The sequence below is a fragment of the Adiantum capillus-veneris genome, chromosome 1, assembly GCF_014529385.1.
Source record: "Adiantum capillus-veneris isolate H3 chromosome 1, ASM1452938v2, whole genome shotgun sequence".
In the NCBI taxonomy this organism is placed as follows: domain Eukaryota; kingdom Viridiplantae; phylum Streptophyta; class Polypodiopsida; order Polypodiales; family Pteridaceae; genus Adiantum; species Adiantum capillus-veneris.
In genome coordinates, this window is record NC_140931.1 from 118,166,718 (window position 1) to 118,310,896 (window position 144,179).

Sequence of the window (144,179 nt, forward strand, 5' to 3'; positions counted from 1 at the left end):
TGGGTATCATTTGAGGCCGATTTTGTAAGTGTTTTCGCAGCTATGTTCGATAGTTTAGGGTTTATGGGATTTGAAATTCTAACATAATGGATTCTTTGTATGTTTTGGCAGTGGTCGTTTACAGGACGTGATCCCACTCCGTACGAGCGTGAGTACGCAGGCAGGAAGGGATTAAACACCCTTATAGACATCCTGACTTGTCGTGGCGGCATGGTTAGTATTAGGGTTTATTCTTTTCTATTTATTGTACTGTTTTATAAACGTCACTCGCTATATGTTTAATTATACTTACAAAAAGCTATCTTATTGTTTTTTTTTGCAGAATCCAACAGATACGCCGCTTAGACGCGATGAGACGTCTGATTAGACGACGTCAGTTTAGCCATAGCTAGATAGCATTAGTTTCTTTTTGTCCTAGCTTATGTATCATGAGACCATGTAACTATGTATTTTTGAAAACCATGTATATTTTTTAAATAATGACAATGGTTTGTATCTATTACATTTGCAATGATTAACAATCAAGTGATTTTGCTGCTGTGTACAATTGTCATTTATTTACTTCCATCAATTCACGCTTGTCATTTTTGTATCTTTATTTTGCAAACAATACGTACTATGGATGATGGAGTTAATGATTATATTGTCTTGTGGCTGACTATTTTGGGTCTATATTTACCTTTGTACTTTTTTTCAAAGGTAAATTGACCAATGAAACATTCAATATGGTTGATGGGTGGCAAGGCATTCAATGTCCTGCCACCAAAAAAAATTTAATCTCGGGCGTCGCTATAGGCGTCGCTACATTGCGCATTGCAGCGTCGCTATAAGCGTTGGTATTTACGGCCCTGCAGCGACGCCTATAGCGATTTCTATAGCGACGTTCTCTTATCGACGTTGTTAGCGATGCTTTTTGCGACGCTGGGGGATTAAAAAACCCAATGTATTTCCGTCGCTATAAGCGTCACAAGAGTACACAACCTCTTGTAGTAGAACATCCTCTACCAAAGGTGAGCAAAGAGTTTCATGACCATAGGAAAATGATGGGTTTTGGCCAAGTACCATTGTAAAGCGGGATTGCAGTGGTACAGAAAGAAAAAGGGTCTCGCCTGATCCAAAAATAGGTGAAACTTTCTCAACGGGCTCCTTGGTAACAAGGAATGGATCAGTATGTTTTACAACACTTGAAGATTTAAAGAGATGTGAGAGGCAATATGTACATAATGTACAAATGGGCATGAAAGAAAGAGGGTTGCTAGAGCCTACTGAAAATGTTTTGGGTTTGTGTGAACAAGTTTCTTTTGTAGATACTATGGGTGAGCTTGATGCTATAATGGGGTCTAGTTTGCATCTTGAAAATGAAGTTGTGGAAGTTTGCTCTATGGAAATGTATCAAGTAATAGAAGCCTTTAAAGAAAACCAAACAGTTGGCCCATAAGTCCATGTTGAAACTAAGTACAAGAGTGTAGCAAAGAAGGTGAAACCAGTAGCTTCACCCTTACCACCCAACAATAGGGAAAAATTTGAGCAGACTTCTTTACAACCAAGTTTAAGGAATCCTAAGAATATTGGGCATACCTTCACAAAGGAGTCTTTCCAAGAGTTGCAGATTGGTCGCGAGGAGTTTCTAACACAGGAGGAGACAAAGTGCTTTAAAGAAATGCTTTCAAAGCATGATAAGGCTTTTGCATTTGAGCCACATGAGATAGGATGTGTTGATCCTTCTATTGTAGCTCCTATGGTAATTTTCACAATACCTCATGTGCCTTGGAATCTGAGGCCTATTCCAGTTCCAAAGGCTCATTTGCCAAATTTAATAGAGCTACTGAATGAGAAAATCAAAATGGGAATCTTGGAGCCTTCTTGTGTTCCATACTCAAACAGGTGGTTCACAGTTCCAAAGACGAATGGTTCTCTACGCTTCATCCAAGATATGCAACCAGTAAACAAGGTGACGATTAGAAATGTAGGTACAGGTCCAATTGTGGATGAGTTTGCAGAGGCGTTTGCAGGGAGGGCAATCTACTCAATGGGGGATCTCTACTCAGGGTATGATCAATTTCAACTTGCAATCGAAAGCAGAGACTTGACAACCATGAGGACACCTTTGGGTTTGGTAAGGATGTGTACCTTGCTACAGGGAGCAACCAACTCGGTTACACATATGATGAATGGGATGAATAAGGTCTTACGTGACTTTATTCCTCAAATCACAATGCCTTTCATTGATGATTTGCCTATCAAAGGATGTGAAGAAAGTGACAAAGATGAAGCTTTGGATCTCAAGGGATGTCACAGGTTTGTGGTAAATCACATAAATGATTGTGATAAAATTTTGTCTCAGTTGGAAGAAGTGAATCTTACATTGTCAGGGAAAAAGTCTATGTTTGGTGTCAATGAGGTGCTCATTGTGGGGCACATGTGCGGGCCATATGGTAGGAAACCTTGTCCAACAAAGGTAGATGTCATCCAAAGAATGAAAGAAACATGCACTAGAATCACTGAGGTTAGAAGGTTTCTGGGAGCATGTGTCTTCTATGTTATTTGGATTCCACATTATGCACATGTAGCTGATCCTCTTTATCAGCTGCTTAGAAAGAATCAGAAGTTTAAATGGACAGAAGCACATGTAAAATCCATGAAAAAGCTAAAGGAGTTGCTCTAGTCAGCAACAACTTTGAGAAAGGTAGACTATGAGTGTCAAAGGCCAGTAATTTTGACAGTATACACCAGTCCTACAGGGATTGGATGGTCAATAGGGCAAGATGACAAAGGAGGACACAGGTATGTGGTAAGATTTGGAGCAAAGGTACTAAGTGCTCGCCAAAGAAACTATCCAAAGATAAAGAGAGAGTTATGGGGTATGGTTAAAGCCTTGAAAAGTGGGAAAGAGTACCTAATTGGTGCATGTGTGGTTGTAGAAACAGATTGTCTACCACTTCTTGGGATGATTACAAGCTGCTCAATGCAAGACATTGCTATGTTGCGGTGGATTGCCTACATTAAGTACTTAAATCCCGAGTTTAAGCACATCGCAGGTAAAGACAATACAGTGGCAGATATGCTATCAAGGGCAAGGTATGAAGATGAGTCACAAATGATTGACGAGGGAGATGATGTAGACACAAAGTTCTATTCTATCTCTCATGTCAAAGGTAACAATGTCTGCATGACTAATCTACTTGAATCATTCTTGAAAGAGCTTTATGAAGGTGATTGGCTTCTTATTGGAATCTACTTGAGTACTCTAACAAAACACGATGATTGGTCTGAACAAGAATTCAAGAGGATACGCAGGAAAGCATATGGATACTTTTTGAGGGATGGTTACTTGTGGAAGCATCCTAAACAAAAAGGTGCTACACCACAACGGGTTATATGTAAAAAAGAGACTCAAATAAAGCTCATGCAAGAGTTTCATGAGAGTCTATGGGTTGGACACAGGGGTGTGTGGGCAACCTTCTCCAAGTTGAAAGAAAAATACTGGTGGAGGGTATGTATAAAGATGCATCTCAATTTGTAGAGTCATGTGTAACTTGTCAAATGTATTCAAATGTCCGACATCGTGATGGATTGCACCCTACATATCCACTAGCCATGCACTATAAATGGGTTGTGGATCTAGTCACAATGCCTTTAGGACTCTGGCAGATGAGATACTTGGTTCTTGCACGAGAGGACCTAACTAACCAGGTTGAAGGAAGAGCATTAAGAGCTAAAACCACAGAAGCTGTGTGCAAATTCCTTCTTGATGAGGTGATTTGCCGTTATGGCTGTGTGGGAAAGATCACTGCACATAGAGGTGAGCTGGATGCTGAGGAAGCAAGGGAGTTCTTTACCAGATTAGGAATCAAGATTTCTCTTACCACAGCTTACAACCCTGAAGACAATGGAAAGAGTGAAAGAGGGCATCCTCCTATCATCAAAGCTTTGGCTAAGGCTTGCGAAGGAAGAGTTGGTGAGTGGCCAAAATTGTTACCATATGCTTTATGGGCTGATCGTACAACACATAGCTCAGTAACTGGCTACATGCCTGCGGAGCTAATGTATGTTCAAAAGCCAATGATGCCGATTGAAGATACAATTCCCACATGGAATATACTACCTTGGCAAGAGGGGCTTAGCAAGGAAGATCTCCTTGCATTGCGTATAAGGCAACTAGACAGAAGACATGGAGACATTGAAGCTACAAAAGAATGACTCAAAAATGCAAGGTTGAAAAACAAGGACTACTTTGATAAGCGACATCGAATCAGGAGCAAAGCAATTGACAAAGGTGACTGGGTTTTAGTGTATGATATTAGCCTTGATAACCAGCACACAGTCATGCGTAAATTCTCAAAAAGATGGTTTGGACCATATGTTGTAAAGCATGTGCATGAAAATGCTACTTACAGCTTGTCTGAACTAGATGGTACAGAACTAAAGATTCCCATTGCGGGAAAAAGGATCAAAATATTTAAGAGAAGAGAAGACAATGATCTAGAAGATGTTGATGAGGAAGAAGAGCAAAACATAGGTGAAGATCAAAGTGAACATGAAGCTCTGGAATCATCCGGTGAAGAAGAAAGCAAGGAATATATACAAGAGGTCTGATCTTACAAAGAGACAATGTGGCACATACCGGACGATGTGCAGGTTTAGAGGAGGTGGATGTCGTGTTGTGGCACGTATATAGTGGGAACGGGCATTAAACAATTTATCTTGTGACTTTTGACGCATAAGTATACTTCATATAATAACTCATATGCATAAATAAAAGCTTTCTACCATACCTTAGTATTACCTTTGAAGTAATATAAATGTACATTACTATTAGAAAGTACTGCAAGAGAAGTATCAATGATTGTGCCTCTTTCTGTCTGGGGGAAAAGCATTTGTATATTTCTTCTAATATAAATTATTTTCTTCTTTCACATTTATTTAATAATATAACCCTTCAATAATGCATACCTTCTTGGATACATACAAGAGGGAAGGGCCTACTAGAAGACTTCATGAAAAGGAAGATCCAAAGCTTCTTGGACCATCCCAATTTGAAAATCCCGACCTAAGGGCGTGGAGAAAAGTCCAAAACCAATTCAAGCTCTTTTAGTAGGCCAATTTTGCCTTTTGAATCATGTCAATACGAGTTACAAGTCAAAAGTTACAGGGAAAAGAGTGAAAAATCCTCTCACAACTACACTGCAAGAAGAGATGGTAACCAGGTGAATCAAGTGAAAAGAGGTAATCTTGGTATTTTTCCATAAAATAAGATATTTGGAGGGTAAAATACATAAGCATATGAATGTGACACCTCAAAGACGCCTTGAAGGACAAGACACACAAGTTGGGACCCCCTGCTAGAGCCACACAGAAGATGCCTAGGTGGGGCCCACATACATCATGCACCCACATGGAGCCTCAACGACCAAAAATGCTGAATTTCATGATATTTTGAGTCCTAATATTGCCCATTTTAATAAATATCCAAAGAACATTTGATTTGGGCTAACTCTTTAGCCTAATCAAGTGATTATGTAAAACATGGCTCCCTCACCTATAAAAAGGGCAACCTTCTCTTCATTGAGGCAAGTTATGAGTGAGTGAGAATAGCTCAATTCCATTGTGACACACTCATCTTAGTGCCACACTTTCTCTTGAAGAAAGGCTGAAGTCTTGCCTCATCTTCTCTCTCCATTAAGGTGGTGGCGATTGCTCTCATGTAAGATATATGTTTCTAGTTTTCCTTTCATTTGCATATCTAGTCCAATACTTGTCTCTAACTCTATCTCTATCCCTCATTATCTATCTTTAATACCACCACCACACTTAGATCTATCCCTAATTCTATCTTTACTACTCCTTTGATCTCTCTTGTTGTGTCCTAATTGTTTCATTGGAAGGTATTCAAGCAGCAACCTTGTCAATGTAATGGGTACAACCTTCTTGCGGGAAACAATTATGTGCACAAGGTTCATATCTTCATCTTCCACAAGCATCTCTCTCTCTTAAGGTTCTCATTCTCTTCCACAAACTCTAGAATCTCCTTGCTACAGGTACTTCTCTCCCCGCAGTATCCTTATTGCCTAAGGGCAACAATAGGGCTTGGGAGAGAAACTCTCTTCTTCTTCTCCTTTCACTTCTTTCACACCTTTATCTTTGAACATACTAAGTATATCATTGATGAATAACCATAATCCACATAGAGGCAATTTCTTTCAATTCCATTCAGTGCAACCTATTAGGGTCAACATTTGGATTAGCCGGAAGATTCACTTTCAGCAACGCATAGTGTTTCTATTTGGTCCTGAAAGGCTCAACGAAGTACTTCTCTCACCAAATCCCATCATACTACCTATTATTGAAAATGACTTCTCTTTTGATGTGAATGTGGTTATTTTATTATGAATCAAGAGGATTTGTACTCACAACTAATCCCAATCGCTAGACAAAACATATACATTATAGTAAGCACAAAGCTACAGTTCCAAAGAGCAATCCATAGCTTATTTGGACAACAAAGATTAAATATCATTAACTCATCCATTAACCCTTTTATCCTACCCATGATACGATATGATCGTAATCTCGATGTTTTCATTTTTGTTTTGTTCTGACTATCTTTCATGAGTTCTCTCCATCACGTGTGTGTTTATAAGGGAAAGTGAGCGGCTTCTTTGGGTACATTTCTTCTTTAGCTCTAGAAGCTATGTTATCTACATCTTAGCTCCTTCTCATAACCCTTGAGCTTCCTCACAAACTCTCACAGCAAGAGGCCCGGTGCCTTCCTGGCAAAACCGCCAACTTCTTGATAACGTACGACAACAAGCCTTAATCAAGTGGAAAGACCGACGTGAAGAAGGTGCCACTTGGGAAAACATTAGTGTTCTTAAGAAGAAGTTTCCCACTGTTGTTTTCGAGGACGAAAACTCTTCTTAAGGGGGGAGTAATGTCAGGACACGGGCAAGGCCGGACTAGACAAGGCAGGGCCGGGCTAGGCGGTGTGGCCCAACGGGGAGTCCAACTAGGGCAAAGGGCTGGGGGCATGCCTATATAAAGGGTGGTTGGGTGGTGGACTCTCAGGCTCTAGTCACCCCTATCTTACACCCAAGCCCACAACCACCAGTGTCCTACCTCAAGAGCTGGAGGGTCTAGGCCTATTACACAAGTCCTCTCAGTGATGCCCACAACTTGAATCCACAAAAAGCATCACTCAGTCACCTCTGGTGCCTTAGTAGTGACGTGTGGAGGTATCCCTCTCTATGAACCTCAAAGAACATGCAGGAATCTACGTATGAGCAAGATTTAACTGCAATGAGGATCTCCAGTCTAGTGAAAGTCCCCATCCAGTGGGGAGCCACCTACTCGAAAGGGATGTGTCACTCTGCTTATAGAATGCCACTTTTGCTTTTATCTTGATGAACATTAGAACATCTCAAAGCCTCCTCATATCTACATAAATTGGTCTCTTATCCCTCAAAAACATATCTAAGTCATCAACAAACTCCTCATCCAAAAGCTCGTCTCCTTGAATAGGTAAATATAATACATGCAAGCCAACCTCCTATGAAGTCAAAAATCTACTCATGACCTCTACATAGAATAGGAACATGAAAGGGGCAAGAGGGCATTGCTATTGTATTGACCGTGTGAGCATGAAGTGTTCCCCTCTTTCCCCTACTAGCGATGCTTGACTGTGTGCACACTTGTAGAGAGCTGACCCCCCTCTAATTGAAGAATCTGAAAATCCCATTTGGTTCATAGTGCCCTCAAGAAAGCCTCAATCAACTCTATCATAGGCCTTCTCAAAGTAGCACCACAACATCCTCTCCTTAGAGACACACGAGAGCAGTCACCCACAAAAAGGTGAAAATGTTGTCAAAGATGGTACACAACTAAATTCTCAACAGAGAGCTTTTGTTAGCCTTGTTGGTTTCTATCTTAGTGGTCGTTTTGGTCTCCATGGTTTCACCTGAATGAGAATCCTCTTCAGCGTCGTTCATTTACAGGGTCGTCACTAGTCCCTATGTTGGTCTTTGAACTGGGGTCTGACTTCGTTGCTTTTTGCGATCTCTTCTTTCATGTTTTCTTCTTTTTCTAAGATTGGGAAATTGATGCCGTTCTCTTTCCTCAAGAATATAATTTTGTTTTTGGAGCATCGATCGTGTGAGTACGTTTACTGGTACCACAAGTGTACTTTGTGATGGCTCCTTGGTAACCTCAATCAAGTTTAATGGCGTGATCTTCGATGCATTTGGATTATTTGGACATAGGGCAATCAAATGATCTATGTCACCTTGATTACGCATGAGTATCGGCATTGTAGATGTGCTCGCTTGATTGGTTTGCATTAGTGTGGCGTTCTTTTGTAGCCTAATAGGACACTCGACCACACGATGTGGACCTCCACACTCATAGCATTGAAGAGGTGGTCTCTTAGCAGTGTAATTGATATTTTGGCCTCTTGCAGCAAGAGCAGCTACTTGATAGATAGGTTTGACTTCTCCCCAATAGTCCTCCATGTAGTATTGTGGACTTTCTTCAAGCGCATCCATCCCATAGGCAATATTAGGGTCTATATGTTCCTCACAGCCTTCCAAACAAGCAATGGATGACTCATAACCCACTTGATTCACATAAGTGATTCTTGGATGTGGTGGTTGCGGTCCTAGCACTGGAGGTGGTAAGGGTGTTGTTTGAACAACATTTTGGGTGCTAGGGACCATGTGTTGTGACGTTTGTTCAAGAGGTGGGACCGGCATCAATGTAGGCACTCGAGGTGTGTCTGTCCATGCTAAGGTTGGTCTATTGGCCATCGTGTGCTTAAATACTATGCAATCCTTAGCTTGATGACCATACCTCCCACAGGCATTGCAGTTCCCATTAAATTTTACTCTAAAAGTAGGGCATTCACTGGTACTATGCGGTCCATAGCATACTGAGCACCATTGTTTCTCCCTTCTTGGATACATATGATTGTTTTGTGGAGCACGATTTTCTCTAAGACTCTCTTGAATGGCCTTGGTGAGCTCTGCTAAAGCCATCTCAAATATCTTTGGCTCCTTAGCAATAGGCTTTAGGGTCATTGGCTGATGTCCCGATGCTTGCAAGCTAATAGATTTAGGCTCAACAAACACTCTTTCTCCTTGAATCATTAAATTATCCTCCAATTGGATCACATTGGTGGTGACTGCTTCCCAAGTGGTGATACCTCTAATGACTAGGCCATTGTAGATATCCTCATGTCGTAATCCCCTAATGAATCTATCAAGCGATTGATTATTATTGAAGCGCTCATTTGGACTACAACGCGAATTCAAATGCTTCAAGCGACTAATAAAGTCTCTCACCGACTCTCCTTCCTCTCGTTGGGCTTTCTAGAGTTGAGAGGCTACACCCCAAAGCACTCCCTCTCGTATGTCTTTCAAGGACAGTCTCTAAGAGTAGGGTAAATCATTTTTTCTTCCACCCTTAAGGTTCTATACCAATCCCCAGCCTTCCCACTTAAGGTCGGGCTTAAAGCATTACTCTTATGCAGGTCATTGTGTTCTCCTAGAGAATTGCATATTTGTTCAAACAGTTCGATATGCTTTCTCACATCCCCGTCTCCACTAAATTTTTGTGTGAGCTTGGCTATTTGTATTGTCTTACTTCTAGGTTCTCTATCAGGCGTGCTACGCATATTCTCAGCAATAGATCAACCGATAGCTTGAGCAAATGTTGCCAAGTCACCTAAGTGAGCAGGAACCGTGGATGGAGGTGCTCCAGAGACTACATGTGGAGTAGGTATTGTCATTGGGCTTGGCGCGTAGGAAGCCCTTGGGTTCCACATTTGGTATGGTGTTGTGCCATGTGGCGGTCCAAAGTTCATATGTGTGGCCCTAGGCAGAGCAGACGTCGGATGTGACATGCTAATGCTAGCCGGTATGGTCCCATGGAAATAAGAGCTTGGATGTTGTGGTTGTGGAGCATAGGTTGTTGAAACAATGGGAGGGGTAGGGGCTACATGAGTGCGATGACCCACAGGTGCATATGATTGGTACACACTTGTAGGGGGCGTTGTCGGCATTGAGCTACAATGTAGCGATGCTTTACTAACAAATGAGGTCCATGGCATGTTTCTTGGCATGCCCATCATTGGGGTAGGCATGGTAGCCATGGTGTCATCAAGGGAAAGATGAGCTAGACTTGGAAAAGTAAAGCTATCAATTGTAGGCTCAGATTGCACTGAGACTCCTAGCGAAACAACATATGGGGGATCCATCGGACTTACCGAGGGAGTCTCCATTTGCAATAAGGTTGGTTGTTTAGCCTTCCTTGTATCCAAGAATCTCATGAGACCCGTTGAGGCATATGGATCCCCTTGTTCTGTCTCTCTAGCTCAATAACCCTATCGATGACCTCACAAACTCTTTGTTGTTGATCCTCCACGCTAGTAGCACCCGTTGTGGATTGTATGACATCTAACCAACCCACGTGATAGGTGTGACCTGTGTATAGGTCGGTTAGAGTTTCCATTTGTAGTTTGTACTCCCAGTTCTCATTTAGGAACGCTCCATCTAGGCTAGAGGTGCTAGGGGTGTCCTTTGAACTAGATACAATGTGGCTCTCTATGGGTTGACCCTTAGTGGTCGCTAATTCAGGAGCACTCGATTGCTCTCTTAGTTAAGATATTGACATAGAGGCTTTCACTTTTAACTCTCTTCATTGCTCCACCTTGCATAAGCTCTCAATTTTATTTTCCCTAGATACGATGATATATCACTCAACCTCTTGCACTTCGGCAAGGCTTCTACCATCAGGTAATATGACCTCGGAGGGGAATAGCTCTGAAGAGTCAGGGGGTGCGGTGAATGGAGTATTCACGTACACATTCTCTAAGAGCATCGGGTCTACATTGGTCATGAATGGCAAATTTACTTCCCCACCCCCCTCATTTACATCATTAGCTCCATGTTCGGAGTGAGTGGCTCTACTAAAGGTTTCCTTCAAGCGGCTAAGCACGCTTGGGCCGGACCGTGGGCCCATGTCATGCATGTCTTGTCTTGAGCTATCAGGATTAGGCATTAGGAAACCCTCCATGACGTCGTAGTCAGAGGAAGAGTCACTAGCCGCTATATTTCGGTCTTGGTTTGTACTACCCTGGGTCCCCGTCGAGGGCCCGGAACCTAAGGTAGGTGGATATTGAGAACTCGCGCAGGTCGAAATGCTCTGTAGTTGATCGGCCTCTAGCACACGACCAGAGCGCAAATGCATGTGCCTTTGGCACCCTACAAGCGTCGGCGATAACCACAAAGATTAACCGCTTACTTTTTAAGGCGTCCGTTTTCACTTTTTTTTTTTTTTTTAATGTTTTTAAATGATCGATTTTTGGATTAGAGCGTGTGATAGCTCGAAACGAGCGTATCGCTCAAGGGGTTGTAGTGTGATTTTCAGCACAACGTTCGATTACCCAAAGCTCCGTTGTCTCTCAAAAAGGTCGATTTTTACCTACTAAAATATGTAATTTTAAAGGGGGACTGAGGCTTGAGCCTGAGCATGAGCTTGGGCTTGGGTCTGGGGCATATTTCCAATCCCAACCCAAGCCTCCTATTCGCCCAGTATTGACTCCTCTGCATGAATTGTAATCACCTCACCAAAAGGGTCTCCATCGTCTATTACACCAAGGTCAACACCAAGCAATAGGTGGCGTTGGGCAGTCCCCAAGCCTCCTATTTGCCTAGTGCTGACTCACTGTCTGACTTGTCGGTTAACATGCCCCCCTTCCCGATGTAGATTCCGTCCTCAAAATCTATTGAGTTGAAGCTCGTTGTCAAGGTGGAAGAGCATTTGAAATGCATATCCTTAGCTTCTTCAGTCACTACAAAATCAAACAAAATTGGCACAGTAATTACATTCTTATATACAATTAAAAAGCATATGCAGTTGTAGACAGTCAAATTGATTGGTAACATAATTTTAAACCATTTGTTAGCAATAAACATTAAATTGTAATATAATCAGACGCAAAAATATTTATGAAGGTAAAAAACTAAACAAGTCTTGGGTCGCTAATTTAACGGTCAAAAGACACTAGAGATCAACTATTAATACCATGGGTAAGTTTCTCAAATTTATCTGGTCAATTAAGTTGTTTAATCGCGAGAGCCAAGTATTTCATGTCCAAGGGCTGACTAGAGACTATACCTAGAAGACCTTGTAGTTAAGCTACGATAAAAGGAATTGCTCATGAAATCATTGCTGACTTATTTCCTTTTCTTTGATCTCCCAAAGTCTTTTCACATTGTTTCAATTTTGATGTGTGTTCTTATTTTGTATGCCTTGGGAAAAGCGCCCACACAGGGAACCTCTAGGGCTCCCCATGTAATCACTAGCGATTCAAAATGCATCTAAAATTACTGCTCTTCAAGTAGTACCTGACATCCACTATCCGTCAATTGTCTCACAGAGATCAAACTATATCTTAGTTGAGGAGCATGTCACACATGACGAAGTGTGTATGATACACCATTAGGCAATGACAAACATATATCTCCTATGCCCTCTATGTCTATGCGCGTCTGTCGCACGTGTCAATGCAAGGGACTTTCCGTACACTGTGTGCGAGCCTCAACTCAGATATAGTTTGATCTTAGTGAGACAATTGAGAGATAGTGGATGTCAGGTACTACTTAGAGAGCAGTAATTTAGATGCATTGTGAATTTCTAGTGATTACATGGGGAGCCTGGATTGATCGGATGGCCAATGGGCTCATCAAAAAGATCTTGGAATCCATCTCGAGAGTCTCAAACTCAATCTAGTAGTAGCCAGGCTTGAGAAATTGCATGTTGATGATCTTTTCAACCTCCGAGGGAAGGCAGACCTGGAGGAGATCACACACATCCCCTCTGTTGAGCAGAGTGTTGATAATCTTGCAGATAACAGAGGTGGCCTAAAGGCACTTCACCTCTAGTGCAAGGCTTGACGATAGAGAAAATCAGATGGTGGACTCTACAAGGTACGGTGAGGGGGCTTCATCTGAGTCCCTCTAGGGTTGAGAAAGAGCCTCAATATGTGTGTGTTGATGTGGTAGAAGAGGGGATAAATTGAGGGCGAGAATAAGTGAGTCAAAATCGAAACACGGATGGATGGAAATCAACTTGATTGAGGAGGGGGAGGGGCTGAAGGAGAGATTTGATAGGGGGGAGGGTTGTGCGTGGAAGCAATGGCAAGTGATGATTGCATCACAACCATACTCTTTATGCGCAGACTTCTTGATTGAAGATTCACAAATCTACAATGGGAGCCCCTTTACTCAAACAAAACCAATTTATATATGTTTCTACAATTGACTACAACTCTAGTTATTTTAACCATCTAAAGACTTGGAATGAATATTTCCATGCACAATGACCAATGATAGCTTGATACATAAATATGGTACCTTTTCTTGTGACATGGGTCACATGGATCTATTGTATATGACCAGAAGCCAACCACTTGATTTCTTGTGACATGGGTCACTTTGATCTATTGTATATGAGTAGAAGCCAACCACTTTATTACTTTTATTGGGATGTGGCACATGACACTCACTTTGATGATATGATATGTGTTGGGATGCGGTCGTTTGTTGCTGAATCATTTATGAGAACCACCTCTTCCACATAATCCAATGATGTGTCACTAAATCACGTGAAGAACATCTTAAAATCCGCGTGTAAAGAATAGCTCTTTGTATTGTGCATAAACAACCATATGTATACCTTATGTTTCAAGAGGCTGCTTCTTTGCATATGCCTATATGGAGGCAATTTATGCTTTATGAACCAATATTATTTTTGCAACCATATCGTATTGTATTGTGTGCCTAATCAATCTTTAAGGTACCTCTACTCTAATCATGTGTATGCCATGAATGGCATGTTAATATATCCACCATAACACTAACAATAGGCTCCTAGTTTCGTAATAAAATAAAAAATATCAATAGCTTTTATTATGTCAAGAGTTCATAAAAGATGTTCACAACGCATTAAGATCCACTTACCTCAACCTTATTCTCTATGTCTTTTTACTCTATCATATATCCTCTTGCCTTCTTAGGTTTGACATGCCTCCATGCTTGTAGCACACTCTATGCTTACAGGACTGTAATCAACTTGTTTTCTTTATTTCCTACTTATATTATGTTTGTGCATTGAGGCACTCTGTCAAGGAAGAGAACCACTTATCTCAATTGTGCTCTATCTCCTCTCTATCATTTACTCTTGCCATTTTACGTTCCAAAGTCATAGCTCATTCTACGCTTAAATGATTGTAATCAATGTTTCTTTTGTTTTGTGCCTATGTTATTTTCATGGATGGATTCACGATTGTTTTAGTTAATGATTGCAACCAAATAATACCCCCATCATTGTTCCACCCAATGACCAATTATCAAGTTTCGTATAGAACATTGTATCTTGTTTCTAGGAAGAATTTACACAATGTGAGTGTTGACATTTTCATGCGATGCTGTCAAACACACCTTGGAAAGTTCTTTTTTGCACCAACAATCAATGCACTAAATCATTAAAGACAAATTTAACATTGCACTCTCTGGCACAAGCATTGAATTGTTCCCATGTGTTATAAGCTCACTAAAACACATCACAATGCTATTTTTAAAGTTTATTTAGCAAGAAAAACACTACCTTTTTCTAAACCAAAATTAGTAAAACATACGGAAGTTGATTGTGCATGTTATTTGAATGAGGCAATATTCTTGCAGATAATGTCACGTCTAATTGAAGACAATTACTTATTGACCCTAAAGCATATTGTCATGATCATCATCCCTTGATACATTAAGATATGAAGCCCACTATACAAACTTGTGGTATGGGACACTAGAATGTCTTGTAGATGTAAGCAAAAAAACTATGATCAAGTTCATTTATCCACTTCGGGATGACATAGAGAATATGATAGGCCGAGATCATCCTTTATGAAAACGTCATTAAAATCTCTCTCTCTCTCTCTCTCTCTCTCTCTCTCTCTCTCTCTCTCTCTCTCTCTCTATGCACGACACGGGCTTGCAATATTTGTATGTACTAATCCTGCATTTTCCTATGGTTTCAAGGCCATGTTCACAACTCTTGAAGATGTCCTTTTGTGAGAAGGCTCCTACCCTTACCAAACTAGCTTTTTAAAAGCTAATAACCTTAGCATAAGCACATGGATGACACACAAACTCGAGATAACTGAAGTTCATTTTAATTTTTTTTCATGTCAAATCAAATTTGGTGGCAAGGTATGAGCCAAACACTAGTTAAGGCTCCATGTTCTTGGATGAGTAATGGGAAACCTTGGAGCTCGTACGTTAGTCTTACAATTGGCACAACAATAATTATACCTGAGGCATTATGTGAGAGCACTGAAAAACTAGCAGAATTGAGCATGGCAGACTTGTACAAGAGTACATGCCATTCACAGTTTACCTCCAAGGCCGTTGTTCGATTGCTTAAGATGTTGCTTGTACTTAGACACCCATTGGCAATAATTGGTGTCTTCATCCTCCTCGGACAGGTAATTCAGAAACTGGCACGTAACAAGCTTGAACCATGAATGAGTGTTGATTCCATGTGGCACCTACGGGGGTGCGTCAATGAGTAGAATGGTGTCTTCTAAAAATGCCTTACATGGCTAGGAGTTTGAAATTACAAGCTAAAACATGTCAAAGAAATCATCAAATCTTGCTTTTGTGGAGTACAATGGACCATGCAGCAGAATTCTAAAACCATTGACAATTATGAATAAAGGGAAATTGGTTCCACAGTTTCAGTTTCTTTTCGTTGCAAACTATCGTTGGGACCTTTCCCTAGTTCTTTGTTTTTCAGGTTGAGGATAAGTTCATCTTCAATCCTTCCATCTAACAGGAACAAGGGCATGATTGAAGGACCATAAGGCTATTTCTTCTTCAGAAACTTTTGGAAAGATTCAGTTGCGGCAACCAGCTCCGCTGTTATACCTGGCTCGTTAGCCGAGTGCCCTGCATCTGGCACAACCTGCATATCATTAAAAAAGCACATTAAGAACAGTTGTCACAGAGTCCCTATTTCAAACCCCAGACTTGCTCCAGAAATCTTCAAGCATGGACATTGAATTGAAGAGAGAAATAAAATTCACTTTTTCTTTAAAAATCCTGGCTTTCATGAAAAGTCTCATGCCCAATCAGACAATGCCGTCTACAAGTCATTTTTTTCCACTCATATTGTTGTTAATGACAAAAAGCAAAAATCAGCTAACCATGAAATCAACCAGATGAAAAATGTTTGAGCTGATGTGCTCTTTAGAAAAAACGTAGACCCTTACCACTACATAGTAATTTTCACCTCCTTACAATGCGTATTCCATTCTTCACAGTAATCTATAAAGCAATCAAATGCTAATCTCGCAGAGCATGGAGGATCAATTCTTTCTGGAGGGAAGAGAAGGACTATTTGGTCACTCTTCCTTTGAGGGCACTTCATTGATAATATATCAATCTTTGTCAGGGGAGCAAAGGAGAGAGCACTTCATTGATAATATATCATTGGTAAACAAGAGAGGAGTCCCACACCACTTTAGTGGATCTTCATTTGTACGATGTTTGAACATAATGGCATAAGTTTCTACTGATAACAGAAGGAAAATTTTCAATCATGCATGTTCTGGTTTATTATGCCCCTGTTGCTCTGCCATCTTAAGTGGCCTTGCAGGTGTTGAAATTACAAAAATATGGGGGCCCAATCTAGAACTCAAGCTCTCATTGGAGAGCGCAGATGATGATAGAGCATACGGGCTCCTCGTGCACATCAGTCCGTTCTTGATCGCGATGACTAAGACAGATAGGCCTTTACCATGTGACACATTACCTTGCCACACCATCAGTGTGTGCCGGAGACAAAAAAACCAACTTTCAAATCTCAACACCAAAGAAAACTAGTTAGCAATGTTCTAGAGCTTCCTGAACTCCTATTTAAGAGTAGACACAGCCTTCCTTACCTAAGGAACTTTAACACAAAAAGTTTCAACCTACATAAGTAGCCAGCAATAGCCTCACTCATGTTATAGATCAAGAATCAGATTTTACCTTAAGCTTTGCCTCAGGCCATGCTTTATGCAAGTCCCATGCAGACATCATAGGACACACAACGTCGTACCTTCCCTGTCAAATTATGAAGATAATCTTACTGAGCAGCCCAAGGGAAAAAGATGCTTTCAAAGCAATTGTTAAAAGACATGAGGATATACCTGGACGATCACAGCAGGAATATGTCGGATCTTATCAACATTGTCAAGAAGATAAGAGTCCATTGGGAAGAACCCTTTATTGATAAAATAGTGATTCTCAATCCGAGCAAATGCCTGAAAATCTCTCTCTCTCTCTCTCTCTCTCTCTCTCTCTCTCTCTCTCTCTCTCTCTCTCTCTCTCTCTCTCTCTCTCTCTCTCTCTCTCTCTCTGTGTGTGTGTGTGTGTGTGTGTGTGTGTGTGTGTGTGTGTGTGTGTGCGCGCGCGCGTGCGTGTGCCTGTCTCAACAAAGGAGGGTGATTTTCTATTACTTAAAAAGTCCCTCAGAATGGCCAAATGGTGCCGATTCTAAGGGCAAATACATCACTGATTACCGAAGGCAATAATCGGAAAAATGTAAAAACTCAAAATAACTAGCCACATGGCAACTGTAACTGAAAGCCAGGGTAAAAACCTCTCCTAAAGAGAGTAAAAAGTGCCCTGGCAAGCTAAGTGGAAAGAGGATGACAACAACCTCTAAAAGATAGGCAATTCCACCAAGAGCAAACTCCTCTAATGCAAATTCAAACCGGAACCATCAAAAGCCACCAGCAGCAAGGATAAGGAACATCTGCAATTGGCAAGAGCTCGAACGTCGGGCATTACTGCCAATTGGTAAAACCTGATAGCAACAAGCAATGGAAAGACAAAAGGAAGAGAGCTGTCGTTGGTGAAGATGAGAGAGAAGAGGCACCCGACATCACCAAGAAACTGCAAGAGGATGACACAAGATGCGTAACAGTGCATTGCACTGGAGCTAGCAAGGAGCTACCAGTCCACTTGTTGAAAAGTGGCTCCTAAAAGCCTGAGCTGGAGAGGGAACTCCAGGAAGACAATGAAGGAGACTCAAGGGACAACAACTTTGGAAACTTGATGTAGAAACCTGGTAGAGCAAGTCCAGAGCAGAGTGGCAAGCCAGCAAACGTAAACCCAAATAAACCCAATGCGAAGAACACAAGGAAACAAAGAAGGCAAGAGCACACGGGAAGATAACAACAAATAAGAAACTAAGGAGATCAAACAAAAGAATTATACTCTAAAAACAAACTTCACTCATACCTACGCACCCACCCATACGTACTCACTCACCCCATAGTTGGTTGAAAGTGTCTGAAGAAAACATAGCATGCATGTAATGTGCAATGAAAGTGATTTATGGTGATAACTCAGGATGAGAGATCACCGCGTACTCCAGGTTCCTTTTTAGTTCATGAGAGAGACGTGCAAACACTAAGAAAGAGATACTTGAATGAAGGTTCTAAGAGAGAGAGAGAGAGAGAGAGAGAGAGAGAGAGAGAGAGAGAGAGAGAGAGAGAGAGAGAGAGAATGAAATGAAATGTAATATTCGACTTCAAAAGGCCAAAATGACCTATGAGACCAAAAGGTTACATGTGGTGAATCTAATACCAGGTCTGGGTACAAAGTACAAAGAACTGAAAAGAAAATATTGGGTAGGGGTGGGGTGAAAGCTGATACAAGGGAAATACAAAGGGTGAGCTGATACAATGGAGCTCTCTGACAGTCGAGGCATCATATACATAAACATCAGTATCCAAAAGGCTGTATAGATTCAATGTCCTCCAAGGTAGGCACTCTGCAGGGGGGGGGGGGGGGGGGGGGGGGGGAGAGAGAGAGAGAGAGAGAGAGAGAGAGAGAGAGAGAGAAATGAAATGAAATGTTATATTAACGTCTTCAAGAGGCCAAAATGACCTATGAGACCAATCTGTTACAAAATGGTGAAGTTAATACCATGTTTGGGTACAAAAGAACTAGAACAAAGATACTACTACTAGAATCCATCCTCATCTGCACTCTGGATGTGGAGAGAGTATGACTCGAATCCTCTACTGTAGTCTCCGTCGATGCTAATCTCCTCAATTGTGGCCGTCTGGATCTTCATAGCTACAGTGGTCGGTCGATGAGAGTGCCGGTAGTGGTCGAACGAGTGTGGGCCGAGCCCTGCAGTGATGGTTGCTCCTCTGGCTGTCCCATATCTAGTGAAAAGAAATCCGTAATCTGTCTTTGGGACTGTCTCTCTCTATCTCTCCCCAGTAAAGTGTCTCTATATCTGTGTAACTGAAGTAGATATAGCCCAAGACATCTCTGATCCTCATAACTCATGACCCTAGAGAAAGGACCGAAACCCTCTCTGAATAAGCAGTCGAAACGGCTCCGTATCTCATAGTACACTATGCAATGACATACGTAATGTAGCTCTGTCTCTGGCTCTAGCTAACATAAGCGGTATATCCTGTTGTTTGCTGGTATCCCTCTGAATCTACCAGTCTCAATCTCCAGCTGATGCGAGGATTGCGTATCTGACCAATGGCACACTGTGTCCATGTAGCTGGGTCAAATCACAAACCCATCTCCTGTGAGGTGGAGAAGATGCTCTCTATAGAAAGCCATCTTCGTGCCCAACTCCTGTGGCGGCTCTATCCATGTCCTCCTGGTATCCAGCTGGATCAGGTCCTGACGAATGAGTCTTGTAAGAGACATCGAGGGTGCCTGAAGAGAGTACTGGAAAGGGGGCAGCCTGTCCTTGGTGAAGCCATGCGTCTGAAACCATGTCATTTGTGCATACCAGCATGAAGTGTCCCCCTGAAGAGCTGGAAGACTCGAGGGCCAATCTAGCATATCTGTCTCTAGTAGTATCCCACAAGCTGTGCACAATGGAGACTGATCTAGTAAGCGCCTTAATCTCCATAGGAGGGGCAGCTAGCTCTGCTCGAATGATAGCATGGGGTACGAAGGCCTTGGCTCTGATCAGTCAAGAGATCATAGATACCAAGGGCCTCTTCATACGTCTCCAACCATCCTCGCCGACAGAAGGTCCCCATATCTGCACCCCATACAACATAGCTGAGGCTACTAAAGTATCAAAGAGCCATAACTTTGTCTGAGGTTCCTAGAATTGAACCTGCGAACACATCCTCTCCAAGCCTCCCAAGGCCGCAAAAGCTCTAGTCAATCTAGTCTCTGCTGCTCTCCCCAAAGAAAACCTCGGCCCAGTGAAGACAACCTCAAGGTAAGTGTATGCATCTGTATACTCTACACTCTCCTGACCATATGTGAATGTCGGTGCTGATCTCCCAATCCACTGTGGTGTGATGTTAAACACCATAAGCTCCACTATCCTCTGCAAAATTGTGTAATGCATCCAACTTTCGCTACATACCCTCTAGTGAGTCAGAGATCAACACAATCATCAACATATAACAACAATGGGATCCACGTTCCTGCCAGCTGGGCACCTCTATCACCCTCTCTGTCAATGTAATCAGACACCTCATCAACATACATACCAAATAGAGTAGGAGACAATGGGCAACCCTGTTTCACCCCAATGGTGGAGTGAACTAAATCAGATATCCCCTCCGGAGTGCGTACATGTCCCATCACTGATATGTATAGAGCCATAATCCCCTAATCAATACGATGGGCACCCCCATCTCCTGCAGTCTGCGCATCAATCGAGCTCTCGGTACCATGCCAAATGCTTTGTGGAAATCCAGAAAGCTACAATAAATCCGTCTCCCATGTGACTTGCCCTCCTCAATGATGGCTTTGAGTGTCAGAATATGATCAAGAGTAGAGAAACCCCTCTTGAAACCAGCCTGGCCCTTTGCTCGTACACCCTCACCCTTTGCCCAATTACTCAACTGCTGCTCAAGAATGGATGCATACAACCGTGCCAATGTGTGCCCAACCATAATAGTGCGGTAATTCCCAGGCTCTGTAGGATCACCTGCTTTGAAGATAGGCACAATAGTAGACAACCTCCAAGTCTCAAGTAACCCCTCACATGGCACAATTGAAGAACACTGCAAGAGCCTCTACTAGCATATCTCTAGCATGTATGAAATGCTATGCTAATATGGTGTCCGAATGGATCCTACTAAGGTTGAAGCAATCAAGACATGGTCAGCTTTGATGATTGTGCATGATGTTTGTAGCTTCTTGGGACTATGTTCCTTTTATAGAAGGTTCATCCGAAATTTTGCCGAACCCCTACATGCTTTTCAAAAGAGAGAGGTCACTTTCAAATGGATTCAAAAAGAGATTTTAGCTTTTAATCTCGTGAAGAAAAAGATGAGTTTAGATCGAATAATCGTTTTTCCAAACTTCAGGAAGTCATTTGTGGTCCTTTGTGATGCCTATGGCAATGCAGCGTCAATGCGTAGTGGCCTATGAAAACAAAATCTTGAAAGGGCCAGAAAAGACTATGCAAGTCTAGGAGAAAGAGCTATTGGTTGTGATTCATGCGCTTTCAAGTTGGAAACACTACCTGCTTGGTGCTAAATTTGTTGTCCAAACAAATCATGAGCCTTGCAATACTTATTGACATAGTCAAAGTTATTTGAAAAGCATATGCGATGGGCCAACAAAATTTTTTTCCCGAGAAAAAGATCCTTCTATTAGTTTCCGAAACTGCCCAAGGGGCTACAACCACCTCTGCTAGAGAGGGATACAACAATCATCAGGGGGAGACTCTCCCAATGAAAAACAACATATGTATACTGAGGCTAAATCAAGAGATGGGAGGAGGGAAAAGCCACACAGGTGGGCGGTAGTGCCATCTCAGCACACCCTGAACCATGGTGAAGAAAGGTCCAGGGCACCAGAGTCGAAGAAAATCCTCTCTGCCCTGGAGTCTCTCGAACTATCCTCCGAGAGTATGGATCAGCTCTAGCCACAAACCTCGAACAGTCTCTGCTGGTGGTACAGGGCGAGCCTCAGAGATGCGAAAGCAGCAGACCCGCCAGATGAATCAAAGTGTCAGGCCGTAGATGAGCTCCCAACACTCCTCTCTCTCACTGCACCACCATTGTGAGGTAAGCTCTGTAGCAGACTGGAGTGAAGGTCGGGCCCCCCTGCATCACTATCATCTTGCCGATGGAGGATAGCTCAAACTGAAGTGCCGGGCCCATGAGAGTGGACCAAGCAGCTGCCCCCCAAGTGTACTACCGTGCCGTCGAAAGAGCAAGCATCAACCGAAGGACACGAAGCCAGAGCTGCCGTGCCAAAGGACAATCCCAGAGACAATGGCGCTGACTCTCCACAGGATGGTCACAAGCTGCGCATGCGCTCAGAAACCACTATGTACAAGCCAGCTCCCAACTGCTGTAGCTCGATGTGCAACCAGCCACTGGAACAAAGTGACTCGCCGCAGCTGTCTCTAGTCCCACAACCTCTCCCAAAAAGCTGCCAAGAACTCAGCTGTGAGACCCTCCTCCTGCCAATGAGGTGCTGCAATAGGACGAGTCTCTCTCCGTGCTGCCAGTATCTGACTTGCCAGTCGAGCAGTGTACTGAAAGAAAGGGACGCCTGGATGGTCGACTAAGCAGAAAGGGTCCCTCCAAAACCACTCTCCAGGATCCCACTGCACTCGTGCCAGTGGACAACACTCCCAAGCCCACAACCTCCAGTGGCCAGTCTCAAGAGCTACAAGGTCAGGATCAATGACGCAAGTTCTCCCACAGATGCCCACAACTCAGATCCTCTGAAAACAGCACTCTGCCCTTGTGGGGCCTTTACTGAAACTCGGTGCAAGCGACCCTCATCCTGTAGCTCGAAGAATAGGGAGGGTATTGTCTCTGAGCAAGCCCGAACTGCGATGAGAACCTCCAGTCGCGTGAAGGACCCCATCCATCTGGGCGCGGCTACTCGAGAGGCGTGAGCCACTCAGCTGGTACTGCCTTTGTGATGTCCTGACACATGCTCTGCACCCCTCTCATGCCCTGTAGTTGGACGCTTTGAAGCTCCTCTGATAAGCATGAAAACTGTAGCCAATCACCTACAGTGCGTGCTTCCTCTGCCATGGGACCCCAAGAAACACGAGGCCTACTACCAATCAAGTGGCCTCTCTAAGTGCTAACCATGGCGTTCCAAACAAGGGGATGTCTCATACGCTCCTCTGTGCAAGTAGGTTGATGCTGCCTTATGCCTCTCCATAGCTGCTCCCAGGAACGGAGCTGATTCACAACGAAACGGTCCTCCAGTCTCTTGCTCAGGCCAACTTTGCGCATCTCTGTGAAAATCCATATGGTCGAAGGTCGCCAAGGGCCTCTAGCCTGAGGTACTCTAGCACTAAGCCGCTGAAGCAAAAACTCCTTCCAGGGCTCCTCCCCTGGAAGTAATGCTCTGAGGACAAACTTCCCAAGAAGGGCTCTACTCTGCTGTGCTAGGTCTATGATCCCCAACCCTCCCTGAGAACAAGGAAGAGTGATGACCTGCCAGGCCACTTTGGCCCGGGCTATCTGAGTGTCACACCCTGACCAAAGGAAGTTCCTGATCAGCCTCTCTACTTGGCTGATGCGGGAACTCGAAAAGATCCAACAAGAAGTGACGTACCACATAGTAGCCAACAACACCTGGTTGGCCAATACAACTCTGCCTGCCAGAGAAAGTCGTGCGGAACTCCAATGTAACAACTTGCTCCTGATGGACAGGAGGAGGGGAGCAATCTGCTGCTCAGGAGACAAGTCCAAGCCAACTTGACAGCCCAAGTATCGAACTGCAGTCTCGGGGGGAATCCATTTGAAGCCCTCACCTGACATCCAATCAGGCATAGGAGCACTACCAACCGAGAAAGCCACTATCTTTCTCCAGTTGATCAGTGTGCCTGATGCACAACAAAAGGTCTCAAGAGCTTGCTCACACCTGTGAAGGTTGGCCTCCTGGCCCTCCAAGTACAATGCTAAGTCGTCTGCAAACTCAGCATCTAGTAGCTCATCTCCCCGAATAGGAAGCGCTAAGACACGTAGACCAACCTGTTGAGAAACCAAAAACCTGTTGATCGCCTCAGAATAGAACAAAAAAAGGAAGGTGGCAAGACGACAGCCTTGTCTGACCGAACGTATGAGCATGAAACGATCTCCTCTACCTCCTGACAAAAGTACCTGACCGTGTGCCCATCGGTAAAGAGCTGACACACCTCTAATCAATGCATTTGAGAACCCATCCTGTGTAGAGTGCCCTCCAAGAAGTCCCAGTCAACTCTGTCGTAGGCCTTCTCAAAATCGAGAAGTATCACCAGATCCTCACCACAGAGGCGCGCAAGGGAGATACCTCCCAAAAAGTAAAGATGTTGTCAAGGATACTACGCTCCTTGACAAAACCTGTTTGTGTCCCATGTATGATGCTCTCTAGAAATGACTGAATCCTCAAACTCAAAGCCTTGCCAAGAATTTTGTAGACTAAGTTGAGGATGGTGATAGGCCGCCACTGTCGAATCTCATCCAAGGAGCCACCCTCCTTGGGAATGAGGTAAATCACGCCCTCATTCATGCTGTCAGGCATCTCTCCTGTGTGTAGGATGTACTGAAAAGCGCTGCAGAGATCTGAGCCAAGCAAGTCCCAGTACTCTATGAAAAAGCTGGGAGTCAAACCATCCTCACCTGGACAGCTACCACGGGGGGAAGTGCTCTGAGGGCCGTGTGGAGCTCCTCTAACTAAAGATGCAGCTCAAGCCTCTAGCGCATCTCCTCACTCACAAGACAAGGCATCTGTGCCACACCTTCTCTTTGCATGCATCTTGACGCTCTGACTGAGGCTCTGATGATAGCAGGTCACGGTAAAAGTCGGTGGCAACTGCACGCATGTCCTCTGGCTCTGAAGCAACTGACCCGTCAGGCCTCCTCAACTAGCTGACCCTGGCCTGCGCATGACAAGGCCCCGCTGTCTCAAAGAAAGCCCCTGCCACTCTGTCATTCACCTGGGTCCACTTAGATGCCTGTCGGTGAAAAGCAAACTTCTGGCGCCTCTCCTCTGTGTTGGCAAGCTCCTGGCGAGCCTGTTGCAACTGCTCCTCCAACCAAAGACTGTCTAGATGCTGCTCTTGCATCCTCTGCAAGGAAGCAACGCCCCGTCGGAGACGCTGCTGCTCCTCTCTCGTTGTAGCCAGGCGGCGGGCCGTAGACTCCTGGAGAAATAGCCGACTAAGCTGAGCAAGTCCAAAGGCCACTCTGTCAGCAGGAGAGTCCTGCAAGTCTAAGCCCTCTGTCCAAAGAGCCACCACTCGCTCTCTGAGCGCAGAGTCCAGCAAGACCCTCTCAAGGATCCGAAGCATTGTGCTCCCCCTCCTCTGTCTATCTGTCACTGTGAGGATCACTGGTGCATGGTCCGAAAAAGAGGTCCCAACCAGAATGCAAACTAACCCACCCAAGTCACAGAAAAGGTCACTAGTGTAGAAGCGATCTATCCGAGATAGATTCACTCCTCCCACTCTGCGGTCCAAACGAGAGAAGGCCAGGCTGTTTGGAGGCCTCACAAAGGTAGAATGCTGCCACACATCTGAGACCCACAGAGTCATACATAACCTCTCCCAAGTCACCAACTCAACTCCATGCATAGAAGTATGGCTTCCTCCAATCCTGTCACATATTGAAGTCACCCCCAATGCACCATCGCTCTGCCTGCGCGGCAGAGACACTACAATGTGAGACCAAAACTCTGCACGTGCACTCGCCATATTGGGCGCGTAGATGTTCAGGAAGCCCGTGAGGCAACCCTGAACCTATAGTAATCCACTGAGCCCTTCCTGGCACAATAATCCCTCTGCCCACATTGGCCCGCTGCAAAGAATCCGCAATAGTCATACATACCCCACCCTGGATGCCTCCAGAGTCCAGGTCTAAATGCACCGGACCAAAACGTTTCATAGAGACCACGCAAAATCTGACCACACCGTCGAATGCGACTCTCACAAAGATGGTGCTCCTATAGGATAAGAATGTCAATCTCACCATCTACAAGGCATCTCTAAAGCTCCTAACGCAGCCGACCCCGCTGACGCTAAAACTAGGGCCCTCCTATAGGATAAGAATGTCAATCTCACCACCCACAAGGCATCTTTAAAGCTCCTAACGCAACCGACCCCGCTGACGCTGAAACTGGGGCCCTCCTAATCCCTGCACATGACCCTCATGGAGTCAGTGGGAGAAAACAGATGCTGCCACAATAGCCAACCTCGCTATCTTTGAGACCGGTTTGGATGGGGAGTAATCCGCATCCGAACGACCTCTAGACAAGCGCGAAAGAAGGGACTGTCCCGCCCAGGCCCAAGCCGAGCGTGCAGCCCGAAGGGCTACATCCTCTGTCCAAGAATCCTCATGCACAAATACATAACACAAAGGCCTCTGAGTGTCAGCAAAGAAATGCACCACAATGTGCCTGCAACCCACTATATTCGGAGGCGTCACGTTGAACTTGGCTAGAGGCCAAAGTGTCTGCACCAGATCTGTCACCCCTAAGTCCCCTGTGTGGCGTGAGAACTTAGTAGCCCGAGTCTGGAGCCAGTCAAGGACTGTGTGCCAGGTCCACTCTGTAGAATTCCTACCGCAGAACAGGAAGGAGAAACCCACCGCTGTGTCCAGAGCCTCAATGCCTCTAGCTGCAAGAAAGAGGACATGTACTCGAAAGCAAGCCTCCTCCAAGTCAAGAGAAGAGTCACCCAGGAACCGAGTGAAACTATAGTCGAAGAAGTCCCAACGTCTGCGAATGTCAAAGCTAGTCAAACCTTTAGGGACTGCTGCAAAGGGAGAAGTCTGCACCAAAAAAGGAGGCCTCAAGTCGGGATGTTCCTCTCGAGCCACACGGCTCGTAGCGAAAGCACTACCAAGAGAACGCCTCACAGCAGACGCTTGGGGTAGTCCCCTGCGTCTGAGGAGGAGTGGTGGAGGGGTCGGGAGATGAGGCTGTGGGCCCCACTGGGGAGAGGAGGGACGGGACGCGAAGGTGGAGGTGGGCAAGGGGGAGGAGGCGGGGAAGGAGGAGCGGCAGCGTCTGAGGGAGGAGGGGGTGGGGGAGGAGGATTTGAAATGGACGAGGCCTCCTCAGGTGGGTCTTGCTGAAGGGGAGAAAACATTTTCAAGTCGGAACCCACTGCTGCCGAGCTGCAGAAGGTCGGCCACTAGAGGGAGCCATGGGGCGGGCCCGCCCCTGTTGACAGCGGCCAGGCACTTTCTGCCAACTGTCAGTTGTCTGATCGCTGGTCCCAGTCGAGGTACCAGCCTGTGCGTCCTGTCTGGCTACTGGGCTTGCTGAGCCTTGAGAGGCTATGCATGCACTATGCGTCGAGGTCTCCTACGAGGACAGGCCTTTGCCAAATGGCCCATCTGTCCACAAAGGAAACACTGATTCGGGAGGCCCGAATACTCCATGCTTTGACCGAACCAACCCCCACTCACCCAAGGTAGTAGGATGACCTTTGGGAGAGTGTGGGTGTCCCGAACCAGAACACGTACTGTAGGGATGCCGGCTGCCTTGGCAGCTACAGAGGCTGCCGTGCGAGGTGTCTCTAGGACAGTCCCAATCTCTGAGCCTATCCTGAACAAAAGTGGCAGGTACTCCCTCCTCAAACCAGGAAAGCAGACAGAGATGGGAAGGTCTGCCTGCTCGGAGAAGACGGGCTGCAGCAACGGCAGCGAGGAGGCGGGAGTGCAGGCAAGAAGGAGCTGAGAGGGGGGACGGACATGGCAGCGCGAAGGGAGAGGGAGGCGTAGGGAAGGGGGGGGGGGGGACGGGCAGGGTAGCACAGTGCGGGGGGAGGAAAGTGAGCAGCGCACGGGGGCAGTGCAACGCGAGGGCTATACAGCAGCGCGCGCAAGCAAGGGTGGGGAGGGAGTGGGAGTTGAGCGATGGTGAAGGCAGGCGAGGGGTGCGCAGCAGCAACGCGCTCATTCCAGTTATATCGGTTTTCAGTTTGATCCTCACACCGATGGGCCAACATTTTTCTATGTTCCACTTATATATTGTGCATGTGAAAGGCAAAAAGAATGTTGTGTTTGATGCATTGCCAAGAAAGCCACAAATTTCAGCTGTATCAATTCCTTATCATCATGAGCTTGATGATATGAACGAATTATATACTATAGATGAAGATTTTGCAAGGATCATTGGACAATTGTTAGATGGACAACGCCATGAACATTGTCTCCTCAGGGATGTGTTTATAATGATGCATGGCATACTATGTGTCATGAGGCCATTGCAACATAAGGTTATGGTAGAAAGTCATGTCCCACCGTATGCAAGGCATCATGGTATAGATGCAACAATGAAAGTGGTCGAGACATTCTTTTATTGGCCCGCTTTGAGGAGAGATGTGGATGCCTTTGTGCAAGCATGCATAATTTGCCAAACATAATTTGCCAAAAGGTCAAGTTTGATAGGCAAAAGGCACTAGGGTTGTTACAACCATTGCCTCTTCTAGATAAACCATGGGAAAGTATTGTTGTAAATTTTATCTTTGATTTAAGTACCATGGTATTGTTAAAGCTATGGCATCTCAAGTGAACTGCCCAATGTGATCCAAGTCGGTAGCTGGGTCAAAACCATGGCGCCACTGTCGAAAGTGAGCTCGTGCTGCATGGATGGAAAGGGGGCTCATCGCAATGACCTTGGACGCCATCTCGGAGGTCTCAAACTCTATCTGATAGTAGCCACGTTCGAGGAGCTGAACGTTGAGGACCTTGCCCACCTCTGCGAGAAGGTGGGCATATAGGAGATCACGCATCCCCCCCAACTAGGTCGGGTGCCTGCTACGAGGCTCGCTTGCTCTGTCGGCGAGAAAGCAAGTCAGATGGTGGGCTCTGCAGGGTCGGGCGAGGGGTCTTCTTGAGAGTCCCTCTGGGGTGGAGCATGAGCATCCATCTGTGTCTACTACTGCGAAGAAGTCCGGGATAGGCGTGCTTCCGCTAGCGTGGACGGCCTCCAAGACAGCAAAGCAAGATGTGAGTCGGCAAAGAGGATGCGGGGGAGGATAGCGCAAGAAGGGGCGGCGGGGGGGGGCACTGCGGGATGGGAGGGGGCAACGTATGCAAGGGAGGAAATGGCGAGTGGGTTACGAAGGGGGAGAGGAGCGGGCTGGGGCGGGGGAGTAGGACGCGAGGGGAGGGAGGCGCGGGCTGGGACGGAATAGCTGGTCGCGAGAGAGGGGGCAGCGCGCACGCGGTGGAAAGAGAGGGGGGGGAGGGGGGGGGGGCTAGCGATGGCGAGCGAGTATCGCGAAGTTTTTCTTCCTCGTGTCCAGTTTATCGGCTTCGAGACTTCATTAGTTCGTGGGTACTAGAAAATTATACCAAATAGGCAAAGTGGACACTTGGTAGTTGGAGAATGATCTACAAGACACATCAGCAAAAGAGGGAGGGCTGATTTTGACTCCTTGTGACTACAGTGTGTGTGAGTAGTGGGTGCAGGTGATCATAGCTTTAATGGATAGCTTGCCTTCTCCTTTGTCTTATGTAGCACAATGATTCCACGCTCGTGCATCTCTCTTCCCTTTTGAATACATATTCCTGATGTCCAACTTAAGGGCTCTTCATTTGTTATGTAAAGTTGTGGGGATTCTATGCTTGACTCTCGAGATAAGAGCCTCTTTCAGGTTATGTGCCGAAAATTAAGCATATACCTTCATAAGTTCAAAATAGTCTGAACTCACGAATTATAAGAGGGAATAAAGCACTCATAAAACTATAAAAGCAAGGGACACAAGAAAAGAAAAGAAAAACAAAAACAAACAAACAAACAAACTAAATCACTTTGTTTGCTAAGAAACAAAACTAGATAAAACAAAACATTATTAACTTAAAAATGTTTTTAGAAAAGGCATGTGTAAAATAAGTTGACGCAACGTATTTGGCTTAAAACAAGAACTCAACTTTAAGCAAAAAAAGGATAAGACATCTTAAAAACTTAATCCTAGAAATCAAACTTCACACAACTTCTAATGAAACACATTCTTAAGTCCTCGGGTAAGCTAAATACGAAATCGACAAATGAATACTAGTACAAACCTACGAAGAGCTAAGAACCAAACTTGACAATATGTGGTCTCAACTTCGCTGCTTGTCCAAACAGGAAGAATAAGATTATCACCTTTATCATGCATAGCTTGGACAACAGCTATGACATCTCTACTCACGTCGTCAGTGCCCAAGAGTAGGTGCAGGTTTATATAGAGGTCATTCATGCTTTGAACGTACTCTACAAAACCAACGAGCTAAGTTTCTATCACCCTCCGGAGGTGATGGACATACTCAGCCATGATAAAGGCTAGCATTTGTCAAGCTATATTAAAAATACTAGAAGCGCTAAAGATCAAAACAACAACATAAGGTGATATTAAGTCAAACAATAAGTGGGCTTTTTAGCTCCCCACTTCTATTGAATTTAGTACTGATTATCTTGAGCATATGTGTGTGCGTTTTGAGTGTTTCTCCCTTGTGTTTATTGCGGGAATGAACAAGTATGAAGGTGACCAACTAGCGGAAGATAGACTCGGTTCTTTGAGAGCTTCCGAGGAGATTTCTGGAAGATAAGACTCTCATTTTAGAGAGCTTCCAAAATCTTACAGAAGAGGGAAATAGACTCTTAGCAGTTAGAGAGTAGTCCTCTCACTCTCTCAGTCAAAAGCAGAAAAAGGACAAGTAACAATGGAGGATGGGCGTTTGCCCCGTTTCTGTGCTTGTAAAGATTCTCCCTTAGTAATAAAGATACTCTGCTTAGGGGGGGGGACCAGTCCATCTTCTAGTCAGTGTGTGTCAAGATCTCTCTCTCTCTCTCTCTCTCTCTCTCTCTCTCTCTCTCTCTCTCTCTCTCTCTCTCTCTCTCTCTCTCTCTCTCTCTGGAAAAAGTCAGGGCTGCATATTATTGAGTACAATATAATCCCCACCGGATGCCAAAATAGCCTATCATGTGGGGTGTACAAGCTGAATGTAAGGAGGAGAGCCACTATAGTGACTACTCGACTAGAACAATCTCATGGTGGTCAGTGTGATGAGTGGAGAAGAAACCACCGAGGAGGAACATAATGCCACGTAATCTGGCCACCTGTCAGTGTGAAGAAGAGTGGGGATCGGGCCCAACGCCGAAGGAAGGCAAATCGGCGAGCCTCGGCTGCTCGAGATGTACCTGAGGAAGAATCCCACTGCCAAATCAGGGTGTGAATGATGTCCAGCCAAATGGCAATGAGGGTATCCTGAAGGAGCTGTGGAGCCGCACTTAGAATGTGAAGACAACGAGCTCTCCAAACATTCCATAGTGTAATACTAGTGATGACTAAAAAAACTTCATCACGTGTCTGAGAATCCCCCTGCCAAGCAATCTGTGGTAGCATAGCCAAAGTCCCTCGTCAATAACCAGTCGAGGTAAGCATGAAGGCTGGATCTGTGTCTGAGCCCTCGTAGAAAAGATGCGGGCCGGGTATCGGCATCAACCATGAGACAAATCCCCAAGTGAGGAATCCATGCTGAACACCTGCTCTGCTAAGTAGAAAGCAAACTGCAAGCCACACTACATGGGAAGCTGAGCATGACCAAAGACAGTGTGCAGGTGACTCAAGTAGTCGCGAAGGACAGCGAGTACATAACGGATCATGACCCATAGTAGCTAGCCAAGTCCCAACTGGAAGTCCCGCATATGCAATCATCCACATGAAAAAAGAAATACGACGAGCCGCATGTAAATCCCAGATGGCGGACCAAAACTACTTCAGATAGGCATGGGAGAGGCCTGAATGTAACCAAAAACGCATACGAGTGGGCTGCTGTCACAAACGGGAGCGCATAACAATATAAAATATACTCAGATAAATAGAATTTATCTCTTATTATTGAAGCCAAAGGATATAGAGAGAAATAGATAGAGAGAGAGAGAGAGTGAGAAGATCAATACAGTACTGGGGACCAGACGATGGACTGGTCCCCCCCCCTTAAAGAGAATTCTTTATTAGGGAGAATCTTTTTACAAGCACAAGAACCGGAGAAAACCCCTCCGTTCTAAATCTCTGACTCGATGGTCGTTCCTTCCCTCCCGTAAGGGAAATCCGAGAGACAAGCTCTCAATCCTTTTTCCGTCTGTACTCGGAGTTGAGACTCCGCAGACAATTTCCGAATTCCATTTCCGGAATTCCCAAGCGTAGGCCGAAGCCTTCTCGCTTCTCCTTCGCGATGAAGTACCTGCAAACACACACGCAAACACACGACAACAATTCGTATGGCGAATCCACAATAGGTACCTGTCGCTCTTGCGCGAGAAAAGCGACTTCCGTGCTTCGTAGTCTCGCGATCTCTCGCGTCTTCTGGCGGCAGAGTTTTCTCTTGCTGGCGCTGGCAACCTCCCTTCGGTGAGGGCATGTGGTGCTTTTATAGCTCCTTCACCACGGCACGAATAGCTGCTCGCGGAGAGATCGTTTTTTTTTTTTTTTTTTTTTTCTGTTCTACCCGAAATAGGGAGAGAGAATTCGCTGGCTGGTTTTGTTGCTTTATTTTCTAAGTGGCTGCCCACTTATTAAGTGGACGGCCGCCATATTTTTAAAATTGGTCTGAACCTGCCCAAAAACTCAATAAAACCTTATAAGTTAAAATCAATGCTTTCACAGCACTTCCCAGGCGTCCCTAGATGCAACCACATGCACGAATACAATGCAAACATAGATTCCTCGCAGGAAAGCGTTTGCTTTTCCCGGAAAACTCGTTCAAATTTTCCGCTTTTTAAGAAAAGTTTCTCAGAACCCATCTTTATTCTTGTGCTTGCGTCTTTACGCGTATTCCTCTTTCCAGTTCGGATTTCCTCTCGACTATGGATATCCCCTTTCCGATGCACCCGTCACCCACCTTGTGACGCATCAGGAATACCCATCACCTAGTCCTTTCCTACCGAACTTACGGTACAATCCCCTTCACGATGCTCTATGTCACCCATCCTATGACGCATCAGAGATGTCCGTTCCCGGATGGTCGGATACTTCTTCCCGATGCTCCCTGTCACCCATCCGATGTGACGCATCAGAAGTACCCGTTCCTGGTGGCCTTACAGATATTCTCGTTCACAGTGCTATCGTCATTACTTTGAATGACGCACTAGGAATACTCTGTACTCGGATGTCTCCAGTGAGAAAAACCCTCACTTAAAATTCCAATAATTCATTTAGAATTATTTTTCCTTGATGTTCCAAGCGAGAAAACCCTCTCACTTATAAATCCAATAATTCATTTAGAATTATTTTTCTGTCAGATAAAGCCAATTTAGCAACAGCTGCTCTGATTGCTGTCTCATCAATGCTAACCTTCCAATCCTGACAATGTACTCAAAGAATGATACAGGAGCACCGGTGGGGTCAGAGTGAGGCCAATGCCACTCTCCTGGGTCCCAATAAAGCTGAGATAGGGCACTACCCTCCCACACCCAAAGCCTCCAAAGTGCAGCATCAGTGGAAGCGAAACGGGGGTCAACACAACGACGCTTCCCGCGGGAGCCAACTACTCGTATGGCCTCCCATCGAGCGCCGGGGGAGACAAGGTGCGGAGAGGTGGCATCATATGTCAATCTAGCATGAATCCCCTGAGAGTAGTCAGAATCAACTGTGAACAGTATGGTGTCTAAACGCACTAATAAGAGAGTGCTCTGAGCAAAGAGGCCTTCCCAGCCACAATGGGGAGGCATCTGAACCGTGCCTCACATGACTGCATCCCACTGTGAAGGAACGGCAGAATCAATCTCAAGCAGTCTGTCTGTCACCCCGCGACCAATGTCATAATGTTCTGCCACAAAATCTACATCCAGCATACGTGTCTCATGAAACAACCGCATAGAGGCAGCAGGGCCAGTGTCCCAAGCAGCCCAATCAATGTGAGTCCTCTCTCCAAGCTGACGGGGTGGATTAACCGAAGAATCAAGAACAGCAGCATTCCAAATGAGAGGCTGGCGCTCAATCTCCTCACGACATGAGGGAGGTGAGCGTATGATAGCCCGTCGCATGGAAACCCAAATCTGAAGGAGCGATCGGATGAAGGGTGAGAGGGTGGTGGTGGACAAGGGGGCATCCGTAAAGAGAAAACGATACCTTGTATGCCAGTATGATCGTCTCTAGTGCCGAGTCGTGGAGTCACTGTGCAAAGAGCCGCCTGAAGAAGCATCTTCCAAGGTTCTTGGCCGGGAAAAAGACCCCGAACAATAAGCTTGGTAAGAAGGGCGCGGCTCTGTAACTCTGGATCAATAATGCCAAGGCCTCCCTCTGACCTAGGACGAATAGTCGTGGACCAGCTCTCTCTCTCTCTCTCTCTCTCTCTCTCTCTCTCTCTCTCTCTCTCTCTCTCTCTCTCTCTCTCTCTCCAATTCTCTTGAGTATATAAATTGCACTTAAAACTTGGTTTACGCTTCCGTTTTTTGGATGACATAAAAGGCCAAAGTGTCTATACCAGATCTGTCACCCCCAGGTCCCCTATGTGGTGTGAGAACTCAGTAGCCTAGACCTGGAGCCAGTCCACGACCGTGCGCAAGGTCAACTCTATATGATCCCTGCCGCACAGGGAAAGGAGAAACCTACCGCTGTATCCAAAGCCTCAGTGCCTCGGGCTGCTAGAAAGAGGACGTGAACTCGAAAGCAAGCTTCCTCCAAGTCAGGAGAAGGGTCACCAAGGAAGCGTGTCAAGTTGTAGTCGAAGAAGTCCCATCGTCTGCGAATGTCAAAGTTGGTCAAACCCCGAGGAACTGCTGCAAAAAGAGAGGTCTGAACCAGAAGTGGCGTCCTCAGGTGGGGCTATCCCTCTTGAGCCATGCTACTCATAGAGAAAGCACTACCAAGAGATCCTCTCGCGGCGGATGTGTGTCTAGTCCCCTGACTCCTAGGCAAGCTGTGAATTGTTTGATGTGTTGAATTCCAATCACAGTCTTGTTCGTGAAGTTCCTTTGTGTCATAAAGTTTAACAATGTAAAGATCGGCTGAAAGCCAAAGTTTACCGCCGTTTTGCGAGTCTACGAGCCCGTTTCACCAGCCTTGTCATCAGCTAGTCAATACACTTGGGGTGTTGCTACTTGGTCCACCCTCACGGGCCCAACACTTCGTTTTGAGTTGTCCTCAGCTAGGAGGATGATTGTGATACAGGAGGGCTGACTCACACTCCCAACCTATCACAAAGCTTACACCCCAGGAGCGGAGTAGTGATAGAGAGTTTTGATGGGAGCTTATCTGCAGCCTGACCCTTTTGTTCATATGAAGAACCCGGTGATGAGACTATATAAAATATATGGATAGAGCTGATCCACACACTTTGAGGTCAATTCGAGAGGCTGCAGGGCAACAAGACCTTCCCCAGTGAAGCTCTCCCCCATTTTGTTACAGCAAGCTATTGAGCAACAGGCTCCTAAGCAAGAGGCCATGGAGGCGTCGACCAGTGTGTTGGCCAAGGTAAACATCAAGTTTCCTACCTTCAAGGGACTCTCCTCAGAAGATGCAGACGACCATGCAAGGAGGTTTGTATCTCTCTGTAGAGGTCGTGGTCTTAACAGGGAAGATGCTTATTTGGTACTCTTTCCATCTACCTTAGATGGCTTAGCAGATAAATGGTGCAGTCAGTTTGCAGAGAACCATTTTGCAACTTGGGCAGCTTTAAGACAACAGTTCTGTGCAGCATTCAGGCCAGGTGACTACCAGAAAAAGGTGTTGGATGAGTTAGCCAACATGGTGCTCCAGCCAAAGGAGACTTTTGCAGAACTCGTGACTAAAACCAAGTCTCTGGTTGCCAAGCTTCCCCAGCAACCCGGTGAATTTATGGTTAAGAAGTGGGTGGAGAAGGCTCTTCCCAAAACTTCTCAGCAAAAACTCCGAGAGAGTCTTCGACCTAACGCAACTCTGGAGGAGTTTGTCGCGGCTGCTACTAGGATAGAGGGAGCTAGGAAGTTGTACACCAACTCCCCTCAGGTTGAGACCACCTCAGTGTTTTCGGAAAGTCCTTCTGATCCGTTAACTTCTTTACGCAAGGAATTGGAAGCCCTAAAGTTACAGCGAGCTCTTCAAGAGGAGAAATCAATCTCCCTCAGACAGGAGAAGCCCCCACATCACGACGCTTTGGATCAAATAAAGAGAGAGCTAGAAGAGCTTAGGTCTCAGCAGGAGACTAAGGCTATGGTATGGTGCAGCTCATGCCGCTCTCCAAGACACCTTCCACAGGACTGTCCCCTTTGGGTTTACTGCCACTTCTGTGAAAAGTCTGGTCATGAGGACAAGGATTGCTACTACCTCAAGCGATTGCAAAAAATACAGCAAAGTCTTGGTCATACTCTTCAACAAGGGGCAGCACCGACATCCAATATGGTTTCTCCCTGTGGCCATCCACACCACATGCCACCTTTATTGACAGCCCCTCCTATGCAAGGTGTGCAGAGCACTTTTCCCTCTCAGAGCTTTTATCATACCCATGCTCCCTCATCACCTCAAAGCTTCTATGCTTCCACCTCCAACTCCATGCACCATGAGCAAGGACCACCTCGTCCTTCACCTTGCCCATTGAATCGGCCCATTTTGTGCTACAGATGCGGGGAATATGTTCATTACCAAAGCAAATGCCCTCTGCCCGAAGGGTCCCCTCCCTGTCGTCATTGCCCTGAAATGAAGGATCACTACAGTAAGGATTGCCCTAAACTTCCTGCATCCACAGCTTCGAACCCAAGTCAAAGCCAGAATGAGTTAACCTTTCCCAAGCTCAATTTGATAGCAATTACCATCGTTCCTCAGCCGCCCCCTTCTACCCACGTGGTTACCCCTCAAAATAAGTTGCAGTTGGTAGAGGAGCCATCGGGTGTCCTCACTCGGGCCCGGAGAGCCGCTCTCGGTCTTAGCATTCCAGCAAGTTCAACTTCCCCACACATTCTCACACCAATGGATACCTTGCCTTCAGCTATTGACAAGCCATCCCCCAGTGCCATGAAAGAATCCAAATCTTTGCTCTCCGATATTGATGAAGCTTTCTTGGAAGCAGTTTCCGATCTACAGAAGATCAAGGTACCAGAGAAACCACTAGTAGAACAGGAAAAGCTTAGAGCAGAGACAGTCTTGAAAAACACCTTCCAAGAAGTGTCCCTCTATGACATGCTACGACTAGATGCGAGTTTTAGAAGCAACACCCTTGCTATTATTCAGTCACTTTGCCCCGGAGCAAGTCCTACTGGCAGGCACCTCCCAATGCGACCATCAGAGTCCTATATGATATCCAATCCCACTGCTCCCCTCACTGATTATAAAAGCCCTCGCCTGACAGTGTCCGTCTTGGGGCAGCAATTTTCAGGAGTAATTGTGGATGGTGGATCTGGCATCAATATGATGCCTGAGTTCACTATGATGGCTTTAGGCCTGCAACCTACTCAACTTGCCCCCTTCACTATAACATTGGCCGACCAGAGGACGGTATACCCTGTGGGCATAGTGGAAAAGGTGCCTCTGCAGGTACAAGATTTCACTTTTAGTTTGGATTTTGTTGTGATTCGTCTTCTACAGGTGGAGGGCGGATTTCCCTTGCTCATCGGAAGACCATGGTTGTGACACACTAAAGCACTTCATGATTGGGGAAACGATGCCATGTGGATACATACTCCTGGCTCCCCGATGCAACCAATTCGCCTAGAAGGAGGCATGGATCCTGTCGTGCAACATAGTTCTTTGTCCCTAGCAACCAACCTTGAATTGGAACAACCTACTCCACCTGACGGGTCAGATGAGGATCTGTTGGAGTGGTTGGATGCTACTAAATCTATGCCCTGTTTTGGAGTTTCAATTCACTCTTTGCCTGAAGGTACACCCTCTTCCAATGTTTCCACAATAACTCAACCTAATGAGCCACCAGAGCCAGCTCAAAGGTCGAAGGTCACAAAAGATACTCCTGATTGGCTCTTGGTGGAAGCCTTTGAATTTGGTGAGCCTATGAAGAATCATAGATGCGGGAAGATATCAACTCTACAAGAGTTCACCCCACTTCAAACATCAGCCTCAGTGGTGCTTGCTTCTCTAACCAGAACAAAGCTCTCCTCTAGGTCTAGCGAACTCCCTTCACAGAGCCCGTCCTGGTTGATGAATTCCCTGCTCATGATAGTTGTCTTGCTCATGGTACCTCCTCATGCTCTCCATCAACTGCCACGCTCTGTTGCATCTCCTCCTCAGCCCCAGTGGACCATGGAATTATCTGCAATGAAACACGAAGTATTTCCGGCCACCCCCTCACACCCTCTCGCCCCCATCTACCCCCTATCCCCTACACCCTCCACTCCCCCTCACACCCCCTTGCCCCCCTACCCTTTTCCCCCTCGCCCTTACCCACCCCCTCCTTGCCCCTAGTCCCCCCACCCCCTACTCGCCCCTACCCACCCCTCTCTTGCCCTCGCCCCTACCCAACCCCTACTCGCCCCTACACACCCCCTCCCTTTACCCTCGCCCCTACCTACCCTTCTCTTGCCCTCGCCCCTACCCACCCCCTCCCTGCCCTCGCCCCTATCTAGTGCCAATACCCCCCCCCCCAAAACACACACCCCCACCCCCCACTGTCCATCCTCTTCTCTCTCCTATGAGGAAAAGGAGACCTCTTGTAATTTAATAACCAAGCGGCCCTCTGGCTTTGTTTCCTTCTTCACGAAAGATGGCCAGAGACACAAAGGGGGAGAGCAATTTTTTGTAATCCTATCACAGCAGCAAGCTTAAGAGCCTTTTTGGCTGTTTCCTTGTGGCTTTCAAGCATTCACCTGGTTGCCATCACAATGCGATTAATGCTTTTCGTTATGCCATCACGATGGAGCTTAACCTTAATTGCGGTTTTACTCGAGCTTCTGGTCATCCCTCTTTTCGACAATTTCATCTGCAAGCGTGGACCAGGTCATTTTCCTCTCACTATGGTTATGGAGGATAAATATGAGCTGGATGCAAACCGACCATATCTCTTTGCTGTGGAGCCTCGGTCTGTTTTGCCAATTGGGATTCTTGGACTATGTAATCATATTGGGTTCTTGCCTATTCAAAGGCTTAGGCGTTGCAAGCAGTGCAGTGTTTTTTACTCCACTTTTGAGGCATGTAAGGTCATGGTTGGGCATAGCACCTGCTTCAAGAAGCATACAGATGCGGTACCTAGTGGTTTCCTTTCAAGTTTTTTCAGTATTTCCTCTCACCGCAACAGTGAGCGGTCATGTGGCGGGCAACTTGTAGCAGGCTACAGTGTCACGTTCACAGGACACACAGTTAGTACAGTTGGTCTGGTCTGGTTCACACTGGACAGACACTCTGGGCTGGGCAGCGACACAGGTGGCAAGGATACTACGGTGGTTCTAGTGGGCATCGTGGCCAGGTCACCACCACCACTCAGTCTGGAGATAGACTTAGATGGCTGACATTTATGAGCCATTGGTGGCTCTTTATGGTGGGACATGAGTAGTAGTTGTTGGGTCATAGAGATCATCTTCTTCATATATGCTCCAGCGTCGTCGTCTTGAGTAGCGAGTCTATACACACAACACGTCTACACCATCCCTGCACATCTGAGCCTCGACACTCCCATTGTACCTGTGAGTTCAGGGCTGGAGCTGAGTGTGCTGCCACGCCAGAGTCTGTATCGGTTCTTTGAGATAGTGGAGTCCTATGTTCTAGTCTGTTGTTGTGTTTCTGTGAGCTCGGTTGTTATCTATTGTTCCTTTGTTTTCAGTCTCTTTTGAGTGAGATTGTCACGCACATTGCACCGAGGAGCACCCACTGTAGAGAGCACGACACATTCCGCGCTATAGTGGATGAGGTTGCTGACTACATTGGGAGGGATGGTGATAGAGGAGAACACTTGGTAGGGACATGGATCCCACTATTGTTTTATGCTGATGACATTGTGTTGATTTCTGACTCCCTGGGAGGGGATGCAGCGTCATTTAGATGCTTTGTACACATTTTCCATAGTGGATTGTCTATTAACTTGGGGAAAACCAAGGTTATGGTGTTTAACACCACACCACAATGGGTCAGGAGGTCAGCACCCACATTTACATATGGCCAGCAGACGGTGGAGTATATAGATGCATACAACTATCTTGGGGTAGTCTTCAGTGGACCGGTGTTTTCATTGAGGAGAGCAGCAAAGACTAGATTGACGAGAGCTTATGCAACCTTGGGAGGATTGGAGACGATGTGTTCATAGGTTCAGTTTCAAGAACCTCGAACAAAGCTCTGGATTTTTGACACTCTAGTGGCTTCAGCTATACTTTACACAACTCAGATTTGGGGACCCTCGATGGACCACCATGGCATATCTGGTAGCACTGATGGATGGAGATGTATGGAGAGGCCTTTAGTCGCTATGATCTCTCGGATGATTCGGGCTAAGGCCTTGGTTCCACATGAGATTATTCGAGCCGAGCTAGCTGCCCATCTTGACAGCTAGCGCTACAAGGGAATACAACATGCTGGTATGGGCAGATGACATCATGGTTTCAGTCACGTTTCAGTACTCCTTGGATGCACCCTCCCTATCTCTCACACGGACAGAGTTCAGTAGACTCATACGTCAGGATTTGATTCAGCTTGATACTAGGAGCGCATGGATACAGCCGACACAGGAGTTGGGCAAGAGATGGCTTTCTATAGAGAGCATCTTCTCCAAATAACAGAGGCTCGATATGTAATCAGACAGGCCTATATGGACACTCATTTATCCTATGGGATATGATGTGCTATTGGTCAGATGCCAACATCATCGCACCAGCTAGAGACTGAGACTGGCAGATTAAAGAGAGTACCAGCATAGGGCAGGATATGCCAGTTGTGTCATATGGAGCTAGAGAGAGAGTTACATCACATTTGTGATTGTCCGGTATACTATGAGATACGAGGCTAGAGCCACGAGATATCATGATCAGAGATGCCTCGGGTTGTTTTTGCTAGGTCAGGCAATGGAAGACATTCAGAGAGGGAAATCACCCACTTCTTTAGAGCACGGACTTGACAACCAAACGAGCATGCTTCACAGTAGACTTCAGAGCCCACCCGTACTAGAGGTATATTAGTTGATAGAGTCATTGAGCTAGAGCGAGCTAGACGCCCACGTCTACAAGGGCGACCACGACATTGATGGAGGCTCCATCAAAAGATCAGGACTATTCTAGCATGGCATGAGAGACGCCCAGTACGAGTGGACATTGACAAAGCTCTTCAGCAACCGATGTAATACTTTCTCGAACAAAGCCCGATGCCGGGCATCCTCGGGCATTGATGATGAGTTTAGTCTTTCACTTTACTTCATTTTTATTTTTACTGTTGTACCCAGACATTGGATTAGATCCACCAAAATTGTATCAGTTTGGTCTTATAGGTCATTTTGGCCTTTCAAAGACGTTTCATATAACATTTCATTTCATCTCATCTCATCTCATCTCTCTCTCTCTCTCTCTCTCTCTCTCTCTCTCTCTCTCTCACACACACACACACACACACACACACGCTACACTTTTTTTTTTCTTCTTTTTTTTTGGTAAATCGGATCTGATTAATTTACAAGGGGGAAACCTCAAACCGAGGAAAACCACAGAAAAGAAGAGATGCAAAGAACGGAGCTGTATGATGCTCCGAGGGCTAGAAACAATCAAAGTAAATCATGTATGCATAAAGAGTAATATCCCCAGCCTCATAAGCGAAATGCAGCGCTTGGCCAAGCGACATATTAAAATAGGGAAACAGGGCAACGTCAATTCCTTGAAACATCAAGAAGTTGCGATGGTGCCAGATGGCCCACAGAACCCAAAATCTGACCCAAGCAAAAAAGACTTCAAACTGAGACTGCAGAGACTGAAGCGTCCCAAAAAGCAAAATCGTCTATGAAAAGTGGCGGAAGGAAAACGGAGCTGAAGAGCAACCGACACCTGACGAATGAAGGATCTCAAGCAACGACAATCCCATAATAAGTGTGGCACAGTCTCCTCCGCTGCACGACATCTGAAGCAACAAGAAGGCGCAATATGCCATGTATGCAATGTGCTACCTACACGTAAAGCTCCCCCCAAACAGCGCCACAAGAAAATACGTTCCTTCAAAGGGAGATGACTGCCAAATGGCAAACAATGTGCACCTCCACCATAGGAATGACTTGGAGAGTGACCACAACTGATTACCATGACGCACAATCCACGCATCAGATTGCAGGAAAGCATAGACACTACCGGCTGAAATGCATTCCAAGCTAATATTGGCAAGATTCCAATCCAAACAGTGGGAGTCTTCATTCAAAGGAGGAATAGGTGAGAGATTAGTCCAGCATTCCGTGAATTTCTGGAGAATAATGAGGTCCCAATCCAAAAGGAGACTTCGCGGCAGAGAACGAAAGAGCATGACCGGTGTCATCTACCACCTGATACACCTGGCATATCCCTTTTTGAGAAATAAAAAAAGCTTGACGAGGAGAGCGCTGGACCAAAGTAAAAGAGAAAGCCTTGCTCCAATGCAGGCTCTCTAGTTGGAGGGAAGTGCCAAGAGAGGATTGCCGGCCATTCTATTCCAAATGCATCGTGAAAGCCTTCCCATCAACAAGAAAACGGATTGGGTGCTCCAACGTTTGTGCTCCAAGTTAAATTATTGGAAATTGTCCATTTGGCCTCTGCATGTGCGTCTCAAGATTGTCGAGTGCATTCTTATGGCGTATGTACAGTTTTACTTACCTTTGTTATCATGGTCTCGGTCATGCTTGCATTTCCTTATGTCTATATCAAGATGCATCTGCGAAGTCAAAGGCGGGATGATATCCCCAATCATAGAGCGGAAAAGGTCATGCTTAAGATGAGCATTATTGACACGCAAAAGTCGCTTCCTAGGAAGGGAGCCATTAGCCAAAGCGCAATTTCAAACAAATGGGAGCATAATCTGAGAGGCACAAGGTATAATCAATCCTCATGTCACATACAAAGTCATCATATTGCTGCATATTGAAAAGATACCAGTGATCTAGTCGTGCGCGATACATAGATTGAGCATTATGTTGAAATGTGAATCGGGGGTCATCCGCATTCAGAAGAGACCATAAATCCAAACCTAAAATGATCCCATGATTGGCCTTCCACATGAAGCATGTGAGAGCGCCCAGTAGTATTGTCTGCGATATTCAGACCATTATTAAAATCCCCACAGAGAAATGCATTGGAACGCCAAGAATACGAGGAGATGGCACTCCACAACCGTGCTCGATCAACAGACGCTGTGTATGCATATAATCCCCCGAATTCAAATACTTCCCCATTAACAATACATTGGACAACCATCCATCTCCCATCCGGGTCATTGAAGACCAAAGTCGGGAACATCTCATGCCGAACGAGCATAAGCACTCCAGAAAAACCAAATGATCCTGCATAAGCTATCCAATAACTCGCGATAGGAAGTTTGTCCGGCAAAACAGTGTTGGTTATGTTCTTGAAGAACTACTATGTCCACCTTACATGTATGTACATAGTGCTAGGTGAGTTGCCACTTGTCGTGGTTGCATAACCCCCGCACATTATCTGAGCTGAAATTCAAAGAACTAAACATTCTGTACAGTATATATAATGGGCGAAAAAACAAGAAAAGAAACTCCACCACCGGTGCCCATTGGCACATCCTCATCTGTAGTGGGCACATGAGGTGGCGTAGCATAACCTGGACTAGGAGTGCTTAAGGCAGGGGCACCTTGTGATGAAGAGGCTTCCTCTGTAACCACTTCTTTGTAGGAATGAAAAACTTTATCCCAGGCCTCAGCCAAAGAAGTGTTATCATTACAAGGGAGTTTTCTCTGAGGGACATTCTTCAATGGGGGCACATAGTTACGAGAAGATGCCAAAGTGCGGGCTTTAACTGTTTTCTTCGGCACCAACAAAGCCTCAGAAGCTGCAACCTGTTCTTTGCCTTTATCATTAGCATTCGGAGAAGTAGAAATCGGTTGCAATTGTGCTTGCTTTCCTTTGCCTTTAGTCATCCTAGCCATGGTAGTGGAAATCAATGGACCTTTGATCAGTGGCTCAGTAGAAGATTTTGGAGGTTGTGAAGATGGAATGGAAGAGACAGCTGAAGGAGGTGGCTGCAAATTCGGTTCCGAACATTCGGACTGCATATGACTAAATTTGCCACAACAGAATCAAGAATTTGCAAAATTACCCCATTTGAGTTTGAACAGCGCTTTCCAACCACTGTATCCCCCGAATCTGCCGAAATGTCTGTTGGTGTCAGGATGTCAGTGTCCCACAAAATACAAAACCGATTTGTGTTGGCGTCCAACTTAGGAGGGCAAATGACTTTGCCCAACTGAGCATCCAAAAAGGGAAGAAAATGATGCCAAGTATGAGGAAAATCCACTACCTCGACCAGAAAGGACACTTATGACAAATAAGACTCTGGCAATCCTTGGTGAGCAGCCAACAAGGGAAGAAAATGATGCCAAGTACGAGGAAAATCCACCACCTCGAACGAATATGACTCTGGTAATCCTTGGTGACAACCGAGGGCAATACATGAGCCATATGCGTATTGAAGAAAAGAGGAGACATGTCGAGCAAAGCATCCCGAGCATCCATGTCAACTAGCAATACTTCATAAAAGCCTCATGCGCCAAAGTAAACTCCCTGGACTGCTTGTTGTTTAAGCAAGAAATCAACCCATTGGCCCACTTCCTGAGCTGTAGGCATTTTCCCAGAGAAGAAGAGAATCACAGCATTAAGGGCATATTGAGCAACAGGATCCATAAGTTCCTGTACACGAATGCGCACTTCTGTGAGACAAGAGCAGGGCCTTCCCAAGTTCGCCGTGCATCTTCAAAGTACTCAGGGTTAAAGCATCCATAGCTGAGCTTTTCATGGCTTTCTGGCGCTTGTATATGCACTTTTCAGTGGATTCCATGTGAAACGACCACCACGCTTACCACACTGCTGCACAAAATTCACACCGCTCCTACAAATTCTTAGTAGAAAAGCTCTGTTGTACACAAGACTGCGACTACTTCACACACACACCCACGCTCACTCACACCCTAAAACACACACATTGGCGAAACCTGTACAGGAGCCAGCGAGGGCTGTCTGCGCAGAGGAGTAACAGCTGCGACGAAACACACACACACACACACACACACACATGCAAACTGACTGAAAACCCTAGCTGAATCCTGCCCGCTGCTGAGGCTCTCATCATCTTTGATGGGCCGCGTGCAGGCGAGGGCAAACTGCAGCCACGGGCTCACTGCGTAGAGGGTGCGCAGGGCAGAATCGTGCGACAGAGCAGCAGAAAGGTTCGCGACCACCACTCAGAGAGCTCTCACGCCACACACACACACACACACCTCTAGGTGGAGGTACATGATCGTACAGTGTAGTAAGATAAAGAGCCTAAAGGCTATGAGCATCCCTCATGGTGGCATGTGAGATGAGTGGAGAATAAACCATAGAGGGTGAGCCTAATAGTGCATAATGGAGTTTGGCTTCACAAAGACTATCAAGATTATTTGTTTATGTGGAACTTACACCAACATTGGAAAAATCTGTAATGTAAAATATATGCTTACCAAAGAGAAATTGTCATCCTTGCCCCTCTTCAAAGAATCCTCATTTGGAAGAAGAAATGATGTTGCCATCTCCCAATTTGTCCATGCTTTTGATGCTCCCAACTGCCAAAAAAAGGTTGCACTCCATAAAAGCAGATAAAAGCGTTTGGATCAAAAAATAGTGGTTACAAAATAAACAGTATCAACTCGAACATTTAGATTTGATACCTCTATTGCCGGATCATTGCTTTTCAACCTCTTGCTGTAAGCAGTGACAAAATCTCCACGCTCTTCCTCGGGAATGAAATCTCGATAGTTCTCCCATGCTGTATCATTCAGCAGCATTATTTGTATGTTTTGTGACTGAGATCCACTTGTACATTTACAAATACTTTGAGCCTTACAAAATAGCACAAATGCAAACCATTTCTCTGTGGACTTCTGCAACCAGGAGATTTGTAATTTAGCGATTATTTATTTTTGGACAAGGGGAAGGCTGGGTTTTGAAAAGTGCAGTTTGGGGTTCAGCATGATTCCCCTAGGCGTGTTTGCTAACCCTTGTTGAAGTTATGATCCCTCATCCGCATTCCCATTTCTTAACTATTAACAACATTTCTTGAACTCGTTGGCAAAATCCCTTTCCATTGTCTTTGATACTTCATGATTGTACTTTGCTTAGATAATATACTACTACACCAGCAACTTTCCAGGGGGTTGCTTTAGGTTTCTTGCTTTCAGCAGCAGATAGTTTATAGGTTACTACAAATAGATGTGAAAATTACACGTAAAAAAGTAGTGAGAGGCCTAATTTATTGGTTTCTTCCTTCGCTGCCTCCATTTCTTCGTCTGCCATTGCTTATGCACGGTGCACGCAAGTAGCTTTTCGCACCCTGCGCAAGCCAGTGCAGCTGTGGTCCGCTGTTGCTGGATTTCCACCCATAGTATCCCCCCCCCCCCTCAAAAACCATTTTTTCTGTGCACACTGGCTGTGAAGCCCTGAACTTTCTTATCTCTGAGTTCTCCTTTGTTTGTTTTGCCACCGGAGCGGGGATTTTTTTTTCCTTTACTTTACATATATACTTATATATTTGAACTTCCGAAATATAAGAGGCTAAAAATTTACACAAAACACAAAAGCAAAGCACAGAAGAAAACAGATAAAGAGCAAAAATAGATCACTAAACATCTTATTTGTTTCTAAACAAGAAATAGATGAAGGCAAGACAACATTTTACTTAAAGAAACTCTTAGAAAAAAGGCTCATCAAAATAACTTACTTGACTAACACTTCGAAACAAGTATCCACTTAACAGACATAGACGACAAGAATTAGACAACACAACAACTTAAATCCTTAAGTGTGTTAAAGAGAAGAATGAGAATCTATTATGTACTGAACTAGAAGAGGCAAAACATAACCTAAGTAACAAATTATTGAAAACTTGACAACATGCGACCCTAACTTCACTAATTATCCAACAGGAAGAATAAGCTTATCATGCATGTTTTGCAGGGATGCATGCGATTTGTCTATGTTGCTTGTAAGAAGGATGTTTGTGAGGGAGTACTTGTATGGTGCTGTGGTTTTGTTTTTTGGCATTTTAGGCTGCCTGTGTCTTCTTCGTTTGTATGTGGTTTCTTTCCATTAACCCCTATTGGCAGGCTGGCTTGTGTTCCGGGTATGGCTGGAAGAGGTTTGGGATTTGGGACTGCCTCTTTGTGTTGCAAATATTTTCCCTGACACATGCACACTTTTTGCAGATTGCAATGGCCACAGGCTTGTCAGACAGCGGGGGCAGGTTTTTCTTAAGTCCTGGTTCTTGAAGATTTCTCTTTCCCTGGGTCATTCAAGATGCCTCCCAGCTCTTCCCAATAAAATCGACCTTTCTTCCTTCAGGTCAGACTAATTAGACTTTGTCTCAAACTTCCTTCTCTCATTTGCATGCCTTACATAGCTTTGCGGAGGATAGTGGATTGTCTGAAAACCAAGGTTATGGTGTTTAACACCACACCGCAGTGGATCAGGAGATCAGCACCTACATTCACTTATGATCAGGAGACTGTGGAGTACACAGATGCATACACTTATCTTGGGGTCTTCACAGGGCCAAAGTTTTCTTTGAAGAGAGCAACGAAACTAGACTAACCGGAGCGTGGGAGGATTGGAGAGGACGTGGTCACAGGTTCAGTTCCAGGAACCCCAAACAAAGCTCTACCTCTTGATACCTTGGTAGCTTCAGCTATGCTCTATGGGGTTCAAGTTTCGGGACCCTCTACGGATCAGGATGGGTGGAGAGGTATGGAGAGGCCCTTGGTATCTATGATCTCTCAGCTGATTAGAGCCAAGGCATCCGTGCCACACGAGATCATTAGAGCGGAATTAGCTGCCCCCCTCCATGGAGATAAAGGCGCTTACCACATCAGTCTCCTCTATGCACAGCTTATGGGATACTACCAGAGACAAATATGCCAGATTGGCCCTTGAGTCCTCCAGACAATTAGCTTTACAAGGGGACACATCATGCTGGTATGCACAGATGTCATCATGGTTCCAGAATCATCCAGATACATGGCTTCAGCATGGACAGCTTGCCTCCCTTCCATTACTCCCTTGATGCACATCTGTGTCTCTTAGACGGGTGGACATTACTAGATATATTTGCGTTTGGGGCCAGTGCTCTCTTGGGGTGGTACTCGGCCACTCCCTGTCTCGTGTGTCGTGCACTCTCTGCCCCTTTCAGTTCAGTTGTTATTTGAAGTGCTTAAAGTTGTTTAGTCTGTCCTTTTCTGTTGGCACGTGGTGCCCGTCCCTGTGACAGTGTCTAGGCTTGAGGAGTAATTGGAAAGTTCATTATCCGGAAGCCGCCATTCTGTGTCTGCTGCTGAATCGAGAAGGGCGGAGGTGGCGTGAAACTCCCAGAACACTGAGAAGACAACTTCCTATGAGCTGAGAAGTGGGATAGGGGGGGCGAATGCAAGCAGGAGCGCGAGGCTGGGGCAGACGGGCTGAGGGACTGGGGCGGGCGCACTGTGAGATGGTTGCGCAAGGGGCCGGCAGCGGGCAGAGCAAGCAGCGGGTTGGGCAGGGCTAGGCAGGCCAAGGCAGCGCGAGGGAGGATGGGGGGAGAGCGATGGCAAGAGGGGGGGTGCAGCTACGTGCGCAGGGGAGGGGGGCGAGGGCAGCAGTGAGCCGTCTCGTACTCAAACGAGATTCCTAATTAGGGTTCCTTTACCTTAGGGCTCTTTTATTCTTACAAGGGATGCCTAAAAGCAGAGCCCCAAAAGCAGTTAAACTCAAAAGCACTGTTCCAAAAGCAGCTGGTCTTGAAAAACTACCAAAAAGCATCAACGCAAAATGCGGAAATCCGTACAGCCCTGCCACATCAGCAGCCAGCGTAACACGCAGAAATCCGTACGATCTGCCACGTCAGTGTGTCAGCGCAAAACTTGGAAATTCGTACTGTTGCCAACCTGTCCGTGCAGCTCTCAGCCACATCATCTACCGGCGCAAATCACGAGGTCCGTACTGCTTTTCGCGTGTGTGTCCGGGCAAAATTGCCACGTCATCAGTTTGTGACATACCCCGCTCTTGAAAGAATTGTAATCACCCTCGATTACGCCTGCAAAACAGACAGAGGCCATAAACTAGTTCAGTAGACATTGACTCTAAGTACCTGACGCACTAGACACGACACCTCTAGTACTTGTACAAAGACGACAGTCACATCACTCCACACGACATCACAGGACATCACATGACGATTAATCACAGAAACATTCATTCCAAATCTCAAACCATTACTGCCAGCAACGTATTTAGTAACCAAATCTAGATCCATTCCCGACCTCACTAATGTCAAATTAACTAATCCCATATTGCGATCACGTCTATAGAGATTTTCGACTCGAGCACTGTCGTGTGCAAGTAGTCATTCGCCTCAAGAACTGTCATGTGCGAGAATCATGTAGCAAGGCTACAGTGTCCATGAACAATATGAACATCAACTAACTCAAAGAAACCAATACAGACTCTGGCACACTCAGCTCCAGCCCAGATCTCATAGGTACAGTGGGGGTGTCGAGGCTCAACTGTGCAGGGATGGTGCAGACGTGCTGTGTACAACTCAAGATGTAGACTCTAGACGACTGAACACACAAAGTAGATGATCCCGAAAAGCCCAAGCAGCTACGGATATATACGACCACCAACGGCTCACAAATATCTAATCCAGCTAAGACTATCTCAAAATTGTGGTCGTGGTGATCTGGCCCCGCGTCCGCTAGACCACCACCCGTATGCCTGCCACGTGTCACTGCCCAAGCAAAAGTCCGTCCAATGTGGACTCAGCCCAACTGCAACTGCAACTCCGTCCAGTAGTGAGATCTCACGTACATTGCATTGAGGAGCACCCACTATAGAGTGGCACGACATATTATCTCCGCTACAAATCATTCGCCTCAAGCACTGTCGTGTGCAAAAAATCATTTCTGGGGATCCCAATCCATCACTTAGTTCATACTAAACAGAGTGGTCCAGTCATTCATTCCATTGAATTAGTCGTGATTCATGATTCGTTATCAAGTTCATTCGGGAGCTGTCACTGCTCCAAAATCATCGTCTCATTCTTAATTCTGCTCTTTGTCCACAATTAACAGATTCTTTCATAAAACATTAGTTTTATTCAAGATCTAAACTCATCTTCCAAAAAGTCTTATTTCATAAATTCATAAAGCAAAATAATGCTAATTTATCCATCATTTTCTATCTAAAATCTGTTCTGGATCGAGTATTGCCTCGTCCTGCTGTCCTTTCAATCTGCCAGTCATCCTGATTTGTGTGTTGTTTTGGGGTGTCCTTGCTCTCCACATTCAAAACACTTTCCTACTTTGAAATATTCATCTTTGTGGTCTTCTGTTAGTGAAGGTCGTCTATCTCTTTGTCGATTGTTTCTGCTATGACTTGTTGGAGGTTCATCTGATGGGTAAGTCAAGTTACCCGAATGTATAGCAAATCCCCACTTTGCATGTCCCATCGTTTGTTGTATAGACTCGGACTTCCTTTCAAGACAGTAGTTTCGAATTTCTTTGGGAAGCCCACAACAAAACCGCTCGATCTGCTCCTTATGATCTTCTTAAAGGATGAAACAAGTAGAAAAATTTCCCAAAATCTTTCATAGTAAGAATCCAAAGATTTTGTCTTGATCATCCGAATATGGTTCCACTCAATAATCACGTCTCATTCGTATTCTTGTGTGAGCCATGAAGAAATAAAGAGTTTCTTATATTTCAACCACTTCGTCGGCGCTTGTTTCCTTAGCAAGAGAGTGAACCACCATGTTTGTGCATGGCCTTTTAGAAAGGATGCGGCCCGTCTGATCTTGGAGTGCTCTATATAGCGGCCTCCAGAAAATGCCATGTCAGACTGTTGGACAAAGGCAAAAGCCTTGGGAGCATCTCGAAACCCTGAAAAGTGCTCAAACTTTATTGCATGTCCTTTCTCTTTGAATTTTTTAGGCTTTTTGCCCTTGTCGTCGAGGAAATCATATTGATTGGCTCTGTAAAAGCTCTTTCTTTTTTCATAATACATATGATCTTTTCCTCGTTTCTTGCCCTTTCTGTCCTCATCACTCGAGTCAGAAGAAGATGAGTTGTCCGAGCTGTCAGAAGAACTGGGCAATCCTTCGAAGCGTACATGCTTCTTCTGCTTTCTGGCGTTTTCAAAAGTGGATTTTTGACCCAAGTAACCACGGAAATTAGTTCCCTTGTTACGTTTCTTCAGTTGCTTCTCCCACGGCTTCTTCGTGTCCAGAAGCTGATTAATTTGGGCCTGGACCGCATCAGGGAGTTCTTCTTCAACAAACATTCTCGGAGTAGGAGACTTCTTGATTGCCGGTTTGATTGGTGGCTCGATGGCTTTCTGCCATAAAGTATGCACTACAGCCATCCACTGTTGGGTCAAAAATTTTGCAAATTTGGGATCCTTAGCAAATTGAAGCATCTGCTTTGTGCACTCGTCAACCTGCTGTCAACGTTGCATCTCCAAGAGTTCAATTGTGTGGGCCGAGGTGGCCCGTACTCGTTCTCTGCTAAGTCGCTTGAATTTTCCGTATTGCCTCCTCCCGCCTCAGCGGTGGTAGAAGAGGTCGACTGATTCTTTTCGGAATCCATATGTAATGTGGGATTCTGTATGGCTTTATGCCATGTAAGACAGAGCGATGAAGACGAGGGCGCGCCCGATGTGCGATGTACAAAGGGTGGGAGTGGCTAATAAGTCCGGAGTCGAGACCCAAAGATTCTTCAATAACAGTTTCCAAAAGTGATAGGACATGTATGCTTTGAGAAAAGCACACGCCTGATGCTCTAATACCACTGTAGCAAACTTGGACACCCCAAGTCTAGAATCTGTCGTGACACGAGAGCGAATCTCTTAAAATACTTCACAACTTTAAAATCAAAGCTCAATTCAAGACGACACGGCCCGACGTAGTTCCGTGCCCAGAGGTATTGGCCCCAAAGACTGGCGCCCCTTTCGGTATTTCTTTTATATTAATGCTTGATCAAAGTTACAACTCCCACACATCTACGCAGAAAAAAGTTTGTAATTTGAGGAGACTCAACGGCTCGTTGCTGCCCGCACTCGCCCTCGCCATCGCTGCAGACCCCCCCCCCCCCCCCCCCCCCCCCCCCCCCCCCCCCCTCTCCCCTCGCCATCGTTGCGCCCCATCCCCTGTTGCCCTCGCGTAGCACCTCCGCCCTCTCTTCTGCGCGCAGCCCCCCTACCCGCCGCTACCCCCCCCCCACCGCCTTGCTCGCTGCCCCTCACGCTTCCCCCCCCCCCCCCTCACTTTGCCCGTCACCAACCCTCTCCGCCGCCCAACGCCAGCTCCACCCATCACCAGCCACTGCCTTGTCCGCCAACCTGCCCTTGCCCCGTCCTCCAGCCTGCCCTTTGCCCCGTCCACCCACCTACACACTATCTTTTCCCAGTGCCCCGCCCGCTTGCATTTCACCTTCTCCTGCTTGTCGGGCCTCGCCAGTACCATTGACGGGTTCGGTCCAGCAAAAGCTTCTCTTTTCGACGACGTTTCTCCACCCTTTCCTCACAACAGCAGAAACAGATAGAGGCTCCAACGCCGCCACAGAGGGACTCTAATGAAGTCCCCTCGCCCAACCCCGTTGAGCCCACCATTCGACTTGCTCTTACTCCAATAGAGCAAGTGAGCCTAGCCGCAGAGGTGGATCGTCTACAGGCGACTTCAGTCATCTGCAAGATTCTCGACACCAGACCCAGCACAGGAGAGATGCGTGACCTTCTCCAAGCCCGCCTTCTTGCAGAGGTGGGCAAGATCTTGGAAGTTCAGATCCTCAGACGAGGCTACTACCAGATCGAGTTCGTGACCCCCGAGATGGCATCCAAGGTCATCGTCATGAGTCCATTGACCATCCGAGCAGCTCGAGCCCACTTTCGATCGTGGAGACATGGTTTTGACCCTGCTTCAGATGTTCTGGTAGAGGGGGCAGACATCCCCATCTCCGTCTGCTTTCCTGGTTTGCGGAGGGAGTACCTACCACTTTTGTCCAGGATAGGCTCAGCGATTGGGACTGTCCTGGAGACACCTCACACGGCATCCCCAGTAGCTGCCAAGGCAGACGGCATTCCCTCAGTTCGCGTTCTGGTTAGGGACACTCACACTCTCCCGAAGGTCATTCTGTTGCCTTGGGTGAGTGGGGGTTGGTTTAGCCAGAGCGTGGAGTATTCGGGCCTCCCGAACCAGTGCTTCATTTGTCGACAGATGGGCCATCTTGCGAAGGCCTGTCCATGGAGGAGGCCTCGACCTACACCACAGACTTAGCCCCAGTCTGCAAGGACTGGCCAGCAGCCACAGGCAAAGACACAACGCACACATGCAAAGCCACCCTTCGAGCCTGGGACTCCAGCGGAGGAGGGATGGCAACAGGTCTGTGGTCGACAATGGCAGGGGCCACAGCGACAGCCTGGCACTCAGAGTGGTCCTCATGCGCCTGCCCAGCAGCAGTGGGTTCCCACGGGAAACCGTTTCGGTCCTCTTGAGCAGGATGAGGCCCCTGCTCCAGTCTTCACCTCAGCTTCACCCTCGACAGCCCCTCCCCCCCCGCCCCCCCCAAGAGTTACCCCCCTCCTCATCATCCTCCCCCTCGCCTCCTGCTCCCGCCGCCTCTTCCCCCCACCCCTCTACCTCTGCCGCTCCCCCCCGCCCCTCTTCTCCACCTCTTCCCCCTGCTCCTACACCCCCCCCTCCCGCTCCAGTTCCACAGTCGACCCAGGGGGCAGGGCCATCTCCGACTGCTAGGAGATCTCTTGGCAGCGCCTTTGCCACGAGTCGCTTGGCAAGAGAGGGACAGCCTTTCTTGCGAGCCCCTCTACAAGTACAGACGTCTCCCTTTGCAGAAGTCCCTTGTGGTTTGACGAGCTTCGACATTCGGCGCCGATGGGACTTCTTTGACTACGACTTTACACGTTTTCTTGGCGACTTCTCAGCAGACCATGAGGCAGCCTGCTTCAAGGTCCATGTTCTATTCCTTGCAGCTAGGGGAATAGAGGCCTTAGACTCAGCGGTTGGCTTCTCTTTTCCCCTTTGCGGCAGGGACCAAACTGAGTGGACTCTCGACTCAGTGTTGGAGTGGTTGCATACACAAGTCCTAGAGTTCTCTCACCACATGGGAGACCTAGGAGTTACAGACATGCTTCACACTTTGTGGCCATTGGGCAAGTTTGCGGTGACCCTCCAGATACAACACGATGTAGACACATTGTGGTTCACTTCTTTGCCGATACGTAGTGCTTGCCATGCTATGTACACATTCATGAGGACTCCTGGACAGAGGAGGTTGCTTTACATACGGCTCGCTCTACTTAGGCTTGGGCCAGGTATTCGTTGCAGTCACGCCTATCTAGAGGACGCTCGAATGCGGATTACTCCCCATCCAAGCCAACCTCGAAGATAGCACGTTTAGCTGTTGCGGCAGCATCTGTTCTCTCTCGCTTCCCATGAGGATCGTCTCATGGAACGTGCAGGGACTTGGTGGGCCCCAATTTTAGCGTCAGGGGGGCCGACTGCATCAGGAGCTTCAGCGCTACCATGTGGGAGGCGAGATTGATCTCCTTATGCTATAGGAGCATCATCTGTGTGAGAGCCGCATTAGACGTTGTGGTCAACTCTTGCGTGGACGATATGATACTTTTTGGTCAGCTGCTTTTCGACCTGGAGGCATCCAGGGCGGGGTATGTATGACTATTGCAAATTCTTTGCAACAGGCCATTGTGGGCAAAGGGATTATTGTGCCAGGCAGGGCTCAGTGGATCACTATGCAGGTTCAGGGTTGCCTTGTGGGCTTCCTGAACATCTATGCGCCCAATGTGGCAAGTGCAAGAGCAGAGTTTTAGTCACAGATTCTTGAGTCTCTGCTGCAGGCAGAACACTGGTGCATAGGAGGTGACTTCAACATGTTGAAGGACCCTTCTGACAGGATTGGTGGTAGCCATGCTACTGTGCATGGAGTTGAGCTGGTAGCTTCAGAGAAGTTTTGTATGACTCTGAGGGTCTCGGATGTGTGGCAGCACTCTAGTTTTGTGAGGCCCCCAGACAGCCTGGCCTTCTCTCGTTCGGACCGCAGAGTGGGAGGAGTGAATCTATCGCGGATAGATCGCTTCTACACTAGTGATCATTCCTGTGACTTGGGTTGGACAGTTGGAATTCTGGCAGGGACTTCCTTCTCGGACCATGCACCAGTGATCCTCAGTGGCAGATAGGCAGAGGAGGGGGAGCACAATGCTTCGCATCCCAGAGAGGGTCTTGCTGGACTCTGCACTCAGAGAGCAAGTAGAGGCTCTCTGGACAGAGATCTTGGACATGCAGGATTCTCCTGCTGACAGAGTGGCCTCATGACTAGCTCAGATTAGTCGTTTCTTTCTCCAGGAGTCTTTGGCTCGCCTGGCTGTAGCGAGAGAGGAGGAGCAGCGTCTCAGACGGAGCGTTGCTTCTTTGCAGAGGATGCAGGAGCAGCACCACACAGTCCCTGGTTGGAGGAGCAGCTCCAGCAGGCTCGCTAGGAGCTTGTTACCACAGAGGAGCGGCGCCATGAGTTTGCTTTCTATCGACAGGCATCTCAATGGACATAGGTGGGTGACAGAGTGACTGGTGCTTTCTTCGAGGCAGTGGGACCTCGACATACGCATGCCAAGGTCAGTCAGTTGAGGAGGCCCGACGGGTCAGTTGCTTCTGAGCTAGAGGACATGCGTGCAATTGCTACTGACTTTTACCCTGAGTTACTGTCTGCAGAGCCTCAGTTAGAGCGTCAGGATGCATGCAAGAAGCAGGTGTGGACACAGATGCCTTGCCTTGTGACTGAGGAGATGTGTCAGAGGCTTGAGCTCCCACTTCAGCTTGAGGAGCTGCACACGGCTCTTAGGGCCCTCCCCCGTGGTAGCTGTCCAGGTGAGGATGGGCTGACTCCCAGTTTTTTCTTGGAGTACCGGGACCTGCTTGGCCCAGATCTCTGTAGTGCTTTTCAGTACATTTTGCACACAAGAGTGATGCCTGACAGCATGAGTGAGGGCTTGATCTACCTCATTCCCAAGGAGGGTGGCTCCTTGGATGAGATTCGACAGTGGCGTCCCATCACCATCCTCAACTCAGCCTACAAAATTCTTGCCAAGGCTCTGAGTTTGAGGATTCAACCACTTCTAGAGAGTCTTATACATGGGACTCAGACAGGTTTTGTCAAGGAACGCAGTATCCTTGACAACATCTTTACTTTTTGGGAGGCTTCTACTCTAGCACGGCTCCATGGTGAGGACATGGTGAGGACCTAGTGATTCTTCTTCTCGATTTTGAGGAGGCATACGCCAGAGTTGACTGGGACTTTCTAGAGGGCACTCTACGCAGGATGGGCTTCTCGGATGCTTGGATCAGAAGGGTGTCAGCTTTGTACAAACAGGCACACAGTCAAGTACTTTTGTCAGGAGGTAGAGGTGATCGTTTCATGCTCACACGTTCGGTCAGATAGGGCTGTCCTCTTGCCCCCTTCCTCTTTCTGTTCTATGTTGAGGCGATGAGCAGGTTTTTGGTGTCGCGGTAGGTTGGTCTACGGGGTTTAGCACTCCCTATTCGGGGAGATGAGCTATTGGACGATGAGTTTGCTGACGACTCAGCCTTGTGCTTGGATGGCCAGGAGGCCAACCTTCACAGGTGTGAGCAAGCTCTTGAGACCTTCTGTTGTGCATCTGGCGCACTCATCAACTGGAGAAAGACAATGGCTTTCTCGGTTGGTAGTGCTCCTGTGCCCACCGACTGGACGCCAGGTGAGGGTTTCAGGTGGATTCCCCCAAGGACTGCAATTCGGTACTTGGGTTGTTAGGTTGGTTTGGACTTGTCTCCCGAGCAGCATATTACTCCCCTCCTCCTTTCCATCAAGAGAAAGTTGTTACATTGGAGCTCCGCACGACTTTCTTTGGCTGGCAGAGTTGTAGTGGCCAACCTGGTGCTGTTGGCTACTATGTGGTACATTACTTCTTGCTGGATCTTCTCAAGTTCTTGTATCAGCCAGGTAGAGCGGCTGATCAGGAATTTCCTTTGGTCGGGGCGAGACACTCTGACTGGCCGAGCCAAAGTGGCTTGGCAGGTCATCATTCTTCCTTGTTCACAGGGAGGGCTTGGGATCATTGACCCAGCACAGCAGAGCAGAGCCCTTCTTGGGAAGTTCATCGTCCGAGGTCTTCTTCCAGGTGAGGAGCCCTGGAAGGAGTTCTTGTTACAGCGGCTTCGTGCTAGGGTGCCTCAGGCAGGAGGCCCATGGCAACCTTCGACCAGATGGATCTTCGCAGAGATGCGTAGGATTGGTTTGAGCAGGAGATTGGAGGATCGCTTCGCTGTGGGGTTGCTTCGATCTTGGGAGCACTTGCGGCGAGGCCTGGAGCAGCGTTAGCCTACTTGCACGGAGGAGCGCCTCCGATAGCCACTTGTTTGGAACCCCATGGTTAGCACTCAGAGAGGTCACTTGGCTGGTAGTCGACCTCATGTTTCCTGGGGTTCCATGGCAGTGGGTCCAGCACGCTCTTTAGGTGATTGGTTACACTTTTCAAGCTTGTCAGAGGAGCTACAGGGCATGAGAGGGGTGCAGAGCATGTGCCTTCACGCGACTGGAGGTTCTCATCTCTGTTCGGGCTTGCTCAGAGACTGTTCCCTCCCTGTTTTTTGAGCTACAAGAGGGACGCTTACAGCAAGTTGCAGTAGATGCCCCCTAGGTGGTAGAGTGTTGTTTTCAAAGGATCCGAGTGGTAGGCATCTGTGGGAGGACTTGTGTCATCGATCCTGACCCAGCAGCTCTTGAGATTGGACATTGGAGGCTGTGGGCCTGGGAGTGTTGTCCGCTGGCACGAGTACAGTGGGACCCTGGAGAGTGGCTCTGGAGGGACCCTTTCTCTTCTGCAGACCACCCAGGTGTCCCTTTCTTTCAGTACACTGTTCGACTAGGACGTCACATACTGGCAGCACAGAGAGAGGCTCGCCCTGCTGTGCAGCACCTCATTGGCAGGAGGAGGGTCTCACAGCTGAGTTCTTGGCAGCTTTTTGGGAGAGGTTGTGGGACTCCAGACAGCCGAGATGAGTCACTTTGTTTCAGTGGCTGGTCGCACACAGAGCTACAGCAGTTGGGAGTTGGCTGGTGCATAGTGGTCTCTCGGCCGCATGTGTAGCTTGTGACCACCTTGTGGAGAGTCAGCGTCATTGTCTTTGGGACTGTCCTTCGGCACAACACGTGTGGCTTCGTGTTCTTCGGCTGATGCTTGCTCTTTCCACGGCTCAGTAGTACACTTGGGGGGCAGCGGCTTGGTCGACTCTCACGGGCCCGACACTTCAATTTGAGCTATCTTTCACTAGCAGGATGTTAGTGATGCAAGGGGGGCGACCTACACTCTAGCCTGCCTCAGAGCTTACTCCACAGGAGTGGTGCAATGAGAGAGAGGAGTGCTGGGAGCTCATCAGTGGCCTGACAGTATAGTTCATCTGGCGGGCCCGTTGTTTCCGCATCTTTGAGGCTCGCCCTCTACCACCAGCAGAGACTGTTCGCGATCTTTGGCTAGAATTGATCCACACTCTCAAGGGACAGCTCGAGAGACTCCAAGGCAGCTCTAACCACATGCGGGAGCGTAGAGAGGCCTTCCTTCGACTCTGGCGTCCTCGGCCTTTTTTCACCATCCAGGGTGTACTCAGATGGCACTACCATCCACCTGTGTGGCTTTTCCCTCCTCCCATTTCTTGATTTAGCCTCATTGTACATATGTTGTTTTTTCATTGGGAGAGTCTCCCCTTCATGGTTGTTGTAGCCCTCTCTCAAAGAGATGGTTGTAGCCCTATGCGCAGTTTCATTAACTAATAGAAGGATCTTTTTCTCGGAAAAAAAAAATGTTACAACTCCCACAAGGTCCTCAGCTCTCAGACTCTGCGTCCAGATGCTCTGAAGAGTGAGACCCTTAGGGCTCTTTTATTCTTACAAGGAATGCCCAAAAGCAGTTAAACTCAAAGGCAAACTATTCCAAAAGCAACTGGTCTTGAAAAATTGCCAAAAAGCATCAGCGCAAATTGTGGAAATTCGTACAACCCTGCCACGTCAGCAGCCAACGTGGAACGCGGAAATCCGTACAATCTGCCACATCAGCATGTCAACACAAAACTTGGAAATCCGTATTGTTTCCAGTCTATCCGTACACCTCTATTACGAGGTCCATATTGTTGTCCGTGTGTGTCCGAGCAGAACTGCCACGTCATGAATTTATGACACATCCTCATACGGATCTCAAACCATTCGCTGACATCTTGATACCTGCTTCATGATAGCCTCATCCATGACACACTATCCGCATAGGCTTGCACTTCCATCTTCTTTCCCAGCATAGCTTCAACTATTGGCACCATATCTACAAGGTGACCAACCATCAAAGATGACACCATACTTTGATGCTTTTCTCTCTTGGAAGGAAGCCGCGTACTCACACATTTTTCCCATTGCCTCCTCAATTTAGTATTCAAAGCCACCAATTGACCAACGATATATTAGCCTTTTGATTTCGTACACTGTCGACAATATCATAGTCTTCAACACCTTGGCCAAGAGGATAGTCCTTTGGACCTATTTTCCTTCTCGCCGCCTCTTACTGCTCTGTAGTTGATCTTCTATCTTAGCCTTCCCCTTCCTTGCTCTTGTTTCCCTCACTTCTTCTTTCTCTTTCTCCTAATCATGCCTAGCTCTCTTATTGGCCAAAAAATCCACATTTGTTGCTCAAGGGTAATGATGTTGATAGCCATACCTTTTCTATTTACAAGCAACAGTTGAGGGGGTGGTTGTTGCGGTGGTGCTTCTAGTGCTCTCTCTTGATGATTTTCCTCCCCTCTTCTGTGACCACGTCCATATAAGGGATATATCTCTCCTCGCTCTCTTGGTGCTTCAGGAAAATCTAGGGCCTAGTGACCCTCTTCACCACAATTGTAGCACCTTCTCTGTAGCCTTCGTTCCCTGCCTCTCCCAGCTGGCCACTCTTCTCTTTGATTTCTATCCACCTTAATTCTTGCAACTGACTAGCAAGATCATGCAAAGCTCTAGTTGTGACAGAATCAGGACCTTGAACCACTCGCTCCACTCTATCATCCAATGCCATAGGAGCCATTGGTTACACCACCACTGGCTCAAATTGCGTCATTCCTTGCTCCCAGCTTCATTTGATCTTTTTGCTCTTGGCCTACACAATTTCCACCGCTCTTTCAAATGTAGAAGGCTCCTCTTGATCAAACTTCTCCCGTATGCTTGGATGTAGACAATCCATAAACTGCCATATTTTGAAGAAATCTCCTTGTGGTACTTGGGATGCCGCCTCTAATTGCACCCAAAGTCCTTTGAAGTGTTGCAAAAACTCTTGAAAGTCAGCATGAACATCTTGTTGCAAACCTCTCAACTTTGTCATTGCTTCCGTCGTTGTTAGCCTCTTTCCAAACCTGTCAAAAATTACTTGTTTCACTTGCTCCTAGATTTGTCTTTTGTCTTCTTCCAAACCTTCGAACCACTCACAAGCTTCCCGTTTTAGTGCAAGAGGAAATACATGAAGCTTTGCTTCATCATTTACAATGTGCATACAATTTTATGCACTCAAAGTCAGCAATACAGTCCTTCACATCCTTCTTCCGTATGAACACTGGCCGAATATATGCCATCCCTTCGGAGTCGCTTCTCCCTTGCGTGAGTAATTCCATAAAAGTTGAAGTCTTGTGCTTCAACCACACCACTTTTCTTCAAGGATTCAAACTTCACAGCAAAACCACTTCACCTAGGTGCACAACCGGTAAATTTCCGCTCCCCAACGGGATTGCCAAAGGACGATGGGGCAAAAGACACCGTGCGCACTCTCACACACCCTAACACCTTAACACAACGCAAGGAATTCACTTAATTTCCTCACCTCACACACCACCACTCAAGAGCTCAATGAAAATTCTCCCCCCCAAACCCAATTCAAGCTCCAAATGCCTCAACCTACAAGCCCTTGCCTGCCCACAAACACTACAAGGTGAGTCGAGTTGATCAAGATTTGAAATCACACCCGATGGTGACTAAGAAAAACCATCAAAAACTCCAGCCACAAAAGGCCTCCCTCAAACCATTGCAAAAGCTTCACCAAGCACCACTCTGGTGGACTCTTTGGTGTAGCCTCAACCCTAATGGCACCGATACAGGGTCACATAGTCTTGCCAAAAGCCACACCTTCCTTCAATTCCTCACACACACACATCCATGGAAACCTTAGAGCTCCCGTAGACTCTCCCTAGTGCAAAATTGAAGAGAAGATACTCTCATTCACTCCTCTACACACTCGAAAACATGACGCAAACAAGATGGGACTGCATAGGACTACCTGTAGTAACCCTGCTTCCTCCGCGCACAGATAGGTGAAAGTGCTAATAATGGAACTTCCCAAGTGTCATTTGGCATGCCGCTCTGGAAAAACCTTCGTCCCACCTCTATATTATGCGAACTTTTCTTCCTAGCTGCCAATATCCTTGGCATACATTCCTACATATACGGAAGCTGACTTGCTGTGAGATCACCTCCTAAAATTATCCATGTGCCCTAACATGTTTTCTTAAGAGCAATAAACTATTTTCTAGCTTCTATTGTTGAAAGTTGTAGCTCTAACCTTCGAGCTTTCCCCCACTTAATCCCATTGCGATTTCTCCTCCCCACTCTCCAAGCAGTTGTGTGCATAGGTTTCTGAATGCCCGTGAGCTTGCGAAGCTCTTGTGTGCCATGCTATGCGTTCTCCCTTTCCTTTAGCCCGGTTACTATCACATGTAAGGATCTTGTCTTTCGACGTTACCCCTCCTCTAAAGTGGTGATAATGATTGAAGCCAATGGCGAGAATACATAACCTAGCTTTTGCCCTTCTTAGCTACTTGAATCCATTGGTTTGGTTCCTCTACTTGTTTTTGGGTCTTTTTTAGCGTCTCCACCCAATATGTTGTCTCTATTGTCTTCTTTTTCTCCTTTCTTGCAAGTGTTGCATGTCCTTGAGTTACAAGAGTTCTTCCACCACACTCAGTTGGATTTCTCCCTCCTGCAAGCTTGATTTTGTCCGCAAGTTATCCATGTACCTTTTGAGCAAAGTGATCTCCTCTTCTTGCTTCTGTATCCTCAACTTTAATGTAGCACATTCCTCTTCCAACTTCATTGTCATATCGTCTTGTTGCATGTTAAGCTAGTCCTCCAATTTCTTTTCCATGATAGCATGCATTTCTTCCTCAAGACGAGCATACATGCCCAAGTCTGCCCCACCATTTTGCTGATGTACCCTCAACTTTAATGTAGCACATTCCTCATCCAACTTTGTTATCTTATCACCTCGTTGCATGTTAAGCTAGCCCTCCAATTTCTTTTCCATGATTGCTTGCATTTCTTCCTCAAGACGAGCGTACATGCCCAAGTCTGCCACACCATTTTGCAGTACATGAATATTCTATCATGAGCTTTGCACATCTACTTTATTGTCAACAAGCTTTCTTTAGCATGCATATCCGCAACTTTGTCCACATGACTCCAAGTATTGCCACACTTGGCAATTTACTTCGGCTTGTATCGAATTACATCATATTTGCAGGAACCTCAAAACTTACACATAAATGTCCTTACTAAGCATACGTTAAAGCATGATTCTGTCTTTGTTCATCACAAGCAAACCCTCAAGATTGTTTTGAAGTGACACGCTGGCTGGAAATTTAATATGCTGGGCTGTTAAGGCGATTTGTGAAGCTCCACACAGGGTCATGAGATTGACACGCAACAGAGGGGATTGCTAATGGGGTAGGTTGGGATGGAGAGAGAGAGAGAGAGAGAGAGAGAGAGAGAGAGAGAGAGAGAGAGAGAGAGAGAGAGGAGGAGGAGGAGGAGGAGGAGGAGGAGAGTTTTAACGTCATAGGAAACTATCCCAAGAGACCTTAAAGATCTAGCCAACGAGGATTTGAACTCAAGACTTGTTATTCAAGAGGGAAATGGCATAACTAATCTACCACATTTGAGAGAGAGAGAGAGAGAGAGAGAGAGAGAGAGAAGGAGAAGAAGAAGAGATTTTTAACGTCGTAGGAAAATATCCCAAGAGACCTTAAAGATCTAGCAGAAGAGGAGTTGAACTCAAGACCTGGTATTTAAGAGAGAGAGAGAGAGAGAGAGAGAGAGAGAGAGAGAGAGAGAGAGAAAATGAAATGAAATGAAATGTTATATTAACGTCTTCAAAAGGCCAAAGTGACTTATGAGACCAGAAAGTTACAATGTAGTGGACCTGATACAAAGTCAGAGTAACAAGATGACAAAATGACAGAATGACAAAATAAAATACTATGGAATCCTAAACTGCTAGGTGTGAACTAAGCAGCTAGCTGGGATAGCTAGATCACAAGAGATCCAGCATCGGTCGCTGGCGGATCTCATCAATCTCCTCCATGGTAAGTAGTCTGACCGGGCGTCGTGCATGTCAAGCCAAAGTGATCCGAATCCTCTGATGCAGCCTCCGTCGATGCTGTGTAGTCCTCCGCAGTCATGGGCGTCTGGATCTCCCAAGCTCAGTCGTTGGTCGATCAGTGTGCCTCTGGTATGAGGCGACGAGCTCTGCTGTGGTAGTAACTCCTCCGGGTGTCTAGTGGCAGCTCTAAAGAAGTCTGTGGTCTGTCTCTGAGACTGGCTAGCCTCTCCTCTCATCAGGCTCTCTCTGTGTCTGTGCAGCTCGAGCAAAAACAAACCCAGGCATCTATGATCCTCGTACCGCATGACTCTGGAGAGTGGTCCAAAGCCCTCTCTGAACAAGCAATGGAAGCGGCCTCGTATCTCGTAGTAGACGGGGCAGTGGCATGTGTAGTGCAACTCTGTCTCGGGCTCGATGTCACACAGGGGGCATGTCTTGGCCTCTGCTGGTACTCCGCTGTATCTCCCAGTCTCGATCCGCAGCCGGTGTGAAGATGTGCGTATCTGGCCAATAGCACATCGTATCCCATGAGACAAGTGGGTCTCCATGTATCTGAGCCTCGTCACAAAACCATCCTCCGTAAGCTGGAGAAGATGCTCTCTGTAGAGAGACATCTTCGTGCCCAGCTCCTATGCTGGCTGTATCCATGTCCTCCTGGTGTCTAGCTGAGTCAAGTCCTGGCGGATGAGCCTGGTGATCTCGGACTGTGTAAGAGTCAGACAGGGTGCATCCAGTAAGTACTGGAGGGAGGCAATCTGTCTATGTAGAACCCATGCGCCTGAAACCATGATGTCATCTCCCCATACCAGCATGTTGTATCTCCCTGCATAACTAACTGTCGAGAGGACTCAAGTGCAAGGCGGGCATATCTGTCTCTGGGAAGTTCCCACATGCGGTGTATGAAGGAGACAGATCTGGTGAACGCCTCAACCACTAGTGGGGGGGAAGCTAGCTCTGCTCGGACAATAGCACGTGGTACTGAAGCCTTGGCTCTAATGAGCTGCGAGATCATAGGGACCAAAGGCTTCTCCATGTCCCCCCATCCATCACTGCGGCCTGTCCTCCCGTGATGACCAATGAAGGTCCCCAAATCTCAGCTCCATAAAGCAATGCAGAAGCCACCAAAGTGTCAAAGAGCCAGAGCTTCATCTGAGGCTCCTGAAACTGAACCTGTGAACACATCCTTTCCAATCTACCCAATGCTGCATGGGCTCTGGTCAATCTGGTATGCTGCCCTCCTCAATGAAAATGCTGGCCCACTAAAAACCACTCCAAGGTAAGTGTAAGCATCTGTATACTCCACTGTTTCCTGGCCGTATGTGAATGCGGGCGCTGACCTCCTGATCCACTGTGGGGTGGTATTAAATACCATGACCTTGGTTTTACCAAGGTTGACGGACAAACCACTTTCCTGGGCAAACCTATGCAAAGCATCCAAGTGACGTTGCATCCCCTCCGGAGAGTCGGACATCAACACAATATCATCAGCATATAACAATAGTGGAATCCATGTCCCTGCCAGCTGTGCACCTCTATCACCATCTCTCTCAATGTAGTCAGAAACCTCATCCACATACATACCAAATAGAGTGGGAGAGAGCGAGCAGCCCTGCTTCACCCCAATAGTGGAGTGAACCGGTGTGGATAGACCCTCTGAGGTGCGTACATGCCCCACTACTGACCTGTATAATGCCATGACCCCCCAAATGAGCTCTGTGGGTACTCCCATCTGCTGTAATCTGCGCAACAATCTAGCTTTGGGCACTGTGTCAAATGCTTTGCGGAAATCCACAAAGCTGCAATAGATCCGTCTCCCACATGATCTGCCCTCCTCAATGATGGCTCTGAGTGTCAAGATATGGTTAAGAGTAGAATAACCCCTCTTGAACCCTGCCTGCCCGGCTGCGCATATCCCCTCCTTCTCTGCCCATCTACTCAGCTGCTGCTCAAGAATAGATGCGTACAACCGTGCCAATGTGTGTCCAATCATGATAGTGCGATAATTCCCAGGCTCCATAGGGTCTCCCAACTTGAAGATAGGTACAATAGTAGATAGGCTCCAAGAATCAGGCAAGCCCTCACACATGGCACGGTTAAACATAACTGCTTGAAGCTCGCTAGTAGATCCCTGGCATGCGTGAAATGCTCAGCCACTAAGCCATCATGATCATATGCTCTCCTAGTCCTCATCCTGTCAATGGCCTTCCTCACCATCTCAGCGGTGAAAAAAGCACGTGTGTGTGGGCATGGATTAGGGGGGTCGGGAAGGGGGGGCTGCTCAGGAACTGTGTATAGAGATGATGGGTATTGGCCCTAGGCCTCTGTAGAAGTGATGGCGGGGGGGGGGGGGAGAGTGCTCATGAAAGAGCTGCCATGCCTCACGTGAGTCCTAACTCAAGAATAGCTGGTATAGATCCTGCTCTAGGAGAGCCAAAAATGACCTCTTCTTCCGCCGCACTAGGCGTCGGAAGTCAATTTGTGACTGTCTGTGAGTGATGTCCCCCAAAAGCACCTCCCTCTGAAGTCTAGCTCTAGTGTCCCGGCATATATGTTCTCTATGGAAATGTTTCCAAGATGGTTGGAAGAACTTGTATCCTTAATGACCATAGCACGGAGAGAGAGAGAGAGAGAGAGAGAGAGAGAGAGAGAGAGAGAGAGAGAGATGAAATGTTATATTAACGTCTTCAAAAGGCCAACGTGACCTATGAGACCAGAAAGTTACACTATGGTGGATCTGATACAAAGTCAGAGTAACAAGATGACAAAATGACAGAATGACAAAATAAAATACTATGGAATCCTAAACTGCTAGGTGTGAACTAAGCAGCTCGCTGGGATAGCTAGATCACAAGAGATCCAGCATCGGTCGCTTCTCCTCCATGGTCAGTAGAGAGAGAGAGAGAGAGAGAGAGAGAGAGAGAGAGAGAGAGAGATTGCGAGGAATAAACTAACAGCTAAGAAAGGGAATAACATGGTTTAACACGTCACAAATAAAAGAGCAATCGCCCTTTTAATGAGAGATTCAAAATTTCTCCCCTCCTTTGTCCCCTCCAGACCTAACCCAAGCCAGCTGCCAAAGTCGATGCAATCATGGAGACCCCAGAACCCCAATACCAGACAAAGCAGCAATTTTTGTATCTCTCTAAGCTCATGCTTGTTCCTAGTCCCATCACGCAAGTGCACCCAGGTTGATGGTTCTTTTTAATCTTGAGACAGTCACAACCAAATTCTCTTCCATCTATAACAACAGCTCGTTTTGTAAGCTAGTTGCAAATCTTTATGGCTAAAAATGGCAAACATGTTACAACCAGACTCAATCAATGATAGGTGTGTCTGCCAATAAACTGTTTCAACATGCTCAGGCTGTGCTCTCGTGACTCCCTGCGTGAAGGTTCTTTGAACTGAAGGAACTGTCTGCTCCCAAGTTCAGGGGCCCTATCCTAGGTACTACTTGCCTTATGTTTTGTGTGACCTCAAAGACGTGGTATAAATTGCTTGAGAAAAGAAGTCCTAGGAGGAAAACTCATTTTGCCCTTGCACTTACCGTCCGGAAACAATGCAGCAGCACCACCCTCATAAAACCAGTCAATTTCCTTTTTCCTTATCAAGAATATTCCTCGTAGAATAATTCCTGTCACCTGCCCACACATATACCAAGACATGCTTTTTTCTGTGAGCGTCACCAGAGAGGAAAGCAAACAACAACCGTGAAAGAGAATCACATGCTCTGGATGTAGCTGAGTGTATGCCAAAGACAAAGTACTGCCCCATGATCCTCCAAAAACCTATGTTTAAAAAAGGAACAGGCCAGTACTTAATTTTCTTTCAGTAAGCAGCAGTACTTATTTCTTTTGGCAAACAGGAAGATAAGATGTGGAATGGATCACAAATACCAGCCATTCCTCTATATTGAGGTACTTTCGAAGCTTTTCTATATCCTCTATGAGATGCCAAGTTGTATTCTCTTCTAGGCATGCATGTGGAGTGCTCTTTCCTGCCCCACGCTGCAATCACCAACATCAGTTACTTTTGTCTCGATGCTAAAATGAAGAGAATATGCCTCATAGTAAGAAAACTTAGAACCTGATCAAGAAGCACAATACGATAGAAACTTGGATCAAAAAATCTCCTGTTATTGCTGCTGGTCCCACCTCCAGGCCCGCCATGAAGGAATAGAACAGGCTGTCTTCAAAAAGATAAGGAAATGCTCCACGAGAACTGAACGAATGGACACAGACTAGACAAATAATAGCTTTAAAAACTTAGGTCTTTCATGCCACTAGAACAAAAATGGGCCTCTTATGACTTACATAGCCATCAGGATTTCCATTTTGTTCCCAGTACAAGGTATGAATTTCTGAAACCTTCAGCTCGCCAGTACTGTAGGGTTCAATTGGTGGATAGAGTTCTTTCCGTAGTGATCCTTGTTCTGCGTCATAAAGGACTGTAGAGCTGGGCAAATCCCTATTAAGAGTTGGATCTCCCATCCTCGAGCAGGTCAAACCTAGCTTGCACCCTAATCCACCAAAGCCTCGAGTCACTAACAAGAACTTTATTTTCCAGTAGTTAAACCATGAAATTTTTAAATTGCAAACAAACAAGCATGCATAATAGGCCTTCAACTTACTTAACGACCGTCAATGATATAGCCTTCCTAGTTAGCATGAAATGTTAGGCTCGTTAAGCACATACAATCTCTTGTTTCCCCTTCAAATCCAGACTTGCTTGACCAAAGCCATACCATGACTTAATCCAGAAAACTGGATGGAACATAATTCAGCTTTAGTTCCTGAACTCCATATAGGAGTGACAAGCAAGAATAACAAGATGTCATTGTGAGATGATAATGCTGGCACTCCCCAGAATAAGTCACATTAAGAGAGACAAACTATGTAATTTTTGGCAATAGGCTTTGGGGGATGGAGAATGTAGGTGGTGGTAGGGTTTGAAAAATTTAGAATGGAAAAGAAGGGAGGGTTGCCTTGTGGTGAAGTAAAACGGAGTATAGACTAGGTCACAGGAAGAATAAGGTTGGATGTTGTAGCCATAGGTAGGAACGACGTCGTGTCACAAAACAGAAGCATATCGAAATATCAAGATAATCAAATAATCACTTAAAAAACAGACACACACACACACACACACAGAGAGAGAGCAGATTAGGTTCACATGCCCACTATTCAGCACCTGCGCGCTCTCTACCCTTGCCGCCTGCCTGGACGCCATTTACCCCTGCATGCTCTCCATCCCTGCCGCCTACCTGTGTGCATTTCATCCTGCCTGCCTGCTGCTTTCAAACCTGCAAGGGCTGTTGCACCTTCTGTGCCCCCCCCTGTAGCTAAGGTGCCCTTCCCCTAGCTCGACATGGCCCCATCAGTGGAATACGTTGTACAGCATTTTTCTACCCTCATATGTCAGTTTACTACAGGTGGTTTGCCAGCGGGCATTCTTTATCCCATTGCACCAGTCACCTCCTACGACCACGTGACCCTATTTATGCGATCCTACCAACAACCCGTCACCTCTTGCCGAAAGATGATGGAGCAAAAGACACCGTGCACGCACACACACACACCACACGAAACTCCCTTAGTTTCTTCACCTCGTGCAATAATTACACTCAAAAGCACAATGAAAAACCTCTCCCCAACTCAATTTGAGCTCCAAACGTCTTGAACTACAAGCCCTTGCCTACCCAAAGACATTATGTAGTGAGTCAAAAAGGCCTCTCTCAAACCATTGCAAAAGCTTCACCAAACTCCACTCTGTTGGACTCCTTCGTGTGGCGGCTAGCCTCAACCCTAATGGCACCGATACAGGTCCCAATTGTCTTGCAGAAAGCTGCACCTTCTTCTCGCAATTCCTCGCGCACACACATCCATGGAAACCTCAAAACTTCTATAGACACTCCCAAGTGCAAAATTGAAGAGAAGTAACCCTCATTCACACCTCCATGCATTTGAAAACGTACGCGAATAAGTCGGGACTACATAGGATCATCTGTAGAAACTTACACACAAAGCGGTGAAAATGTTGATTTTTCATCAAGCACACCTCAGCTTGGACACTCACGGCACCGTGATTGATGTGGCTAAAATAAGCATTCTCACACCATTTTTGACCCATTTCTGACCTTTTTAGGGCCATTTTTGTTCAGTTTTGACTCCCAACAGCCATTGAAAAACTGCCAAATGGACTCCAAATTTCTACTCTTTGATACTTAAACTACCAAAATTCCATTTTTGAGCACTTCTAAGTCAGTTCGCGCATCACTGCATATCCGGCATCGCAAATAGACAAATACTGCACATGTCAAACTTCCGGGGCGAAATGAGCATACCCACACTTTCCACATGCATTATTTACATTCTAGAAAGCTCAAAAACATACCCTAGAGACAAAAGAGCCACTTGGCACCACATCCAAGGCTCCAACACCATGTCCATGCATGTATATGTGCATGATTGCTAACACGCAAACCCGACTATTTACAATGTGTACATGGTCTAGCATGTTTGAAACCCAATACCACACTGGCAAAGCTTCCAAATGCATGTATTTACATTTAGTATTTACTTGTACATATGTCCATGCGGATATCCACTACTATGTACATGCCAAAAGTAGCTTATCAACGAGATTGTTCCAATGGTGCTGGACCAGGAGGAGCGGTTCAATACGTGGAAACAGCCAGGGTCCGAAGCCTTGGCCAATTCTTCCAACAACAACAAGAAGCAACAGAAGGTCAGAGAAACGCAACAAAAATCCAAAGAAGAGTGATTTTGAAAAGGATGCCTTGAAAGCGTATCTTCATTGCAATCATTGTGGGGGAAAAGGACCATTACTGGCGAAAGTGTCCAAAGCGAGTTCGAGATGGTTCGACTTCTATGGCGGCAAGCAATGCTTTTGTTCATTTGGAGATTCTACCCTCAAAAAGACTCTCTAGAGACATCGGAGGTTGAGATGGCTCTTACTGTTCGAGACGGTCGTGATTGGATTCTGGATAGTGGTGCCTCATGGCACACGACACCTTCAAAGGATCTTTTGTCCAACATCTGCCTCGAAGAAAGCTCTTTTGTCCAACATCTGGCAACATTGTGATACTATTTTCATTGGTAAAAAATCTGAAATTCCTATTCACAGTGAGGGTTCCATGGAGTTGATTCCAGTTGGCAGAGGGGGTATGCATACCTCCCAGGTACTTTATGCTCCAAAGCTGGGATTTCATCTTATGTCTGTACACACAAGGTGTGCGAGCAGGGCACGGAGATGATTGTCGCAGAGGATGCGGTGATTTGTGGCATTATAGGTTTGGTCATTTGAACAACGATGCTCTTCGGCTTGCTTTTGGTGAGTAGATGCTTAAAGGCTTACCAAATGTTGGGAGTAAGCATGGAAAATACACTACTTGCATTCGTGGGAAGCAACATAGAGAGGCTATTCAAAAGCACTGCACGCCGAGATATTGTGATTTTGAATCCTTCCCTATGGAGATCTCTTTACTTCATGTTGCTCGTGGACGATTTCAACCGCTTGGGTATATTTTCTACAACACAAGTCAAAGGCATTTGGTTTTTTCAAGGATTGGTGTGCTCTTGTGGAGGAGAGCAATGAAGTGTTGAAGACGATTCGATTGGACAAGGTGGGGAGTTTACCTCCAAACCATTTTTCAGTTTTGTGAAAACAATGGCATCAAGCGGGAGCTTGCGAATACTGCCTCACGCTTAGAGAATGGAGTTCTGCAACGAAAGAATAGGAAAGTGGTTGAGATGGCGCGGACTATGCTTGAGCATCGAGACTTGCCAAAATCTTTATGGATAGAGGCAGTTGTGACGGCAGTTCATATCATAAATCGATGTCCGACATCTTCACTTCCAAGGAAGATCCCATTTGAGGCTTACTTTGGTAGAAAGCTCGATGTCTCCTATTTTCGGATATTTGGGAGCGATGCATATGTCCATGTACCAAAGGAGTTTGACCCCAAGTACAGAAGGTTTTTTGTCGGCTACGATACTCTTTCCGAGGTATATCGACTTTGTGATCAAGTAAAGAAGGATATTGTACTCAGCCGTGATGTCGTCTTCAACAACGTATTCCTTTAGAAAGGGCTTCCACTCCCAAGTCTTCCGCAACAACTCCATATTTGCCGATACTTGGAGATCTAGATGGTGATTTTCCTCCTTAGGTCCATGAACCCTCTTCTCTTACCCCTGTCCCCTTAAGCTCCGAAGGGAAATGCACCCATTTCACATGATGCAGATGATACGCGGTTCTCACCATGGTGCAGAGGTAGAGTCAGATGTACCAGTAGCTCCTCCTACGGGAAGCAAGTCAGACAAGTTACCGGAGTGGCTATTGGAGACCTTGAGAGATTCAACTACTTCAAATTTTCCACAAGATTGGCATGATGCCGGTATGACACAACGTTCTCAACAACTTCGATTGCTAAGACAGACGGGACTTTATTACGGGTGAGCTATGCTTTAATGTCGACATTGATCAAGGACAGAGACCCTCTAGCAGTTCAAGAGGCACTATCACAACCAAAGTGCAAGGTGTTCATGTAGAAAGAGCTTAATTCCATCGAGAAGAATAACACTTCGGAGTTGGTTCCGTGACCTGCCAAGCGGAAGGTGATTGGTGTCAAATGGGTCTACAAGACCAAGTACAAATTTGATAAATCTTTGGATAAGCACAAGACACAACTCGTTTTGCCAAGGAGTCTCTCAGAGACAGGGTGTGGACTATGACGAGACCTTTGCATCCACTACAAGGACGGCGACCATTCAAATAGTTTTTGCCCTTGCTGCCTTGGCCCATTTTTCACATGGATGTAGTTTCCGCTTTCTCAATGGCGACTTAGAGAAGGAGGTGTATGTGGAGCAACCTCCAGGGTTCTTGAATCCAGATTTCAATGACATGGTTTGTAGGTTGTTGAAGGCTCTCTGCAGCTTGAAACAAGCCTCTCGAGCAAGATACCAAAAGATAAGACTCTTTCTTCCTACGACACTCCTTTCAACGGTCGTTCGCAAACCCAGATTTGTATATTTACGGTGAGGGAGGATTGATGATTTTTGTTATCCTCTATATGGACAATCTTGTGATTATAGGTAGTCATGTTCAGCAAATTCGCAGTATCATGGAGACGTTGGCTAAGGAGTTTGAGATGAAGATATGGCAGACAGAGGGGGGCCACTGTAACAGACTTGGACACTCCAAGTCAAGAATCGATCACGACAGCACCAAATGACCACTTCAAAACAATTCACAGATCACAATAGATTTGCACTGGCCCGGCGGAGTTCCGTGCCTAGAGATATTGGCCCCAAAGATTGGCGCCCCTTTCGGTATTTCTTTATGTATTAAAATCAATGTCAGAGTACAAAGAGCCGTTAGGGTTTCACTCTCAGACTCTGCGTCCAAATGCTCTGAAAAGTGAGGCCCTCACCGCGTATATAAAGATTACAAGGGATGCCCAAAAGCAGAGCCCCAAAAGCTTAAAAACCAAAAGCAGAGATTCTCTCTCTCAAACTCTCTCTCTGTGGCTTTTTGTAAAATAAAGCAAATCAGCTCTCTCTCTCTCTCTCTCTCTCTCTCTCTCTCTCATTCAGATTTACGGCGCCAAAAAAACTGAGATTGCGTCTCTTAGAATGCTTTTTTTCAGCTCCGCGTTTTCCGCCGCAATTTTTGGAAGCACTGTACGCTGGCCACGTGGCAGACTTTAGGGTTTCAACCACTTTAGGGTTTCAGCCAAAGATTAGGGTTAGGGTTTCCAAAAATAGGGGTTTTTGGCAAAAATTAGGGTTTGCACGGATTTTAGGGTTTCTGGCAAAAATTAGGGTTTCTGTCGTCAGTAGCCACGTCATCTACCCCCCTCTTGAAAGCATTGTAATTGTCGACGATTACGCCTGCAAAACCGATAGAAGCCATAAACTGTCTTAGCAGAAACTGACTGTTAGTACCTACGTACTAGGAACACACATCTAGCACACGTACCAAATCGACAGTCACACATCGCAGGACATCACATGACATTCAACATTCATTCGGATCTTAGACCATGATTTATCGGCAATGTAGCTAGCAATCGCATCTAGATCCAATCGGGACCTCATCGATGTCCGATTGACTAACCCCTATTGCAACCATGTCTATTCAAGATCAATCAGACCAAAATGCTGCAGTCATTTCGTCTATCAGTTCCTACACTTAAAAGAAGTCAAGAACAAATCAGTATCATAATCAGGAATTCCATTTCATTAAAGTCATACAGCAGAATACTGTCAGCTTTCAGTATCCTTGAAGCTCAAAGAGACATCAGTGACTCTAATATCTAAATCAAGGCATCTGTTGACAAAGGAGCGAAGTAACTCCCCTCTTGTGCATCCCACTGTAGCAGATCTCCGGCCAAGCTAAATTCTGGGTTCCGTTTGGAGTAGACTATGCTAAACCAAAAGTATCGAGGTAAAGTTTCACAATCTGAGAAGTATCTGCTAGGTCCTCCTCCTCCATCTACTTTGCATCCAATGCAGGATAGTTCTTGAGCTTAACCAAGAACCGCCTTCGGACTTTACCTTTATTCTTCGTATCCTTATGTGCCAAAATCTGTTCAGGAACAAGGATCTCCTCGTTTTCTTCCACCTCGGGTTGCTCATTAGGCTCCCTATCATCAGGCACATCACCCTTAAAAGGTTTCAAGAGACTCACATGGAATGCATTGTGAATCCTCCAAGTATCTGGCAGTTTCAATCGGAAGGAGACATCATTTATATTTTCAGTGATCTGGAAAGGTCCGTACTATCGCATACTAAGCTTTGGAAAAAGCCTCTCCTTTCCCTTTTTCTTTCTTAGGCGTGCCTTCTCAAAACGTAAGAGCACCCAATCATCCTCCTTCAATTTCAAGTCGCGACGATGGCGATCCGCTGCCTTTTTCTGTCGTTCTTAAGACTTCTGCAAAGTCTCGCGAACCTTGGCAAAAGCCGTATCCAAATCTCGCGTATATTCATCCGCTTCAAAGATCTTATCGTTCGTGCTTAGGAAGGGTGGAACCTTCGCAGCACCTTCAACAATCTCACATGGCGCCTTCCCCGTCGAAGAGTATCGTGTTATTGTAGGCAAATTCCACCAAAGGTAAGTACTTTTCTCATTGAGTCTTCTAATCTAAGATATAAGACTTCAATAAATCTAGAACCACTGAATTTGCAATCTCAGATTGCCCATCAGTCTGCAGGTGGAACAATGACGAGAATTGCAACCGCATGTCAATGTTCTCCCAAATTGCCTTCCAAAACAAACTCGGGGTCTCTGTCGGAGACAATCGTCTCAGGCATGCCATGTAATTTGAAGATCTCGGCCACAAACAGTCTCGCTAAGTGATCCGGCTTGACTGTTTTCTTTATTGGAATGAAATGGGCCTGTTTGCTAAATCTGTCAATAACAGTCCAGATACCATCGTGACCACTCTGTGTTCTCGGGAGATCAAAAATGAAATCCATTGTGATACTTTCCCAGGGGCGGGTGGGTATATGGGTAAAGGTTGTAACAATCCCTGTGTCTTATGCCTGTCAAACTTGACCTTCTGGCATACTAAGCAACTGCGCACAAACTCTTCCACATTCTTTTTGAGTCTCGGCCAAAAGAAGTATCTCTCTACCCCCTTCATGGTGGTAGCAATGCCGCGGTGACCCGTAAAAGGTGGACAGTGGCATTCAATCATAACCTTTTCCCTCAACAGCTGTGTAACGCACAACATGGTTTTTCTCATCAAGTAGCCTTCCCGAATGGAGTATCCTGCTACTACTGTCTCCCCATCCCGTATCCGTATGAAAATATCTACAAAATCTGTATCTGTGTCATATTGATCGACCATATCCTCAAAGCTCCTATGATGTATCGCGGAAATAGCCAGAACCAACGGCTTCCGAGACAAAGCATCTGCCACCACATTCTTCTGTCCCTACACATGGACAATCTAGAAGTGAAACTGTGACAAGATGTTCACCCACCACATCTGCTTTTCCGAAAGCTGCTTTTGTGACAAGAAGTAGCCCAAACTCTGATGGTCTGTAAAGACAGTAAAATCCGCTCTGAGTAGGTAATGCCGCCACTGAGTAAGAGCATGGATAACCGCCAAAAGCGCTCTCTCATAAATCTGTGCTGTCATCTCCGGCCTAGAGAACAATTGGCTCTCGTAAGCAATGACATGGCCTTCTTGCATCAAGACCGCACCCAAACTACGACCACAAGCATCACAATATACTTTAAATCACTTCTGCAAGTCCGGGAAAGTCAAAACTGGTCCCGTAGTCAATTTCTCTTTCAATGTCTGAAAGGCAATCACCTTTGTGGATCCCCACGAGAAAGGGACTCCTTTCTGTGTCAAGATATGCAAAGGGGAAGCAACCTCTGCAAACTTTCGTATGAACCGCCTGTAGTACGAACACAGTCCCAAGAAGCTTCTAACTTCATGGACATTCTTCAAATCGGGCCAGTCACGTATAGTCTCTATCTTGGCCGGGTCCACTTGCACTCCTGCCTGCTGAGACAATGTGTCCCAAAAAGTGTATCTCTGGTAGGAAAAATTCACTTTTCTTTGCATTAATCACTAACTTGTGATCTCGTAATGCCTGAAAGACCTGAGGCAGATGATCTCTGTATTCTGCCTCATTCTTGGAGAAAACAATGATGTCGTCAAAGAAAGTGCCAACTGTCACCAGCGTGTGACTACTATCTATCCTTTTTGTTGATTTCTTTCTTATTATCTATTTACTTTCACTTTTTGGAAACACCCCTCGGGAAATCTAACTGCCCTGCATTGCATAGCTAGTGTGGAACTGTCCAGAGGGAGTCCGGGCCTGAGGGCAAGAGAGCACTAAGGTTGGACAAGGACTATGGTTAGCCAAGTGGGGTCATTGACTAGCCAAAGTGGAATCCTTTGCTACAGAGGCTACATTTCAGTTCTGGATGTGGCCGCAGTGTACAAAGAGGGTCGGATGACCTAGAAAGATACAATGGCAGCATCTCCTAAAATTTAGGGAACTGCTATTTTGGGACCTGAAAATGTCTTCGCGTCATTACGTGCAGTTTGACATGGGGATCATTTTGTTACTCTGTGGCCAAGTCAACAGAGGCTGCAGGTGAGATATTTTTAGACCCGAGGGTCTAAAGCGGGAAAATGCACAAATGAGTGACACTTGGCACTTTGAGGCCAGTTTACTACTTATAGAGAAGGCAAAAACGTGATTTATAGTTGGGAGGCTCATTTTGCAAGTCTCTGTCACAGGTTAAGAGCTATGGAGTGCTTGCTTTCCCTCCTATGTACAGTGCGGTGCCAGGAGTGATGCCCTGCACGCTACGCACTGCCCTCTCTCTCCCCTTTGGCAGTATGTTATGCCCCTCTAGTGGGCTCTTCATTTGACCAATGTACAGTTGTGTGGGTTCATGCGCGATTGCCGAGGCAAGAGCCTCTTGCACAGGTACTGGATTAGCTAGCGGCTAATCCCCCCGCAGGTACAGGTGAATTCGGAGAGGTTTCACGCCAGAAATCTCGTCCGATTCAAAGGGCAAGTAGCCCTACAGGTGCGGGAGCTCGAGGACTTGCTAGGGATGCGACCGGCACGCGAAACGGAGCCCGAAACAGCGAATTACAGCCTGCTGTGTATTTTTGCAGGTTTAGGGTTTTGGCCCTAAACGGACCCTAATACCCCCAGGAGGTTCGGGGACGCAAGGGGACCGCTGTACAGGCGATCTGGCGTATTTTCAGGGCTGAAAACAGAGAATTCAGCGTGCTGCAGATTCTCGCCAGGTTTTGCAAAGTGCCCGTATGCGTCGGGAAAGTCAGTCAATGCGTGGGAATACTGACCGTGAAAGGTTCTAGTACAGTTATGCTGCCGAAATCGGGCTGGAACAGTGGAAATTCAGCCGAGTTTGTGCGGGGCAGCTTGTAGGAACCACAGCGTTTATTCCCTCTTTTGAACAATAAAGAAATACCGAAAGGGGCGCCTAAGTTAGGGGCCAATCTGGTGTCCGTCTACTCATACAGGTGCAATCTAGCAGCCTGTATCCCTCTCCCCTTTGTTGTGTCTTGAAAGTACAGGTAAAATAGACGACTAATAATGGGTGAAAGCTAAATCAAGGTTTAAAGTAAAGTCTACCGCCCTTTTTGGATTGAACAGGCCGGTTTCATGGTTCCATCGACGGGATTAAATCACTTTTTCCCATAGAAGTGAGCCTTGGGCAGTTTTCGGCTTGAAGACACGGGGGATCATAGACCAGACACAAGGAATTGTAATTATGGCTGACAGACCAGATGATGTGACTGAAGAGGTTTCCTCTTCACAGGGTCAACAGACACATGAAGTGGGTGAGTCCTCAAGACCACCACAGACTGATGATGATATATTCAGGACCCAGTTGGCTACTGCTGTGGCTATGTTCACACAAGTAATGCAGAATCCGAGGTTTTTAGCCTTTCTGCAACCTCCGGTTCCGTCTCAGCAAGTTGGGTCACTGGATCATATTCAAAAGCCTGTTAAGGCTCGAGCACAGGTGATTCATACCGCACAGTCAATGGAAACACCTGTACACTTGACGGAGAACATGCAGTCTCCACAACGTATGCCTAAGGTGCAAGAACAGGTGGCTGAGATGCCAGTCTTTCAAGCTGTACCAATTCAGCCCGCCACCTTTCAACCGCCTATAGCTGGTTCTAATGGGCAGGGAAGCAACTTACAGGCTATGCAACAAGTCTTCCCACCACCTTCAGTACACCCTGGCTATTTTGGAGGTGGATCCGTATTCCAAAGCATGGCTGGTCATGCACCTGGAAATCAGTTTTATACGCCAGGAACAGTGTTTGCGGGTGCTCAAACGATGATGCCTAACCCCATGTACAGTGTCATGGGTATGCAACCAGGGTTTCAAAGCACTCAGGGACAATTTGGGATGCCACAAGCAAATTTTGGTATGGCTGGAATTACAAATCAGCAGCCAAATATGGCGTTTCCAAGTCAAGTTAATAGCGGCCAAGGAACACAGATGAACCCTAATAGTGTTCCCATGTTTCAGTCACTTCCATATGACAATTTAACGCCGCTGGAGAGGCCAACTCCGTACAAAGAAGGTGGCAAAGGAGTGTCATTCACGACCTTTACAGGGTTTGATGATAGGAAGAAGGCTCTTTCATTCCTCCAGCAGTTTGATAAGGCCTATGCAGGGGGAAACTTTACAGAGGCTTCAAAGGTCCGCAAGGCAGCCACTTTCTTGACAGGGAATGCGGGACAATGGTGGACAACTTTATTGCTTCAAGGGCAAGCTCCGTCCACATGGATTTACTTCAAGCAGATTTTTGCAGCAGCATGGTTATCTGATGATTTCGAAGCAGATGTCATGACAGAATGGCACCAGCTAAATGCTGCCACTTGCAGAAATCTGGATGATTACAATCGGAAGTTTTGGAAAGCTCTACTTCCAGTAACTTCCTATAGGTTTGTGCCATTGACAGAACAGATTGAAAAATACTGTTGTGGCCTACCCAAAGGATTGAGAAAATACTGCACGAAGACAAAAGTCACTACTTTGACGCAGCTCATCGAGGTAGCAAACACTGGCAATGGTTTGCTCAAGGGAGAAGATTGTGAATTTAACACTGGCGTCAAGGCAGGATCAGGCAAGAAAAATTCAGCCAAGAAGCACGTTCCCAATGAGGCTCCTAAAGGGACTCAGGAGTCAGCCAACGCAGGGAAAGACAAAGCTACGGCTGAATCAGAAAAAGGACCAGCAAAGAAATGGAAAAGACGTTTTCCTCGCAAGTCAGAAGAGCAAAAGAAGGTCCTGAGGACAGAGAACAAATGCTTTATATGTGAGCAGCCTGGCCACATTGCTTACAACTGTCCTACAAAGAAAAGGCCAGCTGATTCTGAAGACAAGGAGGACAGGAAAGGAAAGAAGCCCATGGCTGGTCTAGTGCCAGATATGGTGGGCGACAAGCCAAATTCAGATGCAAGTGAGCTTTGCAGAGCATGGGGAAAGGTTAGGGATCAAACAGTGCTTATCTTCTTTGATCCAGGTGCCAAAGCCAACTTCATTTCCCCAGAATTGGCTTCAAAGTTGGGAATCAGACCTGAAGAGATGGGGTATACAGCAGAGGCAGGTTTGGCATGTCCTGGCCATACAGAGGCTGTGACACCCATCATTGGAAAGTTGCGTCTACATATCCAGTCCTATGTAGATGCTGAAGAATTTTACATCATGCCACTGGATGGATGTGATGTGTTGTTAGGTATTCCTTGGTTGTTTCGTGTACAGGGAATCATGGATGCCTACAACAAAAAGATCACTGTACAGAGCAGGGGAAAGACTCACATTCTGGATGTAAAGCTTAAAGGGGAGTCTATTCCTACTGTATCAGCTTCTGCTATTACTTCTGTAATGAAAAAGCATCTTTCTGCGTACTTGGTTTTTGCACGTGAAGTGTCAGATTGTGATGAATCAAATTTATCTGTGCTAGATAAAGAAAGGTCAATGTTTTTACAACAGTATAGTGACTGTTTTTCCGATTCATTACCGTCTCAATTACCGCCAGAGAGACCCGAGGACCATGCGATAGATTTGGTGCCAGGCTGTAGCCCACCAAATAAGCCTCCGTACAGGGTTAGTGCGGCTCAGCAGAAAGAGATAATGGGCCAAGTACAGGAGCTGTTAGAAAAAGGGCTGATTCAGCCCAGTTCATCTCCATTCTGTTCTCCAGTGTTGTTGGTGCAGAAAAAGGATGGCTCATGGCGTATGTGCATCGACTACCGTGCACTGAACAAGAATACCATCAAGAATAGGTTCCCTATACCTAGAATTGATGATATTATGGACAAATTAGAAGGAGCAGCTATGTTTAGCAGGATAGATCTAAAGAGTGGGTATCATCAGATCCGCATTAGATCAGAGGATGTGCACAAGACTGCTTTTAGAACAACGTTTGGCCTTTACGAATTTTTAGTGATGCCCTTTGGTCTCACAAATGCTCCTGCTACGTTTAATAGGATGATGGACAGAATTTTCCGTCCACACCAGCAGTTTGTTGGTACGTTCTTTGATGACATGATAGTCTATTCAAAGAATGAAGAGGAGCATAGGCATCACTTGGCCATTGTGTTCAAAGAGCTACGCAGTCATAGGTTGCTCATCAATGCAAAGAAAAGTGAGTTTTTTCTGGAAGAGATTCACTTTCTGGGACACATTGTCTCAAAGGACGGTGTCAGAATGGATCCTGCAAAAGTTGAAGCGATCAAGTCATGGCCAAATTTGAAGACGGTGCATGATGTCCGAAGCTTCTTGGGACTATGCTCCTATTACAGAAGGTTTATCCGAAATTTCGCTGAGATTGCTTCACCTTTACATGCTCTTCAAAAGAAGGCAGTCACCTTTAGATGGACACAAAAAGAGATTTTAGCTTTTAATCTCTTAAAGGAAAAGATGACTTCAGATCCAGTCATTGTGTTGCCAGATCTTAGGAAGTCATTTGTGGTCCAGTGTGATGCCTGCGGTAGTAGCATTGGTGCTGTGCTAATGCAAGATGGCAGGGTAGTAGCCTATGAGAGCAGAATTTTGCAAGGGCCAGAGATGACCATGCAGGTCTATGAGAAAGAGTTACTGGCTGTGATTCATGCGCTCTTAAGTTGGAAACACTACCTGCTAGGTGCAGATTTCGTTGTCCAAACGGATCATCAGACCTTGCGATACTTCTTGACACAAACAAAGTTATCTGAGAAGCATATGCGATGGGCAAATATCTTGTCCATGTTCCATTTTCAGATTGTGCATGTGGAAGGCAAGAAGAACGTTGTGGCTGATGCCTTGTCTAGGAAGCCACAAATTTCAGCTGTGTCAATTCCTTATCATCATGAACTTGATGATATGAGAGAACAGTATGAAAATGATGAAGATTTTGCAAGGGTCTTCGAGCAGCTAATGCAAGGACAACGTCATGAACACTATCTTCTTAAAGACGGGTTCATGATGATGCATGGCAGATTGTGTGTCACAAAGCCATTGCGACGCAAAGTTATGGAAGAGAGTCATGTCCCACCGTATGCAGGGCATCGTGGTATCGATGCTACAGTTAAAGCGGTAGAGACATTCTTCTATTGGCCTACATTGAGAAGGGATGTGGATGCCTTTGTGCGAGAATGCCTAATATGCCAAAAGGTCAAGTTTGACAGACAAAAGGCACCAGGGTTATTGCAACCACTACCTATTCCAGATAAACCATGGGAAAGTATTGCTATGGATTTTATCTTTGATCTTCCAAGAACGCAGACAGGAAATGATGGTATTTGGACCATTATTTGCAGATTCAGCAAACAGGCTCATTTTATTCCTGTCAGGAAGAAGATAAAGCCAGATCAGATGGCACGCTTGTTTATGAGCAATATTTTCAAGTATCATGGCATGCCACAGTCGATTGTTAGCGACCGTGATCCACGCATGACTAGTTTGTTCTGGAAAGGCTTGTTTGAGAATATGGGCACCACGCTCAAATTCTCTTCGTCATTTCATCCTCAAACAGATGGGCAGTCAGAAGAGGCAAATTCTACTGTCCTAGATCTGCTGAAGTGTTATGTGTCAGAGCATAAAGGAAAGTGGGAGCAGTATTTGCCATTGGTGGAGTATGCATACAATAATACAGTGCATTCATCAACTGGCAAGGCACCTTTCGAGATAGTTGAAGGTGGCAAGAAAGTTCCTCCCATACTGCATACAAAGGACAAGATATTTGAAGCAGATAAGTATGTTCAAGACATGGATGAAATGTACAAGAAGGTCAAAGTGGCCTTAGAAAGGACTCAGGCAAAGCAAAAGAAAGCAGTTGATCGTCACCGCCGTGAAGTGGTATATTCACTTGGTGATTGGGTGCTTTTACGCTTTGAAAAGGCAAGGTTAAAGAAGATGAAGGGCAAGGAAAGACTATTTCCAAAGCTCAGCATGCGTTACTATGGGCCTTTTCAAGTATGCGACATAATCAGTGATGTTGCATATAGGCTGAAATTGCCTGACAGTTGGAAGATTCACAATGCGTTTCATGTGAGTCTTCTCAGACCCTATGTGGGTGATGTGCCAGAAGATATGCCAGCTGAAGATCAGCCGGAAGTCGAGGAACTTGACGAGATCTTGGTCCCTGAACAGATTTTGGCACACAAAGAAAGGAAAGTGAAAGGCAAGGTTACTAGGCGTTACTTGGTAAAGTTCAGAAACTATCCACCAATGGATGCTAAGTGGATGGAAGAAGGTGAACTTGCAGAGTCACCAACTGTGTTATCACTTTACCTGGAAGCCTTCGATTTACAACCTACCTTGACCCCTTGAGTTTCAAAGCTACATGGATTGTCAGTGTGACAATGGCTTCTGAAACAAATGATGTACATGGTATTTAAAGTGAGCTCAAATCAAATACCTGTTACATGAATGTTAGAGCTGTATAGATTGTCAGTTTGGCAATTGCTCTTATGGAATGTCCAAAAGTTTGATTAGTGCTATAGAAGTGAGAATTTCTTGTCAGTTTGTCAAGGATACAGTGATTGCTTCTATTGAAGAGTACATGTGTAACTGCATTCTTAAACTGTCGATTTGGGTATGCTCGAAAGTGTTACGGGATCCAACGTGTACTATAAGACAGTGGCAAAATGTGCAGCTACCATTTTGTCATTGGAAAGTTAGTGACTCAAAGCAATGGCAGAGTGTGAAGCTACCACTATGTCATTGGGACAAGGTTCACACGCAGGCAATACATGAGTCGACGAGGTGTTGAATACACCAGGGTTGACAATGAGCATGTATGTGTCGTATATGTGTTGACAGGTGTTGAATACATCAGTGTTGACAGTAAGCATGTACGACATAGATGCAAACGAGGACGTTTGAGATTTCAAGAGGGGGGTATGTCACCAGCGTGTGACTACTATCTATCCTTTTTGTTGATTTCTTTCTTATTATCTATTTACTTTCACTTTTTGGAAACACCCCTCGGGAAATCTAACTGCCCTGCATTGCATAGCTAGTGTGGAACTGTCCAGAGGGAGTCCGGGCCTGAGGGCAAGAGAGCACTAAGGTTGGACAAGGACTATGGTTAGCCAAGTGGGGTCATTGACTAGCCAAAGTGGAATCCTTTGCTACAGAGGCTACATTTCAGTTCTGGATGTGGCCGCAGTGTACAAAGAGGGTCGGATGACCTAGAAAGATACAATGGCAGCATCTCCTAAAATTTAGGGAACTGCTATTTTGGGACCTGAAAATGTCTTCGCGTCATTACGTGCAGTTTGACATGGGGATCATTTTGTTACTCTGTGGCCAAGTCAACAGAGGCTGCAGGTGAGATATTTTTAGACCCGAGGGTCTAAAGCGGGAAAATGCACAAATGAGTGACACTTGGCACTTTGAGGCCAGTTTACTACTTATAGAGAAGGCAAAAACGTGATTTATAGTTGGGAGGCTCATTTTGCAAGTCTCTGTCACAGGTTAAGAGCTATGGAGTGCTTGCTTTCCCTCCTATGTACAGTGCGGTGCCAGGAGTGATGCCCTGCACGCTACGCACTGCCCTCTCTCTCCCCTTTGGCAGTATGTTATGCCCCTCTAGTGGGCTCTTCATTTGACCAATGTACAGTTGTGTGGGTTCATGCGCGATTGCCGAGGCAAGAGCCTCTTGCACAGGTACTGGATTAGCTAGCGGCTAATCCCCCCGCAGGTACAGGTGAATTCGGAGAGGTTTCACGCCAGAAATCTCGTCCGATTCAAAGGGCAAGTAGCCCTACAGGTGCGGGAGCTCGAGGACTTGCTAGGGATGCGACCGGCACGCGAAACGGAGCCCGAAACAGCGAATTACAGCCTGCTGTGTATTTTTGCAGGTTTAGGGTTTTGGCCCTAAACGGACCCTAATACCCCCAGGAGGTTCGGGGACGCAAGGGGACCGCTGTACAGGCGATCTGGCGTATTTTCAGGGCTGAAAACAGAGAATTCAGCGTGCTGCAGATTCTCGCCAGGTTTTGCAAAGTGCCCGTATGCGTCGGGAAAGTCAGTCAATGCGTGGGAATACTGACCGTGAAAGGTTCTAGTACAGTTATGCTGCCGAAATCGGGCTGGAACAGTGGAAATTCAGCCGAGTTTGTGCGGGGCAGCTTGTAGGAACCACAGCGTTTATTCCCTCTTTTGAACAATAAAGAAATACCGAAAGGGGCGCCTAAGTTAGGGGCCAATCTGGTGTCCGTCTACTCATACAGGTGCAATCTAGCAGCCTGTATCCCTCTCCCCTTTGTTGTGTCTTGAAAGTACAGGTAAAATAGACGACTAATAATGGGTGAAAGCTAAATCAAGGTTTAAAGTAAAGTCTACCGCCCTTTTTGGATTGAACAGGCCGGTTTCACCAACAAATAGCCTGTACTCTCAAAAAATCCTGTCCATCATCCGGTTAAATGTCGCAGGAGCATTGGTTAAGCCAAAAGGCATCACCAAAAACTCAAATAACCCAAAAGTAGTCCGAAAGGCTGTCTTGTAGACGTCTCTCGGTGCGATTCGGATCTGATGATATCCACTCTTCAGGTCAATCCTGCTAAAGCACGAGGATCCCTGTAACCTATCGAGTATATTATCGATCCTAGGAAACAGAAATCTGTTCTTGATGGTGATTTTGTTGAGAGCTCTATAATCGATGCACATTTTCCAAGATCCGTCTTTCTTCAAAACCAACAACACTGGAGAGAAATACGGTGAAGTACTAGGCTAGACAAGACCCTTTTCCAAGAGGTCTTTCACTTGGTTTATATTCTCTTCATCCTGTGCTCGGCTCACACTATACGGTGGCCGGTTCGGTGGTGTGCTTCCAGGTATCAGATCAATGGTATGATCTTCAGGACGATCAGGTGGTAACTCGCCTAGTAGGCCCTCTGAGAAGCAATCAGTGTGAGAGTGGAGAAAATCTTGGCGTTCTTTATCAAGTTTAGACATATTTGTCCTATCCTTATCACTCACTTCTTTCATAAAGATCGAGTAAACAAACAGACCGGATTTCATTAATTTTGAAATGGCCGAAGCCGATACAATAGGGACAAACTCGCCCTTTAGTTTAATATCAAGTACAATTGTTCTGCCCTTTTCTGTAGTCAAAGTCGCTTTTCTCGCCCGATAATCGACCACGGCGTTGTTCTTGTGGTACCAAGGAATCCCTAAGAGAACATCATGACCCTCTAAAGGCATTATGAAGAAGTCCTCATGCCCCAAATACCCCTGACAATGCAACCAAAGTTTGCCAATGACAGGTGTAATGGTTACGTCCCTGTCGAGTGCCGCTAGAACTGCCTCCGCAAGTGGTCCCATCCGATCGGGAGTAATCTCGAGCCGCGCCGCCAATTCCAGTGAAATGAAGTTGGCCTTGGCTCCTCCATCAAAGAAGATCAGGGCCTCTTGATCTTTCACTTTGCCCCAAGCTCGACAAAGTTCTGTACTCTCGTCCATGATGTTGGGATCGGTACCCACACAATCTAGAACCAGTCTTGTTTTCATCTTGCCTTTTCGTCCACGTTCCTCAGCTACTCTCGAACTCTCGGGCCTGTCGTCGTCCTTATCATTCTGTCCTTTCTGTGCCTTTTTAGGGCACTTCGCGAGATATGTCCATGTTCTCCGCATCCAAAGCACTTCCCCTCCTTGATGAATCTAGCTCGCTCCTGAGGAGTAAGCTTGGGTCGTGCATCCTTTTTCTCTGAGTTGCTCTTTTTCTTTCTACTTTCATTCCCAGAAGTCTGTTCGGCTCGTTGTGTCATGGCATCATCTGTGGGGTAGGTCAGACTGCCAGAGTGAATGGCAAAGCCCCGCTTCACATGACTCATCAACTCCTGAATAGAAGCTGACTTCTGCTCAAGCAGTGATCTCGCATCTCGCATCTTTGTAGGTAGACCCAAGGTGAACCGCTCAATCTGGTCTCTGAACGAGATCTTCTTGAATGAAGAGGCGGGTAGAAAAGAGCTCCGGAATCTTTCACAGTAAGCATTGATTGTATCTTTCTTGGTCATCCGAAGATGGTTCCAAGTAGCTCGTATATCTCGTTCATACTCTTGCGTCAACCAAGAAGAAATAAAAAGCTTCTTAAATTTCAGCCATTTAACTAGCGCAGTCTTGTTTATAAGAAGCGTGGACCACCAAGTGCGAGCATTCCCCTTAAAATAAGAGGCAGCTCTCCGAATCTTGGAGTGCTCTGAGTAGCGTCCTCCCGCGAAAGCGATGTCAAACTACTGTATAAAAGACAAAGCCTTCGAAGCATCTCAGTATCCTGAAAAAGTATCAAACTTGATCGAGTGGCCACCTTCCTTTAACTCTCGGACTTTCTTGCTTTTATCTTCGAGAAAGTCATACTGGTTGGCTTTCTAAAAATTCTTCTTGTTCGCATAAAAGTTTCCGTCATCGGAATCTGAGCTATCTGTAGACGAGTCCTCAGTAGAACTGTCAGTCTCTGGGCGAGATTTAGCCTCCTTTGCCTTTTTCTTGTCCTTTCCGAAGCATTGTTTCTTGCTTCGCTTTTTACCTTTTCTGTCTTCTTCGCTCGAATCTGAAAAGCTAGAAGAACTGTCAGAAGAAGAAGAAGAAGAAGAAGAACTGGTTACTCCTTCAAAGTGAACACGCTTCTTCTGTTTCTTTGCTTTGTCAAAAGTCGACCGACGACCCAAATAACCCGGGAAGTAAGTGCCTTCTTTCAGCTTTTTGCCGTGCTTTTTGGCTTTCTTTTGCCCGTCAAAAAGCTGAGCAATCCGTGCATCAACCACCTCTTGTATTTCCTTCTCTGTATACTATTTGTGATCTGAAGGTTTCTTGAGAGCGGGTCTCAGGGGTGGTGTAGTGGTCTTCTGCCCCACTGCGCATGCACTTCCTGAAAAGAAGTCTCCCTCGTATATTTTTCCAATTTCGGATCCTTCGCAAAACTGAGCATCATCTTTGTTGCATCGCCAATCAATTGACGACGCTTCATCTCTCTTTGCTCCGCCTGAGTAGGCCGAGCCGAGCCGGGCCATACTCTCTGCCGGAATCTTCGTTGTGATCCCTACCAGTATCTCCAGATGCAGAGGGAGTCGACTGATCCTTGCGTGAAGCCATAGGTGCCGCGGAAAAAAATTGGGGATCCGATTTCCCATAGAAGAGAAATCGGCCGTGCTCTGATACCACTGTAACAGACTTGGACACTCCAAGTCAAGAATCAATCACGACAGCACCAAATAACCACTTCAAAACAATTCACAGATCACAATAGACTTGCACTGGCCCGGCGGAGTTCCGTGCCTAGAGATATTGGCCCCATAGACTGACGCCCCTTTCGGTATTTCTTTATGTATTAAAATCAATGTCAAAGTACAAAGAGCGGTTAGGGTTTACTCTCAGACTCTGCGTCCAGATGCTCTAAGAAGTGAGGCCCTCACCGCATAGCAATCTCATCTTTTGACTTTCCGGCTATGAGCATATCATCAACGTACAAAATCAGAATGATGAGGTGTAAGGTGCAGCGGAATGAATGTTTGCGCTTTGCTCAAGATGAGTGCTCCGAATTGTGCTCAGGGTTCCTTTTTTCTTATGGAAGGTAGACTCGTAGAGCCTTCCGTTCTTAATGAGAGAATGCTATGATCACAAATAAAGTGAATGGACACTGTGCGTGCAAGTGTATGAGACTGAGAGATAGAGAGAGAAGAGAGATACGACACCAGAGACGTTGTAAAACCCTCCTCCGAAGGCCCCACTCTCATCGGCGAGAGTGGTCTACTTATGATTGCACAATCTGGTACAAATGGTATGTATGAGACTGATGCAAGTCTAGGCTATGTCGGCGATGACGACGGGCATGACGAAGTCGACCTAAGGGCTGAAATCTGCAATCTTTCTATTGCTATCCAAAAACACTATGGGCTGAAATCTGCGATTGATCCAAAAACGCTGATTTGTGGGCTGTTTTCGGTGGTTCCTTGACGCTGAAAATCTGCAGTTTAATGGCTGAAAACTGAGGTCTTTCTGGGACTGAATCTGCTATTTCGTCATGGGCTGAATCTGCTACCTTTAGGGGCTGGTCTTGATGGTCCCTTTAGGGCTGCAAGCACTGCATGCACCGGGTCTGCAAGGCTGAGAATGGAATCCAAAAACGCTGATTTGTTATGCTCCAAAAACGCTAGATCTGCTGGTTTCCAAAACGCTTGGGAGCTTGTAAAAAAAAAACGCCAGATCTGATGCTTGCTAGGGCGATGACCTTCTTGCTGGAAAACGCTAGGCTGAGCCGTTGTTGGTGATGGGTATCTGATGCAGAAACCCTAAGGAAGGGGGTGCTTGAGGGGTTCTTGCTTCTTGGAGGGGAAAGCCCACCAAGGTTCTTGTGAGAAGTTGCATGCTGAGCTTGGCTCCTGTTGCCTCTTCTGCCATTTAGTGCTAACTTTGGTTTGCTTATAAATTTTCTTACCCAAATTGCCCTACCTACTTTTGTTGGAAAGTCACTTAAATTAATAAGTGAAAAATGTCAAAAATAGGAAAAATAGGCTAAAATCATTGGAAAAATTCCCTGATTGATTCTAACGGATCTAATGGGAATGCTTATGATCATGCTGTGTGCAACCAGAGGATATGCATCTACACTAAGCGACTGGGCATGCACGGTCTACGAATAGACTCACAAAAGTGCCAGATCACTTCTAATCTAGACTGACTAAACTGACTGAATCCTGATCATGTTGTAGCTTGTCCACGGACACATAGGGTTGGATGTGTCACGTGACATCCCCTCCTTTTCAAAGTGAGATACTGCTACCGAACTGTATAGCGTCGAGGGAGATCGCCAATAGCATCCGGAATCCTAGAAGGGACTCTTCGCCAGCCCACTCTGATGTGTGGGTCGTGTGGTACTTGAACTTCATAAAGGTCTGCAACGCTTGCTTCTTTGGGCCGCGCCGAAAGCGACACGGTCTTTTGAGGCTCCTTAAATGCTTCAACTTTGTCGAGAGTCATGCTTCTTTCTTCTTCAAGAATCTCCATGGCTGAAAATTCCTGAAACCATTTCCAACACAAAACCATGATCATATTTATTCCATGTAAAGTGAGTGGAAAAAATCTTGTCTTCCTCAAAGACTGTGTATGCAATGTAGATGAACAAAGAGAGGGAGTGACAAACCATTCATCAAACATACGCAAACAATGAGATCGAATCTTTCTCTTTTGATCTAAATCAATCAATTGTGGCAATTCACAACAGAAATGCCCATGCTTGGTGCTCATACTTTCATGTGCTCTTTCTACGAATGTGTCATGCCAAGGAAGAGAAATGGAATGTGACTTCTTTACATACATACTTTTCAGCTTTTCATGAACAATCCGCATACATTCGTGCTCATTCATGAGTGAAACGTGCTCAACGTACAATATGTCATGCCTACGAAAAGGGATCACATAAAGACGCTGACTAAAATATAGGAAACGATCACGAATGAAACACTCGAACAATGCGTGCGTATCAATCATGCGAACACATAATACTTCTTGTGAGGGTTCTTTGGACCTAGGCTCGAGAGCCAAGATCGGTTCTTCCTGAATGATCGAATCGTCCTGTAGGACTCGAGAGCCAAGATCAATTCTTCATGATTGATCAAATCTACAACGAGGTTAGCTTCGCTAGAAAAAGCATCCACTAACACATCATCCTTGTGAACAATCACATTATCTTCATGTAACTCATCATGCTTGTGAGAAATCACATCGTGATCATGCAAATCATCATGCTTGTCATTGTCATCCAAATCATTGGTATCCAAATCATCATGCTTATCATTGTCATTCAAATCATCATGCAAGTCATTGTCAATCAAATCATCAACATGCTTCACACAATCATGCAAATCCTGTGTATCATGCTTTGGAGAAGAAGAGACTGAGAGAGTCTCCTTTTCCCGAATCTCTTGCACCGGTGCCTGCACTTCAGAAAAAAGTCGCAAGAACTCTTTCATGTGTTGGTCACTCTTTTCTTTGAGGGCTTTGTTCTCGCGATCAAATTCTGCTTGTCTTGCTTTGTTCTCTCGATCAAATTTGGCTTCGCTTTCTTCTTCTTCCAAGTTGTACTGACGCTCTATGGCTTCCATTCTTGCATCGAATTCACGATCTATGGCTGCCCTTCTTTCTTCGTAGTCGAACTTCCTGTCCATAAACAACTGCGGCAACTCCTTCATATAAGTTAGTGCAATCCTTGTCGTAGATGGGGAAGGGGGAGGGTCGGAAAAACCTTCTGGTGGGAAAAATTCTTCTTCGCCTCTCTCATGCTCATCACCTCCAAGCGAAGTATCCATTCCGCTTCGAGTGATGACCATCCACTGAAGTCGTGGGTTCTTGTGGGTTCTTGGGGTCTTGGGTTCTTAAGTTCACGAGGAACTTGGGTTCTTGAGGGTCTTGAGGTTCTTGAGTTCTTGAGGTTTTCTTTCGCTTGCAAACCGCGTTTAAAAAGAATCTTCTCTTCACCCGAGTTCTACTCCTTTCTGTGGGCGCACCCCTTGGCCGCCTTGCGCTCACACCAAGGTTGCTTTTTCCCACCTCACGTCGATTGGCCGGCCGCTAAGTGCACAGTCCGCTCTCAATGAGTGAAAAGAGACACAAGGAAAGGTTGGACAAGCCCTTCTTTCCTGGGATTCCTGTCACTCTTCAAAAACACGATTAGGAATCGACACGCCCAAGCGAACTTGGGTTCGTGCAACCACAACAAGCAAAAAAAATTATTGTGATTCTTGTGTTCTTTCCTTAAGTGATACAGAACACTGCCAAAGCTCTGATACCAATGTTAGGTGCAGCGGAATGAATGTTTGCGCTTTGCTCAAGATGAGTGCTCCGAACTGTGCTCAAGGTTCCTTTTGTTCTTATGGAAGGTAGGGCCTTCCGTCTTAATGAGAAGGCCCGTCTTAATGAGAGAATGCTATGATCACAAACAAAGTGAATGGACATTGTGCGTGCAAGTGTATGAAACTGAGAGATAGAGAGAGAAGAGAGATACGACACCAGAGACGTTGTAAAACCCTCCACCGAAGGCTCCACTCTCGTCGGCAAGAGTTATCTACTTATGATTGCACAATCTGGTACAAATGGTATGTATGAGACTGATGCAAGTCTAGGCTATGTCGGCGAAGGACGGGGATGACGAAGTCGACCTAAGGGCTGAAATCTGCAATCTTTCTACTGCTGTCCAAAAACGATATGGGCTAAAATCTGCGATTTATCCAAACGCTGATTTGTGGGCTGTTTTCGGTGGTTCCTTGACGCTGAAAATCTGCAGTTTAATGGCTGAAAACTGAGGTCTTTCTAGGGCTGAATCTGCTATTTCGTCATGGGACTGAATCTGCTACCTTTAGGGGCTGGTCTTGACGCTCCCTTTAGGGTTGCAAGCACTGCATGCACCGGGTCTGCAAGGCTGAGAATGGAATCCAAAAACGCTGATTTGTTATGCTCCAAAAACGCTAGAAAAAAGCTAGGGAGCTTGTAAAAAAAACGCCAGATCTGATGCTTGCTAGGGCGATGACCTTCTTGCTGGAAAACGCTAGGCTGAGCTGTTGTTGGGGATGGGTATCTGATGCAGAAACGCTAAGGAAGGGGATGCTTGAGGGGTTCTTGCAGCTTGGAGGGGAAAGTCCACCAAGGTTCTTGTGAGAAGTTGCCTGCTGAGCTTGGCTCCTATTGCCTCTTCTGCCATTTAGTGCTAACTTTGGTTTGCTTATATATTTTCTTACCCAAATTGCCCTACCTACTTTTGTTGTAAAGTCACTTAAATTAATAAGTGAAAAATGTCAAAAATAGGGAAAATCCAGGGACTGAATGTACTTATCAAACTTGATGTATCATTGCCTTGAGCCTTTCTTTAATCCATACAAATCTTTCTTGAGTCTACACACTAGTTCTACCCGTGTTGGCTTCTTAGGCTTTATCGCAAAACCCTCTGGCTGTTTCGTGTAAACATTCTCTTTAAGACCCCCATGAAGAAAGGCTCTCTTCACATCCATTTGGACCAATTCCAAGTCCTCGATGGCTACTAGACCAAGCACAAGACGCAATGTAGTCATCTTGATCACTGGAGAAAAGATTTCATCGAAATCTACGCCTTTCGTTTGCTTGAACCCTTTTGCAACCAATCTTGCCTTATACTTAGGCTCGGGATCATCTATGATATACTTCTTCTTGTACACCGAATGAAACCGGCCTGTTCAATCCAAAAAGGGCGGTAGACTTTACTTTAAACCTTGATTTAGCTTTCACCCATTATTAGTCGTCTATTTTACCTGTACTTTCAAGACACAACAAAGGGGAGAGGGATACAGGCTGCTAGATTGCACCTGTATGAGTAGACAGACACCAGATTGGCCCCTAACTTAGGCGCCCCTTTCGGTATTTCTTTATTGTTCAAAAGAGGGAATAAACGCTGTGGTTCCTACAAGCTGCCCCGCACAAACTCGGCTGAATTTCCACTGTTCCAGCCCGATTTCGGCAGCATAACTGTACTAGAACCCTTCACGGTCAGTATTCCCACGCATTGACTGACTTTCCCGACGCATACGGGCACTTTGCAAAACCTGGCGAGAATCTGCAGCACGCTGAATTCTCTGTTTTCAGCCCTGAAAATACGCCAGATCGCCTGTACAGCGGTCCCCTTGCGTCCCCGAACCTCCTGGGGATATTAGGGTCCGTTTAGGGCCAAAACCCTAAACCTGCAAAAATACACAGCAGGCTGTAATTCACTGTTTCGGGCTCCGTTCCGCGTGCCGGTCGCATCCCTAGCAAGTCCTCGAGCTCCCGCACCTGTAGGGCTACTTGCCCTTTGAATCGGACGAGATTTCTGGCGTGAAACCTCTCCGAATTCACCTGTACCTGCGGGGGGATTAGCCGCTAGCTAATCCAGTACCTGTGCAAGAGGCTCTTGCCTCGGCAATCGCGCATGAACCCACACAACTGTACATTGGTCAAATGAAGAGCCCACTAGAGGGGCATAACATACTGCCAAAGGGGAGAGAGAGGGCAGTGCGTAGCGTGCAGGGCATCACTCCTGGCACCGCACTGTGCATAAGAGGGAAAGCAAGCACTCCATAGCTCTTAACCTGTGACAGAGACTTGCAAAATGAGCCTCCCAGCTATAAATCACGTTTTTGCCTTCTCTATAAGTAGTAAACTGGCCTCAGAGTGCCAAGTGTCACTCATTTGTGCATTTTCCCGCTTTAGACCCTCGGGTCTAAAAATATCTCACCTGCAGCCTCTGTTGACTTGGCCACAGAGTAACAAAATGATCCCCATGTCAAACTGCACGTAATGACGCGAAGACATTTTCAGGTCCCAAAATAGCAGTTCCCTAAATTTTAGGAGATGCTGCCATTGTATCTTTCTAGGTCATCCGACCCTCTTTGTACACTGCGGCCACATCCAAAACTGAAATGTAGCCTCTGTAGCAAAGGATTCCACTTTGGCTAGTCAATGACCCCACTTGGCTAACCATAGTCCTTGTCCAACCTTAGTGCTCTCTTGCCCTCAGGCCTGGACTCCCTCTGGACAGTTCCACACTAGCTATGCAATGCAGGGCAGTTAGATTTCCCGAGGGGTGTTTCCAAAAAGTGAAAGTAAATAGATAATAAGAAAGAAATCAACAAAAAGGATAGATAGTAGTCACACGCTGGTGACACCGAACTGTATGGCAATGCCTGTTTACCCGCCGGTAACTCTGTCAATTCCCAAGTTCCATTGGGTAAAATCGAGTTATACTCAAATTGCATAGCCTCTTCCCACTTCACGCTATCATCCATTTGAATGGCCTCTTGTAGCAAGTGGGTTCACCGCAATCAATGACTAGTAAATAGTCCAATCCTGGCTCAAACCGCTCAGGTGCACGAGATGTACGAGTAGATCTGTAACAAACTGCTGACGTGTCAAAGCCCTGAAGAAGGGAGCCAACTTGCAGATGGCGGCCGAGGGGCCTAAACCCTAGAAGAAGCAGAAGCAACAGAAGAAGAAAGCATTAGATTTCCGTCGCCCTACTGACGTGGCAGATTGTACGAAGTTCCGGATTTCATGCTAAGCTGATGATGTGGCAAACGGTACGGATTTCCACGTTATGCGCTGACTGCTGACGTGGAAGCTATACAAAATTCCGTGATTTACGCTGGCAGCTTTTTGGCATTGCTTTTGGACCAGAAGCTTTTGAGTTTTGAAGGCTTTTCACTGTAATTGCTTTTTAGGCAAAGGGCCTTTAAATATGACGCTTGGGCTCATTCTCTGGCATGCTTCCTGGAGAAGGTGCAGAGTCTGGAGTACCGGCTTGTACTTGTTGATGCAATATAAAGAAATACCGAAAGGGGCGCCAAGGTTTGGGGCCAATACTCTCTGGGGTGGAATTCCGCCACTCCGTGTCACGTGTCGTCTCTCTCTTTCAATTCAACTATTATTGAAGTGCTAAAAAGTCTATTCAATCTGTTCTTTCTATTGGCACATGGTGCCCATCTTGTGACAAGATCTCCGAAGTGCCTAACTGCTAGATTCCGCTCTCTCTAGAGCAACATGTGTGTGTGTGTGTGTGTGTGTGTGTGTGTGTACTAGTGGAAGGTGCATCACTAGCACGTCCAGCATTCTGTGTAACTGGTGGTGAGGCAACATCCTCAAACCGTACTCTGAGATACTCAATGTCTTTCACTGGCTTTTTATGCATCTTAGACTCATTGAATATCACGTGTGAGCTGCGTATTACCTTCTTTGATTCCGGGTGCCAGAGACGATATCCCATCTCTTCGTCTACACCATAGCCAATGAAGATGCACTTGTGTGATTTGGGGTCCATCTTTTGTCTAAGAACTTTTGGCACATGTGAGAATGCTTCACACCCAAATACACGTAACCTGTCATAATTGGATTCTTTGCCCATCCACATCTCCTGCAGAACCTTGTACTTTAGTGGTGTGCTTGGTGACCAATTGATCAAGTAAGCAACCGTCGTAACAGCTTCTCCCCAAATTCTTGAGGTAAGTCGGCCGTAGACAACATAGACGTAACCCATTCCTGAATGGTTCTATTCATTCTCTCAGTCACACCGTTTTGGGCGGGTGTGTAAAGGCGTAGTAAACTATCTTCTAATGCCTCGTTTACTGCACAAATCCTTGAACTTGAAGGAGATGTACTCGCCTCCATTGTCACTACCTAAAGCTTGAAGCTTTCTACCCGATTGGTTCTCGACCAATGCGAAGAACTTCTGAAAGACACTAAAGACGTCGTTCTTCTGCTTCAAGAGATAGTCATCTATGACTGTCAGGCAGTATAACGCTCCCCCTAGAGACGTGACTGGCATAGGTCCACACAAGTCGCTATGAACGAGATCTAGAGGACTCCATAACTCCTTGTCCAAAGGCACTGATGTTAACCTAGTCTGTTTGCCATAGATACAATGCTCACATAAAGAGAAGTTAGTGTAATCTAACACAGGGATATAACCAGAACGCTGCAAGACTTTCATTCCCTTTTGACTCATATATCCTAGTGTCATGTGCGCACTTCACTTGCACCACGTGGACACGCTTCTGCCATAGTCTAGTGTCAGTCTTAGCGTAGGACCTAGTCTGGCACTTTGTGAGCCTCTAGCAAGACTTGCATGCTCACACCGATCATAGTTGCATACCCTCTCTTGCACAGTACAGTCATTTCAGCATTAACATTTTCCAGAGCATAGAACCCTTTTTGTCAAAGTACACATTTTCACTTATTTATTAATAAGTGACTTTTGGTGGAAAAGTAGGTAGGGCAAATTGATAAAGAATCTATAATAGAAACACATTGGGCACTCAGTAGAAGCACAAGAAGCAGGGACACAGAAAGAGTAGGCACCGCAACAGACTGGCAGGCACCCTCATGCTCCCCACCATTTTCTCCATATCAGCCCAACGCTTTCAGCCTCAAGCAATCAGCGTTTTCAGCCACCACCACCAGCGTTTTCAGTTCCCAGCCTTAACCTCGCGAGAACTCTCATCCTCCGGTTGCAGATCCTCGCCAGTTTCCCCGTCAAGACACAGATCAGCCTAGAGTTTCCAGATTTCAGCAGATCAGCCTAGCATTTTCAAATTTCAGCCAAATCAGCCAGCGTTTTGCATTTCAGCCCTAATCCGGCGAAGCAGTTGCAAATCCAGGCTGTTGTGGCGGTGGCCGCAGTACCGCCACAGTAGCGAATCCCCAGCAAAGCATCTAGCATTTTCAGTTTTCAGCCTTGACGCCGTCGTCGTCGACATCATCATCATAATCACAGATCCCTATCTTGACAACGACACCTTCGTCATCGTCATCGCAGATCCCTATCTTGACGATGACACCTTCGTCATCGTCATCGTCATCGCAGATCCCTATCTTGACGACAACACCTACCTAACCAGTTCTAGGTTTTTTATCATGCGCCCCTTTAAGGGTATACTACCATGGGGTGAAAAAAAGGAAGAAAAACATATACAAGGCAACCAGGTACAAAGCCACAAACTAGCCACCCTGGGGGGTAGGTGTAAAAAACCCTTTATTTATAAAGTAGTCAGGGGGAAAGAAGAAAATGGTGCAATGTTCCAATTGTATATGGCTTGAATGAGGGTGAGTGAGTATTAGAATGTTCTTGGTGCAAGGGAATTATAAGCTAATCAGGGATACCTTTTTTTGGGGAGGAAGGAGGGCATGGTTTAACTAATCAAAGCCTGTAGCAATACCTCTATGTGTGTGTGTGTGTGTCCGGTGGTTAAGAGTTGTTGCGGTTTCACGACTGATATCCCCTGCATCTACGAAAGACGCAAAGCAATGGATCCGCATCGGCTAATGCGATGTCCCTCATCAAAAAATGCTTATTTGAAGATTTTGCAGATGCATGTAGAGTGTGGGAAGGTCTAGAACCTGAGAAAGAAGTCATCATTCCTATTCAACAGCTGATGAATCCGGTCGCCCAATATGCCCTTAATGCAGTTATTCTTTTCTTTCCTGGCAAAATGCCTATGGCACAGGATGTGGGACAATTGGTGAATTTCATGCTTAAACCTCAAGTGGTTCAAGGAGTTTATTTTGGAGCCGGAGGGTTTTATGAGGTTTTGTTGGCGGACAATGAGGCCAAGGATGCACTGCTTGAAATGTCGCCGCTATTTTTTAACACACAAATGACACATGTATTGCCATGGGCTCTTACTAAGGATTATTAGAGTCTCATTCGACATAAATGCCTAGTATGCGTAGAGATGGTGGACTTTCCCCATACATGGCGTCACTTTCTTTTGCTATTGGCTGCCCAACAGGGAAAAGTGGTTTGCCCTCCCAAGTTGGATGCGAATACTAATAGATTCTACATCTTGTGGGATACAAATGTCCCTATGCCAGTAGGTATAACGATGAATTCAGGTGACCCATTGTTAGAGAAACGCCCCTTTAAGCTGAAATGGGGCAAATTTGTCGACTCGTGTTTTCATTGTGGTAAATTTGGTCCCATGCAATCAGAATGTCTAGAGCCGCACCTACAGCTTCCTCCTTCGGCCTTACCGTCTTCACAACCTTCCCCATCCCCCAAGTCCTCTTCAAAATTTAGACATAAGGGTGCTTCGACTTCAGCAGCACCCTCCTTTGTGGATAAGGGGAAAGGAAAAACGGGTATCAATGTCTACCACACCTCCTTTCGTAGTTTCAAAAGAAAAAGAAAAAGAAAAAGAGATAGGAAAGGGCAAAGACAAGGATGCAGCCAAAGCCGCTTGGATCATTCCCAAAAAGGCGATTAAGGTAGGTTCGAACTTCAGTCTCTTCCCGTAATTACGTGCCCCCGTTGAAGACAGCATCCCAAACGAAGCTTCTCTATAATGATAATAAGTCTCTGGCAGAGACGTGGGATAAGGTGGTGCGTTCGTATAAGGAAATGGTTACAGAAGAATCGCCTTCCTTGCCGGGTGTCCTTCAGACTTTCTCTTCTACCCTTGTGGTGACGCACTTACGGTTCCTTCCGCAACAGATGTGGATGTACTAATAGGCACCAACACATGATTCTCTTGCTCATTTTTCCTTTGTACATAACTTATAGGATGCATAGTTCTTTGAGATGCATTTCATATATTGTGCGTGGGTTATGAAATCATGACAAGTGGAGGCATTTTGCACGATAATGCCAATTATTCGGGAGTGCTTGTGCTTGTTCGGCATGAATTAGAGCCAATTGTTGCTTACAATGACCCAAATGGTGGTTCAATGTATTGTTAATGGGGAAATCTTTGAATTTGAAAGGGTATATGCTCTTACAGCCTCTACTGATCGCGCAAGATTATGGAGTGATATCTCCTTGTATTGTTGGCGTTCTGATGTGTTTCTTTTGTGCCGACCACTACAGACAATAATACCAGTCACACATGTTGCGTATGGAATTTTAGGCTTGGGATCATATGATGCGTTCCTGTAATGCATTGGATTTGTGGCCACTTTTACATGATGGAGATGCACGATTCACTCTCCACTAAGCTCGCCTTAACCGCTGGTATCTCTTTTATAGCCATCAATACGATGCCTTTGTGTGTGATATGAGGATTGACTATACTTTATGCCTTTCGGATCATGCTCCCATATGTTTAACTTTACATTTTGGCCCATCTCCAGATGTTGCTTCTTTGCCCAAGAAACGGCTTTTGCATGTCAACAATACATATATGACGCATGAAGTTTTCAGTAACATGATTATGGATATGATCCCGCCTTTGATTTCCCATATGCATATAGATATGGATGTTGTATGGTTCCGCTTTGTTATGTGTGTCCAGTGTGTTGTTAGTGATTATGGCAAGCACTACATGTCTCAGTTGTGGCCCTTTATTGTGGTCTTGTTCTCATACGCAACAGTTTGTAGATTACATTCTCTACATCTCTTCGCATGTGTTTCCCTGAAATATCTTTTGGTTGATATTTCCGCCTTTTTGGAGTGCTTCCACCACTACTTCAGCAGTACGTATACTTTTTCGATTGGCTTAGATTCTGGGTACTATGGACAATGTGGAGAGCACGTAAATTCCTCATATTTCAGCAGATTCAATTGGATTATGTATCCTTCTTCAAAACCTCTTCTCGATAGTCTCTCAAAATTTGTGTATGACTTGGATGAGCTCTCCTCCCTTCATTATGAGCTCTACTTTGACTCTTTCTGATTTACGGCTTGAAATATTTTCTATGGGTTTTCCTCAATTTGAGGTTTCCCATTAGTAATTCAATCTGACATTACTAAAAGAGAAATGTGTGTGTGTGTGTGTGTTTTTCAAAAAAAAGTGTGTGTGTGTGTGTGGGTGTGTGTGTGTGTGTGTGGATATTACCAGAGGGGAGGCGACTTGGTCGACTTCCGTACGGAGCTCCTCGCTGCGTTATGGCACTCGAAGCTACGGGCAACCTTACTACAGTGGGAGGTGATATAGCGCCGGTCCTTAGCATAATTAGCCCAAGTACACGTTAAATTCTAATTTTGAAGTCCGATGCTTTTCCAATTGGTTGCATATGAACCAATGTTCACAAGAAAACTTCTAACCAATTACAATGCACTTGCTGCAATTTGGGTTTCCCTGCAAAATAATAACTAACTATATTACGGAATCAACCATGAACTTTATCATACTGTACTTATGATTTATTTTTTTATTGATAACATTAAGAGGAAAAAGCATTCATTTCACCACCCCAATTTTATGTTTGGAAGATAAATTTTGCAGCTGCTTCAACTTGAAACTCTTTCAAAGTAGTTAGCTCTCTATCTTTATTAAATTACATATGTAAAGAAAGATTGTAATCTACTACACTCACATCACGCTCGACCAAAAAGGAAAAGTCTCCTCCACAAGCAAGAGAAAAGGAGGAGAGAAGAGAGATGCAAGAAAAGAAGCGGGGGGAGGGGAGGGGGGGTAATGATGGGATGTGGATCACTTGGTACATTGTGAATATATGCTAGCATTTTATTATCATCTAAGCTTGTGAGAACTACAAAGCAAAGGAGGTTCTCCTTTGATAAAAAGATTGTTTCTAGGGAAGAAAACCTTTGAAATTCACACTGTATTTGTCAAATCCATGAGCAATAATAGAGTTCCACATCATCTCTAGTCAACTAGGTGTGAACAAGCTCTTGTGATGATGGCATGGTGATGGTATGGCACGTGAGGGATGCCCTTTAACATATACTTGGTTGGTCTACATGTTGGGAAAGTTTACAACAATCACATACATCAAAGGAGAATTATTAGGCACTCACCTTTCTCACCATTGATTTTGCAGAGCAGATTTCTCTCAATCTATTCATTATCTCTTAAAGGTACGCAAACAAAAGTAATATACTAAGTATGGCCTATAAAGTTGTAAGAGAGATCATCATGATTCAACCTTTGTTGTATTTGGTGAAGCCGCCAAGTTGACAACCTACAAAATCATATTGCAACTAAATATTAGGAGCTAAATAGATACAGCCACATCCGTTATCTCATGTTGGAGTGAGAAGGAAGTTGTTAAGATAAGCTACCGTTCAAAGGGATCTATGAAACTTAGTTATCACACTCAACTACACCTACAAAAAGAGGAGCTACAACAAAGATTGACAAAAAAGTGAACTCGAGTATAAAGATAGTGAAGTAGTGGAACAAAAGCAATTGTATTGCCATCATATTGTGTGGTATTGGATTGTAAAAAACACTCAAGATAGAAATCTATCATCACGTCATCAGCATTGGGTTTGGAAATTAGCTCGGGTGTTAATTAACATACTGCACAGATGCTAGCTAGCATACAAATAGGTGCAAGTGCACATAATCTCAAAGACCCAAAATATTGTCCAAAGATTATTAGAGGTCTTGAATTGCTTATACATTGGTCCTAAACCACTAAAGAAATTTAGTTATCACACTCAGCTACACCTACATAAAGTGTGTTGGGGTAAGCCTAAGCTTACACTCATAGTGAGAACTCCCTAAAAGCTAAGCATTCACTTTAAGTGCATGGACACATTATTCCTATGGAACCTAAAAGAGCCTCACACATGCTACTCATTCCCTACACACATACTACCTTGATGGTCACATGCCACTTGGGTTAGCTCACACTACCCTTGGCATTTCCACTTGTGGTGCATATCCCTTTAATCACTGATTGCACTTCTCCCCATTGAGCCTATATATGGCCAATACTCAAAGCTTGTAAATAGCTCTCCAACTTCAATCAAGATAGTTGTTTTCATTCTATAGTGTCTATTGATCTCACTCTCTAATCTACTCCTAATTATCTATTGGCTATCGTGCAACTATGAATGCTTCAATGCTCTATCCACCATAGCTTTACAAAGCGGAGCTACAACAAAGATCTGTAGAGAAGTGAACTTGAGTATAGAGATAGTGTAGTGGTGAGACAAAAGAAATTGTATTGAGTGGTGTTGGATTGGTATCATCAACCATCAGCATTGGGTTTGAAAATTAGCCCAGGTGTTAATTAACATGCTGCATAGGTGCTAGCTAGCATACAAATAGGTGCAAGGGCTCATAATCTCAAAGACTCGGAATATTCTTGAAAGTATGAATAAAGGTCTTGAATTGCTTATATATTGCTCCTTTTAGCACTAGATTGGTAATAGGACACTTTTATGTCCTCTTAACTCAGCAACTTCCTAGAATTATTGCTTGAGATGCCAAGGAGGTTTTAAAGTGTTCTATATCCACAAGCTAGCTTATGACTTGAAAAAAACTTGGAATTTTTGGGGCTAATAATTCCATCTTTATATTTGGTTTTGAATAACTTTTTCAAACCTAACTGCTGCTTTTGGCCAATTTTCATAAAATTGGCGTTAGATCACCCTAAAACTCAACTTAGTGACCTCTAAATTGCTACATAGCTAGCATAGGTTGTTCTAAAGGTACACTTGTACTTCTATAAAATGGAAAGCCTATGTATTGGAAGCTATGATCCATTTACAAAAAAGTCTCTCTGTTGCTCTACTACTAAAATTCACATTTTAATATTTTGGACATTTCTTTGTAATCAAAAGGCAATTTTGAGTGTGTTTATGGAGTTTTGACTATGTAACTCTTCTTTGTTGAGTTTTGGGGTACCTATTACCCTAAATAGCAAAACAACACAAAGGCGGAAGTGATTTTCTATCTTACCAGAATCGCACTCATTTTGAGTCAATACCATGTTGTCTTCAAATTGCTAAATTTCTCTCAACAAATATGGTACACTTCAAGCTTAGGCCCAAATAAAAGTGTGCAATTCCAATTTGGTGCCAACTTGATAGATTTGTATGCCATAGTACAAAAGGCCACATTTTGGAAGCCAGTTTTTTCATCCATGCAGTTTTTGCACAGGTGTGTTCTAAATTGTCTCAGAAAGACATGTTTTGATGCTTTCTGTGCCTAAATATGAGATTAAAGAACCAAATTGTGTAAAGTGGAAGCCTTTCTAAAGATAATGATGGATGCACACATAGCAACATTGATGATAGGTCAACAAAATGCATAAAAGTACCTTTTTTGTACTTGATTCTATGTTCAAAAGAAAAATTTTGGGCCTCTAACAACCATAGAATTTGGCCAATAACTCATTGATGTTTACAAAAAAAAGGCATTGTCTAGATATTTTTTCAACTTGTGTAGAATGGGGTCCACCTAGTAAAAATGCTACTTTTGGTCAAATTGAGCACTCTTTTGTCTTTGAGAGATTCTCATCCCCATAGTATCAAGAGTTGTGAGTGTTTCTTGTTTTTCCCACATAAAGTGTGGTGTTAAGGATGTCTACAAATACATACATATGATAGGAGTACTTGATTTTTTTTCAAAATCTTGACACTTTTATGTGTTGTTAGGTTACCAAACTAGTGTTAAACCACTAAAGCATGCTTCTACCTTGTTGTGATCATCAACTATGACACCAATAGATGCAAGGGACTCGCATATGTCTTTAGTTATGATACAATACTACTGTCTTTGAGCACATTGAGCTACAACTAGTTAGCATTTAGCTAGTAAACACATGTTGCTTGAGCATACAACCACTGCTGGTTAGCACGTATTGCTAGTAGGCTACATATGCTAGTTAACAACAATCACTGCCATCTAGTTAACATATGCTAGTTATGACTAGGCATCATTGTACAAGAGTTCTTGAGTTAAATAAAGCTATCCATCATTCTATATCTCTCATCCATGTTGTGACTTGAGTATTTCTTTTGCTTTGTACTCTCTCATCTTGCAAGTCTTCTCATGGTGCCAAGATCCTCCCAACTTTTTCTGACATAAAGGATAAGAATATGGTGGTATCATAATGGAGTCTTGACTTTTTGCGACACCTCAAAGGGCTTCTTGAAAGAGAGAAGCTCATGTTTAAAGGCCAAAAATATTCACGGAAGGAAAAAGCATGTACTATTGGATCTCATTGGTGGACCTCATGAAGATTGTAGCAATGGCTATAGAATAACCTCAACATGGAGATTGATATCAAGTCAAACAGAATCTCTAGCAAGAGCTTAAACTAGCCAAGATTGGGCTACAGTTTACACATGGTGTGCATGTAAGATATCATGCACTGGATCTCATGATAGAGCTTAATATTTCATACTAACGAGATTAATGAATGAACCTCAAGTTAGATGCAACAATGAGAAAGGGGTTAGAAAGAGGATCTCAAGAGAAGTAGATGCTGCAATCACAAAATGAGGACCTTGAACTTGTTGAAGTTATTGCATCTCAAGTGAAATGCTCAATGTGATGCCATTATTTGTTTTGGCTTTTAAGTATTTATTCTACTTATTTGTCAAAGTCTAGGTAGGGCAATTTACTAATTAGGTTGGTATATATGCTACCCATTGCCCCCATTGTACGAGTATTAGTTATTCATTGCCAAGGTTGGTTGGTTTAGGAGACTCTCTCTCTCTCTCTCTCTCTCTCTCTCTATATATATATATATATATATATATATGTATATATATATATATATATGTATATATATATATATATATATGTATATATATATATATATATATATATATATGTATATATATATATATATATGTATATATATATATATATGTATATATATATATATATATTCTCCTTATTTCTCTATGCTTTTGCATAGTCGACTTTAGCAAAACCTTGCTCACCTTGATGCTGTATTTGTCAGAGTGAGCAGCAAAAGGAGAATAGCGAGAGAGAGAGAGAGAGAGAGAGAGAGAGAGAGAGAGAGAGAGAGAGAGAGAGAGAGACAATGGCGATGGACACACAAGAGACAGATGGAAAAAACTCCTGTGTACAAGACAAGATGACAAGAAGAATGGGAGAGTGCATCCCCCCCCCCCCCCCCCCCTCCTATATATAGGAGAACAGGGAGTAAGTAGCGCAGACCAAAAGCCCCAACGACCATGCACACAAAACCCATAAATGAGGAAAAAATGGAAAAGTACCAGAATAGGTCCGGTCGGGCAAAGTTCTGAGCAAAACCCTAAATGTGCGTGAAGATCCCTGTCCAGCAGGTGTACGGGTGGCCAACCGACAACCAAGGGCCAATGCACGTGATGTGCGTGAAGCCTGTAGGCAAGGTGCGAATCATCTAGAGATGAAGAATCTAACACACCCCCCTTCAACGATAGCTGTGGAGTCACTGAGGAAGAAGATGCAACACGCTTGGCAAATCTGGAGTGTGAAAAGAAGAAGCACTAGCCAAACAAAAAACAATGAACCGTCCAACACCAATGTGATGATGATCGAAGCTAGGTCAGGTTGATCAAGTCACACAAGGAAGCTGATGGAGAAGCTAACAACAGAACAAGTTGCTGAAGAGGATATATATGAGTGAAAGATGGAAGACGAGCAGGGAGCTCATTGGTGGAGGTCAATAGAAGAGAGAGACAGAAGAGAGAGAACCCGTGGATAGTCGAAAATGACGAGACCTGTAAGTCCATCAAAGTCTTTTCTAGAGCAAGGGTCCTTTTGGTGTCTTCGCCTCGTACATGTTGCAAAGGAAACCCATACCTCATGTACAATGGTGTGAGAGTGTAAAGACGTCAATACGCTATACAGTTGATGAGTAAGAAAGAGTAAATTCTGTGATGGTTCAGATTCCACTGATCCACCATAGCCTATGTAACCACAATACCTGATCCGCCAGAAGCAGTACCATGAGAAGAAGTAGATGAGGAGCCAACACGTGTAACTACAGAAGAAGTGGTAGCTGATGAAGTCGATGTAGGAGCACTAGATGCAGGAGCATGACTAGGACACACGGCATTGGCTGGATCGATAAGCAAGTCCCAAAGGTCAAATTGCATAAGCATCACCATGATCTTCATCTTCCAGAAGACAAAGTTGGAGCCGTCAAGCTTTTTGCTGGGAGGAAAGATGGGCATGGCTGGGAGTGTTGCCATAGATACAAACAAAAAATCAGCAGCTTGTGTGTAAAATCAGAAGCAAAAGGTGAGGATAGGATAAAAAAACCACGCCTGATAGAATGCCAGAAGACCACGAAGTAGAGGGTACATGACGGGAGAGGCAAGGGAAACCCAAAGGGATGCCGATGAAACAAAGTCAAGGTGTTGCACAAAACTGAAAATTGTAGCAAAAGGGAATGCAAAACACTGCGAGGGCGCAGGAGTTTGAGCAAAAATGCCAGATGATGAACACCGGATGCCGAGATTGGTAGGTGAGGGCTATAAATGCACCAAAACATGCTGAAAATCTGCAATTAAGTGATTGGTAAGTCGCCAGCAAAGTCTCGTGAGGGTTCAACTTAAGCAGGGAAACCAAGGGGCAAGGAGTGGGGCTTCGGCTGTCCAAGATCTGAGACAAAAGAAAGGTGAAGTGGTGATGAAAACGTTGGTCGAATGGTGTCTTGGCTGCCACAAAAAACGCTAGAAATGCTGGCTGCTGTCCCGCCCAAAAACGCTAGGGATTAGGGCTGAAAAACGCAGATCAGTGGGCTGTCGTCCTGCAAAAACTCTAGATCCACAAGCTGGCTAAAAAATGTAGATGCAAAGGAGTCTCTCCTGCAAAAAAGGCTAGGCCAAGGATGGGGAAAAACGTTGGAGCAAGGAGAGGACAAGTGGTGTCAATGAGGCAGAGGGAGGGAGGGGCGCTAGCAAAGGGTGCAGAAGAAGATGCCGTCCACCGAAAAATGCAAGGGTTGAACAAGAAACACTAGATCCCAAAAATGCTAATGGGGAAGAAGCACATCTTCGCAATGGAAATCTCTGCAGAGTCCTCCCAGGTGTAGGTGATGGCAGATCCAAGCCTAGAGCACTGATACCATGTCAAAGTGAGCAGCAGAAGGTGGAGAGAGAGAGAGAAAGAGACAATGGCGATGGACACACAAGAGACAAATGGAAAAGGTTGGCAAGCCCCAATAACTCCAGATGGCAAAAACTGTTGTGTACAAGATAAGATGGCAAGATGAATGGGAGAGTGCATAGCCCCCCTCCTATATATAGGAGAATAGGGAGTAGGTAGGGCAGATCAGAAGCCCCAACAACCATGCACAAAAAAACCATAAATGAGGAAAAAATGGAAAAAGACCAAAATAGGTCCGATCGGGCAAAGTCCTGAGCAAAACCCTAAATGTGCCTGAAGATCCCTGTCTAGCAGGTGTACAACTGGCCAACCCACAACCAAGGGCCAGTGCACGTGATGTGTGTGAAGCTTGTAGGTAAGGTTCAAAGCATCTGGAGATGAAGAATCTAACAATATTGACAGTGTTGCAGTGTGCAAGGGATGAATGTTTTAAAGAGGATGGAAAATTATGCGCAACAACTAGAGCAAGATTATGCATAGTAGCCAATGTATATAGATACTTTATAACCTTCATGGTCCCTTAGTTGAGGATTTCAAAAAGTGTAGTGTGTTTGTCTTTTTAAAAATATTGGTGCTCTCAAGTCCACCATAATTTTTGTTATGAGCACGTCTTGAGCTAGAAGAGAGCGAGAGGAGGTGCTCACAATTAACAAGATATTGAGACTTGATTACAACACTTAATCTTGATTACAATACTTAATCGTTAATTAAGAGAGCTTAATTAAGGAAACTTGGTGCATGACTTGGATTACAAGACTTTACAAGACAAGACTTGGTTACAAGAAGAAACAATGAAAACAAAATAAGGACCGGAAGAGGACGTACCTTGCAAGAGCCTCACAACTGGTGTTGGAAAGGCCGAGGGACTTGTAGCCCAACACCTCTATTTATACTCAAGCTTAAGGAGGTTAAGAACCTTCTAAATGATTCCTCAAGCTTAAGGAGGTTAAGAAACTTCTAGGTTCTTTCTCAAGCTTAAGGAGGTTAAGAACCTCTTAGATGCTTCCTCAAAGAAAGATTCTAGAACTTCCTAGGACCTTTTAGATTCTTCATCAAGCTTTTAGAACTTTCTAGATTCTTCTTGAAATTGCTAGGAGTTTTCTAAGATCTCGCATTTGTGACAGTATCAGTTATGAGCGCGTCTCGAGCTAGAAGATAGTGAGAGGAGGTGCTCACAATTAAGAAAGATATTGAGGCTTGATTACAACACTTAATCTTGAGTATAGTACTTGATTGAGAGAACTTGATACAATAATTAATACTTGATTAAGGAAACGTGAAACAAGAGTTGGATTACAAGACCGGAGTACAAGGCAAGACTTGGTTACAAGAGCAAGACTCAAAAACAAGACAGGAGTTGGAAGAGGATGTACCTTGTAGGAGCGTCACAACTGGTGTTGGCAAGATTGAGGGGCTTGTAGCCCAAGACCTCTGTTTATACTAGATCTTAAGGAGGTTAGGAACCTTCTAGGTGCTTCCTCAAGCATAAGGAGGTTAAGAAGCTTCTAGGTGCTTCCTTAAGCTTCTAGAACTTTCTAGGACCTTCCACATGTTTTTCCAATCGCTCGCTTTTAGTGGATGCATGTCATGTTTGCAATTGTTTGGTCCACGTACCTCATGTCCTTCATGCAAAAATCTACCATGCTCCTTGTAAATTGTCTTACTTAAATTATCAGAGCGGCAAAAGCCATGTTGAGGACCACATTTCAGACATGCATGATTGCCCGAGTAACTCAAGCCTAAAAAATCACAAAATTAAAATATAAAAGCGTTGGCATAGCCACGAATAACATGTATGTGAGGGTTTCAAAGTCACCTACCTGAACACTCGCCAAAGCCTGGCCAATCGTGCATGGTCCAAATGAGAATTCCTTGCACATGTAAATTTTGTCGTCCAATTGGTTGGGACATATCAACCACATCGATCCCTGTCCACAAGATTTGGAGCTCTTCTATAAGTGGTGCCAGATAGACATCCATGTTCTTTGCTTGGTACTTTCCTAGGTTGATCAGTGATAGGCCACATGCTCCATGACAAATTCCGTAAACCAAATGGGTTTACTTCGTCCATTGCCATACCAAAGTGGATACATCGAGGCTCATCCTTAAATGTAGGCCAATTTTTCTCTATGTGCTTCCATGCACGAGAGTCAGTAGGTACCCACATCACATCATCTGTCGATCTAGTATTTGAGTGCCATGTCATCAAAGCGGCTATAGACTTGCACCTGAACATGCTCTTTATTCTTTATATGATAGGAAAGTGTCAAAGGACCTTTGCAGGGATAAATTTTCCTTGTGTGTCCTCTCTATACCTGTTTGATCCGCAATTGGGACACCGTTCCAAACTTGCATACTCATTGCCAGAAAGTAAACAATCATTAGGACATGCATGTATTTTGTGATAATCCAAGCCCAAATTAGTAAGAAGTTTTTTAGCGATTGGACAGGTAGGGGGCATGTGATTCCCTTCCGGCGGCAAGATTTGCCCGTTGAGCAACCTGTTGTTACATGAACAAGTCAACCCCTTGATCACATTATTGAACTGTAATTTGCACTTTATCATGCTTAGGATACAATTTATTTACCTGAAAAGCTCTGTGACGAAGGCGTCAGACCACCCATAGTAGACAGATTGCAAATTAAGCATTGCCAAAGCGATACGGAGAACTGAGATTTTTGCACCATTGTAAAGCGGCATACATGTAAGAATTTGCATCATCTCGCCCTCTTTATCGTTGCTATCATGTCGTTGATATGGATGGGATGACTGAGGTTGGTTCGTAGTATTGCCTTGAATGTTGTCGTCTTCTATGTTTTGAATGATGGGATCCATGTCAAAGAATGCATCTAACATCTGCTCCATCTCTACTTCTTGAAATGCCACATCAGGTATTGGTTGGGAGGACTGAGTCGATGGCTGTTCGTTTAAAAATCGTCTTCTTTGAAATGAAGTTGGAGCAATATCTACTTGTGGAGGTTGATCTATTGTCTCTGGACCATGAGATCGATAACGCAGGTCTTGTAGTTGCTCTATGGGAAAGAGAACGTTATTGCGTATGTGTTGATCACAGGTTTTTTGTTTTGGAAAGATTTGATGCTTGCAATGCACACAAAAACACGCCATCCTATTGTCCATACTTTATCTACCAATGATGCAGCAAATAATAATTCACTCTTGTTATAATTACACACTACTAACTACATGACAATACATGACAACCTCATATTCTCCAGCCATGCCCGATCCCCACACACCTCGGTCTAGAGGTGCACGGAGATTAGGACCACAGGGTAATAATCTTGTCTTTATTGGTCAATGACTATATATTAGGGTTTTTGAAGACTTTGTGTGCTTTTGAAGTCCGATTGAGTTATTTTACTTCGTTTATCAAAGTTCATTTGCGTTTTGAAGTACACAAGTCTGTTTGCGTTTTTTCAACTATTTGCTGCCGCTAGCTCTAACAACCTCACATTCTCTAGCCATGCCCGATCCCCGCACACTTCGGTCTAGAGATGCACGTAGATTAGGACCACAGGGTAATAATATCGTCTTTATTGGTCAATGACTATATATTAGGGTTTTTGAAGTCTATGTGCACTTTTGAAGTCCGATTCCGTTATTTTACTTCGTTTTTTGAAGTACACGAGTCATTTCCAAAGTCCGTTTGCATTTTTCTTACTATTTGCAGCTAGCTCTAACCTAACCTAACCTATAACCTAAACCTAATCTATAACCTAACCTAGCCGAAGTCCGTTTGCATTTTTTCTACTATTTGCCGCTAGCTCTTAACCTAACTTAACGTAATCTATAACCGAACCTAACCTATAACCTAAAGCTAACCTATAGCCTAACCTAACTGAAGTCCGTTTGCGTTCTTTAAAGTACACGAGTCATTTTCAAAATTTGTTTGTATTTTTTGTACTATTTGCCTGCTAGCTCTAACCTAACGTATAATCTAACTTAACCTAACTTAACATAACCTATAACCTATAACATAACGTAACCTAACTTATAACCTAAACCTAACCTATAACCTAACCTAATCGAAGTTCGTTTGCTTTTTTTGAAGTACACGAGTCATTTCCGAAGTTCGTTTGTATTTTTTCTACTATTTGCCGCTAACTCTAACCCAACCTATAACCTAACCTAACCTATAAACTATAACCTATCCTAAACTAACCTAACCTAACCGAAGTCCGTTTGCATTTTTTCAAGTACACAAGTCATTTTTGAAGTTTATTTGCATTTTTTCTACTATTTGTCGCTAGCTCTAACCTAACCCATAACCTAAACCTAACCTATAACCTAACCTAACCTATAACCTAAACCTAACCTATAACCTAAACTAGCCTATAACCTAAACCTAAACCTAACTTAAACATATAACCTAAACCTCAATCGCATGATGATGATGAGATGCTAGCGAGAACGTTCCCCAAAGCATAAATTCAAAATAAAATTGCATAAAAATTTAAAGCATTGAAAGCTTCATGCACACACACACAGTAAACATAGAATTGACATAGACATGCTTGTAAGAGAGTGTAAGAGATATGTAAGAGATGGAGACTAGATTAGAGAGTACACATCAAATAACCATAGCATAAGAGAGTAGAGAAGAGAATCTGCAAGAGAAAGTCCTAAATCTAGCCCCAAACTCCACCACACCTCTCTTGTGGAGTTGGTATTTAATTTATTTTTGAGTTTAAGGTGCCAAAAATTGAGGCCCCTCTTTTTACAACCACTTCACTTTTGTAAATGAGTGAAGCTCATTAGTTCTTGCATGACCCATAAGGGGAGTTCCCACTACAACTATGTACAGAGCCATAGTGGCTTATTGAAATGATGTTCTAAGATACTGTGCAAATATAAAATGTCCAAGAGTAATTGTTGTCGCCTCTTCATCAACTCCCCGCATTCCACTCTACAAAATCATCATCGACAACTCAATTAGAAAATAAATAGACGGCACATAATTAACCATTACACCAGCTATCCCAATTGCAGCTAAGCACTACAACAGGAGGGTGCCCAGTCTCGTAACACAACTTGGCCACCAATTACCTCCAATGTGACGCTCCTTTGACCATCCTTTGACTTCGTCCAATACCAAACAACGCTGAGCATCGGGGATCAACAACATGCAAATACACAATTAATATTTGGGGGGGTCGATAGTCATAGATTGCAGTTAGAGCTAATTAAAATAGTGTTTTTCATGGTCATAGCAAGACACTATGTTCACCTAGTTTTTATGAATGCACCTTTTATGAAGACCATACTATGTTGGGCTCTTTTTGTAGTGATGACTCGACTAGTTGCTAGATTGGTCATCCTTGCTTTGAGCTGCATGCCTACCAACATGAAAGGCTACTCTTGCATCTACGTAGCTATAAATTCTATAAAGAATCTTCCTTGGGTATCGTTGTTGTATCATGGTCTATTATATGGATTCAAAGGATGATAAGATTAAAGGGCACAAAAGCATGTCACTTCTGAGAGAGAGTCTCTTTGTACCTCCACATGTTCGAATTCATCCATGCCTACCACAGTCGGCTATTACACATCTTTGTTTTTATGATCATGTTGTAGTCATGGCATGTCTGTTGGTCACCAATTTTACAATTTTTACTATTTCACAATTTTATTTGATTTGAAGAAAGCGTCTCTGATGCCATGGTACATAAAGCCATGATGGTGATTACTAATTTATAGTTTTTTTAAGATTTGAAGAGAGTGTCTTTAATGCCATGGTCGTAAAGCCATGATGATGATTACTATTTTACATTTTTTATTTGATTTGAATAAAGCGTCTTTGATTCCATGGTACATAAAGCCATCAGTGATGATTACTATTTCAAAGCTTTTCTAAGCATCTCTAATGCCATGGTGAATACTGTGATGCCATGGTACGTAAATCCAAGATGATAACAACTGCCAATTGAGAAAGTTGGGGACCCCAATATGTTTACTACATGATGGCTTTGTATATATATGTGCACATGTGATTACATTGATATTACGTTTTTTTCTATGTTGTTTTTGCACATGTGATTGCATCGACATTACGGTTCTTTCTATGTCTTCTCTAGAGCGACGTCGCGAACTGTCTTTAAGGACAATGTGATGTGGTTATTGCTAACCTTCATGTCTCAATATGTTTGCTGAGTTATGTTGTTTACATGTTAAAAGTCATGTCAAGTAGTGTGTACATGGGCAAAAAGACATTGAAGCGGCTTGAAGATATTGAAGCTGCTCAAATATATTGAAGCTGATCAAAGATTTTGAAGAATTTGCATCAATTCAATTGTATATATAGGGTTATTAAACTTCCAAAGATTCTTGAAAACACACATTGTATATTACAGAGTGATGTAGCTCCTTGAAAATGAATTTTGTAAACATTGATAATTGTTGATATAACAATGCATGTATATGGTGCTATGGGGTTTTCCCTTGTACACCCAAGGGTTTTTTCATCCATAATTAGGGACTCCTATTTAAGTGGGGGTGTTCTGAGCTATATATATACCAACCCCTATGCTATATATAGCTAGGAGTCCCCACTATATATGTATACTCAGTGTGTAGAGTCTAGACACATTGGGGTTTGCAGATCTAGACTTGTCTCGCTCTCTCTCTCTCTCTCTCTCCCTCTGTCATCTGTCATCTCAATTTTCCTCCCTCGTCAACAGTTAGGGTTTAGAGATAGGTATGGATAGAGTAGATAGAGGGAGCAGATAGAGAGACGGAGGATATGTAGAGTGTAGAGATATATAGAGGGACTAGAGAGAGTGTAGAGAGTTACCTATATTTAGTACTCTATCTATATTTAGAGGGTAGATATAGAGATTAGGTCGAGAGTAGATAGATAAGATTAGGATTTAGGAAGATATTGGGGTGTAGAGAGAGATGTAGATAGAGTATATAGAGAGGGTGTAGAGTTTAGGTTGATTAGGTAGAGAGGGAGAATACGTAGAGTGTAGATAGAGATTAGAGGGTGGACAGATAAGGTTAGGATTTAGGAAGAGATTAGGGTTTAGAGAGATGTGGATAGAGTAGATAGAGAGAATGTAGAGAGGGAGGATACATAGAGAGTAAAAATAGAGAGAGTGTAAGTAGAGAGAGAAATTACAATATAGATAAAGGGAGTAGAGATAGAGACTAGATAGAGAGTGATGTGGATATAGGTTAGGGTGTAGAGGAAGATTAGAGAGAGGTTAGGATGTAGATAGAAGTAGATAGGGTGTAGATAGAGAGAGGGAGGATACATAGAGTGTAGAGATAGATAGAGGAAGTAGAGAGAGTGTAGAGATTTACATGTCTCTATGTTTAGAGAGGATAGAGATATAGAGTGTAGACATTAGGTAGAGAGGGAGGAGAAGTAGTGAGTAGAAATAGAGAGTGTAGATAGATAGATAGGTGTAGATACACTCTCTCTATCTACCTCTCTCTATGTCCTCTCTATCTATCTCCTCTCTCTATACCCTCTCTATCTAGGTTTGTAGATTAGGTAGAGATTAGTGTAGAAAGAGAGGTAGATAGATGGCTAATGATATTCTATCTACCTCTCTCTTTCTCTCTCTCTCTCTCTCTCTCTCTCTCTCTCTCTTTACAACATTGCAACCCTAGACATCTCTTTCTTGCATCGTCCTCAATCTCCTCCTAAACGAGGGGCTACCTTGTAGGAGAGTGTTAACACAACCTTGCCCTCCCAACCAACACCGCCTTGCCCACACATCTAATCATTTCCATAATTTTGACTTTTTCCGAGCTACCCACAACCCCGACTTTGTTCGACTAGCCAGACCTCGACTGTACCCAAGTTTCCCTCAACTGTTAGACTCATATGAGCACCAACTTCAACTCTATTTGAGGTGCTCGTGACTCTCTAGAAGTGATGTTTTGAGTCTCTTCATAGGAAGCATGTACCTATCATGGCCACTCAAGCCTCATCTCAAGGGGTAGACTTGAAGCATAGACTCATCGCCATCGAGGCTCAACTCACCACAGTAGAGAACCACAAAAGAACCCCAAAAAGGAAGAGATGGAACACATGGAAATCAAGCTCAATAACACAAAGGTGGAAGTAGAGACCACCTTCACAAAGGATGTCAAAACCCAAGTGTAGGATATCATCTTTCGTAATGTTGAAGACTGTGTAGTGTCCACGCTACGTGAACGACAATGCCAAGAGGATATGGCCCTCAATATCCGCATCGACGAGCTTCCAAGTGATTGGAAAGGGAAGGGTGACCTCAAGCTCAATAACACAAAGGTGGAAGAAGATACCACCCTCACAAAGGAGGTTAAAACCCAAGTGCAAGATATCATCTTTGGTAAGGTTGAAGATTGTGTAGTGTCCATGCTACATGAATGACAATGCCAAGAGGATATCACCGTCAATGTTCCACAATTCCTTTGCTCACATCCGAACAATAGTCCACATGGTACAATGGGGTTAGTCACAATCACCTGTCTTAAACACGAACATCGCACCAACCATGTAATCCTCACTTTCAAGACCAAGTTCGATCAAATCAAACTCCTTGAGCAATTGAGGCTTATCAAGGACACCAAAGTTTGGTTTGCGAAAGATCTAACACCCGCCTAACTCAAATACAAGAAGGAAGAACTCCATAAGATATGAGAAGCGCACACAATAGGGAAATGAAGTTTATCGAGAAGGTATAGGCATTATCAAGGAGTTTTGAACTCCCAAACCGGCTCCCCCCTCACCTACCCCTTCCTAGGTTTTGTTCATTTCATCTTATCTTCACTTTATCACACCTTGCAAGACCCTTAATTGAGATGTATCCAACAACCCTTTTATTCAGAAGGAACTTTGTAATGTTTTGTTTTCGTTCCCATAAGTCAAGGTTGGAGGCTTTTTTGGATCTCAAGAGTAGGTGCAAGTATCCTTTCATTTAAAGTGTTATTTTCCCTAGCATCTTGCCAAGGAGTAGCCACACGTGTTCAAACTTGTCTGAGACCAAACATGCCAAAATTCCTGCATGTATTGAGGAGAAAATAAGCTTGTATGAGGCAATTGGCACAAACATGGCAATGGAAATGACAATGCTACAAAGTGTCAAATACGATGTTTATCTTAAAAGTTATAGGTCTGCTCCTAGTACTAGAATTAATGATCATGCATAGAGGTTCTTAAGTCAATCATCATTTGCATCAACTGCCAAATCATTGGTTGAATTGACTCACTCTTCAATGTGAAAGATGAGTATACAAACCCCCTGAAATAAATAGAGCTCCCTTGTGAGAGAATAGTATTGAGAAGAAGCGACCAATAGTTGATGATGTGAACTATGTGCTTGAAGAAGTCGACAATCATAGACCATATGAATTTATGCAGGTCAACAATAAAGATGCTCATCTAGGCCAACCAAATTCGATGGACCATATGAACATCTTTATTTTTGAAAATCCATATGGCAGTAATATGCGCGATAATATACGAGGCAATATGCATGGTAATATGTGAGGCAATATATACAGTAATATAAGCGATAATATGCACGATAATATTTGCGGTAAAATGCACGGCTTAATTACCACCTATAAAGTGTTAATTAAACCACTATCGCGTCCTTAGTTGCTACTACTATTGCCTCACACATAATATGTTCTCTTTCTACTTTTCTTTGGCAATGCTAGTGGTTCTAAAATTTTCCTCTTATAGTGTTTCAAAACAATAAACGAAAGTTTATTTATACTTAAAAAAGAGAGATAGTTTAAAGGATTTTATAGATCCAACTTGAAATACTTTAAAACCCTAACTTGAAGAACGTTAAAGAGTTAACTAAAAACAAGTTTAAAGATCTGGTCTGAAATAACACCACACATTGCACACCTTCAACGAAAAAAATATATTGTTACTTGTTTACTCATCAACAGGCCTCAAGCCAAAATCGGTTACAACATGGTAGCCAAAATTATGGGCTCCATTCAAACAAAGGCTTAATATTTTAGGCCTATCTAAGGGTTTGGGGAATTTTCACTAGCAAGATGTTTGTTTACATTTCACAAATAACACCAGTGGGAACCTTAGGGGGGTCTGGAATATATGCAACCAAGCACTTAAGAATATTGACATACAATATATATCAGATGCTTTGGTGAAAGGAGGAGGATTAACATTAGGAAGAGAATGGGGTCTAGGAGAGCCTCTTTATTTGGCAATTTAAGAAAGTCAAACCTTTAGTATCAAGGAAGTAATCTAAGGAAAGTTTTTGAATTCAAACAGGAAAAACGGCTAGCTTATTTGAATTTAAAGTTTCCCCCCAAAATGGAATTTAAAATCTAGCAAGTAAAATCATATCATGTAGCATATATATGAGAAGAGCTTGACACGTAGATTGCAATTCTATGATCTTCACTCAAATTGGAGATTATATGTGGGTGTTATGGTAGGCCAAAAATCATAAAATTTTCCACCTCCTTTTTGGGAGGAAACGTGCATCCTTTGACCACTCTTACAAATCTCTTACACACCCACCATTCTTGCACAGATGGCGTACACCTATCTGTCAAAATGTTAATCACCTCCATAAGCTCAGGCAAATAAAGAGGCCCTCCTACACCCCATCCTTAACAGCTTCGTGCAGTGACGTGGGGGTCAACAACAGCTAGATTCAAAGAATCTATAAAAACCAATCTCCATGTAGTGCGACGTGGTAGTCAGCATAACAGGCAGGGACACGGGATTTAAAATACCTATCCCCTCCGTGCAATGCAACGCGTTGGTTAGCAACAACCAGAGACGGGGAATCTATTAAGCCCAATCAACCTACAGTGCGACGTAGTGGTTAGCAACAACCAAGAATGAAGGATTTACAATAGCAAACCCCTCCCTGCAGTGCGACATGGTCGTCGACAACAGTTAGAGATGGGAAATTTATTAAATCCAATCAACCTGCAATGTGATGCGATGGTCAACAATAACCAAAAACAAAGGATTTAAAATACCTAACCCGTCCCTGGAGTGCGACACAGTGGTCAACAATAGCCAAAGATGTGGATAAAATCCTTGCAATACGATACGATGGTCAGCAACAGTCAGAGACAAGGAATCTATAAAACCCAATCTTCCTGCAGTGCGATGTGGTGGAACAACCAAGAATAAAGGATTTAAAATGCCTAACCCCTCACTGCAGTGTGACACGGTGGTCAGCAACAATCAAAGACGAGGAATCTATTAAACCCAATCTTCCTACAGTGTGACACGGTGGTCAACAACAACCAGAGACAAAGAATCTAATTGTACATCCTAAGCTACTCCCTACAGTGTGACACGGAGGTCAGCAATAGTCAAGGACGAAGCGTCTAAAGTCTAAACCCCCCTTGCAGTGTGTCACAAGGATCCACATAGCCAAGGACGGGTGTCTCAACTCTCTCTCTCTCTCTCTCTCTCTCTCTCTCTCTCTCTCTCTCTCTCTCTCTCTCTCTCTCTCTCTCTCTGTGCAGTGTAACATGGGGGTCAACGTATAGCCAAAGAGAGGGCCCTAACCTACAAACTAACATTGATGTGTGAGCAATGCTCCATAACAATAGTGCTAGCAAATGCAAAGTCAGAGAAAAAAACAAAAAAAAGTAGCAAAAATTAGTACTTGTGGCTACTTGCTCTCTCTGTGTCTCTATCACAAGTGTCCTATTCGCGGTAGTTCAAACGAACTGTTGCGATGCTTTTTTTGATAGAGTAAAACATATTTTGATCAAAATATATTTCCATCGAAATATATTTTATTCGGATATACAACACATAATACCGAATTATACGTACAATTTTTGTTATACGATGTATAAATGAAACTTAGAGGACAACCTCATAGACCTGGGCATGGGGAACATTGGTATGGGATTCATGAGGTGGGACATGGCGGTTGATGTGATGGTGATGGAGGCAAAGAAACAACAAGAAAAAAGGTAAAGCAAGTGCCTTTGTCATGCCGTGGCATGTAAGAAGTTCTAAAGCTTCCATGAAATGGTCTTGACGAAGAATCAAACAACCAATTTAGGGTTTTTAAGAGGCCAAAAGAGCATTGCATCTATGCAATTGGGAGGCTACACCTAATATTTGCAATTGGGAGCGAGGCTACACCTAATTTTTACACACACAAGAGTTTTGAGTTAATCTTGGTTCTTTTTCAAAGTGGAGCTTTCATGGCTAGAGTTTTGTTCTTTTTGAGTGTGTTTTTAAATTCAAATCATCTATGCCTTGCTTGATTTTGCTATGAATCCTCACAATCAGAGGTCCGACGCTTTTCTAGCCTCACTGCGCACTTCTTGATACATTTTTGGTGAACCCGATGCGAAGTAGGCTAGGGGTGAGGGTTCAAAAGCTTCTTTGAAGGTTTCAAATTAAATCTTTAAATCTATGGAGCAACAAGAGCAACAGGGTGTTCAGTTTGATCCAATGACAATACAAATGTTTCAAGATTTTGCGGTGTTTATGCAGCAACAGCAGGCTGCAGAAAGGAGGGAGCTTTTCTAAAGCAAAACGCTTCAATATGTGGTGAAGAAAATGGACCAATTTGATGGTAAAGATGTAACAAAGTATCTTTGTGGATATGTAAAGGAGATGGAGCTTCATCGAGTGCCCGAAGCAGAGATGGTACAAAGTTTTGAGTTAACTGTGGTTCTTGAGGGGATCAGAGAGAATGTAAGGGGAATTAAGAATGAGCATGGGGCAACATGGGAAGCATTCAAGTTAGCCTTAAAAGAAGGATATTTCATGGAGGACTGCAAAACAGTAACAAACAAGAAATTTTTAGAGTGGGTAGGTCGGCCAAAAGAAGGACTTTTGCCTACCGAAAAGCTAAGGAAATTTGAATGATGCTATGATCAACTCTCAAGGACTAAGAAGGCTACCTTAAACTCAGATAAGACAAAGCTATTTTTGTAGGCAGCATGTAAAGAGATTCAAGAGAAGTTAGAGTTATTACTTGAGTATAAGTGTAATGTACCCAACATTTTTGCAATAAAAACTATTTCATCTCCTTTGCAAAATGCTTAAGGTTCGCATTTTGTTAAATCATAGAGTGTTCCAACGGAATTATCGGATTGTAAATTGAATTTTGGAACTATTAATTATGGCTCTTATTCGCTTGGAAACAATAGGTTGATATGAGAAACTTAAGCCTCAAGAATGTATTTAAAGATAAGAGTTGATCCTTAAGAAAGAAGGAGTAATTTTAGGAAAGGAGGAATATTATTAGAAGAGAAAGAGTAGGAGGAGTACTTTTAGGAAAGAAAGAGTATTTTTAGAAAAGAAAGAGGAGTGAGTCAAGTTTAGAGCTTTTTTTCTTGGAAGCCAAGCTTCTTCTAAAATTAGAGACTCAAAATCGTGCATCAGGATGCATGTCCGCAAAAAAAAAAAAAAAAAACCGCCAACGTGCGCGAACTTATCTCTCTGCTTTTTGCCATTCTTAGCTTATGCTTTTGTCTCTTGAAAGCTTGTAAAAAGATCTCTCTTCTTTCACTTTCAACACACACACCCAGAAGTCCTTAGAAGTGGAATCTCTCTTGCCTTGATGTCAGAGTTATCTTCTCTCCCTCAACCTCTTACCTTCAATCCATCTCCATCTCCATCTCCAACTTCACCTCTACCATCGGCGTGCGTCCCTCAAATTCTTGAGTTCTATTTCTCTCTTTCCCCCTTCTCTTTCGCGATACGATGGCCCCAAAGCAAGTGACTCAAAGCTTGAAGGATGCTCATACCACTTCACCTCCAAGAAAGGTGCAAAGGAAGGCATCAACTACTCCAAACGTTGCTCAAGCGGAGGTATCGACTGCGGAAGAAGTCGAAGCCGTCCAACCTCAACCACGAGAGGTAGTCGAACGTGTTGCTAATCCGATAAGATGAATTTATAATTCTGCATCGTTATACACGATTACCGATAAATCAAGCCTAGGAATTCCCTTAAAATGTCCATAAAACGTGATTATATCATAAGAAACAAGCATATGATTTCATAGAGTAGTGAAATACTTGTTTGATTTATTATTACTGTTTGATAAACTATCTTTGTTTGATATTAGAAGTTAATTAATCATGTTTAAGAAATCACTTGAGAAAAACAATTGCTGATAGAATATCTTATTTCGAGATGGAACTTGCAGTTAGTAAGGTGATTTTGTGGTTATCTGAGAATAAGTTGAGGTTATCAGCTCTTTTTTGTCTCTTGCAGTTAGCAAGATGCCTTGCGGTTAGCAAGATGTTCCCTTGCGGTTGGCAACTGAGGAAGTTTGTGCATTTTACAATTAGCGAATAAGTAAATCCTTTGCAAAGGCTCTATTGGTTAGACAAAGAAAGTCCGCGGGTAGCAGCAAACTCTTAAGCATAATTAAAAGATTCATTTTTGTAAATTTATAGGATTGTCTTCATTAGATCATGTTTGAGATAGAATTGTTTTGCTAATGTTTGAAGGGTTGGATGAAAAAACATGTGCATGGAATTAATAAAAGAACATTTTTTTGTATATGTGAAACAACCTGGTAGTAATTAGAAGAATGGGTGAGTGTGGTGTGGAAAGTAGGAGACTAGTATCCTAAAGGATCTACGTCTACGGAAGGGTGGGTCCAATTATGCGGGTACTTTTCACAAGATTACTAGTTAGTTTAGACTGTGTCTCATATCATATTCAGGGTTTATGGATAGCATCCGTGCCTCTTAAACGTGGGAAAAAAGGTGTTGTTTATGGATTCTAAATATGTGAATGGTATTTTATCTTTATGTTAAGAAATTGCTTTCATTAGAATCCTTGATATATCGACCTGGCTTGTGGTGTATGACCCTTACAACCACGTACATGATGGATAGAGGACTTCCTCTCTTCTGTTGCTCGTATCTCTACTTTGTGGACTCTCGAAATAGGGCGTCGTCAACGAAAATTGAGAATAAAGGAAGCCTGTCTATCAAGTCGCCCCAATCTTTTGGGGCTGGGACCTCACAATTGGTATGAGAGCTTTATGTTAAAAGGCTTTATTAGCTACCTCGAGTGTGTATGGTTTTCTATACCCATTACTCGACTCATAGATATATTACACTATTTCAGTTGATGTGTATCACAGTTGTGGTTGAAACTTCTATTGTATTTTCTCATTGAGAGATTTTTCTAGATACCTATATGACATTTTGATGTCTTTATGATAAAAAGATTGAGTTATTTTTCTTTAAAAAATAGTATGACTAGTTAAGTCATATAAGTAATTTTTTGGTGGATTAAATAAGCCATGACTGGTTAAGTCATGTGATTGAGATAGTCTTGATTGGTTAAGTCATGTGATTAAGTTTTAATAGACTGGATAAGTCATGATTGGCAAAGTCATGTGGTTGAACTTTCAGTGGATTGGATAAGTTTACGTCTAGAAAATACCTTAATGTTTTGAGTTATTATACATATAATGTTAATATACAAGTACACTTAGAAGAACCCTCAAATCACTCCTCGAATGAAAAATCCTCAGAATGATGCTATCTATACGGAGATTCAGGAGAATAAGTTATTGCTTAAACAAATGCAACTACCTTCTTTTAAAGGAGAGGGTGCTGATATATTGAGAAGGATACATAAGTATGGATCAAAGTTATGGGTGATTACTTCTTGGCTGCAAAGACCACACCTGCAAACCAAGCGATGCTAGGGATGTTTCGCCTCTTCGATGAAGCAAAGCTATGGTGGAAACAACGTTGCCGTGACATGGGAGTATTGGAGAACTCCCAAGTTGGAGGGAAATTAAACAAGTAGTGGAGGAAAGATACTTACCTCCTGCCCACAAAGCGTTTAAGATGAATGAGTTCTTTAGCTTGAAACAATATAGCTTATCCTTGGAAGAGTACTACTCAAAGTTTGTAAGGCTTAGGCTTATGCTCCACCAATGACCATAGAGCAGCAGGTAGCCCATTTTTGTCAAGGTTTAAGAGAACCAATCAGCTTGCGATTAGAAGCCATGAAACCTACTACTGTGCAAGATGCTTTATTATGAGCTAAGCTCTCAATGAAGGACGAAGGGATCAGAAGGAGAGTCAAACAAAATCAAAGTTTTAATGGTGTCGAGCGTCCAATAAGGCTTCCTAATAATAACGGACAACCACAAAGAGCTTATGCTGTTAACGCTCAAAAACCTTCACACTTGGATGTTCAATGCTTTGAATGCGGAGAGTTGGGACATTATCAAAACAGATGTCCACGTCTGACTAATAGAGCAGTAGAAACAAGTGATGTAGATCAAAGACACCGTCCTTTTGGACATAATAGTGGACGAGGTGGTGGACGAGGTAGAGGGTGAGAAAGAGCAGCCAGAGCCTTTGGAAGAGGTCAAGGTAGGAATGCCCATACACATGTAGTCATAGGAGAACCTACCCTTGGTGAAGAAAAAGAGAAAGCAATAATTTATGGATCTATTGAAAACCCCGAAGCTCAAAGACAATTCGTTGTTATTCAAGCACCAGCCACCCATCAAGGTAAACCTTTTAACCTTCTCATTGATTGTGGTAGTACTCATTCTTTTCTATCCATAGAATGCTTGCAAAAATTGAACATGAATAAAAAACAAGCTAAACCCATGACAATAGAATTGGCTAATGGAAAGACCATGGTAGCAAGACATTCTATGGGAACACTTGACTTTGAACTAGGAGGACATGCTACTTCAGCTTTCTTTAGAACCCTAACAATTGGGATGTATGATGGAATTCTTGGGATGGATTGGTTATCTAGGAATCACTCTAGCATCCAGTGTGGCCTAGGTAGTTTGAGCTTCAGAGATAGTCATGCTAAGCCAGTTGAAGTACACGGAAAGAATGGGATTCCAAAGATTCAATTAGTTAAAGCCAACCATCTACTCAAAGGTATGAGGGTTGGACAACAAATATTTGTGGTCAAGATGAACAAGATCGATCCAAAATCAAGCGTTACAACACCCTCTTGGCTTCACAAATATCCAAATGTCTTTCTTCAAGATCTAACCTCTCTTTCTCCGAATCGAGAGATCGATCATGAGATAGATATTCTTCTAGGAAGTGAGCCAGTGTCAAAGTGACCTTATAAAATGGCGCTACCAGAGGCCATTGAATTGAAAGATCAGCTTCATCAACTTATAGAACATGGATTTATTAGACCAAGTAAATCAAGTTGGGGACTTTCAGTACTCTTTCAGAAGAAGAACGATGGGACTTTATGACTCTGCATTGATTAGAGGACTAAACCAGGTAACAATTAAGAACAACTATCCTATCCCACGAATCGATGAATCACTGAACAGACTACATGGTTCCAAGATCTTCTCAAAGATAGATCTAAGATCTGGTTATTATCAATCAGAACAAAGGAATCAAATATTCCAAAGACAGCTTTCAACACCCGATATGGACATTTTGAGTTTATAGTAATGTCATTTAGATTGACTAATGCTCAAGCTACATTTAATAGATTGATATTTTTAGGCCGTACCTGTTGGGTATTCATGCCCAAGTTCAGTGGTATCTGCCTGTGGGAACACCACTTATAACATGCAGGTAAGATTCAGTTAGAGCTAAGTTTGCTTGGCATGGATACCGTTTTTATATTAAGCTCTTTTGTAACCAAGGAATGAGATATCAATATAGCATGTAGTTTTCTCTTGCTGTGTTGAATTCTCTCTCTCTCTCTCTCTCTCTCTCTCTCTCTCTCTCTCTCTCTCTCTATCTATCTATCTCTCCTCTCTCTCTATCTCTCTTCTCTCTCTCTCTCTCTCTCTCTCTCTCTCTCTCTCTCTCTCTCTCTACACCACCCTTCTTGCCATGGCAGCAAGGCATCATCCACCCTATCTCTGGCCCCCCATCAAATGGTATCAGAACTTGGCATTGGTCTTGTGCTTGATAAGCTCCGCGGGAGTGACCACTTGCAGAGGGAATTGGCCAACTGTCGACCTGTACTAAAATAAGCAACCTCAACATCAATAGAGTCACCCTGGCTTACTAGTGGTGAACTCTCGATTCTTGAGCGCCTACAAATTCAGCCTCTACAGCCTGTTGCAAGCTAGATACCCTCCTCACTGTCACGTTTTGCGCCATCTCTACAATACAAAGATCATTTTATTTTGTTTATTTCACATTTTATTCCAGTGGCCACCCAATTTGGTCTTGAGTCCTTATGCAAGCGGGTATTCACACCCTCGACAAGGTGCAAGTCACCCCGTTCGTGCTCGGCTCAATAGTACATTGGCTTGTAAATAATTTGAAGGCATTTTTCAAACTCAATAAAAGTCAATTGCAGTGATTTAGAAAGTTTCTGCAGTAGCTTAATACATGCATGCAAAGAGAGTTGAAGATGAAGACAACCGAAAGTTAAGTCGACAATAACCAATAACATAAATTTTCTATCAGGCTTTTGAAAGGCTTCAACATGGGGTAGAAAATCGATAAATTTAATGGATCCAACTTCCACTACCTGGCAAATTAAAGTAAAGGGATATCTGATGCGCAAGAAATTGTGGAGCGTCGTCAAGCCGCCATCAATCAACGAAGCGGCACATCTGTTGCAGTTACTAGAGCGTTATCTGTTGAGCAACAACGCAAGGGCAAGCAAGCATTAGGTATTAGTTTGACATCTCTCAAAGATGATTTTATTCATTATCTAGATGACATGCAATCTGCAAATGCTGCTTGGATGGAACTAGAGAAAGTGTTTGGTCCTAAAGCCAAATACTGCAAAATGAACCTTAAAATAGAGCTGTATTCTCTTTCAATGCATGATGATGAAAATATTGAAGTTTTAGCTAACATACTAAAAAGCATCCGCACTCAGCTAATTTATGTTGAAGCTCCTATCCCATACGAAGATCTTATAGCCGTCTTTCTGAATAGCCTACCTGCAGAATTTTGTCAAATTGTAACTATTTTAAAGAAGAAGGATCCTCTGCCTTCTTTGGATGGTATTGTTAACTCATTGCAGGAAGAAGAGAAACGGGTACCACAAATTAGCTCTTTCGTATTGATTGCATATGTAGCTCGTGGTTGCACTTCAACCAGGCCTGCAACTTCAACCAGGCCTACTACCAACACTAAACCTTGTGCGATATGTGGATGCAACAATCATCAAACCAAGGATTGTTTTCCCAAAAATCCTTGCATCCATTGTGGAAAGACCAATCATCCTTCGGATAAATGCTTTAAGAAGAATAAGTGACATATCAATATGGTTGAAGGTGATGAAGATGGTGAAGCACCAATGCTTCTTGTAGAAAGTGATGTCCTATAGTTTTCAATTTGTCTTTATGTTTTCTTGATGTCAATCATTTGTCAATAAAATGTACGGATTATAGACACTGCCATGAAAATAAAAAGTGGTATGATCATCCTTTTGTTGTTTGGTCAAGTTCTGGTATGTCTCACATTGATAGTTGTTTGAGGGAAGTGTACACACACACCTATGTTATTGTCAAGGGGGGGACTTCTACTCATAGTTTCAGGTGATTGGACTCTGCCATGGTCTGTATCAAGTCCATAGTCAGTGGTTTGAGCTTGAGGAGGATTTTTGGGTATTCAAGCTTGGGTTCAGTGGTATCTTCCTGTGGGAAGACCGCTTATAGGATGCAGGTAAGATTCAGTTAGAGCTAAGTTTGCATGGCATGGCTACCTTTTTTACATTAAGCTCTTTTCTAACCAAGGAATGAGATATCAATATAGCATGTAGTTTCTCTTGCTGTGTCGAATTCTCTCTCTCTCTCTCTCTCTCTCTCTCTCTCTCTCTCTCTCTCTCTCTCTCTCTCTCTCTCTCTCTCTCTCTCTCTCATCCTGCACCACCCTTCTCGTCATGGCAGCAAGGCATCATCCACCCTAGCTCTGACCCCCCATTAGTACCTAGATGACTTTGTTCTTGTCTTCTTTGATGATATTCTAATCTACTCAAAGGATGAAGAATAACATGAAGGCCACCTGAGAACGCTGTTGGATATTCTTTGCGAACACAAGCTATATGCAAAGATGAGCAAGTGTTCATTTTTCACTCCAAGGATTGAGTATTTGGGATTTATTGTTTTGCATGAAGGAATCTCAGTGGACCCTGCTAAAGTTCAAGACATTGTTGAATGGCCTCATCCATCAGATGCAAGTGAGCTTAGAGGATTGAAGTGCAACGGCAGCTCCATGCTCACGGGATTCTCCAAGCTCATCACCATGACGAGAGAACACCTAGGAAGCCTCCTTGTGAGACTACCAAAAGAGGTCTCTCTCCGATTCGGGAAGAAGAAGAGAATCCATACGAAGGGCTCAAGAATTTACTTCTTGATGATGCATCTCCTTCCCAAAGGAGAACTCAAGAGCCTCCACCGAAGGAACGAGAAAGAAGCGAGTCTCCCGCCACCTCGGCGGAGATGGCTCCACGAAGACGGCGGGCTAAACGCTCTCCATCACCACCAAGGCGGAGAAGACCATCACACTCTTCTCCACTCCATAATTCAAAGAGGGATGATAAAAAGCAAGAGAAGAAAAAGGCGAGAAAGAGGACACCCTCTTCTCCATCTTCTTCATCCTCTTCCTCTTATGAAAGCTATGGTGAAGACGACAAAGATCAAGACAAGAAAAAGGTGAGAAAGAGGTCACCCTCTTCTCCACCTTCTTCAAATTTTTCACCTTCTGAAGAAAGTGATGGTGCAACCTTTGAACCATCAAAAAGAAGAGGCCATAGGAAATCCTATGCCGCATGGAAGAGGTCATCCAAGCGGAAGAAATTCAAAGAGGGAGGGAAGAGCATCTCTTTCCTTACCTATGATGGTACCTTTGGTGCTACGGACAAAGTCTTGGCCTTTATCCAACAATTCGATGCGGAGTTTGGAGATGAGGGCTTCACGGAGTCCTCTAAGCTACGCCATGTAGCTATGCACTTCCAAAAGTCCGCCAGACAATGGTGGTCTAGCCTACGAGCCAACGGTGAAGCTCCACGAACATGGAAAACTTTAAGAGATTCCATTATGAAGTAGTTTTTGGCCAACGATGCCAAAGACAAGGTACTCACCGAATGGCGAATCTTAAAGCTCTCTCCCAATGAATCCATCTACAAATATGTAGACAAGTTTTGGGACCTACAACTCAAAGCCACTATCTTCAAAAAGTTGGATTTTGGAGAGAAAAAGCAACAATTTTGTGCGGGCTTAACCAAAGAAATGGCGGAGTATGTCAACTCCCAAAGGCCACGTACCATATCGGCGGTAATACACCACACTATGGTGGCCTCTCAAATCAATTTCCAAACGGGGGCTAAAAGAAATAATAAGCGCCCGGAAAACAAGGGTTCCAATGAGCCTAAGGGGAAGGACAATGTCCAAAAGTCTCCTAAGGGCAACTCCAACAAAGCTAAAGAGAAGGGAGTTTACAAAGGTAAGAATAAACTCTCTCCTGAAGAGCTTGAGCGTGTTCGTAAGGATAACCGGTGTTTCAAGTGCGGAGAACAAGGGCATGCGTACCGTGCTTGTCCCCAAAAGAACAACCGCCAAGATCCTCCTAGAGCTTCCTTGGTTGAAATCCAAGAGGAGGAGACTCACCAAACTCACCACAAAGGATCTCCTCTATGCCATGCTTGGGGAAAGGTAAGAGAACATGATGCTTTTATTCTTTTTGACCCTGGTTCTACTCACAATTTTATATCTATAGAGTTGGCCACCAAGCTAGGCATACAATCCTACGAGATGGGAGATGTCCTACCCGCAAACAGTGCCTTCAAGGGGCAAGAAGCTTCAGTCACTCCCTTAATCGGGAAATTGAGGCTTCATGTCCAAGGATATGTGGACAAAGAGGACTTCTTTATCTCTCCTCTCAAGCATGAGGATGTAATCCTAGGGGCACCATGGTTTGACCGCCTGGTTGCCGATGTTAAATTTCCTGAAAGGAGAATCTCCTTTAAGTTCAGGGAAAAAGACATGTATATAGATGCTAAGGAAATGGGTAACACTATCCCCATTGTACATACACCAGCTTTCAACAAGTCAATAAAGAGCTCTATTTCCGTGTACATGATATTTGTTAAAGATTCTCAAAATGAACCTAATGCTTTAGCAAAAGAAAATAAAAGCAACCAAAAGGAATTAGAGTTGTCCAATTTTCTCAAGGGGTTTCAAGATGTTTTTATTGACGATATCCCTTGTGAGCTACCTCCTAAACGAGGTAATGATGACCATGCAATTGAACTTCTTCCAGGAAGTTCATCGCCTAACAAACCTCCTTATAGAGTTTCTCAAGCTCAACAAGAGGAGATTATGCGGCAAGTGCATGAGTTAGTTGAAAAGGGTATGGTTAGGACAAGCTCATCTCTATTTTGCTCACCTGTGCTATTAGTGCAAAAGAAAGACGGCACATATCGTATGTGTATCGACTATAGAGCACTAAATAGGATCACTATCAAGAATAGGTTTCCCGTTCCACGGGTAGAAGACCTATTTGATAAGCTACAAGGATCGACCTACTTCAGTAGGATTGACCTAAAAAGTGGCTATCATCAAATAAGGATAGTTGATCAAGACATTGTAAAGACCGCATTTCGCACCACATTTGGTCTTTACGAATACATTGTCATGCCTTTTGGCTTGACCAATGACCAGCCACATTCAACCGCTTGATGGAGAAGCTGTTCAGGCCTCATCAAACCTTCACTGAAGTGTTCTTTGATGATATTATCATCTACTCTAATTCATTGGAGGAACACAAGCAACACCTCCAGGTAATATTTCAAGTTTTGAGAGAGAATAAACTTTATGTTAATTGAAAGAAAAGTGAATTTTTCTTGCAAGAGATTCAGTATTTAGGTCATATTATCTCTCAAGATGGCATCCAAATGGATCCATCAAAGTTAGAGGTAATAAAAGGATGGCCTAAACCAAGGAATCTTCATGAACTAAGAAGCTTTATAGGTATGTGTGCATACTATAGACGCTTCATAGAAAAGTTCTCACAAATTGCGGGACCATTACATGACCTAACAAAGAAAAGCTTTAGGTATACATGGTCTGCTAAGGAGAACAATGCTTTCGAAAAGCTTAAAGAAAAGCTTATCTCTCAACTTGTGCTTACACTACCGGATCTCTCAAAACCATTTGAGGTCCAATGTGATGCTTGTGGTGATTGCCTTGGAGCTGTTTTACTCCAAGAAGGGCATGCCATAGGCTATGAGAGTCGAAGGCTCGACCCTGTTGAGCAAGCTCTAGGCATATACGAAAAGGAACTCCTTGCAGTTCTACATGCCTTAGACTCATGGAAGCACTATTTATTGGGGACTCCTTTCATTCTGCGAACGGATCACCAAAGTCTTAAGTACTTCATGACGCAGACCAAGCTCTCCGACAAACAAATGAGGTGGGAAAATTTCTTTCACAATTTCATTTTCATATTGCTCACATTGCTGGCAAGCATAATCAAGTAGCTGATGCACTCTCAAGACCGCCAAGAGTGAATGCGGTTTCCATAGCAACTCACAATGATCTATCTTCAATGATAGATGAGTATGCTATTGATCCCGATTTTAAAGATGTGATTTCATCCCTTGCATTAGGGAAGAAAGAAGAACCATTTCCTCTACAAGATGGTATCTTCTCTATGGCAATAGACTATGCGTTACTAACTCACTACATGAGAAAGTAATGTATGAATCTCATGCTCCACCTTATGCGGGGCATAGAGGGATTCAGTCTACCTTAAAGGGAATTGAAACATATTTCTATTGTCCTACCATGAAAGTGAACATACAAGAGTATGTTTCTAAATGTGTGGTATGCCAAAAGACAAAATTTGATAGAGGGAAGCAACTTGGATTGCTTCAACCCTTGCCAATCCCTAATTCACCATGGGAGAGCATATCCATGGATTTTATCTTTGGATTGCCTAAGTCTATCCATGGGAATACGGGAATATGGACGATAGTAGATAGGTTCAGTAAACAAGCTCATTTTATACCTGTCAAAAAGACTATCAAAACCCATCAAATGGCAACCCTCTTCATTTCACAAATCTTCAAGTACCATGGCTTGCCAATGTCCATAGTGTCGGATAGAGATCCTAGAATGACCAGTAATTTCTGGAAGGGTCTCTTTGAGAATTTAGGGACAAGGCTAAACTTCTCTTCGGCCTATCATCCACAAACGGATGGCCAAAGTGAAATAGCTAACCTAGCCATTCTCGATCTACTAAAAGCCTATGTAACGGAAGTAGATCAAAGATCCCAATGGGAGAAGTACTTACCCTTAATGGAGTATGCTTACAATAACACTGTACATACTTCCACGGGAAAAGCACCTTTCGAGGTAATTGAGGGAAGATCAAAAAGTCCTTTGCTACTTAAAGTACATGGGAAGATCTTCGCTGCAGATGAGTATAGCCGAGACCTACAAGAATCTTTTCAAAAGATTAAGGATGCTATCTCTATCTCACAGGAAAGGCAAAAGGCTGCTACTGACAAGCACAGAAGAGCCCAAGCCTTTAAAGAAAACGATTGGGTCTTGTTAAAGTTTCCCAAGGCTCGATTAAGGCACACGATGGGCAAGAATCCTACGGGACACCAGAAGTACTATGCTAAACTAGCAAAAAGCTACTATGGTCCCTTCCAGATTCTTAGGCCAATCAACAAGATGGCCTATCAACTCAAGTTGCCCAATCATTGGCTCATACACAATGCTTTCCATGTGAGCCTATTAAAGCCTTACAAAGGAGAGCCACCTCAAGAACCAACTATTGAAGACCCACCGGAGATCGAGGACCAAGAGGAGGTGCTGCAGCCCGAGTCCATTCTCCGACATGAAGACAAGGTATTAAGAGGTGGTAAGACTATCCGACGATATCTTATTAAGTTTAAGAATTATCCTTTTGAAGATGCTAGATGGATGCAAGGCATACAATTAAAGGATAACCTAAACCTTGTCAATGCTTACAATGCTTCCCAAGAGTATGCAAATGTACAAAATGTTAAAAATGAACAAAGTTTTTGTCTTATAAGACTCTCTTTTTCTTTATTTGTGCACAAAAATGAAGTAGTATGCATGCTTAGATCAAGTTTGCGGAGACGACGTCTCCCAAACACCAAGTAGAGCTTGTCACTCTACTATGGAAGACTGATAGGACTAATGTGCAAACATGCTTGCGGCAGCCTCAGGCTCTCAAGCGCCAAATGGACTAGTCATCCATTGTGGAATGATGTCGTAGGGTAACATAGGGATCCTCTACCCGCTAAGAAAAGGACTCATGAGCATGCTTCATCTTCTCTACACCATAGTCAAGGACGACTATGATTTCAAGAGAGAGGTAATGTCATAATAATCAATATCTAATTCCCCTAAATGACTTTCTCATATTAAACTGATCATTTAATGTGGGGAAGTGCCAGGGGAGAAAAGGTTAGAATATTGGTGAAGCTAGCAGACCGGCCATAGTAGGGATCCAAAGGAGGGAAAATAGGGATCCAAAGGGGGGGGGGGGGGGCATCTGCAAAAGAGCCATGTGCAACAATGGGCTAAAAAGACCCTAAGGTTCAGCCCATTAAGACTTCCAAAATGCTAAGGTTCCAAAATTCAAAGGTTGTGTCCAAAGGTCAAACCTAAGGGAAATTGGATGCTTTGTGTGTGTAAAAAAAAAGTCTTTGCATATCCCTACATGGGAGGGGGAGAGCCCTAAAGGTAGGGGATGAGAGAGAAAATCACACACACACACACACACACACAGGATCCCTTTACACAAAGGGAATGAGGGACACATGTCAGCTCCCTAGGCCAGATGCCCACAAGGTGTGCCCAGTTTCTATTGGATGACCCTTGAAGTGGACCAATGAGAATTAAGCTAGAGTAAATCTAGTTTAATTAATTTAAAAACATTTAATAAAAGAAACCAATGAGAATTAAGTCTCCTGGAAGACTATTGGGCAGTCTCCCAAGGGGTCCAATGAGCATTTGGGAGCCCAATGGCTTTCCTGATTCCTATTGGCCATGAGGCAAAGGGGTCCAATGAGAGTTTAGTTTAATTATTTAATTACCTAAAGCTCTCATAAAAGGGGAAAGGGGGACACATGTCAAAAGGCTATCACTTATGCTGCTTAATGGTCATTGGCTTGACTTGGGGAGAGCCAATGAGGGCTCAGCAAGAGCAATTAGCAAGAGGGCTCGCCCAAGAGAGAGAGGGGGGCTGATTTTTGCAAGGCATTATCACACACACACTCATACACAGTCTATGTGTGAAGCAAAGAAGACTATCTCTTCCCAAGCTTTAATGGAGAGCTCATCACCTACTCCAAGCTTGGGAGATAGAAGCCTACATCAACACTCTCTTGGCCTATGGATGCAAATCCAACCAAGAGCCAAGCTTCAATGCATGCTCATCTCCTCTACCAAGCTAATTACTAAGCTAAGGTATGCTAATATGAGTGATTATGTGAGGAGATGTACATCTTTCTCGTAAGATACTCCTTCTTCCTCTCAATCTACTCTCATACCCTGCTAGCTCTCACCATCTTCGAAGGTGTGTGAGGTCTTGGGTCTGAGAACAGGGATAATTCAAGTTGTGTTTGCTAAGTGTTTTGCTTAGTGCATGAAGCTTTCATCTTCATTGCACTAGCTAGTCTTGAAGGAACACAAAGAATTGTATTGTACAATGTCTCTCTTGATGGGAGAAACCATAATACAAAGCCTTTTGGAGGGGGGACCGGCTCCATGCAAATCCGGTCCTCAACTGTTGTCATTAGCTTAATTTCTCTCTCTTTTGAAAGTATTGTCGATGCTATCTAACTAGGTGTTATGCTTTTTGTTGCTCTCTCCACCCAAGCACTCTTGTAATTCTCATTAGGAATCTATTCTAATGAAATGCCCACTATGTTCATGCTAATTTCCGCTACACATAAGTTATTAGGACATTAAATGTTACAGACCATCAAGCCTTACTCTATCTGGTGAATAAGCCATGCAATACTAGAAGAATAGTAAGATGGTTTATCGTCATACTCGAGTTTGATTTCACAGTGGTATTCAAGAAGGGCACCACACACCAAAGAGCAGATCACCTATCAAGGATCACTTTAGGGGAAGCACCAAAAGGGGTAGATGAATAATCCATGCAATATCATAAGAATAGTAAGATGGTTTATCATCCTACTCAAGTTTGATTTCACAGTGGTATTCAAGAAGGGCACCACACACCAAAGAGAAGATCACACGTCAAGGATCACTTCAAGGGAAGTACCGAAAGGGGTAGATGATGATTTCCCAGATGCTTATCTGTTCTCCGTGGAAATGGTCCTAGACAGTTAGAGGACCTTGTATCTCTAATGACCATAGCTCACATAGATTCGTAGATACCACTTTCCATCACACCACGATTGATAAAATAGTCTTCCCTATATCAATTGTTGACTGGAAGGTTGTATTGGAAAAACAAGGATGGGATTCTACTTTTGTGCATTGGCCGCCCTGAGGAACATGAAAACTATTTGAGTCAAGGTCATACAGCGGTTGTAGGACTCCACTTTGTGGAAGACCGGACCTTACAACAATTAAACTGGTTAGGGATCTATTGGCCTGCTATGAGGAAAGATGTTCATGTTTATGTGAATAATTGGTCTCACTGTAAGGAAAAGGCCGCCCTACCCCATGCCACATTATCCTAGATCTTTGTGACACCACAATGGAGTAAATATCGAATAGAGTATCTGACTGTTAATCGACAAGTCAGACAGTTAAGTCAGCATAGGGCGAATAGGAGGCTTGGGGACTGCCCAATGCCACCTATCACTAGGTTTTGACCTTGGGGTTAAAGACATTACAAGAGGCAGTAGAGTCAATACTACACGAATAGGAGGCTTGGGAAGTGCCCAACGCCACCTATCGCTTGGTGTTGACCTTGGTGAAGAAGACATGACAGGTAGTAGTGAAGTCAACACCAGAAGAATATGAGGCTTGGGGACTGCCCAACGCCACCTATCGCTTGGTGCTGACCTAGGCAAATAGTAGTCTTTGGAGCACCTCCACCCACGGTTCCTGCTCACTTAGGTGACTTGGCAACATTTGCTCAAACTATCGGTCGATCTATTGTTGAGAATATGCGTAACATGCCTAATAGAGAACCTAAAAGTAAGGCAGTACAAATATCCAAGCTCACACAAAAATTTAGTGAGGGCGGGGATGTGAGAAAGCATATCAAAGTGTTTGAACAAATATGTGGTTCTCTAGGAGAACACAATGACCTGCATAAGGGTAATGCTTTAAGCCTAACCTGAAGTGGGAAGGGTGAGGATTGGTATAGAACCCTAAGGGTGGAAAAAAAAATGATTTACCCTACTCTTAGGAGACTGTTCTTCAAAGAATACATACGAGAGGGAATGCTTTGGGGTGTAGCCTCTCAGCTCCAGAAAGCCCAACGAGAGGAAGGAGAGTCGGTGAGAGACTTTATTAGTCGCTTAAAGCATTTGAATTCTTGTTGTAATCCAAATGAGCGCTTCAATAATAATCAATTGCTTGATAGATTCATTAGGGGATTACGACATGAGGATATCTACAATTGCCTATTCATTAGAGGTATCACCACTTGGGAAGCAGTCACCACCAATGCGATCCAATTGGAGGATAATTTAATGATTCAAGGTGAAAGAGTGTCTGTTGAGCCTAAATCTATTAGCTCGAAAGCATCGGGGCATCAGTCCCAATGACCCTAAAGCCTATTGCTAAGGAGCCAAAGATATATGACATGAATTTAGCAAATCACACCAAGGCCATTCAAGAGAGTCGTAGAGACAATCGTGCTCTGCAAAACAATCATATGAAGGGAGAAACAATGGTGCTCAGTATGCTATGGACCGCATAGTACCAGTGAATGCCCTACTTTTAGAGTAAAATTCAATGGGAACTGCAATGCCTGTGGGAGGTATGGTCATCAAGCTAAGGATTTCTTAGTATTTAAGTGCGCGATGGCCAATAGACCAACCTTAGCATGGACAGAGACACCTAGAGTGCCTGCATTGATGCCGGTCCCACCTCTTGAATAAACGTCACAACACATGGTCCCTAGGACCCAAAATATTGTTCAAACAACACCCTTACCACCTCCAGTGCTAGGACCGCAACCACCACATCCGAGAATCACTTTTGTGAATCAAGTGATTTGTGAGTCATCTATTGCTTGTTTGGAAGGCTGTGAGGAAAATATAGACCCTAATATTGCCTATGGAATGGATGCGCTTGAAGAAAGTCAACAATACTACATGGAGGACTATTGGGGACAAGTCAAACCTATCTATCAAGTAGCTGCTCTTGTTGCAAGAGGCCAAAATATCAATTACATTGCCAAGAGACCACCTTTTCAATGCTATTAGTGTGGAAGTCCACATCGTGTAGCCGATTGTCCTATTAGGCTACAAAAGAACGCCACACTAATGCAAACCAATCAAGCGAGCACGTCTACAATGCCGATACTCATGTGTAATCGATGTGGCATAGATCATTTGATTGCCCAATGTCCGAAGAATCCAAATGCACCGAAGATCACGCCATTAAACTTGATTGAGGTTACTAAGGAGCCATCACAAAGTACACCTGTGGTACCAATAAACGTACTCACATGATTGATGCTCCAAAAACAAAATTATATTCTTGAGGAAAGAGACATGGCATCAATTGCCCAATCTCAGAAAAATAAGAAAACACGAAGGAAGAGATCGCAAAAAGCAGCGAAGTCAAACCCTAGTTCAAAGACCAACATAGGGGCTGGTGACGACCCTGTATATATGAACGACGCTGAAGAGTATTCTAATTCAAGTGAAACCATGGAGACCAAAATGACCACTAAGATAGAAACCAACAAGGAAGATCTTCATGAGCCACAATGGCCAGGATCCAAGAAGAATATAGAAACTTATCCAAACCCTACAGAGGAGATCGAGCGAGTCAAGCAATTAAGGAGTTTGGTAGAAGATACCCAAAGGGATCTAGAACCAGCACCTAGACACCATGTTCCCTACGCAACAACAACCTCACCAAGTCCATAGACCCTTAGCCATACCTAGTGTCATCCAAGAAGAAAGTGACTTAAAGTCATGGGAAAGTGGACGTACTCACTTCTTGATGGAAAGAATGTTTACAGAGGGACTACCTGACCCTATCAAAGAACTGGAGATTCCATCTTCCCCACGTTAAGGGACTGAAGTTCAAAAGGTGCCGTTAAACATTGCCAAATTAATGGATTTCATGTCTTCGGAAGTTAGAACCACCATCATGTCCAAACTATATAAAGACCCTGAGCTAGTCTCAGCTCTTCGAGCCTTTCTCAATGGAGAACTGAAGTTTGGGCTACCACAATTTGCACAGATGGATGGAGCTGGTGAGATTCCAATAGAGGAGAAACACTTAGATCCACAACCCAACCTAGATGAGAACCTTGTTGTAGAAATACCTGTTAACAAGTTGGGACAATACTTTGAGGGAGATGAATCCAATGCAACCATACCAATCACTACCAAGGGATTAATTGTGAAGGGAATCCTTGATGGGGGCACTGGGGTTAGCATTGTGACTAAAAATTGTTGGGAAACTATGGGAAGACCTCACCTTGCGATCACAACCATAGTAGTGAAGATGGCCAATGGGTCTATTGTTAAGCCTATTGGGATGCTAGAAGATCTCAAGATCAAGGTCTTTGGACATAAAATACGAATTACCTTCATCGTTATGGATTTCTCCAGGCACACTATGGCATCGGAGATGATCTTAGGAAGTCCTTTTATGAGGGAAGCAAAAATGGTGCATGACTGGTCTCAAAACCATGTCTACCTACAATTCCAAGATTCTGTCATTCAAGTGGATCTTGTAACTGGTTGAGCACATCCCCTAGGAAACAGGTTTATATTGATCATAGATCTGACACCACAGTTCACTCGGCCCCATTGTAGTATTGTTACACGTGTAAAGCAGACACTAATGTTGGGGAAGATTCTCCTTATATGGATGTACTACCTGGGATGACTGAGTGGGACAATGTGGATTGGGTCCACCTAGCAACAACCATAGACACTTGGGGAAATAGGGGGACGACCTGGGTAACACCTGAGGGGGATGAAATGCCATCACTCGTACCCTTAAATATGCCAGAAGCAATGCATATAGATTCTAATAACCTATAAGATGAAGGTTTGACTGGCATTGGAACCAGTAGCGCCTCACAAGACTATAGCCCACACGATTTGGGTTCAGAATCATCAATTGAAAATGACTATGAGGACAAAGAATTCGAGTTAAATCTTAGTGCAAATGTGGAGACAAACCATTCAGGGCCCAGTGGTACCCTACATGACAATCTATCCAAGGGAGCAGAAGACACAAGAAGCGATTCATCTAGTGACTCTTCACTAGAGATCGGCCGTAATCAAAAATTAGACAAGAAGAGTAAGAGATATAAGAGGCGACGATATTCGAACAAATGTGCGTGCTAGAATAAATGAAAAGAAATCTACGGCGGAATGGCTTAATCATATAGGGACATGTGATGCTCATCGGAAGTTGGTAGATAACTGGGGTGAATACCTTCAAAGCGTTATGTGGTGTAGTCCACAACCCATTGACATCGCACAACTAGAGGCTACAGAGAAGCCAAGGTTGAGCCGTACCGTAAGGAGACGACAAAATCGAGAGTTAGCGCAACAACGAAAGGAATCGGAAGTGAAATCATAGTCCACAGAACAAAAGGACCCCACAAACTTACACCCTGCACCTAACATTTCAAATCCTATACCACAGAGGAACGTAAGTTTGTGTATACAAAGGCTCAAAGAAAACCTATCGATCGGGAGCAGTGGAGTCTATGTTGATCCAGCATTAGTTAAGGAAATAGAGTTAGCAGACCCAGGAGAAGAGTCCACACCTATTTTCATTGCCCAAGATCTGATAGAGACTGAGGAGTGTGTACTTCAAGAAATTCTCAAGGAATTCAAGGATATATTTTCCTGGACATATCATGATATGAAAAATGTTCCACCTTCTGTGGTGCAACACACAATCCCCATGAATAGCATGGCTAAACGAGTTCAGTAATGACCCTACCCAATGAATCCTAAATATGCAAAAATTGTTCAAGAAGAGATTGAAAAGCTTGTGAAATGTGGATTCATATACTCTATTGAGCACTCAGAATGGGTGTCTCCAATAGTGATTGTGCCAAAAAATAATGGGAAACTCAGAGTGTGCGTGGATCTCAAGAAGGTCAATGCCGCCACTAGGAGGGACCATTACCCCTTGCCATATTCAAAACATGTGCTTGAAAGAGTTGCAGGGAAGGAAGCTTATAGCTTTTTAGATGGGTACCCTAGCTACAATCAAATCACAATTGTGATGGAGGACCAAGCGAAAAGCCTTTATAACCGAATTTGGAGTGTTCGCATTTCATGTTACGGCTTTTGGCTTAACCAATGCCCCTGGTACCTTTCAAAGATTAATAAACAGTGCTTTTAGAGAATATTTGAGGGAGTTTTGTGAAGGTTTCTTAGATGACCTTTGTGTTTATTCCTCTTGGAAAGAACATCTATCATGCTTACGAAAAGTGTTTGAGAAGTGCAGATTGTATCGCATCTCCTTAAACCCTTTCAAATGCCAATTTCGGGTTAGACATGGAGCAATTTTAGGGCATATAATGTCCAAAAATGGGATTTCCACAGATGAGATCAAAATTAAAGCCATTGTTGAATTGCCACCACCTACAAAATATAAAGGAGTTCAAAGGTTCATGGGCCATGTTGGTTATTACCGACGGTTTATTTTAAAATTTGCCGAGATAGCTCGCCCTTTGTACAAGCTTCTTATTGAGTTCCACTGGACCGCGGAGTGTGACCATGCTTATGAGTCATTGAAAAAGACCTTGACTAGCACTTCTATTCTACAAGTGCACGATTGGAATGTAATTTTCCATGTGCATATTGATGCATGAAACTTTGATATTGGGTGTGTTCTCGCTCAACCAGGAGAGCATAAACTAAACTATCCCATTAGCTTTGTAGGTCATTAATTGAATGATGCCGAGAGAAACTAGACCACTACAGAGCGAGGAGGTTTAGGTATGATTTATGCAGCGAAGAAATTTTGCTACTATCTTCTGGCCAACAAGTTTGTTTTCTATGTTGATCATCAAGCCTTGTTGTATCTAGTAAATAAACCTTGTTCCATGGAAAGAATTACACGATGGTTGTTAATTCTCCTTGAGTTTGATTTTACCATTGTGGTGAGACATGGTAAAAGACATGTCATGGTGGATCATTTGTCTCGCATACCCAATGGTGATACCCCTACTGGAGTCGATGATGAGTTGCCCAATACTTCTCTATTCCTAGTCGAAACCATACCTGAATGGAGTGAGAAGATTGTGAACTTTCTAGTTAATGGTTTTCCACCCAAAGAGCTTCATAAGGACATAAAAGAATGTGAACCTTACTCTCTCATTGCAGGAACTCTCTATAGACTAGGGAAGGATGATATTCTTAGACGTTGTGCTCGTGAGGATGAGTATTTATACATACTGCAAGAAGACCACATGGGTATAGCTGGAGGACATTTCTCAAGGGAACTAACAGCTAGAAAGGTGTTGCAATCAGGCTATTAGTGGCCTACCTTATTCAAGGATGCATCACTTTTTGCAAAAGGATGTGATGAATACCAACGTTACAAGATCACGCAACGAAAGAATAGGATGCCCTTACATCCTATTAAAGTGACTCAACCATTTGAAAAATGGGGCTTGGACCTTGTAGGCCCAATAAGTCCGGTAGCTCGTAGCACTCAATCTCGATATACTATTGTTGCCACTGACTACGTGACAAAGTGGGTGGAAGCCAGGGCGACACATAAGACTGATGCGAGGTCAACTACCAAGTTTCTCTTTGAGAACATTATTATAAGATTTGGTTGTCCCTTTGAGATTGTGAGTGACAATGGTACTCATTTTATAAATGGAGTAATAAAAGAACGCACTACCAACTTTATGATAGCTCACCATAAGTCCACACCTTATTATCCACAAGCAAATGGCCAAGTTGAGAGCACCAACATGACCTTAATCTCTATCTTGACCAAAACGATGGAAGCTCATCGCACAAATTGGGATTTAAAGCTGAGTTCAACTTTATGGGCTTATCGTACTGCGTACAAAGTTGCCATTAATTGCACACCGTTTAAGATGGTGTATGGCCAAGAAGCGGTTATTCCATGGGACTTTGTCGTTCCTAGTTTTCGAGTAGCTTCTCAAGAAGGTTGGGATGGTAACCCCTTAGTTGAGCGATTATATATCCTTGAAAGGCTAGATGAAGAGAGGCAATTAGCTGTGCAAAATGCACTAGTGGAGAAGGATAGGAGGAAGAAATGGTTTGACCGTCATCTAAAGAACAAAGATATCAATGTTGGTGATAAAGTCATTATGTATGGAGTGCGTAACGAAAAGAAAAAGTTGAAATGTGCGATAAAAGGACCATATAGAGTATGTGAGATCACCCACAAGGAACCATTCGTGTGGAGACTCTTGATGGGGTTAAAACCATTGGATTCCTTAATGGGAGCAAATTTAAAAGATACTATGATCCTTTAAGCCAAGAGGAGCTACGTGCCATCCATCAAAAAAAGGCAGCCAAGGCACGAACAGAATTGAAGAAGATAAAAGCTCAAGCTGAGGCTAATGAGTGATAACAATGCATAAGATGCCAACAAGAGGCTAACCTTGGAGTTACACATGCATTCCACATTGAAACCGACGAGGATTGGTTGGACTCTGACACACCTCTACGATAGCACTTATGGAAAAGTGATATATAACGCCTTATTGGAGACGGGTGCTAAATATAATCTGCTATAATATGGGATGTGGTGTCAGTTAGGGAAGCCACCTCTATCTGAAAGTATTATCCAAGTCAAGGGTGTGAACAAGAAACAAACTGTGGTTTTATGGAATCTGACACACTTCTGTCAGTTATCACAATGGGGTTGTAGCTCAAGACTTTTTGGTCATGCCTGTTCAAACTATGGAGGGTAATATAAACCTAGGACGCACGTGGATGATAGCCACCAAATGCACTATTGATTGGGGGACAAGGGGTGTCACAACACAGAAACCAACTCTTAGCCCTGCCACTCAAGCCATAGTCTCTGAGATATTGCCTCTTAACACTAGAATGGTAACCTAACAGGACATAAAAGTGTCCTTTCATGGTTTTGGGAAAAAATTCCAAAACCATAGTAGATCCACTCAATTTGAAAAATCCTTTCATGACCTTATAGTTCAATAACTACTACATATGGAAAAAATGAGAAACTTGTAATTTTTCTCATCCCTTGGTCACTACAAGCCTCCAAAGTTGATGGACCAGTGCATTTTGCCCAAAACAGCAATTTCTTACGGTTGATTGCATATAAATAAGAGTGGAGATTTTTGTAGGACATGAGATAAAATGCCCCATTAACTTCAATGGTTTGGTGACCAAAACATATGGTTGCTTTTACCTCACTAATTTTTTTTTGGGCAAAAAAAATAAGTACAAAAAAGTTGCATTTTTGCCATTCTGCGGACCTATCATCAAAGTTTTTATAGTCACGCTCAATACAGATACTATATACATGTTTTCTTAGTTCCCTTTGGGCCTCTGGATTCAAAAGGAGCCATGGAGCATGTCAAAAGGATTATGGATCTCTTACAATTCGAACCTTGGAGGCAATGATAAAGTGCTAAATACAGCAAACATGAAAAAACTGGGTTTAGCATTATGACCTCTAGAAACCCATAGAAACTACTCAATATCTAGCCAAGTTTTTAGTCTATGATTAGATATGGTCACTACCTACAAAATACACACAATTGGCCTAAGAAACTAGCAATATTGAGAAAGTTATACTTGCTACTCTAAAATGTATCGTATTCTTCAGCAATAAAAAAACTCAACCATCATCATGTACTATGATATATAGCATATTAGGTCCCCCAAAACTCAAGGAAGATTAGATTTATGTTATACATTACACTTACACAATCAAAATTGAATTTGGATATCAAGAAAGCCACCAAAAAAATCATAAAAGTGCTAATTTTGGCCAAAAAACAAGATTATGCAATTCTTGTAAATTGGTCATAACTTTCAATTTTAACACTTAGCTCTCCCTAAAAGCATCAAAACATGTTGAGAACTATGAAGGCCTAACCTCTAGCCATCTAAACCTCACAAACATGAATTTTAGAGTGGTATAGTTGCCAAAAATTGAAAAAAAAGCCAAAAACAGGACCCGTTTTTTCACACAGTTTAGGTTCAAAAATGTTGTGCAAGAGTAAGGTTATTGGTGAGATCGATACTCAAAACAAAATGCTAAGTTTTTTTCAGCTCATAAGGCAACTTTGTGGATATATAGCACATAGAAATTCATTTTCATACTCTTCAAATAATTCAAGTAAAATGGTTGTTGGAATTAGGGTTGCACAGAAACACACACAGCTTGGAGAAGATGAAGGAAGCTCAAGGCACACAATAGAGAGTGTATTACTTAGTGTGCAATGGAAAGATAGATAGCCCTAGAGTGATGGGCGTATATATAATGCACGGGGGAAAAAACTTCCTAAAGAGGGAAAAAATGCCCCGACGGTCCTAGTGTGTTCACACACATCACTACCACATGTATATGGTAGCAAATCCCCCCTGGAGTGATGCGGTGAACGAGAGCTGGCACATGAGTAAAGGGAAGTGCCATGCCCTGAGGACAGGAGCAGTCCACAAAGGGGAGTAAGCCCAAAGCTTTGCGGAAAGCTTCAAGCTTCTCACGAGACAATGCCTTTGTGAAAAGATCTGCAAGGTTGTTCTGTGTTGGCACATAAGCCAAGCTGATCTCTCCTGCTGAGAGCCTCTCCCTGACATAGTGGTAATGCACCTCAATGTGCTTTGTGCGAGCATGAAAAACTGGGTTCCTCGCAACTGCCAATGCGCTCTGACTGTCAGTGTAGATAGTGTTGGTAGTGTCCTGTCCAACACCCAAATCAACCATAAGGCGTCTGAGCCATACACACTCAACCGTAGCTGTGAAGACTGCCCTGTACTCAGCCTCACAACTCGAAGTGGCCACAGTAGGTTGCTTCTTGCTCAACCATGATATACATGAACTGCCAAGCATGAAACAAAAACCACTTGTGGACACTCTCGTGTCAAAACAACCAGCCCAATCTGAGTCCAAAAAAGCATGTAAGTCTGGCGGCAATGATCCCCCCTT

The 144,179-nt window shown here is 44.3% G+C and overlaps 1 protein-coding gene across 1 annotated transcript; it reads right to left on the bottom strand.

Annotated features, from left to right (window-relative positions):
* Positions 1 to 15,198: 15,198 nt before the first annotated feature.
* PIP (proline iminopeptidase) lies at positions 15,199 to 100,153 on the bottom strand. The gene is made up of 11 exons (XM_086519981.1): positions 99,959 to 100,153; positions 67,919 to 68,124; positions 67,692 to 67,790; positions 67,502 to 67,612; positions 67,331 to 67,393; positions 67,153 to 67,246; positions 45,800 to 45,897; positions 45,593 to 45,694; positions 17,240 to 17,353; positions 17,079 to 17,153; positions 15,199 to 16,011 (listed from the first exon to the last, which is right to left on the bottom strand). The coding sequence occupies exons 1-11, from the start codon at positions 100,071 to 100,073 to the stop codon at positions 15,913 to 15,915; spliced, it is 1,176 nt and encodes a 391-aa protein (XP_086376107.1). The 5' UTR covers positions 100,074 to 100,153; the 3' UTR covers positions 15,199 to 15,912.
* Positions 100,154 to 144,179: the final 44,026 nt, after the last annotated feature.

Bases quoted from the DNA above. Each gene is read 5' to 3' on its own strand.
- PIP (XM_086519981.1), bottom strand. From the start codon at position 100,073: ATGCTAAGGACCGGCGCTATATCACCTCCCACTGTAGTAAGGTTGCCC. The intron at 68,125-99,958 runs GTAATATCCACA...TTGGTGGATTAG, and splicing joins ACCAAGTCGCCTCCCCTCTG to GGTGCAAGCTAGGTTTGACC. The intron at 67,791-67,918 runs GTAAGTCATAAG...TTTTGAAGACAG, and splicing joins ATGGAAATCCTGATGGCTAT to CCTGTTCTATTCCTTCATGG.